This window comes from Pagrus major, chromosome 20 (genome assembly GCF_040436345.1).
Source record: "Pagrus major chromosome 20, Pma_NU_1.0".
Lineage (NCBI taxonomy): Eukaryota > Metazoa > Chordata > Actinopteri > Spariformes > Sparidae > Pagrus > Pagrus major.
The window spans coordinates 10,265,581-10,388,679 of NC_133234.1; the positions used below are offsets into that span (position 1 = coordinate 10,265,581).

Here is a 123,099-nt window from a genome sequence, read left to right on the forward strand (position 1 = left end):
CTCACTAGCTTTCATACAATTTCTCTTTTTCCATGATGGTATTTCAAAGTGTATACATCTAATTCATCTAAACTGCTTGTCGGATGCTTTAATAGCTCATTAATAACAATAATAAAGAGTGCAGCTGATATTAATCAGATAAATTGGCGGACCCCGCCACTAACAAGGTCAACTATTACGGAGAATTACTGAGATAATCGCAGGATGTCAACGCTTTGATTGAATGGTTGTTGGAGAAAAGACGGGACCTTGAACGACATCAAAAATGGGGTCTGATGTCAAGGAGACTTCACCCGACTTCCCACAGGGCTGAGTAGATAATGACTGAATTATCATTTTTGGGGGAACTCACCCTTTAACTTGTTCTCTAGTGTTAGAGTCAGATTTTTCACTTTGTCGAGTGCTTTGGTTTCTGGCCTCGGCTCTTCTTTCTGTTTGTGTTAATTATCAAATTAGCACAAACAGAAAATAAGGAGATGGTTGTGACATGTTTTAATAGAATTCTGGTGTAAGACCGTCTGGTCCAGAAGCCTTCTTAGACTTTAGCTTACATATTGCATGCCATATTTCCTCAACACACTGTTAAGTAGATGAGCACCCTCTTGATTCAGCCTCATTACTCTTTCTCGTTACCTTTTGTTAGAACTCTGACTTCTATTTAATCTTGAGGATTGTTTGATCTTATTTTTTTATAATTTGTAATTCTCTCACTAATAGTTTATGATGCTTCCCTCCGTATTCAAAAAGCTGCGATTTAATATTCAGAAGTGATTCTACAATCTATTGCTATTTCAACTAAAGTATCATCTGCTATTGTTCCCTGGAGGGGTTTTGAGCAACCTCTCTCTCCAGCTGTTTCATTTTTCTTCTAAACCTTGTAGTTTGGCCAGTTTTTGAAGGCTTCACCAGAGATTGTCTGCCCCCTGATAAAGGCCTTCAAAATGTCACCTAAGATTTTTTGGAGAAGTCTTTGAATTGTCTTTTATCTCTAAGAAGGAATTAATTTGAGTTTGTAAGTCAGTGCAACATGCAGGATTAGAGAGTAACACCGGGCTCAGCCCTCTTCTGCTGTGCTAAATGAATAGAGAATGGTGCTGCATGGTCAGTGATGTGATATTTAACATGTCCAACCCATGGCAGTAATTTAACATTCAACAGGAAGAAAGCAATTTAACTAAGAATCATGCGCCAGGGAGAAAAACAGTTCTCTGTGTCGACGACATTGGAATTACGAGATTACCACAAACTGCTGCTTTAAACCTCTTAAAAGATTTCGAGATGATCTGTCGATGTTGAACGCTGTATATCGGACCAAGATGTGCACAGTATACCCTCGTATACGTTTTCCGAGGAATAGGGTTCTGGTTAGCGGTATCAACAAACAGTTACAGATCAATTTAGTAGATATGAGTGAATATTCTATAGAAAATCATAATGTTAATTATGTAATTTATGTATTTTCTAAATATGCGTGGGTCAGGTGCCTGAAAAACAAATACAATAAAGCTTACAAATGCTTTGAACGACATTCTCATCGAGTGTCGTGTATCAGCAAAACTCTAAATGGACGTAGGCACGGAGTTTTATAATAAACTATAATAAACGCTTTCGACAACTACTGGATCAGTATTAAACCAGCATTGCATGTTTTTTGCATGACATATACAAGAAGTGATGCCATATACATGGTTGATAAAAATATATGGACCTAATCTTGATGCTATGGTTTGTCGATTTGTTAACAAAATGTGACCTGATGTATGTGATTGATAACATATGACATGTGTACACTTTGGGAAATAATGCGTAATATAGTAACAAATGCTGTGTGACAATGAGAATTTCAAATGAAAAATAATGATTTTATCAATACATTTGTTTTTGTTTTCATTCAAGTTTGACACTGTTTTAATAACACCTGAACAATAAATAAAATAAATTGAAAATAATAATGAAAAAAAACAATTCAAAAGGCAATTTCCTCTCAATAATAAATGGTGAATAGTTCAAGCTGGCACATTTGTGCAGCCTGCATAAAAAATACATTCATTTTGTCATTGCTACATGGAAATAAGAAATATTATTATTTTATTTATTAATATTATTATATATATTATGTATCATTAGTACATAGAAAAACAGTCGTTCTGTCACTGGCACATTAATGCAAACTGCAATGTATTTCAATATTTCACAAAAGAATTAAATCTGTACAAATAAATGATTATTAATAACTTATAATAATTACTACAGGGTACTACAGGTGTTCTATAATGATACCTTACACTGGTGAGAAAATGTGCATTTACTCAAAACACATAAAAGAAGCAGGAAAATTGCTGAATACATTTTGGAAGCGATGACTTGATTAAAAAAAATGTGATATCGAAGACAGATCAGGGAGAGATTATTGTCAGCAATCCACCGGTCAGAGGCTCGCACTTGTATGATTTGGTCAAAAGTGTCACTGCGTCAAATAATGTGTCAGACATTTACATCTCTGACTCGTGTCTGACCTCTCCCACCTTCATCACTAAAGATGAACTGGACCCCCCTACAGAGTCCCCGTCCCCATACTGCTCTAATAATCTACAGATAGTCACGACTCCCCCATCGTCAGCCTGTAACCACTCAGACGAAGTAGCATCCTCCTCCTCCCCCGTGTGAAAATCTAAGCCACTTCCAATCTGGTTAATAGTCAAAACACATTCATTGTTTCCCTGTATCAACTCAGAGGGAAGTGGTAGCATCCCTCTGGTCAAAATCTGATGCAGAACCAGTCTGATTGGCACATCCAGCATCTCCATTGGCAGTGCTAGCAGCCCCCAGGGGAAAATCAACACCATCCCCCATCTGATTGCTACCTTCACCAGTCCTATCAACAGCAGCAGCAGCAGCAGCAGCAGCAGCGGCAGCAGCAGCAGGGGCTGCACTTTCAGACAGATACCTCTCCAGTGAACAGAGTTTTTTACGTTGTAATTTAAACCGGTCCATGGTCTCATCATCACATTCTGTGTCAGACCCATGTGGCAAATTGTGCCTTTTTTGCGTATCGATCTCTTCTCGCATACAAACCTTCAATCGTGTCAGGAGCGCTGCCACTCTCATCACTATCCCAACCTTCAACAGTGTCCGCAACAAGGCTATCACTAGCACTTTCACTGTCACCTCTAACACACCAGCGTCCATTACGTTTGAAAACATTTCTTTAGGGGACATGTTACCAGCTACCGATTGAGGCGGGATGAAAACAAGTTTTGTCCCTTGCATGTAAGATGGTGAAGTGGCTCGATTACTATGTCTCAAGTCCTATTCAGTCTGACTTTAAGAGAAAGCGATCTCTCGCGCTTGTATTGTTGAGGTGATCCTCTGAATGGACACACAAACAGCGTGTGGTTATACGTAACCACAGGAACATAAGCACCCAACTTGCACACAGTAACCTTGGTGAAGAAGGTGGTTTGCATCTTATACCAGAAACAGCACGGTACTGCCTTTTTTCTGTCTTTTTACATCAACAGAGTCAGGTATATTTCCCGTCACGTGGTAGTTGGAATTTAAGTTCAAAAGTTCATAGTTCCTGCAGGCCAACACTAACCAACTTAAAGTTTCTTTTAGCCAGCAGAGCAATTTATAGTGTGGCGTAGCGGCCCTTTTCCTACTGTCATCACAACACTCTCCCCTCGCTGCTGCGTTGCTTCTGTAAGACCCCCGAGGAGCAGCAGAGTGTAACAGCTGAATAGGAGCGTACACGTCTCTAAACCGCCTGCTATCCCCTGAGAGGAGACTGCACACACACAAACATGCGCAAAAAGACACTTATCCTCTCTCTAATGCATGTACACACACACACACACACACACTCACATGATAAAACACTTAACACGACTTCGATAACACAAACACACGTAAAATTGGAGACACACTCCCAGACACTTATGCACACGTGTGAAGGCTACACATAGAGATGCCGGTAATTATGGCTAATTTTCTTCATGCATACTTCATACACACACGCACGCGCACACACACACACACATAGGGAGAGTATAAAGGCAGGTAGACATTTTGCCTTCCTGCCTGTCAGTCAACATTCCCTTTCGCAAGTCTTCGCACATGAAGACCCATCTGCATGCCATTACTCTGGGTTTCAACACTAATGGAGCCATTTCACCAAGCAATAAACTATGAGGGAACATTAGCACCCAAGAAGCTGGCTAACAACACACTAAACTGATGGGTGCCGAAGTGCTGCGCTTTGCTGGAAGCACCTCCGGGGGCGAGGTAAAGTGAGGCAAGGCAACAATCATTCTAAATATTAATATTCTTTAGTTTCTCAGGGAAGGATGGAAGAAGAAGATGCTTAATGTATATATGAACCTCGGCCAATCACACTCATCCCCTATATCGGCACTCCACTCAACTTGTGGGAAACATGAAGGGAACACATACTTACATGTGCCTATACATGCACTTACACACTTTAAATATTATATAACAGGAGACCAAGCACGTGCATGTGACTGTTATGTGTGATTTAGAATGAAGGTGCAGTATTTAAGAATTGGCATCCTGTCGAATTTAGTGTTGGTGTTTACACCCCTAGCACAGGAGCTTTGGACCCGTACAGGCCAAGGCTAGCAGGTTAGCATGCTAGCTTCAGTAGTTATCTCTGCAACACAATACAGAGTGATATTTTTTCATATTCTGTAGATAATCTTAGTTCATTTTTTATGTTTTCAACTAAAAGTCTTACACGCCGCATGTTTAATTCAGGATGGTTCCAGATGCTATTTTGTGAGAGATTTTGATTTATCAAGCTAACACTCAGTAGTGTCTAAAACACCTTAAATGAGCTTGTCCATAAATCAAGGTAACCACTACATATTTGATTCTAATTCGGTAAATACTGTAATGTAAATTTAGTAAATCTTCACTCATATAATATCTACAAGGCCTAATTTTAAAGTTTGGTACATTTTTTTGTAAGGCATTGGGCATTACCACCATGCCGGTGTTTGAGTGATCATGTTAACTGGTGACTTTTGGCTAAATGCATCCATGGTTACCATGGACGGAAGCCAGCTAGCTAGTTGTAGTGTTGACTTGAAGACATTATAGCGATCGCAGGCTTGATTTTTGCTGCTCTTCATATTAACATATTATATTATAGCAGTAGCTAGTTAGCTTCCATAAATTACTTTTCAGTTGAAGCTATCAAGCTTATGTCCCGTCTGTGCTTTGAGCTGTGCATGTCCTGCTATCACGTTAGCTATCTCACCGTTACATCACGTTTCGTTGCTCGATGCAATTGGTTGTAGGTCTATCCAATTGTGACCAAAGTCCCCATTTTTTTCAGTCAACGTGCTACTTCCAACTTTGCTACCTGATGAGGACAGTAAAGGTATCGGTATACTTACATAAGTACCTGTCACCATTTAAATACCTTTTCAGAATTCAGAATGACTGCATTCACATCCCCACCTCAGGCAACAAGTTCCCACTTGTTTAAAGTTGAGAAAGTGAGACTCTCAAACTCTTTTTTCATACAATCTATTCTGTCACTTTATTTATCTGTAAAAACGAGTGCAACACTATGAATGTGTTCTAGGACAGGCCTCAAAATGTCCCTTTCCTATGATTATTGTAGCTCACCCGTCTCTATTATGGCAGGATTAACGTTACCGTTTTTGAGCTTCGCTCTTTGTAACAGCTATAAACACATTTTACCTCAGAGGAGGACGGCCAACACCTCTAACAAAGTTCATTTAGTTCTAGCATGCTGACACTCTCACCAGAACAAGAGGTGGCATGTTAGGAAGGTGTAAAAGTTGGGTATTTTAAGTGTGTGAGAAAAACAACCAATGGTGTCATTTTTCTGGCGAGGACTGTTGCAGAAGATCCGGGGTCTGAATCCATCTATTGCTCACGGCCTTTTGCCATGTTCTCTGATTCAGCAGCAGGTGGCAAGGTAATCCTGTAGATGATCTGAGGAGAAGGCACAGCTTCAGTAGATTACCTGAGTGCTATAGTAACAGTTTGAGTGGAGGGCTTTTATTTTTGCACAGAAATTCAACAATACTTCCTTTCAGTTTGTTTTTATGTCAGTCACACTCAAAAGTGTTTCCACCTTTACTTTGATTTCACACATACAAAATGTAAAATATATTCATATGCCTGCACTCGCATGAACACGGTCCTAGCAAAGATGCAAGTACCAGACCAGTCACCAGAATAAAAAGTTTGCATTTAACAATTTCTCAAACCACTGATACGTTCACAGTTGTATGGCATATACCACATTGCAATTCTCCAAAAACGTACATGTCTGCGTTACATTTTAACGATACTGGAAAGCGGAGGTGATGGTGGTGGAGTTACAGGTAGCCCAGAAGGCTGCCAAGCCACTGACCACAGTTCGAGACTGGGTTTTAACATGTGTAAGTGTGATACTGTTGTATATTTTGACAGGGGTCCACAGTGTTTCATCTTTTTTAAGTGGTACCACTTTTTGAGAAGACCACTCCAGCTGTTTTTGTGGCAAACATAGCATGAATTTTAAGCCAAAACCAAGTGGTTTTTGTGACTAAACCTGACTAGACGATAAACACAGTGTTGTCACAACATAAAATTGAAACACAAAGAAACGAAACTTCAACATATTCATGGTTTGTAATGTACATTGCCAACATTTATTCTGGCGATTGGGTTGCAAGTACACACAAACAATCACATGCGGTTAATTCATTTAAAATTATGCCTGCCGATTCCCTTCGGTGTGTTCATGGCCGTGATTGCATGCCTTTAACATGTTGACATTCAAATTTAATCCCTCCTTGTAATTAGCCAGGCCCCACCACCATAAGCAAAAATAGAGGCAGAGTGATTAAAACAGGAAAATCCAATCAAACATGCTTCTTATGACTGTGAACGTTCACTGATGAGGTGGCGGCTCCACATATAGGATATAATACAGTAACAATTACCCTCTCTTGTACTGTCAGACACACAAACACACGTCCACGCAATACACCGTTACACTCACTACAACCAAATATACACACACAAACACACACTACCACAACAACACTAATTAATCCAGATATCTTTTCCCACACAGGATATCCTTGGCTTTCATCCCCTCCTCAATTAGATTGAACTTCCTCCTGTTCTGTTAGTGTTTGGATTAGGAGGAATTATGGAGGAATGCTAATGTTTGAAATCCTCCTTTGCCTTTGACTTAGTGCATTAGACGCTTGACAGCTATCTGGCTTTTATAAGGAGAAGCGTGTATGTCTTTGTGTGCGTGTATCCGAACTGGTGCTTATGCTGCACATTCATGTTCGCTAAGTGTATTCACGCTAGCACCTCCACTGACCTTCTCTCCATACTGCTGAGCTGAGATGGGTCAAAATGAGAGCAAACGTTTCTTTAGATGTTGTCTATGCGAACTTTGACCAGTCCTTTAAACTCCTTTGAGACTCTGACAACAAAGACTAAGCTTGAACCTTGATAATTACGTAAAACATTACATACCTGACATTAGCTCTGTCAGCTAGTTAGCCTCGCTGACTTGAATTCAAATCAGCAATATACGGTTCTGGCCTCCCTGTCGTGCATTAATTCCTGATAATGGACACCTTGAAGGCTTTGACTAATATCTGGAACGGTCATTACAATCCTATAAGCTTCTTATGCAATGGAAATGTTGTTCACGACTCCAGGTCGAGGACGAAACTCAGATATGACATAGAACAGCGCTTTAGCAGCTATTAACCAGAAAGCTAACATTATGCCCATAGATCAAGGTCTGTAACTTTGCATACAGTCGTCAAACTGTAAATGAAATTTGACAATATGTTTAAAAACGACACCATCAAATGACGCTTGTGTTCGGAGGGACGGCGTGAGCTACTTGTCGTAGCTTGTGTGCTACCCGCTGAATTTCCAGGGTGATTACGTGGCCACGAATGCAACATAAAATCCTAAAATGTCTTGCTTGCAGCTCATCATTATTTGCCACTTCCTGTAGTTGTCTCTTCAGGCTCTCACTGTTTATTCACTTATATAAAGACACAGATGATATGATGCGGGAACTACACACAAACACACACAAGGGGTCTTTTCGGTTGTTCTGCCTTATTAATCCGAGGTAGCAGCTATTCTGGGAATTGAAATCACCAGACTCCGTGCACTAATAAGTGTAAGTTGTCCTTGAGCTTTTTAGTGGCAGTCATTCTGACATGTGGTAGCAGGAAAAGCACAGGTGTAACTAATGACATTAATGACAGCTTCATTTATATTCACGTCTGCCAGTAAACAACGTGAGCGAGCCAGCATGCACCAGGGCCAGGACTGAGAAACGCACTCCTAATCCTAACACATACTGTAAAAAGGAACGCTGTCATTATTAATGTTTAGAGTCGCACCTGGGTTTGACAAGTCCAGATGTCATCCGTGAATAAGGTCTATTGAGATCAAATTGTGTGTATGATGACGCTGAAATATTCAGGTGTGTGTGTGTATTTGTCAGCTGTGCTTTTCAAGCTATTACATGTCGAGATGTCTGCTCTGAAAATATCTGTCGCAATTGAATTGAGGGAGGTCAAACACACTCTTTATGTGTCCGCACAGTCCCAATGAGAGGTCTAACACCTGCATGGGTGTTTTCACAATCTGTACTATCTGTTGTAACAGATGAAGAAGTGAAGAGGTAATATGAGGCCTTGTCGACACTTGTATGGATATATTTTTGAAAACGGATATAGTTTTAAAAAAAAATGTTTAAAATGAGTGAGGCTAAAACAAATAACAAATAAGCTTTTTCTGTTTTCTTGAAAATACAGCTGCATTTCAAAAAGCCCTACAGGATGGTTTGCCGTCAGTCAAGCCAGCAGATGGTGTGACAACTGTACGATCTTGAATGTGCTTTGCTCTCAGTTGCTAAGCTAACTAGTGAGGTAACAAGGCTGAAGGCAACACACAAAGATATTTTTATCTTCAACTTTAAAGTCATCTGTGAGAGACAATAAACTTGTGTTGGACATTTCCTCTCCACCGTTGTGAGCGACGCTGAGTCATATCTCCTCACTGTTTTGTGCCATTTGCTGCTAACGCTAGCAGGTGCTGTGAACGCTTCAGCGGTGCTGCTTAAGTAGCAGACAGCATTTAAGCAGCTGTCGCCAACTTCAGTTTCAACGTGGATGCTCAAAACACTCTCCTAGTTTTAAACCTTTCATTTCACCATCCTGCCATCACAGTTTCGACATTAGCTCGTAACTAATCGTGGATGACATTTGCGCAAGAAAGTGACGACGTAGCAAGACAACGCAAAAATATGAGAGACAAAACGTATGTTGAATTACATTTCAGTTAACGTATTTTTATTCAAAAATTCTGTTGTATTTTGATAGTATTACATGTTTATGAATTAAAGGGCCTCTGTGGATCTTCTGTGTTGTGCTGGAAGCCGGTTGTTAGTTTATGTTTGCGGACTCCATTTCTAAATTAACGTTAGCTACTGTTGCTCTCTGTTAGCAGAAAGAGGCACTAAGACGAGGCACTCGATAGTGTGCATTGAGTCACATCCTTTAGACTGTTTAGACGAAATCCAGTCCAGCAGCATAAATCCACTTAAACAAATCGTCCACAGGCCCGTATGGAGGACCAAAAGAGACGGGCAGGCTCTAATTTTTCATGTCACGTAACAATCTGTTCACATATGTCCAATAAAAAAGGGATTCATACATGTAAATTGCTACAAATTGTTTCATAGGGTCCCTTTAACTTATTTTATTTTCAAATAGATAAATGAATATTTATATCTCTGGGATTCCTCTGCGTACCACTATGCGTAGTGAGAATAGTGAACCTAGGGCACTATGGCAGTCGAACCCAGTCCATCACCCACAGTAAGGATAGCATTTCGTGCTAACAAGAACTATGTGGTCCTTGGTTAGAAGTCAATTTTCAGACAAAAAGAAATATAGTGTTAACTCACAATGTAAAAGCTTTAAGCAAAAGTGAAAGTTGGTAACTTCAATCAGTCTATAGCCACTCTTAACATGTGGACAATTAGGCAAGACTAATAAATTGTCCGTAAGTAGCTTATTTTATGCCAACCAGTAGACATGCCTCAAATGTGTTATGCCATACATAGTTTGTTGACCAGAGATCATAAAAACTATTGTTTTTTTTTCAACTTTAAAATCTAATTCCTCGCACAAATCTTGGTCAATATTCTCATGGAGCCCATAATGCCAGCACCTGATGAGAAAAAGGTCTCGAGGTGATCACTAATGAACACGAATATGACATTTTAATTAAACCTCTCACAGTGGCAATTTTCGAGTCTTCCTTAAGGGAAAACACCATGTCGTTTTTGGGACTTAACAAACTAACAAACTAAATAAACTTAACAAACTAAATAAACAAACTCTTCATTTTCATGACTGAATAAACTGAATAAACAAACTGACCTCGAAGGACAACACAATTTCATACTGTTTCTTACTTTGTTTATATGTGGCGGACCCTGCCACCTTTCTAACTTCAAACAGTGTTCTGGGGACCTTATTTTCCTCTGAGAACAGCTTGTTTATTCAGTTATGGGGAAAAAAATGTATTTCTGAGTGTGTATTATTACCTCATTGATATTGTAAATATTCAAATTCTGAGTCTGAATTTCTTCCCCAAAACTACATAGTGCCCCTTTAAAGGAGCTACCCAGTGCTACCAGATATTCCTCCCTACTTTGATGTACAGATGTGGTTTACTCCGAAAAACACTGTTGAAGTATTTTACAAGTGTGTTCACAGCAGTCCGTGGCAGCCCTCAGCATGTAGTTGCCATTTCAAGGTACACAGCTCGTCATGATGAGTACAAAGTATCAAGGTGAGAAGGGTGATGCAGTTCCCTGCTGCAAGGCAAAAAGTTCAATACTGAAGCCTTCAGTTCGCTCAGTGTTAAGATGCTGTTGAGGTGAAAACATGAACGCCTGTAACAAGGTTTAACATTCAACACGGGCACCATCTCAACCTCCACACCGCTCGCCCACGCCCTCCTCCCCACCACGGAGAGACTCGCCTCTCCAGGACCTCGCTGGTCGAGATCAAATCAGCTTTTCTGCTGCCTTGATCTTTGCTTCCCTCCTCTGGTTCTCTCTTGTTCTTCCTCAGGTCTCTATCGATGGTCCAGGAAATGCAGCATTGTGGATTTGAGGTCTGCCGGTCGATAACGGGCCTCGGTCTCTGTCAGGATTTAGTTGGATCGCGGACAGAGGAAAAGTGTGTCCGCAACATCGAACGGGAAGCCTTGATGCCTCGGTGCGTGCTGAAAACACTTCTCCCCATGATCGCTCATGAGAGGGACTGAGCGAGATATGCTAATGGGTCCTGAAAACTCTGCATGTGAGTCCCTCTGCAGTGTGGGCATTTCTCTGTTCGTGCCTGCCTCCAAATCTCAAAAACACATTATCCCCTTCCTCGCTCTGTATATTTATCTCATATTCCCACCAAACAAGCCGCATGCGTTTCTCACACGCACGCACGTAGCAGCCATTCCCTCTAATGCATCACTGACATCCACTCCAGCCCCTAACGTGTGTCCCCTGTCAACCACTGACACCGTCCTCCAGACCCCCAGTCTGCCAGCCGCCTTGAATTATTCATCTAATATGCCCATTTGACAAGGCCAGACGTTTTGCTGCTTCGCCAAACATTAAAGGCGGGAGAAAAATTTGTTTATCCATCTCTCTGTGTCTCACTCTTTCACTTCCTGTTATTGTCCTCTCCTCTCCCTCAGCTCGCCCCTCTGTTCCTCCGACTCATCTTTTCTCGCAAACGCCACGTTCCCGTCCTCTTTATTGGCATCTGCTGTCACAGTGATTTGCTAAAGTGGATGTGACAGGCGGCGAGCCTTGTTCATGCCTCTTATAAAGCCATATATTTGCTTCAATAGAATCTTTTCGTCTCATTTCTTTGGCTTCTTTCCCATGCTGTGTTTGACCACGGGAGAGTGCTTTTTCTTCCCATGCTATCTTTTTTTTTTTCCACTTGTTTTGTCACTGATAATATATGCAAATTGCAGCCCTGGAAATACGTAAGTCTCTTTGCTTTTGGTAATCAGCTCCCACCATTACGCAAACAAAGAAATTACTTCTGTGTGTGTCATTATGGTTGAGCATTACAGAGGCTGCTTGACTGGCGCTGCTTGACCCAGCTCTGAGTGCCAAAATGCTCCTCTCTCTCATCTATATTTCAGTGTACCGAGGGTGTTCTGTAATAATCTCAATTTGTGAACATGCAGCGGCGCCACTCTGGCCTTTCAAAGCGCCATAATCTTTAGTCACATTCCACTAAGGTCCTGGAGTAGCAAGGTTCACGACAGCCTGAAATGGTATACATGTAGAGCCTGCAGCAGCTATCTTCTACACAGCTAGAGTACTTTTTATTTCCAGTGAAACTCGACTCAGCTGGCACAGTTTTTTCGAAATTCGTGACTGCTCTTAGCACAGAAAGGCTTTCAGTGAGGCACACTTTTCACAATTTGACCCAGAGCGAGGTTGGCTCAACCCGAGGTGCAGTCTAAGAGTTTTTGGCCCGGCACCTTAATCATGGACACACTAGAACATCTGATGTTCTCTGAAAAAAAAACTCCAGGAAGATTTGAATGGGGGGTTATTCATTTCACCCTCCTTTCAAAATATAAAACTTGTCCAAAAGCTATTACTGAGAAGGAGAAAAGAAAATGTGTGTTGCTATTTTGTAGCAATGCTGCCCTTTTTGTAGTTGGGATTGAAATCGCACTGAACCCAAATGAAATGTCAAATTTGGGTTGAGGGCAGAAGTAAACAAGTCACCATTACTGCAGTGGCTTCTCACCTGTGAACCTGCGCCCACAACACTGTGATGTTTGAAAGGATTTCCATTTTTAAACTGCTTTTGCTAAGAAATATGACATGTTGCATTTTGAAAATATGACCTTGGAGGTGCCCTTTAATAATTTAATAAAGATTATAATATAAAACACACAGTGTTCAAGAAGTTAAAGGGGCCCTGTGGACTAACATTAGCTACTGTTGCTCATTTGAGAATGCATAAAGTCACATCCTTTGGTAGAAAAAACACAGAGCAAGTGCCCTCTGTGGTGCCCTTCCAGTGAACACGATGAAGTGCCGTCTATTCGCCCCCCCAACCCCCTGCATACATTTTTTTTACCCCTGCCCCCCGAACATCCTGAGTACGCCACTGCTGTCAACCTTTGTTGTAAAATCTTACCTAAGTACTTCACAACAATTCCACAGTCCAGCAGCATTAAACAACTTAAACAAATCATAGGCAGGGGAAGGTCTCATTTATCATGTAACAGAGTTTTATTAGAATTTCATATACTTTCATTTCACCTGCAAAATAATCAGAGCACACAAATGTTTGCTTCATGAAGTAAATGGCACTTTAATTTATGTCCCTGAAGTCTCTTGTTTGTATTCTGTGCGACGTACCGACAACAAACAGGATTCACTTTTTTCAATTTCATGTGTTTCAGATTGCCAGATTGCAAGTTGATTATTAATCAGAAACTAGAAAATAATGTGGCTGGGGTTTATTTACTAAACCAAATAACAATTTTAATGATCATTTTTTTCTACTGTTAGATTTAGATAGATTTTTGTTAGAGTTAGATAAGAATATTGATGTCACTTTGATGTCTGTACAGTTATTTATAAAAGCTAGCAGGCAGCAGCATGTTGCTTAGACTGAAAGGGGGGAAACAGCTGGCCTGGCTCTGTCTAAAGGGAACAAAATCCACATACCTGGACCTCTAAAGCTCCCCTATTAATAGGTTCTGTATGTAAGATTGGCCAAATCAAATCAAATCAAATTTTATTTATATAGCCCAAAATCACAATCACATTGCCTCAATGGGCTTTACAGTCTGTACAGTGAACGACATCCTCTGTCCTTAGACCCTCGATTCGAGTGAGGAAAAACTTGCCATCTTGATGGAAAAAAGACCCTTTTAACAGGGAAAAAAAAAGATGATGGAAGAAACCTCAGGAAGAGCCACAGAGGAGGGATCCCTCTTCCAGGACGGACAGTCATACAATAGATGTCACATGTACAGAAAGACGGCAAATCACAGTTTACAGGTTGCATTGACAGAAAATCTGATACAAATTATATATACAGTCATGGAAAAAAATATTAGACCACCCTTGTTTTCTTCAATTTCTTGTTCATTTTAATGCCTGGTTCAACTAAAGGTACATTTGTTTGGACAAATATAATGATAACAACAAAAATAGCTCGTAAGAGTTTAATTTAAGAGCTGATATCTAGCCATTTTCCATGGTTTTCTTGATAGTAACCAAAATCACTTAAGTTCTTACATCAATAGCTATGGCACTGTACTGCCAAAAACACTGCTTTTAAGCATTCCATGTTTTCTTTTCTGTTTGCTTTAAACACATGATACACACAGGAGTTAGTACTTTATTGCGTAACCATTGTTTTTGATGACTGAAGCCATGCGTCTTGGCATGCTCTCCACCAGCTTCTGACATTGTTCTGCTGTCACAGCAGCCCATTCCTGTTGCACAAATTCAAACAAATTTGCTTTGTTTTTGGGCTTGTGGTTCTCCATTTTGAGTTTGATGATTTTCCATAGGTTTTCAACTGGATTCAGATCTGGTGATTGAGCAGGCCAAGGCATGGTGCGAATGTTGTGGTTCTCCATCCAGGCTTTAACTGACCTTGCTGTGTGGCAAGGGGCATTGTCTTGTTGGAAAATCCAGTCATTTGAGGCAGGAAAGAGTTTTCCAGCTGATGGAAGAAGACTGTTTTCAAGAGTAGCCCTGTACATGACCTGGTTCATTCGCCCTTCACACAATTGCATTTGCCCTGTTCCACTCATACTGAAACAACCCCAGATCATCACTGATCCACCCCCGTGTTTTACTGTAGGGGCAAGACAGTCTGGTTTGTAGGCTTCTCCAGGCCTCCTCCTAACCAGTAAGTTAGCTGGAGTGGGCATCAACTCAAAATTGGATTCATCACTGAAGAGAACCTTAGCCCAATCATCAACAGTCCAATCCTTGTGATCCCTAGCAAAGAGTAACCGGGCCTTCCTGTGCCTTTCGTTGATGAAGGGCTTCTTCCGTGCTCTGTGTGACTTCAGACCAGCTTCAACAAGTCGGTTTCGAACTGTCCTTGCCGAACAAGTCACATTTCTCGACAGTGCCCACTCATTTTTAAGGTCCCTGGAGGTCTGACGACGATTCCTGACACAGGAACGGACGAGTGCACGGTCATCTCGTGGGGTAGAGAGACGTTTCCTGCCGCGGCCAGGTAGCAATTTGGTAGTGCCGTGTTCGGCTTGTTTTTTCTTGTTGTAATGAACAGCTGTCTTGGAGATCTTTAGTTTTTTTGCTACCTGTCTCTCACTCATGCCAATTTCCAGCAGTGCCAAGATGGCTGCCTTTGTGGCTTCACATAATTCTTTTGTTTTAGGCATTATGTGAGAGCTGACAACTTCTGAGTTGTGCTATGGCTTGAATGTAAGCAGGAAACCACTCTAAGCCTTTGCATGTGCAGTGCTGCTTATGACATGAAATGGCCTCTTATATACCCTGGGAATACAATTAAGCTTAAGAATGTCAAATAGGACATAAAGTATTATGTGATCAGCTGCATTTTTTGTCGTGTTCATTGTATTATACCTTTAGTGGTACCAGGTATTAAAATGAACAAGAAATTGAAGAAAACAAGGGTGGTCTAATAATTTTTTCCATGACTGTATGTAAAGTGTGTGGATCCAGGAGACGACTGAGCAGGACAAGGCATCGCCAGGTGGTGCCCGAGCCACACGACCTCCTGTCCACCGTGGTGACCTGGAAGAGGGCAGGCCACACGGGATAATTAGTAATAGATAGAGAGATCAGAGTGAGGAGGCCTCATGCTGATGAGAAGTCTGGTGTAGTTTCTTATTCCTCAAAGTGCAGCTGGAGACCCGCGGGGGTACCCTCCGGCAACAATAATCCATATAACGAGCGTTAATGGCGTCCGAGACGGTCCATAAAACTACACAAAAACTTTGTAATAATCCTCCATGCTGCTCGTCCACAAAGTGGCGACATCCGGAGTTTACTCAAAACGACGTCATTTAGTACATTTTTCTAGCCTAGGTTGCATTTTGGCGAGAGTTACACTTTAAGGGTTCAGCTAGCTGTGGCATTAGCTGACTCTGCCCAAACTGGGAGCTTGGAGCACCAGGGAAGTGTTGTTGTTGTTGTTGTTGTTGTTGTTGTTGTTGTTGTTGTTGTTGTTTACTATCAGACTATCATTTCTTGAGGCACAAACTGTCACAATTTGAGAAATGGTGAGGCGAGGACCCAAATGCAGTCCACACCAAGGCTGCAGACAGGATTCAGGAACAAAAGGCAGCTTTATTCAACAAAAGCTGAATGATCCAACAAAACCAAGAATCCAACAAAGTCAAAAATGAGCCAGAAACTCAAAGTAGCAACTGCTCTTCTACATCCTGACTGACAACCATCCACGATCACATTCACACCTACAGACAATTTAGAGTAACCGATTAACTTAACTTCTGCATGTCTTTGGATTGTGGGAGGAAGCCGGAGCACCCGGAGAGAACCCACGCAGGCACGGGGAGAACATGCAAACTCTGCACAGAAAGGCCCTGCCCGGTCCTTGTTGCTGTGGGGCAACAGCACTAATCACTGGGCCGCTGTGCTGCCCATATGGTAGTATACGAGACTAAATATCATTTTCAAGAAATACACTTTTTTAAATTTCCACGCAATGTCTCCGACTGTGGGAGTAAGCCGGAGCACCCGGAGAGAACCCACGACGGTATGGGGAGAACATCCAAACTCTGCACAGAAAGGCCCTGCCTGGTCCTTCTTGCTGTGGGGCAACAGCACTAATCACTGGGCCGCTGTGCTGCCCGTGTGGTAGTATACGAGACTAAAGATCATTTTCAAGAAATACACTTTTTTAAATTGTGGGAGTAAGCCGGAGCACCCGGAGAGAACCCACGATGCCACAGGTGTTATTTTAACATCTCTGTCTTTTGCTGCCTCTCCACTTCTCTCTGTCATTTCCTAGACCTCTTTCTACCTGGCTGTGGGTCTTCCTCCTCCACCTGCTGGCTGTCTTCCTTGTCAGTCTCTTCCACAGCACCCTCATCTTCAGCCAGATCAATATCAAAACTACTCTGAGGAAGATTGTGTCCAGTTGTGTCCGTGTCTGTGTCAGAGTCGCTGTCGGCAAACTCATGACACCGTCTTAATTTTTTGCTGCTGCTAGCCTTATCTTCTTCTTCGTCATGCTCTCTTGACCTTTTCCTGGATGGACCAGGCAGAGGGTCCTCTTCAGCAACCTCAGCACTAGGACCTGCATGTTCGACTGCCGTATTTCCAGTATTCTTGTCAGTGTTGTTATGGTCACTGCAAATGCTGCCAGTGTCGCTGTCTGATGAGCAGTCATCCTCATCCCACCAACAGAATCTTTTCCTATCTCTCTCTTCATCGTCCTGTTCATCCTCCTCTCTGGACCTCTTCACTGATCTTCTAGGCAGGAGGTCATGCTCTTCTACATCCTGACTGACTCCAACAGCAACCTCAGCAATGGCAACAGCATCAGCGTCTGCTGCATTTTCATTATTGTTGTCATCGTTATCAATATTGTGATTGTCAACATTGTCATTCACATTGTCATTGTCGAGGTCGTCAACATTGTAATGGTTTTCGTTGTCGTCATGGTTTTCGTTGTTGTCATGGTTTTCATGATTGTCATGGTTTTCGTTGTTGTCATGGTTTTCGTTGTTGTCATGGTTTTCATTATTGGCTGGGTTTTCATTGTTGTCATGGTTTTCGTTGTTTTCATTATTGGCTGGGTTTTCATTGTTTTGATTGTTGTTGGCATTATTTCGGAAGAGCCTTATTTCCTGAATGATGACCCTAGCACCAAATAAATTCAGCCAGTTAGGAAAACCATCTGAATGGTCACCGGCTGCTTCCTCATTGCGTCTGACGTAGAAATGGATTCGTACACCTGTAAGATAAGATACATAATTATGTTACTATTACCATTAATAAAAAATGTAAATCAGTGTCCTGTAAACAGCTTTTGAAAAGACTAGTAAGAAAGAGAAAAGAAAGTAAAATGAAAAACCAAGTACTTACGATTTGCACTGTTGTGCTGTCCGTCTCCTCTGCCAGCCATTTGACTAAATAGATCAGCCAAAGCAATCCAGTTATCTCTCCTCTTCTTCTTCTGGTGTGGTAGTATACGAGACTAAATATAATTCTCAATACACTTTTTAGTCACAGGGCTTCAATATGTTTGCACTATGCCAATCAATGCGGAATTCTGTGCACACATTGTAACATCTTCATGCTATGGTGACATATAAAGTTCCATAACTCCACAGTTCTGCTATGATCTTGGCTTTGATCTTGCTTTGATCTTAGCTTATCACACAAATCTGTTACAAGAAGTATACTGTTTTCAGATTGGTTGACCAACACAAACAATAAATCATTAATGAATGAATGAATGAATGAATTACTCTGTGCCTTTGTTCTCCATTGTTGTCCAGAAACTATTATATACACATCAATAATACACATGTTGCACTGTTTGACCTGTGCCCTCACTTGGATGAACATTGGCACTTATTTTGAGTCAATCCCACATTCACCGTCCTACAGAAGCATATACATATATTCACGTTGCAGCAGATGTGCTGCATGTTTTGGTTCAAACAGTATTTACCCCTCCAGAACTCCCGAAACTGGGCCACCTTAGCTACAATGCTAATGCTGGTAGCAGTAACAAAATATGTCATTTCAGAGACTCAAACTGGATTTTATTTAAAGTAACATTATGTAGAAATTGACATTTTGTGCAAGTTGGCGCCCCCCACAGATTCTGTCGGGGAAAGGACAGGTGAGGGAAAGGAATGGAAAAACATTGGAAGGAGGGAAAACAGGACACTAGAGAAAGGGCAAAAGACAACACAAGACCAGAAAACACAAACATAATGAAACAAAATGACCAGGGCCATGACACAAACTGATTAGGGGCTAGCTAGTTAGCATGCTAATGTCAACAGACATCTCTTCAACATAGTACAAAGACATCAAAACTGTTTCTTCACATTCTGTTGATAATTTTAGTTCATTTTTGAACGTATAAAACTAACTTACATATTGCGCCTTTAATCTGTAAGAACTTAAGTATAAGATGTTTTAAGGGGAAATATTGGCCAAGCCAACTGCCTTAGTAGCGGGCTAAATAGTTTGGCTCAACCCAACATAAAAACTTAACATGACATTTTTACAAACGTTTATTAAAGGTGCAATATGTTTAAATTTGAGTTGAAATGCTCAAAAACTAACTAATTTTATCAACAGAATATGAATAAAAGTTCTGATGTTATGAAATCTGTGTATTGTATTGAAGCTAGCACGCTAACCAGCTATCCCCGGCACATCCCGGTCCAAAGCTCCTGTGCTAGTGGTGTAAACACTAACACTTCCCCGGTGCTCCGAGCTCTCAGCCCGGACCACTAGCTGCACAGCTAACTGAGCGAACTAGCTAATGGCAGCTATAGTTTGCAGCAGTTAGCAATTACTGTTGTGACAAGCTGCCCCCTGTTTGTTTTAGATATGAATTCGAGAGGGGCTAATTCTGACATACTTCACCTTTAATGAACTGTAGAGATGCTGGTATAGAACAGAACCAGGGTAGCTGTTCCCTCCTGTTTCCTGTCTTTGCGCAAAGCTAACTGCCTGCTGGGTCAAGCTTCATTTTTAGTGTACTAACATGAGAGCGGCCTCGATCATCTAATCTAACTCTCAGCAAGAAGTCTAATAAGCGTACTTCCTAAAATGCCGAGCTATTCCTTTAAAGTGTGTGTTAACCTCCAGAGGCGCTGAGTTTGGCCCTTAGAGCCTGGTCGGCTCTCCGGCTAAGCCCTCCATTTACAGCAAAACCCTGCTGCCTCACTCTTTTGCTAATGAGGGCTGGAGGGATGTTTCAGGCCTTTAGCTGTTGTCTCTCTCTCTCTCTCTCTCTCTCTCTTTTCCCCTCCTACACTGCAGTCAGGCACGCAGTGTTAAATATCTCTTGTCTTATTTTATCCTTCCAGCCTGCCATCAATTTCAAGCTGTTCTCCTCTCATTTACAATGTGCCACACCATCCATGATATCAGGATGCACACTGGCTGCCAAACGTACACTTTTACTCATCTCGCTTGGTGCAAAGAGGAGCGGATGAATCCCTCACATGTGCCAGCGCTTCCTCCGTGGAAACACGCTGCTTCCTCCAAGCACATTTATGCATCGTTTGACTCAATTTCATGTACCATAAAACTGGAATAATAGCAGAATCAATTATGCTGCTTTTTTTTTCTCTCTCTCTCTCGCTCTTGTCAGCCCTAATGGCGTCGTGTTACCACTCCATCTGAACTGCATCGTGTTTTCATCCTGACATGAAGCTGCTGATTGTCTCCCAGAAGAGGCTGGATGGACTTCTCACACACTGATCACCCCTGAGGTAGACTCGTCTGCGGGAAGATGTGTGAGAACACAGCACTCCACTGCTCTCTATAGGCTCGTTCATGACAATGCATCGCTTTAATCCTCCAAGAGTCATTTCTGTGTCTGTGCAACTCAATTGTGAAACTGTTCCATTGCAAAGGTAGTTTTTTTTTTATTTTCTTTGTACAGTCTGTCATTTGCTGTCTAGCTGTGACACACTTGATGTCACTTAAGATGTAAAATTTGATTGTTTTAAGTGATCAAGGGACCATTTTTGACAAAACATCGCTGGTGAGATGCTGTGACAGTTCGTTTTATGTTGTTTTTCATTTCTTTAAAAAGATCGAATGAGCCCTTCTAGTCAGAGAAACTGTTTTTAGTTAATGTGTGACTGTCAAATCAACAGAAAAACTGAGTAAAAATGCATTTCAAGCTAATACTAGGCTTCTCTTCTCTTCTCTTTTCTGCAAAGACCTCACCCAGCCCTTGAGGTAAAATCTCATTTTTCTTTTCATGGGCTTTCTCCAGCTTTGTCCTCACTTCTATCAAGTTGTCAGTTTCTGTTCAAGGCACCTATAAACCTCCCCAAGGGCACTACAGCGCTCAGGCAAGGCAGCGTGGGCCCGACGTTGTGTCTCCTGCTACCTTCAGGGTCACCTTTGATGTTGGCTGCAGAATCTCTCTCTCTGCCACTGTACAGTAAATGTCCTCAACCAGCACGCCTGCAGTTTGTGAGAAAGTTAATTGTGAGATTGTATGGAAGGGAATGGACAAAAGTTTGTGGACACCCAAAATTTACACCTCAGATTTCATTACACAACCATTGCCACAAAACAGATACATTAACTCACCACAGTGGATCCTTCAAACAGATGTGTTTTAAAAGGTAAAATAGTAATAAGTAATAGCTAAAAAAAAAAAAAAACATGTCTTTCTTACACTTGCTTTCAAAACAAAACACACGTGCTAGCCAGATCAAGATTTAGACATGAGGTGGTGGTGCTCTTACAGCTATTGTCCACAGGGGCCGCCAGAATCAACAAAAATAAAAGTTCCTTGTAGCAGCTTTAAATAAAAGTACCAAGTCAACAATGTAAAAGTACTCCATTACAAGCAAAAGTCATGTAGAAATCCTATTGAAGTAAATTAGCAGAGGCATTATCAGCTATACTAAAATGATCAAAAACAAAAATACTTTCCATTCTGACCCATGAGTACTCAGTAGTGATTACAACATTTTTACATGAACACTCAGTAGTGGGGCTGGAAGTCAATGCATGTTTTCATAAGCCTATCATACGATTCTTATGTAAAATCTAAATCTGCTAAGTAACTTGTAACTACGGGGTCAAATAAATGTAGTGGAGTAAAAAGTTCAACATTCCCCTCTTTCTAATATGTCATGGAGCATAATTTCGAGGTCGGCCACTGACTTTGACCATATAGTGATTATATTCTGCTATTTAAGACTTCCCATAATACTCTTGCCTCACTTGTTGACAGTATTAATGAAATTCATTATTGATGGAAGAGTCGCTGAAATATGAGTTCTAATTAATATACTTTCTTAATTTCTGCAACAGTCCTTCACCCCTCATTTGTTCAAAATCAGGATATTAAAAGAAGTTAGTTCTCCTAACAGATTCAATCGGTGATGTTAGCACACGCACACACACACACACACACAGACTCAGAGTTTCCTGTGTCATTTGAAGGGTAACTTGAACTAACTTTGCAGAATAGGACAGAGTGAAAAGAAAGAAACAACACACACTATTGTCCAGATAATTCATTATAATGAGGCGAACTCAAAGGTCCATGTGTTGTTTTTATGTAATGCGGCTCCACACAGAGTCAGTACCACACAGAGGATGAGTGACAGATGTAAACATCAAAGTGGATAAATTCAAGCCCGGAGTCTCAAAACTATGATGAGTCATGTCGATGTCTCTCTGTAACAAAACCTCTGTGAGTTTGTGTATGTGTATGTGTATGTGTATGTGTGTGTGTGTGTGTGTGTGGTTGGGGGTGGTGGTGGGCTCAGCATCGTCCTGCTCCTCTGCTGTCGTTCATGAGCTCGGACCTATTCTGGTCCCCTCAGCCTGCTCTCTTACGGCTGAGAAATGTGGGCTGACACAACAGAGTTTTACAAAGCCCAGCTGGCAGGCTTTGTTATGCAAGCATATTACAGCTTTGTTCCTGTCGGTGCAATAGAGAAATAATCCACCCGAAAACACGTTAATACTGTCACTAACACAGCTATTGGTGCCGTACCCTTCATTTCTGTGCCCATTTTATTGTTTGATTGTGCACCTCTCATTGCTGCAGTTAACTGAAAGAGGATTAATGTTTGACTGGAGCTTTTTGGAAGTCTGATAGTGATATCATTACACTGACGCATCCAAAATACAGCTATGTGACAGCTCATAATGAGTATAATGATATGATATTAAAAACTTTAAATGTAATGTTTGATGCCAAAACGTGACAGTCTCATTGTTTTCTGAAAGATTTTCTTGTCAGGAAGAAATTGTCTCTGAAAAAGAATTTAGACACATGCTGAATTCTCAGAGGCTCCTGTCTCTTTAAGGCCCGCATCCCCAGTCTGCTCTGATTGGTCAGCCTACACAAGCCTGAGCCAGAACCACTCACCGTGTCGCTCGTCGGCTGTCATGTTTTCCATGAATATAGGCAAAAATGATGCAAATGTGTGACATGGTGGCGCAGTGTGATGTCACAGACTTAAAGGCGGGACTACTGGTGAGGCATTTCAGGAGCATTGTTTTCTGTGGGAGAGAGGAGCTCCCATGGACTTTGGGCTTTTTACCTTTCAAGACTTTATACATGCACATGAACCTATATAAAAGACTAAAGGAAAGGAAACAGAAAAAACACAACAGGTCTCTTTTAAAACCTGAGAGATAAATAAAAACGATAACATCAATTTAGGACAAAAATACATTTCTAACAAAGGTCTTCCAAACTGCCATTAGCCCACATTGTTGTGAGAATGTGAAAAGGAGATATTTACATAGAATACTAACGAGGAACATATTAAAAGCCCATCTGCTTTGTTTTTATATTTAACTAAACACAGTTCATGCAAACGAATTAACAGCTTTGACAGTTTGTTACCTGTCACAGTCCTCCACGTCACTAGGTGGCGCTCTTGATATCAAACGTCACTCTTCGTTTGCTTTTAGTGTCACGTGACCGGATGTGCAGTTTCAAAACATTGACTAACAATGTGAGCAGCGCACAACAGGCTGTCTCACAATGATATATGTCGCTTTTAGCTAACGTTTGTCTCTCGGAGTGACAGAAACTTTGAGTTTTCCGCGCTGCTGTGGCTCCAACATGGCGGGCCCGCTGCTGGAGTTCGAGACTGAGATGTTTCTCAGTCTGTTCGGCTGTGACGGGCTGCTGGTGGTGGCGGAGGGGATGGGGCTAGACCGCATCCTGCTGCAGTTCATGCGGGTGTACTCGGAGGAGGGGAGCCTGGTCCTTCTGCTCAACACGACCACAGCTGAACAGGTGAGGAACACCAAGGTTAACGCTGCTTCACAGGTTTCCTATGGGCGCTTCAGCTTGCCCGAAGCTAATTAGCTAATGCTAATGGGGGGCGTTCTTGCTACTTATTGATAAAACCAAATGAAGTGTGACTCAAAATGTGAAGAAACAAATCTGAAATTAGTTCAACTAGGGTGACTGTTTGAAAATAATACACAACTGCCACATCTTATTAGTCTTCCACAACATAAACAATACCCTCCTTTCACAGACATTTTGACTTGTCAAGGCAGGAAAAGCACAGGTGCACTTAGTAACATTAAAGGGGCACTATGTAGATTTGGAGAAGAAATTCAAACATTTAAACATTTACAATATTAATGAGGTAATAACACAATATTCATTTTTTCCATAACTGAGTAAACAAGCTGTTCTCAGAGCAAAATAAGGTCCCCAGAACACTGTTTGAAGCTAGAAGGGTGGCGGGGTCCAGCACATATAAACAAAGTAAAACAGTATGAAATGGTGTTGTCCTTTAAGGTCAGTTTGTTTATTCAGTTTACTCAGTCATGAAAACAAAGTGTTTATTTAGTTTGTTTAGGCATAAAAAAAAAAATCAGTCTATGAAGATCTTTCTCTTCTGATTACAGTTTCGTCCCCAAAACTACATAGTGCACCTTTAATGATGGCTGCATTCCATTTAGGTGTGCCAGTTCCAGGTCCTGTACCTGTCCACTCACTGTCATGACCTACTGGGACACAATGTAAAGGAGCCATTGTTAATGTTATTAATTCCTTGTTTCTGCTATTACATGTCAAATTGTCTGTAACCAATAGAGTCTGTATAGCATCATTTCTCACAATACATCTAATTTCAGCTGCCCTCTCGCGTCTAATACCAAAGTAGGTTTAACAAAATGCTGTCTGTCTTGTCCTCCCTTCTCAGGAGTATTTGACAGAGCAGCTGCGAATGGAGGGTGTGACCCACCTGCCCAGGACGGTGACCAGCGACGTCCAGAGCACCGGACGCTATGATGTGTACACTGAGGGAGGGGTGCTGTTTGTCACCAGCAGAATCTTGGTGGTCGACTTCCTCACTGACCGCATCCCAGCTCATCTCATATCAGGTCAGACAAGTGTTTTATGTGTTATGTTTTATGTATTGTATCTTATTTATCACAAATAGTTATGAGTCTGAGTTACTTTGTGAGGAATATTTTGTATCACTGTATTTGTATCCTGTATTACAATATCAGTGAACACTACAACTAAATAAAGAGTTTCTGTTTAAATGGCCTTAATGTAGGATTAATTACTGACATTACTCAACTTTTAAAAAATGATTAGTTGGCTTGGGCCTGGTTAAGGGCAAGGGCATTTCAGTGCTACCAGCTCTGTTCATTTGAGTAATAAAGAAACAATAGTTATCTGAAAGGCACAATTCATGACCCAAATATGAACACTAGGGGTGTCATGATTTCAATTCTTGATTGAAAATCAATTCAAGTGAGCATTCAACTTCAATTATCAAAATCAAAAGGAGGATAGGAGAATCTCCTAGTAATTTTTTATTTTTATTTTTTTCAAACCACTCTCATCTGCTTATGTGTGTCCAGCACACATTTTGAGCAAAACACCACCAACATTACAAATTCTGTTCCTGGTGTGTTTTTGCAGGTGAGTAAACTCAAGCTCTTGTTGTAAGCTACCATTCTGACTTTTTTTTTTTTTTTTTCTATTTAAAGTTTGTTCCCCATTGACTTGGGAAATTATTGTTATTACATTTTAAATAAAAAGAAAAAAAACATGGCAATTATAAGATAAGATAAGATAATCCTCAATTTATCCCCAGAGGGGAAATTCAAGTGTTGCAGCAGCACAAAGCCAAAGTAGCAAGTAGGTAAGCGCAGAGAAAATTTAAATAGGATAAATAAAGCTGAATCTACATACAAATAAAATAAAAATAGGAGGTAACTACTATTGTTATGTGAAGAGTAAAGTGTCTACACTGGACAGTTTAAGATGTTCTGTGCAGTAAATTGCAAGTTAAAGTGACATGGGGTAAATAAGTAAGGGTTATATAACACTTGTTACCATGTTAGCCATCTTTTTAAAAAATAATTTAAAAATATCAATGAGAGCTGTCAGGACATGGAACCAATAATCTGTTGATCTTTACAAATGAAGGCTCAATAGTCGATCAATGTCAAAGCTGAAAAACAAAATTGAAATTGAAAAACTGAATCAAATTGTGACTTGACAAATGGAAAGTCAAAGACAATCGTGGATTTATAGAGTCGGGACGCACGTAATGAAAACAAGGGTGGCACTGTCCATCAAAGTTTCAGAACACTACATTGGAGCATGCTGTCACTCACATACTGACTGACAGGTCTTTTTATACGTACACAAAAGACAGCAGCTAAATTTAAGTTAATATTTTTTATAATATTCCTAAAAGAATAAATTAACCAATATCTTAAATTTGAGTAAGTTGGGGAAAACACAAAAAAATGTAGATGTCTTTCATTTAAAAGTCATAAGATTTTATATTCAAATCTAGCAGCAAATTACATGTTAGAAAATAACAGATTGGGTAAAATGCACTTTAAAATAAGCATTTAAAGATAGATATAAAGGTAAATGTGCCATAAAATAAAGTAAAGTTATAGAGGTTAAAGCTGAAACAGTTGCTCAATCGGTGGTGACTATTGAATTATTGAATTAGTATTAACGATTTGAAATTTTATGATTCCTACTTCTGAAATATGAATATTTTCTGGTTTCGTTACTCCTCTATGACGGCAAACTGAATATCTTTGGGTTGTGGACAAAACAAGACATTTGAGGACGTCATCTTGGGCTTTTGGGAAACACTGATCAGCATTTTTTGCCATTTTATAGACCAAACAACTGATTGATTGAGAAAATAATCAACAGAATAATCAACAATGAAAATAACCGTTAGTTGCATCCTAATAGAGACAGTTTAATCAAAAAACTTTTAAAACAATGTAGTTTTAATAGATGGGTATAGCATTGCATTACTTTTTACAGGTTTTTCTATTTTTCTGGTCAGTCAGTGTAGTCAAACAACATCTTCTGTACCCCCCCCTCAGGCATCCTGGTGTATCGTGCTCATAAAATCATTGAGTCGTGTCAGGAGGCTTTCATCCTTCGTCTGTTCAGGCAGAAGAACAAGACAGGCTTCATTAAAGCCTTCACCGACAAGGCCACTTCCTTCTCCTCGGGCTTCTGCCAGGTGGAGCGCGTGATGAGGAACCTCTTCGTCAAGAAGCTCTACCTGTGGCCCAGGTATGATGGAACTTATTAGACCTTTTTCATGGCCGACATTTAGACATGTCTAATTAATAAGGCTGCATTCTTCCCAACAGGTTTCAAGCATCAGTAAACACAGCACTGGACAGGCACAAGCCAGACGTGGTGGAGCTCCATGTCTCATTGACGCCGGCCATGAGGACCATTCAGAGCTCCATCCTGGATATAATGAGCGCCTGCCTGAAGGAACTCAAACGCTACAACCCCAGCCTGGAGGCCGAGGACCTCTCCCTGGAGAACACACTAGGAAACTCGTTCGACAAGGTACAAGGAAAAACAGGCTCCAAACTTGGTTTTGGTAAAAGAAAAGGCTTCCTTACCCTCTCTTGTTGTTGTTGAAATGATGCCTTGTTGATAACTTGTATTTGAGTTAAATGTTTAAGGTTGTGTTTTTCCTTACTCCCATCCAGACCATCCGTCACTACCTGGATCCCTTGTGGCACCAGCTGGGAGCAAAGACCAAAGCTCTAGTCCAGGACCTGAAAGTCCTGAGGGTTCTCCTGCTCTACCTCACCCAGTACGACTGCGTGACCTTCCTCAATCTGCTCGAGTCACTGCGTTCCAGCCAAAAGACCTTTGGATCCAACTCAGGTAAATTATATGCACTAAGCTGCACTAAGTACTTACGTGGAAGTACTTGGGTTATTATCGCACTGTAATTTTTGTGATTAATCACCTTTATCTTTAAGTACATGTGTATGTTGTTGTAACCATCAGGGTGGTTGTTCCTCGACTCCAGCACCTCCATGTTTGTAAATGCCAGGAACAGAGTGTATCACTTTCCTGAGAACAAGAAGAAACTCAAAGTGGGAGCAGAGGCAGAGAAACAAAAGTCATCCTCTGCTTCAGGTAACTGACCCATGAACAGATCTCTAAGATATCAGCAACGTTTATCTGCTTGTATATGTTTTGATGTTTGAATTACTAAACGCTCAGTGTGTGTGTGTGTGTGTGTGTGTGTGTGTGTGTGTGTGTGTGTGTGTTTCAGAGGTGAAGCGTGAACTTGTGCTGGAGAAGAGCCCAAAGTGGGAGGCTCTGACTGAGGTACTGCAGGAGATTGAGAGGGAGAACAAGAGCTCTCAACATGAACCAGGTCAGAGCTCAGTTCTGTTAAAATGTTATAAAGGTCCGTCATGTCAACAGTGTGTGTCATCTCTATTCAGTGGATTTGCATATGTTGTACTATATTAACAGAATGTCATAGAAACTAGCTTTTAGTTTCAAAAGAGTGGTTTTGTTTTCCATAGAAATTACCCTGATCTTTAGCAGGTTTTGGCCCAGTACATAGCACTAACACTGGAGAAGCATATAAGCACATGGAATCCTCAAATTTAATTACATTTTAAATGTAGAACCAGCAGAGACACCTGCTTAAGTACAGCTGACATTTCACAAAGTCATCCTCCGGGTGGGCTGGTTTGTTCGGGTTCTTCATCCTACTGCTTTGTAGACATCATACACACGACACAGTCATACTGTACTTGCCGAGAATACTGTGAAGGCAAACTAACCTCCTTGAATTTGGAGAGTACAGAATATGGAATAAGGTTTTCTCCCGCTGGACGTTCTGACTTGTCATAGCAGGGAAAGCCAAGGTGGAACTATTGTGATTAAGGATAGCTGATTTTGGTGTGCCGGTAAGCCAGTGATTGTAAGTCAGGAATACTTTTACCCCAAAGGGTGATTCTGCAAAGATTGTGGAGCTGGCTTAAAGTAATGGATAGACTGTTCAAATAGCTCAAAATAATGGATACATTCCATTTCACTAATTGTGAGACTACTAGCACCAGTTGGCTGGTCCTCTGTTGAATTAGGTCAGTCACTTTAAAGGGAGTGAATACTTATGCAATCACTTATTTGACATTATATATTTTTAATAAATTGACAATACTTTGTAGAAATCTGTTTTTTGTTTTGTATATTTTTTGTATTTTGACCATGACTCTGTTTATAAAAGCAATAAAAGGGGAAAACATCCAAGGTGGCGAATACTTTTTACAGGCACTGTGGCTATAACAGGATGTACACACTTGTCTAACTGTGGTGTCATGTCATGTCAACCGTAGGTCATGTGCTGATCTGTGCCAGTGATGACAGGACTTGTGCCCAGCTGCAGCAGTATATCAGGCACGGCTCTGACCAGCTGCTTACCCGTCTGTACGCCCGAACAATTGGTAAACGGGACTCTGCTGCAGCCGCTGCCTTTGAGCTTGACTCTCACAAAAAGGGCAAAGGCTGGCCTACAAAAGGAGCCAAGGGGAAGGAGCCTGCACAGAAACAAAACAGAAAACCCACAAAAACTAAAAAACGTCCATCTCTGACTCTGACCCAGATGGTGGGGAAAGAGGAGACGCATGAAGTAGCGGTGATGGGCAGCAGTGGAGATGAGGATGAACTGACGGAGGAGGACGAAGAACAGCTGAAGCTGGATTTGTCATCAGATGCTTACTACGGTGTCCTAAAGGAGCCGCTGACTGTCATTCACCCACTGAAAGGTCTCACTGACCCACACAGCTTGACGCGGGTGCTGCATGAGGTTGAACCCAGTTTCGTGGTGCTGTACGACGCTGAACTCAGTTTCGTCCGCCAGCTGGAGATCTACAAAGCTTGCCGGCCCGGAAAGCCTCTCAGGGTGTATTTCCTCATCTATGGAGGCTCAACAGAAGAGCAGAAGTACCTGACCGCACTGTCTAAGGAGAAGAAAGCCTTTGAGCACCTGATCAGGTCAGAACCTTTCTTCATTACTCTCTCTTCTAGCACCTCTGGAGTATCTGCGGAAGTGTGCTTTGTTACTCATTAGTGCTTGTATGTGTGTTTCTCTGTAGGGAAAAGGCTACTATGGTCATCCCAGAGGAGAGGGAGGGGCGAGCAGACACCAACTTGGACCTTGCAAGAAATTTAGAGCCTGCCAATGCCACCACCAACACCCGCAAAGCAGGCACGTCTAATTTAGTCCTTTTTCTAAAGTTTTAGATTTGTTCTCTATTTTTTGATTGTCAGTTTTCATGAATATCTTATTTCCATTTCCTGTCCAATAACCAGGAGGCCAGGAGCAGCCCAAAGAGCCCTCACGAGTCATCGTGGACATGCGTGAGTTCCGCAGTGAGCTGCCCTCCCTGCTGCACCGCCGTGGCCTGGACATCGACCCTGTCACTCTAGAAGTAGGTGACTACATCCTGACCCCGGATACATGCGTCGAGCGCAAGAGCGTCAGCGATCTGATCGGCTCGTTGCAGAGCGGTCGCCTCTACACCCAGTGTCTCTCCATGACCCGCTACTACAGGAAACCAGTGCTTCTCATCGAGTTCGACCCAGCAAAACCGTTTTCCTTAATGGCCCGATCGGATTTCCGTCATGAGATATCCGCCAATGATATTTCTTCAAAACTCACTTTACTCACCTTGCATTTCCCCCGACTTCGAATACTCTGGTGCCCCTCTCCACACGCCACAGCGGACCTCTTCCTGGATCTAAAGCATGGTCGCTCTGAACCCGATGCTGCAGCAGCTCAGGCAGTCACAGCCGAGTCGGACACAGTGGCTGAATCAGCAGACCTCTATAACCCTGGACCTTATGATTTCCTGTTGAAAATGCCCGGGATCAATACGAAAAACTATAGGGCTATTATAAAAAATGCAGACAGCCTGGCAGATTTAGCCAAACTGAGCCAGGACAAGCTAGCAGAAATACTTGGGAATGTTAACAACGCTAAGTCGTTGTATGAGTTTCTGCATAATGACGCTGACGTCCCCGCTCCTGTGCAGAAGACCAAACAGAAGACATAAGAGGCAGTAAAGTGTCTGACTGTTTTTTAGATATATTTTCCTGACATCAGGATTATTTTTGCATCTTAAAACTAGATGAAAATAGTGTTATTGTAGAACACCGTAGTTTGAATTCACACCTTATGTTAGTAAAGAATGAATCTTTGTCATCAGAAGTAGAAATTGTTATATTAATGTACAGAATGAACTGAACTTCTATTGTATAAGACTTTTTAAAAAACTTTAAATAAACTTTGCAATAAAAGAAAAAAAAATCCTTTCTCCTTTCTAATTTTTCATTATTGTGTATAACCTTTTATTCAAAATAAAGCTTTCAAGAACAACCCTTTTTGTTACCCAAAAGGGATATAACACACTCTAAAAATGTGCATTTAACACATTTTACTTAAGTTTTGATGCCTTATTTTCCCCAGAAAGAGATGGCAGGGTCAATGGATGGTGATGCCTGTGGTCAATCAAGAAGGACAAGCATTGGAGCACCATTTACTCTCATCAGTGTTATTCGGAGGTGGGAAAATGAGTAATACTTAAAGGTGCAATATGTAAGAATGGGCCACCTGTCCAATTCTGAAAACAAACGGGGCAGCATATCACCAGGGAAACTGCTAACTGCTGTTAACTGTTGCTGGTGTTAGCTCAGTTAGCTATTCATCTAGCAGTCCGAACTGAAAGCACCAGGGGAGTGCTGGTGTTTACCTCGCTGGCACAGTTAGCATGCTAACTTCAGTAGATATCCCTGCAACACATTGCACGGACATCATAACTTCAAAACTGTTATTTCTTCTCGGTCTGCTGATAATTTTAATTCTTTTTAGTGTTTTCAACTAAATTTCTTACATATTGCACCTTTAATATAATCTTACATAGCCAGTTAACAAAAATTGAATACAGCATTAGAGAAGCCACTAAATAGAATCTAAGTTAAAAGTTTAAAATCTGCTAGTGGGAGGAGACACCGTTTTAAAAATCCTTTGCAATTCATTCCATTTATATGATGCAAAGAACTGGAAAATAGTCTTCACTATTTCACTAGAGTTAAACAGGCCTGAGTTCTGATTTCTTGATCAGTGGTTTTAAAATGTAATTAGGATGTAGTTGTCTTCTTGTTGCAAGTGTGGGCAAGCTTCTTTTTCATATTATGCTCCTGTTACGGAGCGCAAAACCAGACAAGGTGGTCGACTGCACAGTCATTTCAGAAACATGCTTTATACTGATAATAACAGGGAAATTCTGGGGGGCTTTTTAAAAAAAATCTTCTGCTGCGATTCAATTAACTTCGAAGCAAAGTGAGGGGAATGAATGTGGATGTCTTGATGATTTTACTCCACTCCTTGTGGGTGTCTACCAGCTTATGTAACACTCAAGTCACATGTGAGAACAATGAACAGATGAGGTCCCTTGATAGAACATATTAAAACACAGATGAGTGGAGGTGTTGAGGTGTAGTGTGGTACACAGAATCAGTGGCCAGGCTCATGGGTGCCTCATGCTGACCAGTAAACAGGACAGCAGCCCTCCGCCACGCCCCCCTACTGCTCCTGTCCGACAGCGTCATTACGTCACTCTGCATCCGAACCTAGACCAGTCGCAGCCATTTTCCTCCGCGAAATAAACTTCAATCTCACAGCCGGAGGAAAGAAACAAACAACAGAAGATATCCCCGCTGACATTAATGGATATCTCGTTGTGAACCGGACCCCGGACGGACTCGGCTGTTCAAGTCTTCACAGTTCGGTAAGACGACAGACTCGGGACGCTGCTGTCTTGTTTTTAGCATGTTAGCCTGCGCTAACTGAACCGAGCTAACTAGCGAAACTGTGAGGAGGAGGAGGAGGTTGTTGTTGAGCAGCGTTCGTGATATGCAGACAGAGACAGCAGACGAGGCTCGGTGAGATTACACAACAAAGCATGGACAAGGGGTAGCTGACAGATACTAATCTTGAGATGCGTTTTCTAGTCTTAGGAATGATGGCCACGCAAGCGCCGCATCGTCTTTTATGATTGGCGCTGTCCGCAACTCACTCACCTGTCAGATTTAAAGTAACTAGCCAGGGTTAGCTTATCCCACACCCACCCGCCTCCTCCTCTGCGATAACAGGAGCTGTAGTGCAGCCGACAGCCATGCCAACCAATAATACTCCCCAAGGACAATATTAAAATGTATTCTTGCTGTTTAAACTAGCTAGCTGCTTATTGGTGAGTATAGTTTATGTGCGCTGCATGTTTCTTTAAGCCATTAATCTTGAGCCAGGATGCTGGGGCATGACTGTGAGTTGGCATCCCCTTTACTCAAGTTACACGCCCGGTGTGTGATGACTGACGAGGCCTCAGACCCGATGATGTTATCCCGTCTCCTTCCTATCGATTGAAGCGAGGAAAGTGAGGTGGTGCTGCAGCAAAACCCGAACAGGTCGCCGTCTGAGTGAGTCATCCAGGCGGCCCTCTCCAGTCTGTCACCGAGAAGAAGTGTGGATTGTTAGCGTTAACTTAAACACTGCGCACATGGCTGGATGGGTGTGTAATTATCCCGGGGCCGTGAGCCATATATCCCTGTGTGTTTGGCTTATTTCAGCCTCCCAGTGCGGTATTAGTTTGCAGGGAGACTGTCTGCTCACATCGCTGTAGACTAGGGTTTCCATGTCTCTCCATGGGGTGAATTAAATTAAAATGAAACCGAATATCAGACTGTATTCAGACATGTTTCCATTATACAGTGCTTGATTTTTGTCCAGGCTGATATTGTACTTCCTCTTTACAGTGATTGTGACAAATCAGACTCCACTGAGTTATTAGTAGTGACATGCTGGAGTTGGGTGCCACCCCGGGTAGTTAATTCATTTATATAACCAGCCCGTAGTACTCCTCTGCAGGCTGCACTCTCTGTTTGTTGAAGCTAAGAGGCTACTGTAATCGTCCTTTGCTTTTAGCCTCCCAGCCGTTTGCCCCATGTCTATTTGTCAGTCCAATCCTTTTGTACTCTTTCTAGAAGATCTTTTCAACAAAGTCCACAGAGGCAGCCAGGAAGGAAACGACACTGCAGGAGTGCGCCTGTGGGAACAGAGTAGAACAGTGGCCCCGGTGAATGAACCACGGTGATGACATCATTTCTGTCTTATCTCGGGATGAAAGAGGACATTTTTGTTGAACTAGACGTGGGCTATTTAAGACCCAGAAAACTGCAGAGTCAAAGCGTAGTTTGGCACGGCGTGGCTCTCATGCTGTGTGCTTGTATGTGTACGGCTCATTGGTTTAGCATCTCTCACATACAGAATTAATAGCATAAAGAGCTAGGTGATGGTAATATCAATAAACCCCAAGATAATTTATTTTGATGTGTAGCCTTATTACACAGTATAACAGGCTAAATCTTGTTAGATACGGTGAGGCTTATTGCCTTGAGCTGCATGATAATGTAAGGTACAGTCATGCTCATTTTTCTTAGCATTCCCCTTTTTTTCAGATTTAAAGGTGCACTATGTAGTTTCGGGGGTAGAGATTTTAATCAGAGGAGAAAGGTCTTCATTGACTGTTTGATTTTATGCCTCAACAAACTAAAATAAACAAACACTCTTTGTTTTCATGGCTGAATACACAAACAGTTTCATATGGTTTCACTTTGTTTATATGTGGTGGACCCTGCCACCTTTCTAGCTCCAAACAGTGTTCTGGGGACCTTATTTTCCTCTGAGATCAGCTTGTTTATGCAGTTATGGAAAAAAATTAATATATCCGAGTTTGTATTATTATCTCATTAATGTTGTAAATTCTGAGTTTGATTTTCTTCCCCAAAAACTACATGGTGCCCCTTTAATTTGTTTTTCAATCTTTTTTTTAAAGATGATTCCCAGAGCACCCACAGCATAGCATATTTAGGTTTAGACAAAGGCTTCGACTTAAGTGCTTCTAGATGATTGTTGTTTACAGTTGTGCAGCGTCAGTGTTTCATCACAGCATGTTCTTTTTTCATAGTCCGTTGGTGGTATGTTTATGTCCTTTAACAGAAAACAGACCTCCTCGACTGTTTTGTTGTTTATTAGCTCGACAAGGCTGCAAGTTTTCAGTTATCTCATGCTGTCAGTGTGTGTCTGTGAGTGCTAGTGGGTATTTCAGCACTTGAAGGCCTATTTGTAGTGAAGTTGACCCACGACCTCTTCTCGTCAGTTTGCAGAGAATGGGAAGTGGGGACTCTTCTGTGTTTGTTACTCTGGCGGATACATACATTCACTCTGTGTTTGTAATAATTCCATTTTCTTTTGAATGGCGGCAAACTGATTCAGTTTTAGATTGTTTTGCTGAATATCGGTTGGACTTTGAATGTTGTTTCACATCCCGACTTCGCACACATGAGGAAGTGTGTCAGTCAGAAAGATGTTTGTGGTAGAACGTCATATAGCCTCTCACCTGCACTACATACGTCCAGGCCTTTTATAGACCTAAGGTAGTGCGAGACAGAGAACAGCCTCAGGGAGCAGACACACCCAGATAGTGCCATCATGGTGCAAAAATCTTGGCTCGGATGATTATCTTGTTGAACTCTGATCCACTAGAACTGCAGGTATAAAAACAATGATGAAACCTGAAGGCAGTTCTTGTTTTCAGTTCATCATAGATTCACCCTGGTTAATTTGGCCTGGTCCGAGATGCTAGCATTGCATTGAGCTCCAGAATAAACACTGGTAAGGCGGGGAAATAGCTAAAAAACCCCATGGCAATGTTAGTGTTCTATAAGTGAATGTTGAAGTCTCTTAACGAGGATGTGTTTTTGAGCGCAGGGATCAGACGATGGCGTTGTTTGGAAGTGTGTTACTCATTTCACTCTGGACAGAAAGCCCCCTAATTCTTACGAACGACTGGCTTTTGTATTTATTGGGAAATGCATTCATTCTCGCATTAAATGACTCTATAGTAGTCATGGGTATTTATCAGCTCCAACTTTGTTCAGTTTTGCCCCTTTTCAGGCCCGTTAACGTTAAAGACATTGGCCTGAAATAGTTTCCCATTCTTCTCTGGGTAAGCAGCATTCCAAAACTGTTCAGTCGGCATTTATTTTAAACTAGAGATTAAAGTAAAAGATGTATAGATAACCACTGTAACATTGTCACTGGTTTCCATGTCAGTACCAGATTCTTGCTGGCTGCGTGTTTGCTAATGCAAATGTGTAAATTATATAAGTCAGTCTTTTGGTCAAGTGTCTTACAAGCTGTCCAGCCTTCGTGACTTCCCAATCTGCCCAGTATGTGACCAATATGACAAGCTGGTCATGCAATCTTTCTGACAGTTGGGCTCTAAGCACTGAGCAAAGTCTCTGTCTCCCTCACTCGCTATACAAATATTAATTGAAAATTAACTTCTGTTGCCTCTGACAATCATTGTCTGCTTGGCACTGATACCCGATACCAATGTTTTTTTGTGTCAAGAATACCACTGGAATGTGTTGCAGAGCTGTTTGTTTCTATGAACTTCTCTCTATGGTGATGACTTTCTTCATTCACTTGTTTTAATGGCATGTTGTTCAGACCAGATTACAGATTGTTGGCAACACGTTTAGCAAAGCGTCCTATGTGCTGACAGGAAAGGGATGGGTACATTTGTTAATATCTCTGTTGTTGCACACTGCAGTGTTGATGATTGACACGAGCATGGACCCTGCACATCATCATGTGCCAGGTTTATTAACCACCAAACACAGCGGCCTGTGACAGAAGAAGACAACACTGCCTGGTAGCAGAATAATATAATACCACTGTGAGCGGTCATGTGATGTATCAGTGGTCGATCCAAACCTTTTTATAGCCGTGACCGGTCATTCATTGTTGAAACCTGCGGGGAAAAGTAATACAGTATTACAATTGCGCAAATACATGAGTAGCAGATGCCTAGCTTGTTGATCCCACCTTTGACTCTAGTGGTGTGTTTACTTGTGAGTATAGTGTGCCTGCATTAGCCTTTGATGAAACACATGGTACTTGTTGCCCCGTGCCATTTAAAGAACAGTCCGGGGCAGAGCAACACGCAGTGCCTGCCATCTGGATCCGCTCTTTGATTCTGAGGGGGCAGCTCCGATGTTTATCCCACAGCGCCGTCAGCCGTGACAGTCGTTCGCTCCTTCTTCTCTCTTTCCGAGCCTCCTTTCTCTCGATCGCTTGTTTCTGTCTTTTACATTGCCCCACCCGACACATAAACACACACAGCATGTTGGTGCTCTGACTGTTAGAATCCTGCCATCACCTCTTCCTCTCTCCCCTGTTTTATTTTAAGGGAACAACCAATACGGTTCTTTTTTCAGTGCTGATACCTGTTCGAAGGAATTAAGGAGACCGATAGCAAAAAATAAAATTACCTGTGTCAAAATGTATAATAACCAGTGATGGAAGTGAGGTTTACTCAAATACTTTACTTAAGTTTTAATATGAGGTACGTTTTTAATTTTCTACTACTTCATACTTCCACTACACTACATTTTGGAGGCAATTGTACTTTTTTGTAAGGAAAACAAGAAAGACTCTAGATTGCAGATATACAAAGTACTGTTATGATTAAGCAGTTTTTACACCACCCTCACCAATATAGCCTCTCTTAATCGAGAACATGTCTGATAAAAGTTGCAAATGGCACTGGAAAGTGCGCCAAATGGGGAAAAACGTGGACACTACAGCAACAGGCAAAAGGGGCTTTCCCTTACTTTTTCCATTTCTCTTCTTGTGTGCTGATTCACTTAGCTGAACAGCCGATCAGAGTGACTTTTCTCACCAACAGCCTCCACTGCCAATTAACATGCTCAATCGGCCAAAAAGCTGCTGACAAGAACCGACTAGTGCCAACAGTGCGAGACACACATCAACTAAATTTGGGCAAAAGATGCTCTCCGATGGCCCGACATAGGTCAACAGCTGACCATCGGCCTGGTGTGTCAGGGCCCTAACCAGTCAGGTAGTGTTGTTGGCGGGCTATTGAGTGGTGAATACAGACATAGAGGGACAGCTGCGTCACAGCCAAAGTAGCTTGTTTTTAAATTAATTTATTTTGTCAGATAAAAAAGCCACCAATTCCAATAATCAGACAAATGCTAAATGTCAGATCTGATAATCAGTCTATGCCTACTTATTTTTCATTAAGTTTATGGTTTTTAAATGTCAGTATGCCATTTTATTTTCACCATGCCACAAAACTGCAGTGAGTCAGCACTGATCCCCCTAAAGACTTGAAATACTGATGAAATACTGTGAAAATGTTCTGAATCGGCCTCAGAAATATCCGCAGACATCTCCAAGAGTAGTTGCCCAAAAGGAGCTTTTGAGTTTATGATGCTCTGGAGAGAGAGAGGCAGCTACATAAATAAATATCATTCATGTAGTACAAGACCATTATCGGCCCAGAGTGTCAGTAAATTGACGCATCCATCAAACCATAATCGAGTTATCTAGTATGTTTACTAAGCGCAAGATTCTGAAAGCTTCTGATTGATTGTTATTCTGAGAGCCGCTCCCTCAGACTGCAGCACTTCAGTCATCAGCACCGAGAGTTTCTATTGTCTCCGCCCGGATGATCCGCTCCCATTGTCATAGAGACCACCGCTGCTTTTCCTAGCAACCTGTGAACATTCATTTTCAGGCCTTGATGCAGCCTTGAGTGTCGGCCAGTTTTATTCAGACATCTTTAAGTGGTTTTCGTCATCTGTTTTCATTCTCTGCTCATCTTCAAATGCATCTATTCAAGCAGAATCAGTGTCAGATTCACCACTGTGTTTTTATTTTATTATTTTTAATGGATATTAATTGTGTGGTATCGTCATTCTTTTTCCTTTTAAAATGTATTCCTTTTGTCTTGTGGTTTTGCACTAATGCCATGTAAAAATGTCATTGTTTCAATGTTTTCAAGGTTGTTTTTGAGTCTTGTTTTTGTGTAAAACAGTGATTTTTTTTTTTTGATTTTTTTTTTTTTTTAATTTCCATTGAGAAAATCTTTTTGGGGGGATAAACACAGGAAGATTTACAAGCAATAGCATTAATGACTGGAAGGAGAAACTCACGTAAGACACAGAAAAATAAAACTAATCAAATGTATTATTTAATTGCAGTCTTGTCATGTGTAAGGTGGAGGTAAAATCCTGCTCCGTCATTTCTTTGACTTTTATTTATTGATGCATTTATGATATTCATGTTTGATCCTTTCTGTCTCCAACAGGTTTGACTCCATGGCTTAGTGACTCTTAACAGCAACTAGCCCGGACATTTCTTTCCTCTTTCCCTTGCTGTCGTCTGCTACTACAGGTTTGAAAGCATATTATTATGAATTTGTCTCTTACTCTTACTCTTCTTCTGTACTTCTTTATGTTCCCCAGTGAAAAAAACATATTGGCAAGCTTCCTTTGTAGCTTTCCAAGTATGGCTACACATGCTACACAGGGCATGTCATTTTCAAGCAGAGACCCAAAGTAGAGGCTAGTTCTGAACTGGTTAAATCAGAAGGACACTTGTATTAGAAACCAGTCAAAATGTGCATCACATAAAGCCACATCATTTAGGAAAGGAAACTAGTTCTGCAGTAAAGGTCAGACTCTATAAATGTGATTTAAGTGTTACTTTCCGCCGTATTTCATGTTCCAGCTCATTTTACCAAGCGACCACCCACTCCCACTAAAAGGCAACCAGTGAGCGATGACTGGCACTTGACTGGCGTCAATGCATGTAGAGTCCCTTTTCTTACAACTCAGAGAAATAAAAGCAAAAGGCCTCACAGCCCAGAATGCTCAGTTTGATTGTAATCTATAGGAAGTACCTAAATGCTTCAGAGCAGAGACTGGTTCCTCACATTACTGTAGATGATGTGACTGAAGTATTATTACAGAAAACCACTGATGTTAAACTGCTGAACGTCAAGGCTGTGAACACTGTAGCCTGGTGTTTTAGTGGCACTCAATCATCATTAAGGGGCCAGAAAGTGGCTGCGGGTCAGAAGCCAAGTTTTAGCGAGTGGGCTAATTTTGAAGTGGTCGTTAGGGTCAGCATGCACCAATTCAGATTGCCGGTAAATGCCAAGCGAACAGGGATTGACTCCCATGTTAATACTTGATATCTGATTGGTGGGGCTAATGCACACTCCCAAAATGTCACAGATATAGCAGGCAACAGTCAGTACACCAGAAAGTCTTTAAGACTGAGGTGTCAGACCTAAAACTCTGTGTGTGAAATAATTACTTCTACGCACTTCTCATGAATGGGGGCATAACAGTACAGAGAAGTCACTGTTCGGCACAAGTTTGGTACAACAGAAACAACAAAAAAAAAATCCAGAGTGCATCAGCCTGAGTGTCTTTTCATTTCTTGTCAACAGATAATAGTCTAAGTTTCAGCTTGTTCCACCTGAGAAAGTCTGTACAGCCTGTAGTTCATTAAGGAATGAACAATGAACATACAGTCTGGTACAGGTCATATTTTTATGCAGGGCTGATAAAAAACAAATGAAAATGTCATTTGAATGCCAACTGCTTCGGTAATGTTTTTGGCCCTGTCTGCTTTCACTTCTGGAGGCAGCAGGGAGAAGTTGTTGGACTTCTTTTTTTAAAATTTAGCTTTGTTTTGATTTTACTGGGTGATGCCGTCTAATATGTGTCAGCATGTACGACATGTCTGCACCCACACACACCTGTCCAACAACGCCAACACACTGTCCAAGTCCGATTCACCACCCGCTCTTCAAAACTTTCCCACACAGCTGATATGAAAGAAGCGGGTGGGTCCTCTAACTCCGGTGACTCATTTGAACTCGCCACAGTGTATAGTCAGTCACGGTGTCTTCTTCTTTGTCTTGTTTTATTGTGTCCTCTTCTGTTTTTGTTGTCTAATGACAGTGGAAAACAGCTTTTAAGTGCATCACTGCCAGTTACTGGATTATAGTCTGAATCAGAACTGTTACACGCTCCCCTATTGACATAAGCTCTCGTGTGTGACAAATGTATAACAATCATAACCATTTATTTATAAAGCACCTTTCAAAACAAAGTTACAAGGTGCTTTATAAAACCAAATAAAACACAAAGCGAATAAAACAAGCTAACAGCAATAAAAACAGAATACACATAAGAGAGTAAAATATGCAATAATAAAGCAGATAAAATCCCTGCAGTTTGAAACAAGTGGGTGATTTAAAAGACGAGACAGAGTCACAATGATAATGTCGTGATAAAGTCTCAGTGCCTTTTTGATTGCCTCTTCTTCTTCTTTATGAGATGTCACAAGAAGAAAGTCGAGGAATGGCTATAAAGCTGTACAAGGTGTTTATTCCTCCTGAAGGTCTGGCTCTGCACCCGACTTTCTCTCAAGAAATGGCCGGCTCTGAACAGCTGAGCAGCGGCTCTGTCCTCCTGCTCCGCCCGGCTGGTCACACACGGCACTCGGCAAACATCTTTAGTTTTGTTTTGATTGAGAGACCCATAGCGGCAGACATTACATATTGTGCGTTTAACTGTTTGAGTGTTTTGACACACTTTTATCACATAATCAGCAGCTCAAGTTTTCTCTTACCTTTGTATTACCCGAGACCTTTACATACAACAAACAGCAGAAATGTTTTATATGTGTTTGTGGAAATAAGTTTTCCTTGCAATGAGGAACAGAGTATTTTTTTAATGATTATGATACCAGCACACCAAGAGCTAATGAAACTTTGGGTTTAGGATTTGTTGTGTTTGGATACATGACATCAGCATTCAGTCACCGGAATGAACAACATTCAGATATTTTATCCGTCACAGTCTCCCTGTGCTGTCTAATGCCTTTGGCACTTAATGGGCCTACAGGGAGGAATAAAAACAGCCATAAGAAACACAGTGGTTCTCAGCCAAAAGCAACACATCAGGACGGTTAGTAAATAGTGCTTCGGTCCTGGAATGGATACATGTGGGTACTGCCGGAGAGCGATAAATGGCATACACGTTGAGACTGAGCAGTCTGTCATCTGCTGGTTAAGAGACTGTTGGGAAGCCATGGATACTAAACTGTTTGTTTTGCTCCCGAAATGTTTCCGTTCCCTCTGTTTGAAACGGCCGCAGCGACGTCATATTCCAGATCATGAAGCCGTCTGAACAGAGAGAACATTCATGCACAAACTGGCGGTTTGAAGTGATTATTCAGTATAATAGCCATCTCGACTCGTTTAATGAATAATTTGGGCTGCGACTGAGCTCTTCCAGATGGCTGAAATGAAATGCCACCCTTAGCATTTCACCAGTTGGGTGAAGTAGTCATACCAACAGGATGATGATTATTATGCTGAAGTACTGATGTTCATGAGGAGCCACAGAATATCCTTGAGTGTCTTATTCCATATGTGCAGGAACTAGATTTCCCTCAAACTCCTCAGTCTCTCTTCTTGTTTCTTGTTTCCACACAGGTAGCAGCAAGGCTTAACCAAAGGGACGGTGACCCATACCCCTCGTTACTTGCCTGGGACCCTCCCCAATCGCCTCCAGAGGCATGATGGAGGCCTCTCAGGGGCAGCTAGGAGCAGAGGGGGACTGTGGGATGTTGAGTCTTCTGTTGCCCAGTCCCCAGAGCGAGGCGGTGACCCATGAGATGGAGGAGCTGTCGCTGCAGCCCACACAGAATCTGCCTCCGCTCAATGAGCGCAAAAACGGTGAGGAAGTGCTATCTTTTAACATATTCTTATGTATTTTCTGTCGTAACACACATTGCACTATGTTACACATTGGCCACTGTAACTACTTACTCAATGCAGCATAAGTGAGTCAGCAAGGTGATAACACAGTCGCTGTAGTGTGGGCTGTGTGCAGCTGTCCAATGTTTTTGCTGTGAACATCGTCACACTCTTGCTGTAATTCTGCTTCTAAATTATCTGAATTATATGAGAAAATGATATGATGGATCATCAAAGTTACTGTCACCAAAACTCCTCCAATATCAAAGACAGTGCTGCACCAACATGTTACTGTGACATAACAATCATAACTCACCCGAGTCAAGGCGAACAAGAGAACACGTTACCGTTCATTACCTGCATAATGTAGAGCAGGGGTGGAAGTAACGAATTACAACTATTCAAATTACTGTAGTTTTTCAAGTCTGTAAATTTACTTGTATATTAGTATACATTACACCATGTAATCTACTTAGTTACTTTTAAAATCATAATTTGAATTAATATCTAAACCTTTCATCAGCACTTTTGTAGCCAATAAGGCTATCAGATCAAAAACAGGCCAATGAAAACCCTGTGATAAGGACAGATAAGAAAAACTCTGCAGCAGGCGCAGGTTTGGAGATGTGACCATGATACTCTGAGCAGAACAGAGCAGGCATTGGGAGTAATTTAGACTGAAGATTTGGAGAAACAGAAACCCCTCTGATTGAATGCAAGCTATTGATAATGCATTACAATCAATCAATTATCAACAGTTAAATACTATCAATACTGAGTAGCGTCTGAGAAGAACCTTGTACTTTTACTTAAGCTTTATTTGAATGCAAGTAGCTTGACTTGTAATAATTCCGTAATCTAGCTGTACTCGTACTTGAGTACAGATTTTCAGTAATCTTTTCACCACTGGTGTAGAGAGAAAAAAAGTTTTTGCATACCGTGAGTTTCTTAAGACCTATAAAGTTGTTAGAGAAAAAAATTCATAAAAACAATACCAATAAACGGGACTTGAGGGTGTAATTGTAGAACAAAAATGGATTTGATTGCACGGTGAGGTCTCTGAAGAGCTAAGGAATACACATAGGGGGGTAAAGTAGAACAACTGTCTTCCTGAATAAATTCACTGATAATAAACTCCACATAAATCAAACACAAACATAACATCTAATCTATGTAATAACATTGTTGCTCTTTTCCTTTGTTGCACCTCCAACATGGTGACATGTATGTAGACATGTAGCCGTTTAGACACATGCACACAGGCACATAGTCCTCAAATCCACTACTAAGTTCAAATTGGGCAGGAAAAGCGAGTCATCAACCCCTGAAACTTCCATCAGCTTTTCTTTTGTGCAGCACGCAGGGAAATACTGTTCATCATGCTAGCCAGCCTGCATGTTTCTCGTGGGCCTCACGATGTTGGAGTTATTTTGGCAGCCACATGGGACAGCCTGAGACACTGATGGATGGGTACGTGATTATCAGGCTTTAGGAGTGGGTTAGATGCACTGCTGCCTCTGCCAGTTCCTAATCATGGCTTAGATGGTGAAGGGAGATCAGTCCAGTGCAATCACTGCAATATTGATCACCATGCTTAGAAAAATCTAATTTGTCAGATACAGTCAACAAACGCAGGGTGTTAAGCCAGAGCTGGTCCAGGCCGGATTAAGCATGTTTTGGATAAACGGAGGAGTTTGTGCCGTCGTGCTGCTGCCTGCAGGAGAGCGCAGTAAAATGTCTTGACGGTGGAAAAATGTGGAATGTCAACAGTAGTAGCACCCACTCATCATCTTGGCTTTTGTCATTTCCCCTCCAGTGAGAACACACACCTCATACTTTCCACCCTCCGAGCCATCCCCAGCACTTTGCCAACCGCAGAGCCCCGTCTCTCATATTGGTTTTAACATTCAGGTGTTAATCTGTCTACCATCGTGACAGGTCTGAGTGTCTGAGGCCGCTTCAGTTGTGTGTGGCTCAGAGAGTCTGCAGGGAGAGAGGAGGAGAACTGCAGTGCAGCTCTGTCAGCAGAGTCAGCGTGCGGACTCAGGGCAGTGAGTTTGTTGTGACAGGGAATGAGTGTCTGGCCGGTAAGAGGTCTCCTATCATGTGAAATCAATAATGTTAATGACAACAGCAAAAGTCTGCCAAGAAGATAAACAAGTGCACAGCTTAAAACAATATAATCACAAGTTTACTATACGTTTATTACCAAACCATTAGACCAAAATAGCCCCAAATAATAATCAGCTGCTTTCCAAAGTGAGCGGAAAACTTATGTTTGTGTAAAGAAATAATAATAATGTCAAGATTAAAGGTACGATATGTTGAAAACATGAACATTTATTAAAATTATCAACAGAATGTTATGACATTATGACATATATGTATTGTGTTGGAAAGAAATAGGCTACCCAAGTTAGCATGCCAACTAGCTAACCCTAATGAATGAGTGTAAGAGGTGCTGGTAGAGGTTGCCTTTGGACAGAGCTAGGCTAGCTGTTTTCCCTCTGTTTCCACTTCTTAATGCTAAGCTAAGCAAACCAGCTGCTGACTCCAGCTTCACATTGAATTGATGGATATAAAAGTGGTGTCAATCATCTCATCAAACAGTCCACAAAAAAAGATATCAAGTATATTTCCAAAAATGTGGAGCTGTTTCTTTTTATTTAGGCAATATCTGTCTATAAACATTCAATCTCTGGTTTCTAGCTGTCCTTATTATACTACTGATTTTTGTTTTCTCGCATTTCATCAGCAGCTCGGCCAACTTGGTATAGATAATATTAAATGGCTCTCTTGTTGAACGCAGATGAAACATTTCTATGCAAGCCTGCGTTTCCTCCACTGACCTGCTGACTGGCCGAGTGTGTGCGTGCCTGTTTCTGTGTGATTAGACAGCTTAGTCATGTCGTCCACGTCTCTTCTCAGCCTGCTCAGGTCACAGGTCAACATGTGTTTGTCAGGCTGAGCAGCATTTCCCGGAGGAATTCAGAACAATACTTCTGACTGGAAGTCTATACGTATCACCCTAAACAAACATGTCCCCACTAGAGTTGACTCGTTGTGTTTGAATTGTTCATTTCTTTCAGGGACATATAGCTGTAAAATATCTGTATAAACAGGGTCCAGAGTAGAGTTCTGTAAATGTTTTACCTCAGCTCTGGTTGGAATTAAAGCTGCAGGATTCCCAGTCAAAGCCTGCGAAAGGTTAAAACAGTTGGTGGTGTGACAGTGGGTGATGCAATGAGTGGTCCCACAGCATATCTATGACGATAGTGAACGGACACAAAAGAGATGAGCGAGACAAAAGATATGACGCTGGTGAGGGCAGCTGTTTCCTGTCACATTTCACTGAAATTTTCTACCCTTCCTATAAATGGAGAAGTGTCTGTACGCGTGGTCAGTATTTAAGTCATGTCAAATCTCTACCTCCTTTTAGTTAAAGTTAGTTAAATAGTTCACCAAAAAATTTCAATTCAGTCATTATATATTCACCTTCATGCCGATGGAAGGTCAGGTCAGGTTATTTAATCCACGAAATATTTCTGGAGATTCACAGCATTCTACTTAACAAGCTGTATTGATCCATTTTAATATTATTTCCATCGGCAGACGGGTGAGAAGATAATGACTGACTTTTCATTTTGGGTGAACTTTTCCTTTAACGTGACACTTGTGTTGTTGCCGCAAGCTCATCTTTTCAGCTTGAAGACAAAGTTGCCATTGTCCTTTCTCCTTAGTCAGAGCTGACTAAGACTCTTGACTCTTCTTCAGTAGTTATAGGGAACCGCTGTAGACCTCCACATCAGGCACTGTTGGGATTGCCTACAGTGACAAAATAAAACATTTCCAAACTGAATGAGAGGGAAGTGAGAGAAGAGGTTGAGGAGGGTTGCGGCCCTGCAGTAAAAAAGAGAAGAGTCAGGGAGGAGTAAAGGAATAGAGGAAGGGCCTAATGTTGCTTCTCTCTAACACTGTGGATTCTTATCATTCTGTTGATCATGTTGCACCGCGGCTGACAGGATATGACTAAAAGCTTCACGTTTTGGGCTTTAATAGAAAGTCTCTAACCTTGAGATCAAATGACTTAATCCAGTCAGTTGTGTTTTGGACCGCTCAGCAGGCGTCTCAGGAGAGTAAAATAATGGCCTGTATGGAGGTAGAGACTTTCAGTGACTGCTGCACTGGGTTCAGAGCAGGTGAGCACTCCTCTTCTTTGTTTTTATTGTCATACTTATTGCTCAACCCAAGTGGGAAATGATACTGCCAGCTTGTCTCGGAGTTCTGGAAGTGTTTGGGCTAATAAATCATCTTTTAGTCATGGATGTACGTCTTTGCCTCTCATTATTGCCTTGCTCTGTTTTGTTTTTGAGTAGCAGGGATCCAAAACGTTAAAGTACATAATAACAGCGTTGGAAATGTCATATCCTAGTAATGTAAGGCTTGGTGTGGAAACAGAACGAAACATCATACCACCCTTAAATAGCTACCGAGTTATGAAGTTGTACTACTCTTCTGGAGTGAACTTACAAAGAAATTCCCAAAAGACAGGACAGGTTTTGAGCAAAACTTTAAAAAATGTGGTTGTTTAACTTGAGTCCTAAGTGCAAAATGCCTCTATATAGTTATCAACCCAGACTAGAGAGCAGGATATGAGTGATATATCTGGGGGAGGAGTGAGGTTAGGATGTGGTCAACTTCTCTGTCTGATCTAATTTTCTTCCCTATTTTTAATCAGTTTTTATTTTTATGTACTACCTCATCTCTCTCTATTCCCTCATGCACTTCCTCTTGTTTGTCTGCTTTAACATTACATTCTGTTTTTATGCCTTTGCAACATTTTGTTGTTTTGTTTTCCAGTCCTGCAGTTGAGGCTTCAGCAGAGGCGAACCCGGGAGCAGCTGGTGGATCAGGGCATCATGCCACGTGAGTCTCAGCACTTGTCCATCACTCACCGACAGGCTAATGCAATGTGGGCGGGAATATGATAACAAACTCTGACCCTCATAGCTGAGATAATAAACATGTTTGCTCTATTTTTTTCATCGAAATAAATCATTTGTCTACGAACTTGTGCGAATGAAAATGTTGTGTGTTGCAGCTCTGAAGAGCCCGGCGGCTTTCCATGGGCAGATTCGCAGCTTGGAGAGAGCCAGGGTAAATAAAGTGCTTAATGTAGACTTGAGAAGCACTCCTGGACTTGTATGTTGCTCAGTGCAGCAGAAAAGAACAGGACATGTAAATTCAGATGTGTTACTGACTGTTCCTCGTCTGTCCTTCATTACAGACTGAGAATTTCCTCAAGCACAAGATCCGCAGTCGTCCAGAGAGAGCAGAGCTGGTCAGGATGCACATCCTGCAAGGTACTACTCTAGATAAAACAAAAGGTATATGTAGTGAGAACTAAAGTAGATAAAGCACTAGAATAAAAAGACTGAACATTTCAAGGGGAATATGGCTTCCCGTGCTATAAACAAACAAATTCAGACTGACACCAGACACAGTATTGTAAAAAAAATATTTTCCCAACAAGAATCCTGTGTGATTATTTTTTTATTTTTCATTCAGAGACTGGAGCAGAGCCATCCCTACAGGCCACCCAGATGAGACTCAAAAGGGCCCGGCTGGCCGACAACTTGAATGAAAAGATCGCCCAGAGACCCGGTCCCATGGAGCTGGTGGAGAAGAACATCCTGCCGGTGGATTCCACCCTGAAACAGGCTATCATCGGTGAGACTCACCATGTTAGACAACCAGTGCTTTTTGAGCATTTCTGCCTTAATGGACTCAACCACGGTGAGGTGTTTGTTTGATCTGACATGCAGGGAATTGGGGGAGAGAAATGATGATAAAAATTGTGAATTACTTGCATAGAGGTTAACTTACTCGACTTTGTCGTCTTTCAGTTGGCCAGGTGAACTATCCCAAGGTAATGGATGAAGACAGCAGCGATGCCCTGTCTCCAGAGCAGCCGGCCAGCCAGGAGTCTCAGAGTTCTGTCCCCTCTCCATCAGAGAGCAAAATGCCAGAGACGCCCTCTCCAGTTCCAGCACCACCAGCACTGCCCAACACCATACTGCAGGTCAGATCCAGGACTAGTAACACCGATGTTTTTATGCCTGACTGGGCGATCTGGGAGATCGACATATTGCCCAGCTCTACTCCAGATATTTGTAACTCTATACAGTGTTTATAAGAAATTCAGTGTTTGCTTGGAAGTTATAAGTCTCTCTTTGTTATCTGTCGTCTTTCAGGCCTTCCCAGTTGCCACACAACCCACAACAGACTTTGTGAAATTGATCGCTACCAGTGAGCCGCCCGCCAGCCGCCCAGCTGTCACTCCCGCGCAGCCACTCACCACAGCTGCTCCTTCAAAACCCGGCCCAACACTGGTGAAAGTAAGCGCTTTTTTTTATATCTCTAAATCTGATATCATCTCCGTGTGTAATATTTGAACGCGGCTGGACAAACCATGTGCTCCTCCCCACAACAGCAAAGCCAGCAGAAGACGCCCTCGGAGAAGAGCCGCAGTAAGAAGGGCAAAGAGCCCAAGTCCAGGGTGAAGAAGCTCAAGTACCACCAGTACGTTCCCCCCGACCAGAAGCAGGAGGCCAGTGAGGCACCCATGGACTCTTCGTATGCTCGACTACTGCAGCAGCAGCAGCTGTTCCTCCAGCTGCAGATCCTCAGCCAGCAACAGCAGCACTACAACTACCAGACTATATTACCAGCACCACTCAAGTACGCATACCAAACATTACCCATATCACAGAGTTTTATGGATTTATGTTTTTTCAGGCCTCTTTGAAAAAAACAACACACATTTTTTTCAAGAGGCCTGGTCTGGCTTTCCTCCATAACTCTTTATCTGACAACAAGCCAAATATTGTTGTTTTCAACGGGCCAGAGGGCCATTAGCTAGTTTCCAACAACAACTCTGCCTCTAATCATATTAATAACTCCCAGGATGTTGCTCCACAGCCGCTGTTTTCATGAATGTCCTCACAGCGGCAGTCTGGCCAAGCTCTCTTTGAACTGTGCTTGTGCTCAGTGGTTTGGTTGACTGGCTTTGTTAGTGTGAGGCACAGGTCACAGGACGGATGATCTGTTCATATTGGGAACAGATTTCCTCTCTTCATTTCCTGTCTTTCTCTTTTCTCTCTCCTCTTTTCAGTGATTCCCTCTTTCTCCCATCTCCTCTTCCTCTTTTTCTGTTTCACATGCAATGTAGTGCAAATGATTTCCTGAATAACAATGACCTCATCTTATTTCACGTCTCTTTTCTCCCGGCAGACCTGTGGCAGAGGGTCAGGGCAGCAGCGCCAGCAGCTTGCCAACCTCCATCGTGGTGTCTTTGCCCACTGCACCTCCGCCTCCCCCTGTGGCTTCGGTTCCAGCTCGCCCAAACAACTCGCTGTCGAACCGCAAGCCAGGAGTCTTGCCTGCCAACCTGGAGGAGATGAAGGTATTTGGGAACCCACGTGCACCAGTGAACCCTTCGCCCTTGTAGCTTGGAACAGCGTGCCCCAGCAGCTTAGAAATCAAAGTTATGATTGTAGGCTGAAGGGTGGAATTACTCAGCTGTTAAAACTTAAAGTTATTACAAAGCCAGGCCATGTTTTTAATACAAGTCATTCAAGTTCATTCAGGAAGTTTCATAAAACAATGATTACACAAGGGAGCTCTCAAAATTGCATTTGATAACAATATACTTCAGGAAGCTCTCTTTTTGCTGCGAACACTAGCAGCGCTGCCAAAAAACATGGTGTTTTGTGAGAAGAAGCTTTATACAGCTACACATATTAAGACAGTAGTTACACACCAGGACTTGAGGGAATAGCTTTGACAACTTGGGAAATCAACTTTTTTGCTGAAAGTTAGATTAAAAGATCGATACAACTAAAATGTCTATGGAAAATATTATGATTATTATTATGCTTATGCTGTTTAATCTGTAGAAAAAACGACGTGTAAAAACAATACGTTATGGTTTTATTTGTGGTTATATGCAGCACTTGTTTCTTTGCCAAGATCAATGACTTCTCAGTGTCTTGTTGGTGATTGTTGCTCCACTTATTGGACTCCAGGAAGTGACTAGCCCATCAAGAAACACTTGTTTTGGAAACTGATTGTAATGGTGCTGGATGACGCTTTTTCCTAAGTTTGGACAGAGCCAGACGAGCTGTTTCCCCCTGCTTCCAGTCTGTATGTTAAGCTAATCAGCAGCCGACTGTAGCTTCCATTAAGGCACAAAGATAACTGGATCGTTTCTCCTTTTACCTCAGCGTAAAAACTACCAACAACACAGGACAAAACAGGAGTTCATTCTTTCATTTAGTCTCTAATGAAGACACCATTTTCCCCGGGAGATTTTGTGCACAGTGAAAGACAAAATTGCGTAGTGACAGTGAGGTTTATAGGGAACCAATCTAATCGCCCATGGTGTGATAATTCTATAGTTGTTTTTCTTGTCTAGGTGGCTGAGCTCAAACTGGAGCTAAAGCTGCGTGGCCTCCCTGTCTCGGGAACAAAGACCGACCTGATAGAAAGACTGAAGCCTTTCCAGGACAATCCCAGCAGCTCTGCTCCGACCACTCTTCCTTCTCCCAGCATTACCACCCTCTCCTCCATCCCCATGGAGGTCACAAACACCACTTCAGCCCCCACTATAGTCCTCCCAGTCCAACAGAAGACTCTAGAAAGCATAAACCCCACACCGCCGGTCTCACCCATTCCCAGTGAACTGTCCGCCCTCCAGCATGATGTAGGCATGTCTGAGCCGCCATCTGAAATGTTGGCAGGTCTGCGGTCCTCACCTCTTCCGTCTGTCCAAGTCCCTGAGGAAAAGGACAGGAGGCTCCACGAGAAGGAGCGGCAGATAGAAGAGTTGATGAGGAAGCTGGAGCAAGAGCAGAGGCTGGTGGAGGCGCTGAAGATGCAGCTGGAAGTGGAGAAGAGGGCCAGCACTGCTGACTGTGCCTCTCTATCTCCCAAAGTCACCTCTGTACCTGCCATGAACTCTATTCCTACTCTCCTGAACTCAAATGTTGTAAAAATGGAGGGTGCAGTCCTGTCAAACTGTTCATCCACCACTGCTACAATCCCTAGCTCCATCCTCGGCTCCCAGGCTCTCTCTTCCCTGCCAACAGTGGTCAAGTTGGAGGATGTGACTGTTTCCGCTGGCAAGCCGCTGCAGCTCCAGACCCAAACCCAGCTCATCACCCAAGCCCAGCCCCAAATAAGCACCAGCCCACAGCTGCTCCACCAGACCCAGAGAAGTCCCAAGCTCCAGACCCAGCCCCAGTCCCAACCGGCAGCCCCCAGCCTGCAGCAGTTCTTCATCAGCCACACAGGAGGAGTCTCCCAGGTGCTGGGTCAGCCTCAGACTCTGCTGACCACAACAGGCCAGGCTGGAACTCAGATCCTGCTCCCAGTGTCACTACCCAACAACGCTACTGCGATCCAGCTGCCGAGCACCACTGTCAACCTGCAGGTGAGACTGCAACCAAGAATAATGTGTAACAAATTCAGTATAGTTTTACAGATTGTTTGAATTTACATATCCAAATGACCCTTTCTCCTTATCTCTTATCTCAGCCTGTTCTTCAGGCCACAGTCTCAAACCCAGGCCTGATTCAGGCTTCAGTTCCTCAGCTGCAAACCACTAAGATGGAGGTGGCACCCAGCCAGCAGTTAGCCAACCACAACCAATTGCTACAAGTGAGTCACATAAGTAGTTGCATTTCTGTGAGAACAACATTACACAATGTCTGTTTGCTGATGTGTCATTCTGACAAAACATATTGTTCGGCTGTGTCCTATATGTTGAGTCCTGTCCTTAAAGTGTATTAAACAATCCGAAACTTTTAACTAAGGTTGCAACTAATGATTGTTTTGATGAAAGGGATAAGTTTACCCAAAAATTTAAATTCGGTCATCATATACTCACCCCCACGCCGAAGGAAAGTCGGGTCAGGTTTCATAGTTATAACAAAACAGTGTTGAAAGCATTCTCCTAAATAACCAAAGTAGCTGGGGACTTGTTTTAAGTCCCCAGCTACTTCAGTTATTTGGGAGAATACTGCATAACTGTTTCTCTGTGAAGCTCCAGAAACGTTTTGTGGACTACAAAACTTGACTTTCCATTTGCATGGGAGTGAGTAGATAGTGACTGAATTTTCATTTTTGGGTGACGTTATCCTTTAATGATACATCTGTTTTGTTTTTGTTTTTTTCTGTAAAGAATTGAGTCATTGTTTGGACTACAGTATGTCAGGAAATGGTGGACAGTGCTTGTAACAATTACTCAGAGACCAAGGTCCTTTCATCCAAAGAACAGCCCAGAACCCAAAGATATTTAGTTTACAAAAAAAACAGAAAAACAAAACCTCACATTTGAGAATGTGGAACTAAAATGTTTGAACATTTTTGCTTGAAAATGACTTCAACCATTTACCACAACCACTACTCTTATTTTGTATTATCAGGTGTCCAATTTACTTCCACATTTTAACAGAAATTATGCCAAAATGTGAAATTATGCCACAAATGTGTGTGTAAAACATTTCCCATTTGCTGTACTTTCAGTTCCTCCTTTAAAACAACAGCTGCATTTGTTTTTCTCTGGGTACCACATTTATGAGACAAACAACTCTATCTTATTACATCTGTTTGGTTTTTGAAGGGATTTTTTGCATTTTTTTCATCTCTTTTATAGCTGTCTTGTTTTTCTGTTATGATTATGTCAATCTTTTTATACACGATTAACTTAAGTGAGACTGTCTTGTCTCTTGACAGACTATTACTATGTGCAATAACACCACTGGTTTAGAGACCCAGACTAAACCTGAGTTGAATCCTCAGAATTTCCTGAGAAGCTCCCCGGAGAACAGGGTCTCTCCACGGGCTTCACCCAACCACCACATCTCTAACGGACCCTTCAATAAGGTATCAGTGCTGACTTGTTAGTGGAGGGGAGGGGGGGTTTAGTTTGTTTCAGTCTATCCTGATTACAGATGCTTTTTGGGATCATTAACTTTTTGATTTGAAGTTTCCAAACTTTACTTGTAGTGTTTGCTTCACTCAAAAACCTGTTTTTTCTCCATCTCTCTCTTATTCTTCCAGTCTCCTTCTCCCCAGCCTGCCTTCATCCTTCAGCCCACCTCCCTCGTTACTCAGCCTCCCAAGACAAAAGAGCCTCCCCGCTATGAGGAGGCTGTGAAACGGAGCCGCAACTTGCACATCAACAACATTTCACAGGTCAGATGCACACCACCACAGCTTAAACGCACGCACACCTATAGCACAGCTCAAAACATGCCATACATTTCTTCTCCTGCAGTTCTCAGCTGCTGTATCCTTCAGAATACCAAAAAGCATAACAACATAAAAGTCTATTTTCAGATTTCAAAACCTTGAGGAATTCTTTCAAGTCTCTCAACCTTGTTAACTGTCCTTTTCAGGTTCCCACGGCAACAAGCCAGCAAATGGATGACTTGTTCGACATTCTGATAGAGAGTGGAGGTAAGGAGGTGCACACACAAAAAACACAAACATAGTACAGACCCAGAACGTTGTATTTAGTATGAGCAAGTTCAGGAAGACGCTGAGGAAACGGCTGTGTAGACAGCAGTGTCTTCAATTGGTTGACATTACGTCTTATGTTAACAGAATTGACTGATATCAGCCTTTTAGATATTTATGCTGTCTCATTATGACGGAGGCTCCTCCTCAACCACAGCAACACGTAGACCATTGAAATTAGTTTGCTAAATGTAATGGTTAAAGCCAAAGTAATGTATAAATTATCAAAAATTGACAGCTAAATGGTTGAAATAGCTTAGATAATGGATAAATAGTTGATATATAGTATTCAGCTAAAATTTAATTGATTAATTGTTGGTTGGCTAAAAGTAATGAATTCATGGTTGAGCTTAACATGAGTAGATAAATGGGTGAAATAATTAGCTAAAGTAAGGAGTTGAAATAGTTAGCTCAAGGTAATGGACAAAGACTTTAAATGTCCATCACTTTGAGATAATTATTAGTGTTAAATAACATCCATTTTTTAATCAGGTCATCTTTCAGTTTACTTTCTTAGAAGAAGGTTGTGGTATTGATGAACAAACTGTGGACTCTGTTCTGTATAATTGGATTAAAAATGTCTCAGCCAGTACCAGTGCTACTTTACAAAGGAGCCCTTATTGGTTGAACCTTATTAATGAATCTCCTCCTCCCTCCTCTCTCTCCAGAAATCACACCATTCATCCAGCAGGATCCTTCAGTGTCTCTCACTAAGACCCTCCCAGTGACAGCAAACATCACTACCCTGCCGGTCAACACCGCCCTCTCCAGGCCGCCTCCACAGATCCAGGTGGCCCCTCCGCCCACCCTGAGCCCCATCATCGGCCAAAGCCTGCCCAGCCTCTCCTCGCTGGCCACAGACAATCAGCTAGAAGCCTTTCTGGAGGGCACACTGGCCGATACGCCTCCAGCGTCCGACCCGCGCACACAGGTCCTGATGGAGGAGCTGCAGGCCCAGCTGATAGAGCAGCAACCTTACTCTCCCATGGACACATCAGACCTGTCCTTCTGTGACTCCTCGCCCCCGTCCTCGCTCAACATGGGCCTGTCTGACCCAGGTCTAGACAATATGGAGTGGCTGGACCTCACCATGCCGCCGGGTCCCGGTGGGGCACTCACACCACTGGGGATCCCAACGGACTTCCTGGATTCACATGACCTGCAGCTGCACTGGGACTGATGGAGGCATGGACGGAAGAAAAAGAAAGGTTGAGTCGAGGGAGTTTGCAGCCGAAAGAGCCAGGAGGGAGCGACGGATGGATGGATGGAGAGAAGATGAAAGGGTCTGAGTTCAACATTTTAAATAAGGAAGCAAAAGGAAGAGAAAACATGGCATCTGTGTGCCATACCACTCTCACCACTACATCCATACCATCTGTAATATTCCCACTATCCTACCAGAAGGGATGCTGTACAGGCAGAGCACTGAGACAAAAGCAGGAGTTTGCACGGCTTTAAAAAAGAAGACAGAACAACATCATCACTGAGGTGACGATATGTGATAAAGGGATTTTAAACAGAGTAGACTTTTTTTCAGTGTCTGATGTCATGATTTAATGGAGACAGAGCCAAATGAATACTGGCAGCAAGGACTGTTTGTAAATACTCTTTAGACCACACTAATATGACTCTTCCTGGACAGAGAGCCTCAATAGTATTGACGCTTGTTTCTACTGGAGGTTCGGCTGGTTGGCTTTCAGTGAACACTGTGTCTATTTTACTGTGTCGGCACAGTAACCAAATGTTAAAGGGTTCATAAATACTTGTGATGTGAAGACCTTTGTTCCACTGAGCCATACTAGGTTAAAAGAGCAACACAAAAAACTGTGTTACTCATTGACGTTACTGTCCATGACAGTTCAGACTACAAGCTGTATTAAAAAAAAAAAAAAAAAGATAATTTGAGGCCTGGGAAAGCTTTGACTCAACCACTCTAAGTGCTTTGAGGAGTCACTAGTTCCCTTTATGACTGGAAACCAGATCAGCCAGCTTTAAAGGGATTTCTATCTGCGAGGAGCGCACACTGGTCCAATCTCCCACATACTGTAGATGACATGTTTGCTGACCAATCTGATTTATTGCATCAGATGCGACTGTTCTCTTCTGAGCTATCACGACCCCTGCGGTCAAGCTGATGAACCAATGACTCTAAGGAACAAAAGACGACGACGAGAGGAGCAAGCTCCTCCATCTGCGCGAGAGCTATGCACTAAACAGGCGGAGCGTTTCCGACAGACGCCCCTCGCTCACCTCAGAACAAGGAAATGTGAACTGTGCATATCCAAGGTGATGGTTAATATGAAGTGACGGCCGGTCGTCAGATACTGCAGTTGTTGTCCAAGAATCTTATTTTGAATGTAATTCTGAAAAAGATAAAAAAAAAAATGGGACTTAACTCTCAAAAGATGGCAGCTTTTTTTTCCTCGTAAACTGACAGTGGAAAGGGAACAAATATCAGTTTATGACACATGACCACACACACACACATAGTAGGTGTGATTGTGTGTGTGCTGCAAGTTATATCGAGGATTAATATCTTTGGAGAAGATGAGCTTTATATCTCGCTGTCCTACAGTATACCTGCACTTTGTCTTTGTGTGTGTGTGTGTGTGTGTGTGTGTGTGTGTGTGTGTGTGTGTGTGTGTGTGAGAGAGAGAATTTACTGCATCACTAGCCGTCAAACGCGCTAGTTAACAATCGTGTAGCTGAGACGTTAGTCTGCTTTAGCAACCAAGGAAACTGAATATTTTAAATTAATATTTGGCAGGCGAAAAAGTCATCGGCTACGACAAAGTTAATTTCGTGTGTGTGTGTGTGTGTGTGTGTGTGTGTGTGTGTGTGTGTGTGTGTGTGTGAGAGAGAGAGGTGCAAGAAAGCATGTGTGGATTCGTCTTCCTGTCTTCTGCATGTTCGTGCGTCTCCGTGTGCATGATTGTATCCACGTTTTAATCTTCTCTGGCCGTTACGAGCTCTCTCTCGGCCGTCGCCCGCGAGTTGTCTGAAGAAATCTGCTCATATCTTTTAAAATCCAATCGTTTACTATCAAGTCGACATATTCAAAACTTCAAAACGGCTTCTGATGACTGTTTACTGTTTTTATCTGTGTCGTTCTGCGAGTATCTCACGGTCAAAAATGCACAGACAAGAGGGCTTATCTGCTTTAAGAGCCGTCACAAAGTCTCTAGATGTTTATTTTTAATGGACTGCATCATATCCCACTCAGTGTTTCAGGAGCTCAGTTTGATTATTCTTTTGGGATTGATACAGTCATGGCACTTTGGAATAAGATGGCTTTTTTTTAATTGTCGTTTTTAAAAACATGTCCAGTGAAATCACATCTACATTTTAACCACTTTTTATTCTGTCATCACGTCCACGCACACCAGAGGGCCCTGCCTCTCTTCTGTTCTGGCTTCACGGCACATCCTCGGCGGCAAATGTTGCCGCTTCAGGGTCATTTTTCTAGCAGGAAAACAGTTAAACGGGGCTTGTTTTTAAATAAATCGATCCTCTTCCTGTGTGATGCTGATTTGCTGTTCCCGTCAGCAATAATGTGGCGACCTGAGCGAACCGACGGAGAGCCCTTTATGTCGACACTGTCTTGTTAAAGAAGTGTGATGCTCTCGCTGCTGCACTTACACGTTTATCATCAGGCCAAGACACATGGATGTGCTCAAATCTGAAACGCCTGAAAGAGTTGCGCCAAATACTGCACAGACCTGCTTCTGGGCTTTGTTGTATTTTAGTTTTGTCACATGTTTAAGCCTCGTTCAGAGATTTCTCTTCTTTCTCCTGGTCACCTCTGGTTGGTGCACCTTTTGTGTCGGGGTGCTCGGACCCCCGGCCGACCTGCTTGCAGGTTTGGTTGTATCTCTGTTTTCCACATTGCTGCGAGTGTTAAATCCTGAATAGGATGAACAGTAAGAATCACGAGCTGATTCATGTGTATCCTACAAGAGGTGATGAGTTCGTAGGTTTTTATTTGCATCTGTCTGTTAGCTTTAAAGGAGCACTATGTAGTTTTGGGGAAGACATTTTAATCAGAAGAGAAAGAGCTTCACGATTATTTATGTCTAAACAAACTAAATCAACAAACTCTTTGTTTTCATGTCTGAATAATCAAACTGATCAGGACAACAGGCTTTCATACTGTTTTCCTTTGTTTATATTTGGCGGACCCTGCCACCTTTCGAGCTTCAAACATTTATAAAAAATAACTATAACTGAGTTTGTATTATTACCTCATTAATATCATAAATATTCAAATTCTGGGTGTGAATTTCTTCTCCAACTCTTCACAGTGCCCCTTGAAGGCTATCAAATGTAATATTTTGTTTGCCAAACTGGCAGTGGAACATATTATCACGTTTTGTTAATTTTCTCACATTTTTTGTATTTAGAGTGAAAAGTTAAAGGAAAAAAAAACCAACATTTAATCTTGTTTTCATGCTCGTGTAAAATCTGTAAAAGAAGAGTTTGTGTGTATATTTTTGGTTTGCAGAGTTGTTTTTCGTTTTATTTTTCATACGAGACGAACACAAACCTCTCGACTGCAGCAAACCTACACATCTACGTGATTGACACCACTTACTATCGGCAGTTTTACGGTCGCTGACTGGTCAGACAGGGACAGCTAAAAGCAATAAATGGCTGCTGTTTCCCCTTGATATACTGTACTGTATGTTAGATCCTGCCTTGATTTTATTAGCGTAAGAGCTTTTACTACAGAGTGATACAGTTGAAAAGGCACTTATATGTGAGTGGTTGATTGGGGGGGGTGTTTGAATAACCCTCTCGTGTTGGAGGTTTGTGGAAGGAACCTCTAAAGGTTCCTTGAACGTTCCTTTACATTCACAGTTGGAGTCCCCGTATTGACTCCAGCTCTCCCGCTTGTCCTCGTTCACCTGCACCGTTTATCATCTTGTCAACATTCTACATTTTTCCAGCGGAGCAGCCGAACGGCGCTCTGCACCGGACACTTCATTAAAACACGTGTTTTGGGAACATTAGTGGGAGCACAGATGAGGCGCGGAGTTTCTCCACCCTCTGCTGATTTACATCCGTCACTGCAGCCACACCTCCGCTCCATCTCCACCACCCACGCCATGCCTCTTGTTGTTTGTATGCCATATGTTTTGCACATTGTGTACATATTTATATAGATGTAATGCATATTTTTATACATGTGTAACATCCATGGGTTCTCTATTTTGTACATACTCAAAAAGATGTATATAAGTACTGTATGCCTTTATGTGTCAATAAAATTTGGTGTACTGTGAACGCCTCGGCAGAAGTTCTTCACTTCACAAACAATACAGACACTGTTAATGCTGCCTTTCAAATGACAGACGAGACGAGAGTCAAGAAATAGAACAATCGATGAAGCCACTACATTTGAATATATTTGTAGTTACGGTATGATGACAGATCTTTGTCAGACTTGTCAGGAATAAGCTCGTATTTGCATATGCTCTGTAATATATTTCCATTTTCTTGCCAGATAATAGCTCTTCCCGAAATATATTTCCCTAACACCAAGGAAACGTGTCACAAAGGTCATTATGTTGTTGACCGACACCACAGAGCTGTATACGGAAAAAAAGCCTGGATACTTTGCCTAACACCTGACACTGTGAGCTGAGAGCTTATATTAACAGTGCGTCATGTCAAGATACGTATTTCAGTGGTTCATGTTGTATTCACATTACAACTGAAAGGCTCTTTAAAGAGGCACTATGTAGTTTTGGAGAAGAAATTCAAACTCAATGTTAATATTTACAATATTAATGAGGTGATTATACAAAATCTTTTCCGTAACTGAATAAACAAGCTGTTCTCAGAGGAAAATAAGGTCTCCAGAACACTGTTTGTTTTATGTGGCGGACCCTGCCACTTTTCTAGCTTCAAACAGTATAGAATTGTGTTGTCCTTTAAGGTCAGTTTGTTTATTCAGTCATGAAAACAAAGAGAGTTTGTTTATTTCGTTTTTTTTGGCAATGAAGATCTTTCTCTTCTAATTAAAATTTCTTCCCCAAAACTACATAGTGCACCTTTAATACACCAAAGTCAGAGGAACGACCATTCTGAGGCGAGTTGTAACAGTGGCGTCATACAGTATGTTTGACTTAAGTTTTCCGAGACTCTGTGCACTTTAAGTCAGTCAGTTGCAGGAACATTGCCAAGGCCAGCTGTAGAATCAAAAGTGAAACAAGTCCTTGCCCAGATGAAAGACAAAAAGTCAAAATGCTCGTGGAGATCCCTCAGTGTAGTGCTGCAAAAAAATAATGAGTGCCGAGGTCAAGTCCCAAACAGCTCCGAGACCTCAGGCAGCTGTCACTCAAGTACAGAAGCTGCGGATCGTGCTGCACAGATCACACGTTCAAGTCAAAGTGGCTGGTAGGTGTAGATGTGTTCCTGGCAGTTGGGACACTGGTGGTGGACGTCCCTCATGTGGTCCATGAAGAAAGGGATTAAACAGCAGCCTGTAAAACCCCTGTGGAAGGAGGTGAAGGAGTGAGCAGGGATGTGAATGATCTTTGCAACAAAAAGTGTCTCTGAGCTCTCTACAACGACTACTTTGTCTGTAATAGACTATTTTCCATTTTCCTCTGACATCACACTCTGGGTGCGAACGTTGTATTTCATTGCAAATTGTATAAATGTACTGACAAATCATCATTACATCACTTTCTGATTGAAAGACAGTGGATATTGGCCATATTTCAAGGTAAAACAACATATTTGATAAACCAACGTTGGCATTCAACCACTTCCTGGCTAACGTTAGCGTTGGATTACATTCAGTGTATTTTACTTCCAGGCTTGAATAAATACATAAAAGATGTGCATTGATATTTTAGACTGAATGTACGCCTTTCTCATCATACACTGTCACACTATGAAATGGTGTCAGCTAGGAAGTGGTTGCATGCTAACGTTAGCTGTTGTCTTGGGGAAGTTGTTGTTTGTTGGGACCTTCTTTCAGAAAAAAAATGTAAGGTAGTCAATGGGGTCGTAATCAAAAGTAAAATATAATCTAGTTTTGTGTGAAACTGCTCAGTGAACACTGGCGCACTCAACAAACATCACCAACGCCAACTTGGTCCCCGCCTCGGCACAGAAAATGTCTTTAAAAAAGGTGAAAATCACAATAAATCTGTCCATACTGACAACTGCAGTTATGTAATAGGAGAGTTCATCAGTGTTGTTAGCTGCTAATATACAGGAGCAGCTCTACAAGGTTTCAGTTACAGGTTTTGGTGACCGTTCAATGAGAAGACGTCACTAACGCGACTTCATTAATATTACGACTTGACTTGAAAAATTATCTTTTAAATTGACAAACATCACATGTGTAGTTCATGGCACAATTCAAGCAGGATCAAAACATTATTTGTCTCTCTTCATTCACTACCATACAAAGTTTTTTCCAAAATAAGGTCCCATGAGGGAAACCAGACGGGACGTGGCTTCGGTCTTTTCAGTTGCTGATAAATGAGCAAGCGCTGAAACGATAACAATTTGTCATATTCCTTACACTTGCAACCTGGAGCACAGCAGTACGACACTAGAGCTTCCCCCACTGTGAGTGACGTCAGGGGAAAATGGCTGCTATGTGAGTACGGTCCATACTGATTGTATAACACTTGTGGTGGCCAATGTTATCCCATTGAAAGACTGAATTACATCAGTTCCAGAGCAATATCTATCTAAAGTTAGCTAACAGTAGCCACCATCAGCTAGTGGTCATACCAGAAGCAAATGTACCAAGAATGCTTCTAAAAGTGCATTCAAGTGGTGCCGGAAAAATTGGGAAAATTAGTTCCTGACTGGGAAAATTCACATGAAAGTCACCTCAAGTTAGAACAACAACTCAGAAAGTCTGCAATTTTTTTCTTGTAAATGACTTGCTGAGTTTGACGTCACACAGAGACATGGCGGACGACAGTAAAGGTTTAACTGATGGTAAGAAACGTTTTGTTAATTCATGATACTGGGTTGTAACCATTAGTTGCTGACCTAGAATAATTAGATAAGTTAGCATCCACGTTTTTTTACACATTTCGACTCAAAGCTAGTTAGCTAACTGAAGTCAAAGAAGCTTGTGAATGCAACTTTATATCTCCTCTGTTTAATCAGGATGTCATTGCACCGAACCAAAAGATTGTATGGATAAAATTAAATTTAACAGCTTCCTAATGTAAAGCTAATGCCTTCTGGCTGCAGTTCCATATAAGGTGTACAGACATGAGAGCTCTGGACCAGGAAGCGAATAAACACATTTTACAAAATGTCGAACTAACCCTTTAAAGGCTAGTTTTATTAACAGTTTTGGCAAGGTAAAAGTGTCAAAAGCCAATCAGGTCTGAGAGGACCTACCCCATCATGGAGAACAAGCAGCAAAGCAGCCACATGGCCTCGCCCACTGTGCTCCGGGTCTCACTGAGGACGACCTCCTGACAGGATGGACACCGGGTGATCGCTGCTGTGTGAGCCAGACTGTCCACTTGTCCCAGAGAGAGACAGAGAGTCACTGGCCTGATATACTCTCACATAAACAAATGCATGGCTGATACTGTTACATGTGTGTTCATGTGTGTGAGGTGGTGTAACTCACCTGGAAGAGGAGCGACTGGTCCCGTTGGTGTCTCACCCACAGGCCCGGTCTGCTCCGGCGCTGTGCCCTCCTGTGCTGTCTGGGGAGGCGGCAGCAGGTAGATCCCCCCATGGGGTGTCTCCGTTTTAGATAAAGTGGGACGCACGGCCTCTTGACCTGATTTGAAGCATGAGTAGTTTAAAGATGTTGTTGGCATTCATTTATGTCTTCATGTTAAAAACAGAAGAATAAAGTCTGTAAGCAGGGTTGGGTACCGTTACCGAGACTGGGGCTCGTTCCCTGTTTCTTCAGCTCCTCCAGCTCCTTCTTTTTACGCAGCAGCTCCTCCAGCTCCCTCAGGATGGCCTCCAGCTCATTCAGTTTGTCGCCTTCCTCACTGGTCACTGAAGACACCGACATACAGGGAGGGGAGGTTTACAGAGCTGAAGTGGGTCTAAAGCAGGCTCAGGAGTCTGTGAACCTCTTTTTATTATTGCATTAGCTCGTCATGGAGCCTCAAAACTGACAAAATACAGTGAAAAGTTAGTAGACAGGTACAAATTATAACAGAATACACCAATAAATATAATTATTAGTCAACTACTGCAAAGCATCATATGTCAAATAAATTAGGTATAAATGTATTTTTACTTTTTTATTCTCACATATTTGACTTTTTCTTCTTTGGTTATTTGCATTTTTAGTTCTTAGCGAGCAATATTTCTTAATGATTATATGATTATAAGATGAAAAGGATGGAAAGAAATAAAAAAAGATTCTTTCTCTCAGTGCCTCTCTCCGCTCCACTAACGACCACCTTCAAGTGCAGCGCAAGTTCGCTACAGTAACAGTACAGCAACATACAGTCCTTTAGTTTGAAGAAACAGTTCCACCTGAAGCAGCTACATGAAGAAGACATGTGATGCTGTGCTTATGCTCAGGTAGACGTTTGAATGCAAACCTTTACTTGTATTTTCACATTGTGGTGTTGTTACTTTTTTTCAGCTAAGGATCTAAGTCCTTTTCTCACCACTGCTACTGACATTATCATGACCTAAGTTTTACCTCCTCATAATGAGGAATTATTAAAAAATTTAAAGTTGAAAATGCAAAACAACTCTTAAGTCGAAAGACTCACTTTCTGCTATGGTGCCTCTATTAGTGTCCTTTGACATCTGTCTGACGTGCTGCAGGAGGCAGCGCCTGCTGTTAAGCTGCTGTATGCGAGTCTCGATGGCAACCTGCGGTGGGAGGCCGTCCCCTGGCTCCGCTGTGTCTTGGTTGGATTCAGGCTGGATGTCAGGTTCAGGGTCATCCCGCTGCTCTTGCTCCGGGTCTGAAGTGACGCCCGTGTTCGACCCCATGCTCTGTGTAGGGATGACAGACTGAAGCTGGAGCTCCCCATCCTGGTCTGGGACCTCCATCCTGTTTTAAAGACCTGACGCTGTAGATCCTCACACCGTAGTGATGTTGACCATGAACAAAAGCAGCTTAAAAACAGATCAAAACCAGAATCTGAATACAAAAAAACTGAGCGATGTCGAACATTTCCTGCAATATCTCACAAAACTCATTCATCTCTCGAAATGGTTCTAAAAAAACACACCCAGGCGTTGAACAGCAGACTCAGAAAGAGACGCAGCGATGTGTTTTCATCATCTGGACAGTCTCGGCTCAGGACACCGACTGTAACTTCAGCCCAGGTGTCACATGATACGATTGATACTTCCATTTAAATAAGGTAAATAGTGTGCTCTAAATGTAAAACATGCAAATGTTGAGAGGCTGGGGTGTATGGAAGGATAACTGTGGTCACATTGTATAATACCTGGCATTGACAGAGCTCAACAATGCCACAACATATCCACAGAATTATTTTGGAGTTGTTGGGAAGAACATTTGTCATTCAAGCAAAGCAGGGCTGCTATTCCATCTTTAGATGACTAATAAGTTCCCCTTCTCTTGTATATTTGGCACGGCTGACCTACTTTCCTGTTGGACAGTAAGGTTGCTGTCAGTAATACAACACAATGCACAGCAGTGGGAGGTGAGATGACCCCAACAAAAGGCTCAAAGTCCAGCTTAGTTCTCCACATTATGTTTGACTGTATTCCATTAAGACTTTGGACACTGGTTGAATAATTATAAGACATATCTGTGTTCACGCTTATGCTTTTAGCTTAGCAGCTACAGTGAAGATTTTGACTTGAGGAAGCATGGGGGGATGACTATGACCGAATTTTCATTTTTGGAATGAACTTATCCTTTAAGCAGTCTCTGGATTACAACATAATGAGAGCTGTGTTGTTGTTTCTCATGTTCCCAGGTCACTGCCAAAAAAATCTGATCAAATCCACACAGAGGTTTGGATATTGGATATTTAAAATACAGAAGTAGGATGCTTGATAGTTTAATGTTGTGTAAAATGTTGCGTATGTGTAAAAATACTTAAAGCACAGTTAATTTTTTATTTTTTGGTCATTAGAGGTTAGAGAATTAGCTCTTATTTATGCATCCAGGAGTTACAAGGCAACATTAGCATTCACTAGGAGTCAGTCTGTCCAATATTCTCTCTCCTTTTAGCTCTTTTTTGGTCTCCACCATCTTCTGAAGGACATACGTGGCCTCTTTAGCTGCTAAATGCTCAGTAATGTGCACAAGCTAGTCGCTAGCTTTGTATGTCTGCTGTTGTGGTAGTAGGTAGCGTACAGCAGGTTTATTAAACGTATTTATTTATTCTTAATTTTTCTTATTTCCTTTTGTGGTTGTTTGTTTGTTTGGCTGAAAACAGCTGCCGGCTATTTAGAGCGATGGGACCAAAACAAAACAATCACATTTTTGCTGTAAACCCAAAACAAAAAGCTGAAAGACACCGACATGCTCTGTAGAGCTGAGGGGAAGCTGCAGAGTCGGGGGATACTTCTGTGCTGGTTCATTACTAAAAGCAAAATCTTTCATAATATATGTAGTCATGTGATCCAGACTTTCAGATCTAAAACAAATGTTTCAGAGGCTTTTAACTTCAATAATGTGACATTTTTTCTATTTCTATTTGCTGTTGTAGATCAAATAAAATCCAAGAACACATAATCTATAGTTAATTTGCTGTGGGGGTTTCAGCTTCACTTTAAATGTATATCAGCCATCATAAACCCTTGATAACAGTTCAGATATGTGCTGTACTGATGAAGCTGAGTCAAAGGTCACGGCCTCACTCTATACGTGCGTAAACACTTGTGTCTCAGTCGATTATTGAACATTCGGTCTGAAAATAACCTGAACCCTGCGGTGTTGGGTAGCACACAGTGTACCGGCTTGTTCAACTGTGAAATGCGGCGGTTGGCCCCATGTGACGGTAGCCGGCCACCGTAGCATCAATAAAGCCTGGAGCGAGTTTATAACATCGGCAGAGCAGATGATGTCTGACCCATATTCCACCCATAAAATCACTGCATGTGTTTACGTTGGGCTGTGTGAGAACAGCCAGCAGACCGAATTACATGTGCACACTGATAAGGAGTGTATTTCATAAGCCTTATCTGTGACCTCATTTAATTTCCGATTTGTCTTTTTATATCGTGTTACAGTTTGATGAGGTGTCATCAACCTGTGTTTCTTTGCAATGGGGGGTTACTGGGGTCAGTGCGCTCAAGCCGCGCAAACACAGATGTAACACGAAGAGGCGAACAAGAAATCAGTGTTATGTACTCATACGTTTTTGGATGTTTAAGGTGCTGAAGAGGGGAGCAAAGCCTCAAAATTATAGTGTTGTTCTAGCAGCTGACCACTAGATGTCAGTCTTTTACACTAAAGGAGCAGGTCAGGCCTACAGAGGATTATGTCCTTAGTTTACAGGGTTGACGTCACAAGTCCTGCAGTGGCAGACCTCCATCCATTCATCCACCCATCCACCCATCCATCCACCCATCCATCTATTCTCTCATTCAAAACCTGAAATATTAAGGAGCATTACACAAGCCTCATATTTCCTCCTCTCTCCTCTCCCCCTCCAGTTAAAAGGCTCACTAACTTACTTCCACCCCACACACTACAGTATGTCCACTTTGCACATACACATTTACTCACTGTGTGTGTGTGTGTGTGTGTGTGTGTGTGTGAGATGCACACAGATCCAATAACAGTAAAGTGTGTGTGTACACCACCTGTCAGGGTATTAGTCACCCAAGGAAGGATACACACAGACGTTGATGGTAAATGAGCTTCATTATTCAGCAACAAAAAGTTCTCACGTATCGTCGGGCAGTAGTGTTACTGTAATAGAGTAAATGTTTAACACTGGGATCAAGGTTACCTCTTTGACCCGAAACAATAGCTAGTGAACATAAAGCCTGACATCTTTCTCAGGAGTTGTCGGAGACCAAAACAGCTAAAAGTGAGTAACTATTAGACAAACGTTTGCCAGGTGGCCAGAAACACAACTCTGGATTAATGCTAATATTGCTCATTGTCGGCTAAATGTGTAACAACTGTTAGCTAGCATGTCTGACACATCAAGTGAATATATTTCAGGGTCGTGTTTGTAGCCTAGCTTGTTGTTCTGCTCCCAAGATACCAAAACATCAGTTAGCCTAAGTTTAAGTAGCACTTTTCAAAGATAAAATATTTTTAAAATGTACTTTTATCTTTCAACATATCCTTATGTATTTTACATTTATAGCTACACGTCGTTTGTGTCTGCTAGTGATGTGAAAAAGCTGCTGTTTGCTAACGTGCAACAAATCAGGACGATTTCGGCCTATGTCAGTGTTGTGTTTGTAGCCTAGCTTGTTGTGCTGCTCCCAAGATGCCAACACATCAGCTATTGTAGGTTTAAGTAGCACTTTTCAATGCTTAAATTATTTTCACAATGTATTTATATCTTTTAACATACCCTTATGTATTTAATGTTTATAGCTACGCGTCGTTTGTGTTTCAACAGGCCTGAAGCACGGCTCCAAATCAATGCTAATTTTGCTCGGTGTCTGCTAGTAATGTGAAAAAGCAACTTTTTGCTAACATGTAACACATAAACCTTAAAAAGTCATATATATCATTGTGTGCTAATGCTATGCTAACAGCAAAATTGATCAAAGGAGATTAAAAGGAAGCTAATTAAGCTATCTTAGGAGGTGTTAGCTTAGGAACTAGCATGTTAATTTTCTTCAAGCAGCGGCAGCAGTTGTACTATGGAGGTTATAAACAGGACATTTCAGTTTGAAATAGAAGTAAGGTCCTAATAATGAGTGAACGACCCAGCAAAGATGTTAGACACATACTGAAACACTTTACCCAGCGCTGAAACAGCCCTCTATAATTCCCAGCCATAACAGTGGGTTGTTACATAACCAACACAAAGAGGTGGTCTATCAAACAACTTCATCTGTAACTATAATAATACTGTGATACATTGTGATATAGGTCAGTCTGTGTGTATGTTACTGTATAGTGGAGGAGAGATCTTTAACACACTCTGCTGTCCGCTGTGTCCATTAGGCAGCGTGTCGTACTGACTCGCTGCCTCCCAGAGGACGTCTGGCTGATGATGACATACAGTTGCTGAGAGTGTTGCGTCATGCCCGGATTAGTGTGTGTCTGCGTGTGTGTGTGTATGAGGGGGGTTGTATGTCTATACACATGAGGACAAAACTAGAACTCATGTCAGTCAGGGATGTCTTTTAAATCCTACTTTTAAACACACTTTCACTGTGATGTCTATTTAATCTTTGTCTTTTACATGCGTGTTATTAAAGGGGCATTATGTAGTTTTGGAGAACATATTCAAACTCAGAAATTTTAATATTTACAATATGAATGAGGTAATAAAACAAACTCAGAAATGTTTATTTTTACCATAACTGAGTAAACAAGCTGTTCTCAGAGGAAAATAAGGTCCCAGAACACTGTTTGAAGCTAGAAAGGTGGCAGGGTCTGCCACATATAAACAAAGTGCAACAGTATGAAATGGTGTTGTCCTTTAAGGTCAGTTTGTTTATTTTGTTTATTCAGTCATGAAAACAAAGAGTTTGTTTATTTAGTTTGTTTACGCATAAATAAAAAAATCAGTCAATAAAGACCTTTCTCTTCTGATTAGACCTTCTTGCCCAAAACTACACAGTGCTCCTTTAAGATTTTTTTTTACAATATGTAACGTGTAATTAGTTTACTCTCTGTCTCACATTAACTACCATCACAAAATCAAATTTCACCTCATTTCAGTTGCAGTAGCACTGAAGTTTAGTCCTAAGACTTGTGTTCAGGCTCTAGATTAGCATCAGGTACAGATAAAGGGTGCCAGTACTGAATGTCATCATTGAGGAGACTCAGGAGTGTGGTATGACATCATGGATGAGTGAGTGTGTGTCTGTGTGGACGTTCCTGTTCTCATGTCTGAACAAAACCATTGTAACAACCACTTCCTGCGCAGCATCTTGCAGCTGGACTCTCATACTGACTAATAGGAGGAGAATTTGAATACACAAACACATCACAGCAGTTGTTTCCACTCATGGTCTCGAACATGCTGGCTGAGCATGAGTGGCAGCAATGATGTCATCAAACTGGGACAGATTTTTTTGTGTTTTTTTTAACTTTTTTTCCAAGGCAGGGCTGAAATCACTGCAGCACTCAGGCTGATCAGAGGCAAAAAAGGGGGAGGAGGAGGAGGAGAAGTGTGTTTGTGTAAGGGAGGGTAAAGAAAAGAGGAGGTAAAAAGAGGAGGGGGAGAAAACAGGAGGAGAGAGGATGTCAGGCACGCTGCCAGCATGCAGGTCTAATATGAAAAACGATGTCTGCGGCGACAGGCGAGTGAGGATGGATCCAGCTCTGCATCAGACGCACTACATCACATTCCCCGCGGACGGCTATCTGCACACGAGTTATGTTCACACACACATCGCCGCTGTAAATCATCTGTTGCAACAAGAGGGGTTACGTAACGGAGCTTCTCCTAAAATCTCCACGCAGCAGTAAAATTCAGGAGATTAAAACCGCGCGGCACCTCATTGTTATGCCTCGAACGCGTAACAACAGAGATAAATCACAGTGACAAATCACCAGAGCTCCCCGGTGTGTAACCACAGCGTGCCCCGCTGCAGGGCGCACGCTCATTTTTCTCAGGTGGATTGACTTGTCAACAGATCTGCGCTCACTTCTGGTCACATGACCGCCTGCAGACGCTGCTAAACAACATGTAGCATTTTTAATAGGAGGGCCACCGACATGGTAAATGTGGGATGTAAACACAGCGGACTGAGAGAGGCTGAGTGCTGTGTGACGTGGAGGTTCTGTTCCCTCAGAGCAAATGTCAGTCTAAAGGGATATTTTTAGCCATGCTAGGAGCATCGCCCTGGGGATGGCAATGTCAGTCTGTTGGTTGGTTCCTCTCTGTGAAATGCTCAACATCTAGTCGAGTGATAGGCACAACATTCATGGTTCTCAGGGGATTAATCCTCGTGACTTTGGTGATCACCTGACTTTTCCTCTAGCACCAACATGTGGTTAATATTTGTGCATTTTGATGAAATATCTCAACAACTATTGGATTAATTGTCTCGGGATGAACTGTAAAAGCATTGGTGATCTTTAAACTTCTCATCAACACCATCATGAAAGGGTGAGGGAAATTTCAGTTGGTCCAATACTTTGGTTTATGACCAAAAACTTGAAAAACAACAGAGTTGCTAGAAGAAAATGTTGGTATTGAACATTTCTGCAAGATATGTTACATCTGTATGTTTCAGTTTAACGTCAGAGAGACGTTGAACAAAAAGTTATATTTTAGTTGGAGATGAAAATCGGGTTGACATCAAAATCCAACGATTGCTTGACATCAAGGTCTAACTTTGAAAAGATGTTGAAATTTGGCTACATAACACCACATCTTACATCCAACCAAATATCCACATGGACATTGATATCATGACGTTTAGCAGACATAGGTTTTGGTCACCATACATCACCATTAGTGTCGGTATTCTATGTCACAATGATGTTGGCGTGAGACGTCTGGAAGACAGTGAATTTTACTTTACTTAAGGGCATGACTGAAAACCAACCAAATATCAGTGTCAGATGTTGAACTTTGGTCCCTGATGTCACAAACCAACATTCAACCCAATATGAACGTCTAACACTTTCATGTGAGAAAGTGGAGGGGACGGTGTTGCCGTGACAGCTCGGGACGAGATGGTTTTCAAGTTAGAGACCACTGTTCCAGACTGTGTTTTGACATTTGGAAGTGTGAAGCCACTGGATATTTTTAACAAGACGTTGGGACGATTTCCAGCTGTGTTTATAGTGACAAGACATGATGTTCTCCTAACCATAACCAAGTGTTTTTTGGTGCCTAAACCCAACCGGAACATTGAAACAACATAAAACTGAAAACTGAACACAAACTTTACTTTAATGTTGAAAAATTTAACAATGTAATGTTGAAACATATCCGTAGTTTCAAGAAATGTAAATTGTCAACATTTATCCTGGCAGTTGGGTTGTAAAACACTGACATTCCCATCATATTCAGCTGTACTTTGTGTTAGCATGCTAACACACTAAATTGGGGTAAACATGGCAAAAATGAGGCCTGCTAACCATCGGCATGTTAGCATTGTCATTATGAGCATCACGTTAGCACTAACCCAAGCATTTCAGTGCCTAAGGCACAAGCCGTAGGTGGGGACATGCTAGTTTCACTTTCCAACTTCCGACCTCCAAGCGTTCCAGTTGCATGGCGACAACAAAGATGGCTGACTGTAACAGCAGGACGTCTCTTTGGTGTGAACCCTCAACAGTGCAGCATCCTTGCGTACGTGAAGGAAATAAAGGAGGAAAAACGACACGTGAGGTAACAGACGCCATCTTACATTTCATTTTACGGCATTTTTATACTTGGAAACGTATCTTAATGATTCATTCGCCAGCCTACAACAAACAATGTCGTCTACGAATACATTCTCAGTCTTGTTCACACTGTTAGCTCAACAAACCCTGTTGTTAAAAGATCAAAGTCACTGTTTTCACTATTAATATAACTGACTCATTCATAACTGTCTGCTCGCTCATCCTCCTGCTGCTAATTTAAACATAGCTATGAATATACTAATGGACGTGTTGGAATCGTTCGCTGCATGTTTGCATACACGCTTCTTATTTGCATCCTGTCCCTCTTTGATGTATACTGTCGACGCCTGTTTTTGCGGCGTTGGCCTGATTCTCCCGCAGGGATCATTAATGTTTCATCTAATCTAATCGAACCCCTGCTGTCACCACAGAGCCGCCTCGCAGCCAAGACAACTGCAACGGGATTGTAACAGAAAATCCTGTTTGATATGAAGCAGACAGCGATAAAGCTCATAGCGGCTCATGAAAATGAATGTGAGGGAGGAGCGTGACGCTGGTGATTGACTCTGAGGCTTTACAGATCGGTGGCACAGAGGGGTTAACAGCCACACATTCACCGGGCTTGTGTTAACATCTGTGGCTGTGATGTCCTGCAGTGTAACAAGCTGCTAATTCACCTGTGAACGTGTTTTGTGGCTCATTTACTGTCTGCGTCTTTTGAAAAAATCTCCAAACCCTGCGTCTCTGCGACAGACAGAAAACCAGAATGGGAACGAGAGAGCGATCATGTGCATGGAGGAGGAGGAGGAGGAGGAGGAGGAGGAGGACGCTGAGGGGAAAGATGGAGGGAAGTGAAAAAGAAAGAAAGAAACAGAGAGGAACTCTTTGATCAGATTGTTTTTTATGAGGCCTGTCTGACCTGTTCGGGCAGCTCACACACACTCACACACACACACGTAACAAGACCATACATCATGCTACTTATTTAACTTTCTTCCACATGACATGGGAACAGAAACAGCATGTGTCTGTCTGTGTCACTTCCCCCGGTGGTCAGTGGTCACTCTATGGTCACACACACACATTCACATATGCGCACACGCACACGCACAACTTCCCCTGCTCCCAGTCTAAGTGTAACGTATTGTTTTAGTGTGTGTGTGGCTGCTAAGTCCGGTGCTAATGCGTCCAGCCAGGCAGCACTGATACAACAGTGAGAGCAGAGATAAAGCCGGCTTTGTGTCCAACTCAGGATCTCGGCCACAGAGTGGCTGAAATGGCACACAGCCATTGTCACAGGTTCACTGCGGTCACACACACATACACACACACTGGTGACACCACCGCTGACTGAAACCACTGATAATAAAGTGCAGTAGCGACAGTGTTTAACATCAGTGAATCATTGTCGTATTATTTTCAGACATGGATATAATTACTGAAAACAAACATCATCCATGCAGGCTGACTGGCAGGCTCTCACGGCTTCTGTTTTATTGAGTGCAACTGGAGCTGATTTCACAGGAAATGTGCAGGATTGTCTGATAAAACAAAACACACAGAGTTTTGTTCTTCCACTGATTATCATGTTGAAAGCCAGATTGACGACAGATCGCGCAACAAGCTGCAAACACAGCGCTGGCATCTTATCGCCTTGTGAAGTCGATACCGCAAATGTGTTAGCAGACCATTATGTACACATTCAGCAGATATGGAGCAACATTAGCATTCATGTGTAGTTGTGTTTCTGGCCAGCCTTCAAAGTCTGATATTCTTTTTAGCTCAGTTTTTGGTCTCCACCAGCTCCCGAGGGAAATATCTGGCGAGCTGCTAAATGCTCCGCTTCTGACTGTGTCTCTGCCATTTGGTGCTGGGCAGGAAGTGTGCAGTAGGTTTATCAGAGCCTTTTCACTGCCCTGTCTGAAAATAATCCTGACGAGAGCTGTGAGAATGAACAAAAACAGAAAAATCAGGAGGTCGTAAAACCAAATTATGAGCTGAAACGTGCTAAACAGTCGGTAGTGAAACGGCAAACTCAGGTGATGGGGTTCATTAGCGACACCTTTCGTATTAAAAGGAGCAATTTAATTTATTGTTAACGGCGCAATATGTAAGAAATGGCCACCTGCAAAAAGGCGACAGCACTAGCGCTAGCGTAACCACTAACTGCCGCTTACTGAAGCTGTTAGCTCAGTTAGCCATGCAGCTAGAGGTTCGGGGTTCGGACTGGGAGCTCAGGGACCAGGGAAGTGACAGTGTTTACAATGCTTGCACAGGAGCGTCGGACCAGGCTGGGGCTAGCTGGTAAGCATGATAACTTAAGTAGATATCTCTGCAACACAATACGTGGACATGATAATATCAAAGCTGCTGTTTATTTACATTCTGTGGATCATCTTTGCTAATTTTGAACGTTTTCAACTTACATATTGCACCTTTAATTTGAAAAAAAAAAAAAAAAAAACGGCACTAGAGGCTTTTCTCGATTAAATTTTTTTGTCTTCTCCTGACTGGCTTCAGAAGGAGTGTGACCTACCATGAAGCTCTGCCGTTTGCGTTCCCCTACAGTTGATCTGATCGGTTGGTGTTAGCTTGTGATAAACAGTAGAAAACAAAAACCTTCTTGTTCCTGCCTTTTTCTCAAACCGTTTCCAAGGACAACTTCCCGGTTAGGTGGCCTAGGTGGTGGAATGTGTAAAAAGTCAGTGGAAAAATCTCTTTCAAGTTGTTTTTCTTCTTGAGTGAAAAAAAACCCCCAAAAGCATGTGAGGTGAGGACAAAGAGGAAAGAGAGAAAGGGAGAGAAATAGGCCTTGCAGTCCAAAGCCCTGACCCTTTTTATGCTAGCCTCTGCTCCATTAGCCCCAGGAAGACAAGATTTAGCCACAGGTTTCTTTCAGTGGCCTTCCTTAAAAGTTGAAACATGATACAGTAGTTCTTCTGTGTATATTTATCTACACAGAATAGTACAAATTATGGAAAAACAATAGTTTGTTAGCATTCAACAAAAACAAAACCCATCTGTGTTAGCCAAAGCACTGCAAAAGGCTTGTGAAAGCTGAAGTTGCTGAATGCTAACAAAAAAAAAACTATAATAGACAGAACCGTAGTATAAAGAACAAAAATTAATTGTTTAGCCTGTTTAACATCAGTATCACATTCCATATTTTCAGAGGGAGCTAGCTGGAAAAAGCTCGCAAAACAAGCTAACCTGCACATTGGATTGGATTTTAGCTCACATCTCTCAACGGCTGTTTAGCAACCATCTTTTAGGACAGTGAAATGCTGCATTTAAGGGAAATGTCTTCAACAAAACCACTGGTATAAATAAATGGGCTTCAAGAATCTTAACCGCAAAGCTGTTTGTTCATTAAACATCGTGGCTAACTTCACAGTGACCCCCTTAGTGTTTAAATGCTAGGCTACATGCAGCACATTTAACTATTAGGCTATGCTAAATGAAACTAAAAGAACTTTATTTTCAGTGTTTCAGTGTTGTCAGTGGACTCTACGAGAGGTTCAATGCAAATACACAATGAGTGAAGGTAAAGAATGACATAAAAAGTCGTGTACAATAATATTTGCAGCCAGTTGGAACAGTTTAAAGGTGACTTTGAAATCCGATAACGCCTCCGTTGATAACGTCTTCCATATGTCTCAGAGAGATGACACAGCTTCAGACAGAGTGAGTGATTGCTGTAGCATCTTCGAGACACACAGCTGCTCATTTTCCGCGTCATTTCTAGAGCCGCTGACCGGACACACTGCATGTTTCTCTCAATGAATCTCCGGGTTTTCTTCTTTGGTTTTTTTTCCTTCCATGTTATGCTCAACTACCCTTCGAATGGCAACTAAAGGGAGGATTTTTCAGTATTCTTTAGAAGACAAAGTCACCTTTGAAACATCGGCTGATGACGTAACAGTGTTTTTTTTCCAGGATATGAAACCTTTATTTGGTTTTCTCATTACTGCAGCACCTGATATTATGAACTGCTATTGTTTCGTTCCTTGATTAACTTTTTCTGACTCATACTGGAACTCTTTGTCTCTCTATCTAATGTCTGCCAGACCTTTTGTCTATGTATATACAGTGTGTGTGTGTGTGTGTGTGTGTGTGTGTGTGTGTGTGTCACCTTTCTCCCACTTCCTGCTGCTAGCTGCAGCTTGCCCGGTGCAGAGCAGGAGCCTCCACCTGTACAGAGGAAGGTGAGGTGCTAGGTTACAAATGCACCCAATGTCACTGTGTCCGTTCTGCTCCCCTGCCCACCTCCACACAGTGCGCAGTGTCCTCTGTCCTCCACCTGCCCGCATACCTTACCAGCATCACGTCCATTTCTACAGCGCCGGTGTCGAACAGTCTACCTGTTAATATCAGCATCGTGTTGCCTCATGCCGGTGATACAGAGCCTAGTTTTTTTAATTCAGTTAACAATGAGGTACAAACATCCATTAAGACTGGCTTCTGCTCCCTATAGCCTCTGCTAAACATTGGGTTTTCTCTTCCTCTTTCATCTGTTTTTCTAAAAAGCTGAAACATAACACTGGGGTTTTCTGTCCAAACATACTTCTGTAATGAAAAGACACATTTGAAAACCTCATCAAACTCATGAGCCACACAAGTCTCTTTCGAGCATTCACTTCCCAAGCTTTCTTTGTGCTTAATCAGAGCCTTAAAATGTGGAGGTATTTGTGATCAATGAAAGTGTGTAGTAAAGGGTAGGTTCACCCAAAAGTGAAAATTCAGTCATTATCTACTCACCCTGATCGATGGAGTCGGGTGAAGTTTCGTCGTCCACAAAACAAACCTAGAGCTTCACAGCAGAACAGAGTTGCAGCATTCTCCTGAACAACTGAAGTACAGTCGTGCTAACGCTTTTAGCTTAGCAGCTGCAGTAAAGATTGTGGCTTAAAAAAGGGTGTGTAAATAACGTCTTTTCAAATCAATTTGGGAACTCTGGGCTTCCAGGGACATGGATTACACCGGACAATTTGTTTGGAGCCATTTTATATTCTTTTTCATTTGCTTTTTTTACGTTTTAAAACAAGTCCCCATCCACTTCAGTTGTTCAGACGAATGCTGCAATGCCGTTTTGCCGTGAAGCTCTAGAAACTCACCTGAACGGAGGGGCAGGATGTGGATTGCACCGATTTCTCAAGCTAAACACAAACAAAACAAGGACCCACGATAGACCATATTCACATGGCGGCCATTTTCCTCTGACGTCACGCTCAGGGTGGGAAACTCAAATCCAGGAATAATATCACGCTGTTGTGTTCAGTAGGGAAGAATTACAATGTCACCGCTTCCTGATTGATCAGCGACAGAGCGTGATGTTAAAAGAAAAATGGCCGCCATGTGAATATGGTCCATTGCTCTTGGCAGTTGTTCCTCGAGCACGTTACACCTTTAAGTGACATTTTAAAAAAACACTGTTGTGTCATTTAATGATATGGTCGAAAATGAAAATAAATTGCGGCGACCACAAGAGGCTGGAAATCCCCAGCGAAAATACCGTTAACATAAAAATTCAGGTCAAACAAATTCACCGGAGGTTAACACCAAGTGCCCTACAGTAGCTGGCTGTTTACACGTGAAGCGAGACAGGTGTAGCCACGGTGTGCCATCTGTGAGGCTGTGTTGTGTCCACACCGTCCAGTGACCCAGAAAAACAGCGTCCTGCTTATTTGTGCGAAGGATAGATAAACTGAACGGAGCAGCATCGCTCTACAACAATTTGCACATGGCAGCGATAAATCCTGCAGTTTCTCATCCTCTCGTAATACAAGTGGGTTCTGTCGTGCAGTCTGATGAATTAAAGAGCCTCTAAACACATAGTTTCATGTGGCAGCTCCTCCCGGCAGAGCGGTGAGGTCGGGACATGATGTGATTTGTGTTTTGTTTACGTCAGCAGTTTGTTTGGTGTAAATAGAAGAACTGGGTACTTAGCACTAGCAATTATAATAACCACAGTATTAGTACAAAGACGTGTTTCCTGGGAAATCACTGCAGTGAGGTTGTGATGAATGAAAACAGGAGGATAAGTCAAGAAATCGAGGCCTCGAGAGCCCGTTCACTGCCTTCATATCGTACTGCTCGTGTCCTGCTGTGCTGCAAACCCCGAGTGTTTATAGCTATTCCTGTTGCCACATTCTCATATGCGCTGCAGCACCCGATGCCAAGTCGTCAGCATTCACCCGACCTCACTGAAACACTCACAGCAGCTCAAGAATTGGCAGAGTGGCACACACAATCAGCAGAGGCAATCTCTTTTATTTCCTGCAGAGGAGGAAGCAGCGAGGAGGTTGGCTGAGGACATGGAAAACTCTTTGACCCCCTCGTTTACCACCACCACCACACCACTGGCATGTGCGGTGTGGGTGTTTATGTATGGCGAAGGCGTGCGTGTGGACAGCTGGTGTTTGTGTTTACATCTAAAGAGCCGTGGATTTCGGGGAGGCGAAGATAGCGACCGGCCGCAGAGCTGAACTCCTTCTTTCAAAAGCTTTTCTCCTCCGTTCGGGGCTTTCATCTGCGGCCCTCGTCTCTCCGAAACATCACACAGATTTCTAGGTTCTCAGACACAAAGACAGAGAGAGAGAGCGGCCGAGGAGCAATAACAGACGGAGAGGTTTGTGACTTTGTAGTCTGGCTGTATTAAATCTTCCCGGCTGAGAGGTAGCCAAGCGTGAGATTATGATGCGTCTATGATCTCCCACTGTCATTATTTACCACACTGCTCTGCTCTGGTGTCTCTAGTTCACTCACTCCTCACACTGTCACATATATCATTAAGTCTCAATCAGGCGGCGAACTGAAAAACTTGGGCTGAAAAATGAAGCCAACGCAGAAGTGCTACAACAATGCAGTTCCTCAAACGGCCACTTGAGGCTGTCTCAAAAAGCAAGTACTTCATCGTACTTTATACTGCCAACAACTAGGGGCAGCATATCAGCGGAGTAACTGCTAACTGCTGCTAACTGTATTCTTTTTATACATCCGAGACGTTAGTTACTGTTGGTTAGTTAGCTCAGTAAGCAAAAGAGCTAGCCGGACAACCAGGGGAAGTGTTGGCGTTCACACCGCTTGCGCAGGAGCTTTGGATGAAGGTTTTCAGGCACAGGGCTAGCTGGTTAGCATGCTACTTCAATGGATTTCTCTCTACAACATAATACATAAACGTCTTTGACATTCTGTTGATAATTTTTAATGTTTTAACCTATACTGCACCTTTAGAAACTCCTATTTTAAAATGCCCAATGTTGCAAATTTTTCTGTCCATGCCAACTGTAAGGGGACAAATGTTTATATAACTCACTTGTTTAAATTATATTAACACTTAAGGTCACGCATAATTAAAGGTGCAGCTGCTACACTTTCCATGTTATCAGGTCAGACGGCTCAAATTCTGATTCGTGGGGTGGTGACGCTAAAAAACTTGTATTCATCGTTTTACAGTCGCTTCTTTCATAATGTAACGTTATGGGAGAAGTTTTTTTTGGCCCAGTGTGCATCACTTGATGTTACAATTACACGGTCTGGCCACAATGACAAACTGGATTCAAAGCCCAGCGCTGTTCCTGGGGGCTCAGGAGCCACCACACCGAGCTAAGCAAGAAACCAACGAGTGACGTCATGGAGACCACACTGGTGTTTTAGTCTCTGGTCTTCTTCAGGAGACCAAATGACACTTCAACTCATCTTTACAGCCAAAACTCACACTGCAGTGCTGATTAGGTTGACATACAATATTTATTTAGGTTCACAAAAAATGATAAGTTAATTATCAGGTAGTCCACAAATATTGTGGGAATGGTCTCATACAGCCATACAAGTGGGGAAACATACATGAGAAACCATTTAGGAACAGGCCCACCCAGAGACGCTCTGATTTAACCAAATAAAGTATGAAGCATGGAAAAAGGATGAACTCAAACATTAGTTTAGTCTAAATAAAAAAAAGAAAGTTGCTTATTTATTTATTATTATATCCATGATTTCCCCAATTATCTTTTTAAAAAAAGACCTTCAACTATTCAAAATATCTCTTCTTACTCTCTCCTCTTTTATCCAATGGAAAAATAATCCAAACAGGAGAAATTAAAAAAGGGGCAGACCCTGCATTTAAAATATTGCCATATATCAGGGTCATCCCTGAACTGTCCCTCAGCAGTATCAATGGACCAGGGACCGGTCGAAAACTAGAGACCTAAATGTTGTAAAAACCCCTCAGTCGTACAGTTTCTGAGGGTTTATATATACTGTATATCTGAAAGTAGTCTGTAGTGTCCCCAAATAGCCTGTGGTGGGCTTCCCGAAGCTGCCCCACACCCATTTTCTTCTTTGTTTCTCTTATCTAACAAGACATTTTGTGAGAAACTCGCATCTATTGCATTTCTATTAGCTTTGGGATTTAGACCCACCACCCCACCCTCATCTTCAGCTCCACGCCCCTCCCATAAACATGTCTCGACCTCATGTATGTTTGCTACAAAAGATGTTACACGTTATGAACACATCATGCAAAGTGGCAATTCTGTTTACAAAGATGGAGTAGTCGTGTTTTCTTCTTTTTTTTTTTATAATCTGTAGCCGTTTTAGCTGCGTTTGATTCACTCCTTCCAAAAAAAAAAATCAACCTGAAGTCCCACCCATTTTCAAAACCACCTCCCTTAACCTCTCAACAAAAAAACAGAACAATTAGCATTTATAAACGATATTATATTAAACCATGATTTCTCATTTTTCTTGTAATAACCCAAATCTCCAGAAAAAAGTGGACAGTTGTAGTCTTGAGCCCAGGTTTGAAAACTGTCAGGAAAAGCCATTGCAGCAATGATCAGTTAGCATTAACCAGAGTCGGCTGCTGCCTTTAAGAAAAAACCTTTAAAAACATGTCCTGTGGCGACGGCGGCGGCAACGGTTGGTTTAAGAAGAATCCCTGATTGGCTGAAAGAAGTCAGGTGACCACCAGGTGAGGTAAGAAAAGTCCCACCTTCGAGGATGGGGATGACAGTATGGAGGTGTTGCCTCTAAACTCTAATGTGTGTGTAATCGTGTGTGTGTGTGTGTATGTGTGAATATATATATATGTGTGTGTGTGTATACATTTTTTTGATTACAAACCGACCACCCGCTCACATGCGTACACACTCACACTCAAGTGCGTGTTGATTTTTTTTTTTTTTTGAGTCAATCTCAAACACTGCATTGCAAAGTCCCTCTCTCCTCATGCAGCACAGACAAGTTGCAGAAACGCCGGTGGCAAAAAACACCGGCTCAAACGATGGAGGAAAAAAAAATACTAAACGAAAAACTGAAAATTAAGTTTGCTGCCTTGAATGTCCTTGAACGTCACAGAGAATCCTTGGGCGTGACAATGTTTTTTAAAAATTTCTGTTTTTTTTTTTTAGTTCAATAATATTTCTCTTATCTATGCATTTACTTAGGAAAAACTAACAAAGATTTCAGTTGCTCTCTTATTACTATGTGTGTGCGTATCTTTTTTTTTTTTTTCTATTTTTGTATTGACATTTGCATTGGTTTTCTCCTCTTCTTAAAATGTCCACGTTGAGTTTTTCTTGGTTTGCGTAGTTTCCATCTCGTTCCACATCCTTTTCATCCTTTTTGGGAAAAAAAGACCAAAAACCCATTTCCACCCATTATCACCTCCCTCCCCCCCCGTCTGTATTCACCCCCTCCCTCCGCCCGTTTCCCTCCCTCCCTGAAGTGGAAGGGAGAATTTTTCAGTCCCGTGCTGCCCTTCATCTCTCAGCCTCCATCGCTACACTAGCCTTCTGCTCGGCGCCCGCGTGGGGGTTCACGCCCGTGGGCCAGGCGGGGCAGGGCTGCGTGGGGGGTTGCCCCTGAGTCCAGAGTCCCTGTGGAGGTTGCGGCACATTAGGTACGTTTGGTGAGACCCCCCAGCCGCCGACCTGGGGGGGCGGGGGTGAGGTGGCCATGGAGGCGGCCATGGGACTGCCGCCGCTGCCGCTGTTGAAGCTCTCGGACGCCTTCAGCCGGGAGAACATGGTCAACGCGTCCGGGAAGTTGGGGGGCGTCGCTGGTGTGTTGGCTGGGGTGCACATCTGAGAATGAGGAGGGACAGAGAAGAATTAATGCACGTCCACAACAGCAAGAAACAGAAATAAAAACTATAAAAAACCTTTTCCACTACTTTCTATCTTTTTAGACTCTCGTTTAATTATTTGGTCGATCAAAAGAGAGTGGACTGATAATCAATTAATCATTTCAGTCATTTTTCAAGTACAAATGTCAAACATTTACTGGTTACAGCTTTTTAAATATGTTGATTTTCTGCTTTTCTTTGCCATATATGATAGTAAATGAAGAATCTTTGGGTTTTGGACTGGACAGAAGCAATTTGAAGATGTCAAGTTGGGTTCTGGGAAATTGCGATGAGCATTTTTCACATTTCTTTGACATTTTATATACTTAAAGATAATCGAAAATCAGCAGATTAATTGATAATGGAATAAATGTTTGTTGTAGTTTCAACACACTTGTTCTTAACATGTCAAGTCCACTTCTAGTTCAGTTAGCAACGCCCGATATCCGGAGTAGAGCTGAGAAGATAAGCTGATAAATCAAAATTAATCTATTTTTAAGGTGAATTAAGTCATTTTTCAAGCACAAATACCAAGCTCACAGGTTCCAGCTTCTCAAATGTAAATACTGGCTAGTTTTTTGTTCTTCTCTGATAGTAACTTGAATGTTTTTGGGATTTGGGCGGTTGATCAGATAAAACAATGTGAAAATGTCCCCTTGGCTCTGGGAAAATGTAGTTTTCACTATTTCTTTATTATTACTTCTCTTTTTTTTTGGCATTAATTAATTAGTTAATTAATTTATACAGGAAAATAATCAGCAGATTTCTTTGACTCCCAATATGTTGTGAACTTATTGCTTTCAGCTGTGGGTTATAGTGTACTTGGAGGATTATATTGAAGCGGCACCACACAACACTTTCATCAGTGATGAAGCCCAGTTTTTGCCTTTTAATGGATTTCTTCTAGCATGACTATTGACTTTTACTGTAAAATTGTGCTGCTGTAAAGAGGGTTTTCCCTTTATTACAACACAATGATGAACTCCAACATTGCTGTAATGGAAAAATCATGTTATGCTGTCCAATTATCTTCAAGAAAAATGGGCCTACACCAACAAACAGTGTTACTGCAGCCGTGTACATTACAGGTCACATCTCAAAGGAAGTTCTCAGCAGTGTTTGAAAGCAGATATCAGTCCAAAGAAGGCAAACTGCTCTGTATAACTGAAGGGAAAGTTAGGGGAATCCCAGGCACTCTATGCTTCCCCAGAGGGTCCCGATGATGACATTACAGTCCTCTGTTTGCATCCACTTCCTGTTTCAACTGCAATATGACGTCCAGTATTGAGCAGACTACAGAAACGTGGTCATACATACAAGCAAGCACACACAACAAGTCTTTTTGGCTTCACTATATCCCCCTGTGCTCTAACCTGCTCTGACCCTCCTTTGTGGCAGCACTGTTATTGTTCTGCTGCCAGGAACACACACACACAATACAAACGTGTGCCCAAAACAACAATGAACCCACCACCTTGCAGCTAACGTGCCATGTGAACAACATGTTCGGCTGCTCAGAAATAGTAAGCCTTCATCCTCATCGCTGCTCCGCGGCCTGCTTCCTCCTCTTTGTCCCCGTCCATTTGTAACCAGGAAAACAACAAGTACCTGCTGTACTCCACAGGGAAGCAGAGGTGGAGCGATGTTTAGCCAGGAGGCCTGTCCTCTAAAAATAAGATCCCGGGCTGGGAGGCTAACAGGGCAGGCGCCTACATGACAAAATAACCCTGAATCACCAAGATCTAAACAATGGAAGAAAACTGCTCGGCAACTCCCAGGATTAGGATTGTGATCAAGACATGACAGAATCTGAGTTACCATTCAAATGAAATCAGATTTATTAACTGTGATTAATATAATCTTAAAGGGTCAGTTCACCCCAAAATCAAAAATACATATTTTACCTCTTACCTGTAGTGCTATTTATCCATCTAGATTGTTTTGCTGTGAGGCGCAGAATTCTGGAGATATCGGCCTTGGCCTTGTTGTGAGCAGTTAAAATGATTTTCTTCTTCCACTGTACAGAAGGAAGTGTGTATCTACTAAGCTAACTAACGTTACAGCTCCGCCATGGAGAATGATCGTGAGTGTAGATGCTCGTTTCCCTCTGTGATGCAGTTAGGGGGTGTAGTTCAGAAGACAGAAAATAGTTCCTACTTGGGCTGGGCAATATATACTGTTATGGTGATAGGAGGCTGTATATCATCGTAGATGCTGGATGTTGTTATATCCTGATATGACATAAGTGTCATCTTTTCCCTGTTTTTAAGGCTACATTATAGTACAGGAATCTAATTTCCTGAATTTACTGACACGTTACTGATGATTATTTAGTTTAATTAATGTCATTGTGTTGATATTTTGAGAAAGTACCCTCCAAATTTTGTTGCAATGCGAATCTGCTCTCAACAGAGTCTGTGGATTATCTTGTGTAACCAGGTCACGACTTCTAGAAAGAGACATTGCTGCTGACATCTCCAAAACTCCACAACTCACACCAAAACAATCTAGATGGATAAATAGCACCACAGGCATTAGGAAAAGTATTTTCTTTACACAGTGTCCAGATAACATTGTCTACAGATTCAGGTCAGATGTCTCTTTCTGTTTTAAGGGGGGTGAGTTTTCTGGAACTGGGAGTCATCGGCTCCATGATTCAACGATGAGGAACAACAGCTGCAGTCACACATGAATACTGGACGAAGTATGTTCGCAGGCTGAAAAGAGAGAAGAACAGCTGGAAAACAACATTCCCCTCACTGACAGGCAGAACTCAGGCTGACCCGTGCTATCTGGCTCCATCACCCAGGATGCTCAGAGTGTGACACGCTTGCCTTAGCGCACAAGCAGCCTTCAGAAAAACAACAAGGGTGACAGGAACACCTCACCTCCCTTGGGGTGTAATCGGATCACTTTGCCCCCTAAAAGTGCTGCAGCTTGCAGGTTATAGCCCCGCGTATGTACAGTCCGGAGCCGGGGCCGAGGTACACTTTCTCAGAGTCGCACGCTGTTATGAAAGGTGAGTGTGTGCGCTCTGACAGGAAACGCTGGCTCATGTCTCTGGCTGTTTCCTGTGGTAAAGAGACACCCTGGAATGCTGAAGTAACCTCTGTGATCCTTCCTGTTCTTGGCGGGGGAAGCTGCTGGTTGGATTTGTGAGACCTCGTGACTTGTGTTCACGTAGAAAACAATAGCCTACTGGCTCCTTGGAAAATGATACAGAAAATGCTGACACATGACCTTTGAAGATGTCGACTGAGGCCTTTGTATCGGACTTACTCATCTATAAACTCCTACACACCTGCAGTCAGCTAGGAGACTAAACATTTGACTTATTTTTGCATCATATTTAACTAAAACGTGAGAGATGGGAGGGAAGCTGACGACAAAACCGCGCTAGTGTCTCACAACTGCCCACCTCGCACTCCTCCACTCATGAAATAACACTACACACCTCTAAGTGTCGGCATGTGTGTCTGTCTTTGCAGGGGACCTTGGACGCAGACGGTATCGACCCACGGGGAAGAGGATCTGGTCCAAAGACACAGCAGCTGTCTTTCTCTGCCAGGCTGTCTGAGAGTGGATCTGACTTCTTATCAGACACTGATAGAAGCTTCAACACAGCCCACACCTGTCAGCGAGTATTCACTGATGATCCAAAGAAACATCACTGCCAAACATATATGGGAAATATATCACATGACCTGCAGAGGTATAAACTCCACATGGTTCCCTGCACTGAGATTAAAGCGCTGCTCTGGTGCAGCGCACAGGAGAAGCAGGTTACTGTGTGATTTCCCCTTGTGTGTGTTAAGCAGCCTAGTCGCAGATTAACTCTCGCTGCAGATCGCTGCGGTGCGACCAGACTGAGGGTCAAATCCAATTGGCTCCTGAACAACAGACGAGGCACGCGGGCTGCAGCAAGAGAGTTAATATTTTATTTAAGAGAGTCACTACCTGTGTGTACACATAGATACACACACACACACGTGCTGGCGAAAATAGCAGACAGTATGCAGTTGAATCACACATACATTGTACAAGAGATATGGATGGAGAGGCATGTGAGGTATGCTAGAGATATGTCCAGCTCAGTTGTGGAAGGGGTTTAGTTGTTGCAGAGATTGTTAAATTAATCGCCACTGATTTTGATCATTGATTAATAGGTTTAAGGATTTTTTAAGAAATAAAAGGTCAATATTCTCTGATTCAAGCTTCTCAAATGTCATTATTTTCTGGTTTCTGGTATCTATGACAGTAAACTGAATATCTTTGGGTTGTGGACAAAACAAGACATTTCAGGACGTTATCATCGGCTTTGGGAAACATTGATCAACTGTTTTTTGACATTTTATAGACCAAACAACTACATCAATTAATCAAGAAAATAATCAACAGATTATTATTAGTTGCAGCCCTATTTATTTGAGAAAAACGACTGAAAAGAAAGCTATTCATTTGGGATAAACATATTTCTAGATTTTGATTAAAAAGCGTGTGCATACTGATCTACAACTGTGGGTTTAATAATAAAAAGATCTGTTGTTCATCTGTTAAGAATCAGTGTTAGCTGTGGACTACTGACAAATGCACTAAACCAAAACTGTGTACATAAAGGATGACAAAAATATGTTCCTCAGAATTATGTTGTTTGATTTATCTAACTAGCAAAGATCTTTATGTGCCCATGTAAGAGCTGGGATCATTTCACATTTCTGGAGCTTCACACAGTGTTGCAGCATTCTTCTCCTAAATAACTCAAAAAACACTCCCTACAGTTTGTCCGGCATAATCCAAGTCTCTGGGATGTCTTTTAACATAATTTTTGGATCTTGGGGCTTCCACAGACTTGGATTGCTCCAGACAAGTTGTATGGAGCCATTTTATTTTAATTAGCTTAATTTAGTTTTTTTTCCCCCATCCACTTCAGTTGTTGCGCTGAAGGTCCAGAAATGAATGTGGACCACAAGACTTCGCCCGACTTTCCATCAGCATGAGGATGAGTAAATAATGACCACATTTTAATTTTTGGGTGAACTTTTCCTTTGACAGGACACGGCGCAAATGACAGCAATTTCACGGATTTGGATCATTAGCGTCACCTGGCACGTACATACACATGATTTATTCACGTCATTGCATTGATGAAAAATTCACTTTGCTGTCTGTGTGAACACACAGTGTTGTGATATTTTAGAGAAACACAAACGTCATTCAGCTGAGGGATCAATGTGTCAGGCAGACTAGACTCATTTTTAGCTTAACCCCTCTGCACCTGCCTTCTTATTTATACTAGGGGATACAGAGGGGGGAATGGCAAGCTAACAAGAGGGATACATACAATATATGCACAATTTTCAATATAAATATTCTCTTTAGTACATACAGTATAATGTTATGACTGAGATAAATGTTATATATTTTTTGAGCGGAGTCCTCTCAGTTGGGAGGAACTATGTGTGAATCCTTCATGCACCATCAGCAAATCATCTGTATGCAAATACAGCATTAGATAAATATACAGCAACTGGGTAAGAATGGATGCATTTTGAGTTCAGTGATGTTAAGACGGCACATGAGAGGTCTGGTGAGGTAAACCTTTTTCAAATCGAGGTTACTGTGACAGTTAATTGTCTGTCTCGTCCCTAAAACACTGTGGGATGTAATTTGAGAAGAGTCAGCTCAGTTAACTCGAACAAACGGCTGTCTGTCGGCTTTGTTAGCTGGTTAACGATCCAGCATGATGAAACATTAAAGATCAAGTCAGACTCACAACAGGAAGAGCACAGACATTTACTGTCATGCTGTTCCTGTTCGGTCAGAACTGTTGAGACACACATGCAGATGTTAAAGGCTGTTGTTGTCAAGGTGAGGATGACGGGCTCTGTGTGTGACTGCAGAAACTGTGTAACAGCAGCAAGGTCTAGACATTTATTCATGATACAGATGGAGAGACAGGGGGAATAACAGACAGCCAGAGCCAGTTTGTGTTCAAAACAGAGCCAACAGAGAGGGGTTGCCATGGGGACAGCTGGTTATGAGGAAGCAGCAGAGATCTTGTTGACGGGCCGTGGCTGAGGCAGGAGCGGCTCTGCGGTCGCACTGGCCCGGCTCTGTCCAGCTTGTCTTCAAGTGTGTTTGCTGAGCCCGGCATGAGGAACGCATGGCTGACAGGCAGCGACCACTCTAAACATGCCTGGCTTCATCCAAACCTTCAACACTCCTCCATTTGTGTACATCCGTGTGTGTTTGTCCACAAACACATGAGCTATTTCCAGTCTGACCGACCACATTCCTCAGACATATCGTGTGCGTGTGTATGTGCCAGGTTGAAAAGAGGATCTTTCTATGCTCTTGCATACTTGTGCAGAGGGTCCAGTTACATCTCGCGACCCCAGCTGACCTCCTCTGTATAACGTTTACCTCGGTGCTACAACCACACACTCACATTCATCTCATTTCAGGCTCTCTGGATGTTTTTCGTGCAGCTGTCACAGGAATTTAAAGACAGATTTTTTTTTGATAACTAAAATGTGACCAGCTTCTTTTCATTAACTTGAGTTATAATAGACCGAAAGTGTCAAATTAAATTTATACTGAGAAAGTTATAGTTGCCAAGGTCCAGCTAATGTTGGCTTTGAAAAGAAATACACAGAAGCACCTAAACATTTTTATATTATTATGCTTGTTTTTTTAAATGTATTAATCTCACCATGTCCACATTTTGAAAAACAGTACTAACACAACTTCTTCCTCTCTATCATTTCCTCAGCTGTGAACGTGAATGTGAACCTATGACATGTCTGTTTTCTCTCCCTTCTTTATCTTTCTCTCACTTCCCACTCCTCGTCTCCCTCTCCCTCCAGTCTGCGGCTTGTTGCGTACAGTTCACACGCTCTTCGTCAGCGCTAACAGCAAACTGTGCTGAGAGATCTGTGAGACGCGATAATCACAGCGAAGCATGCGGCCTGACATCCACAGGACCACAGTGTTATTGGAAATTAAGTTTCTGACTGTAATATAACATTTAAGTTGCTGTTGTTCTGTATAATGTACAGTATACATGAAGTATTTGGACAAGGATAGGCACTGATTTACTGCTTTATTAATGCTAAATGACACTTGTGTTACTCTAGAAACAAACTACTTCGTAGCCAATTTGTAAACTTCATAAGATAAGGAAGCAATCAAAATTGAAATTCTGGATTTGGGGTGAATTTCAAAACAACACGTTGACAGTAACTGGTCAGAAAATGTTGCTTCACCAAGTCTTGCAAAATAACACATGGTGTACAACTGCAAAAACAAGACAAGGTGTGAGCACTGAGCCACCAGGCATCAACACTTCAGAATCTTAATTTGGTCATTTGTTGATGCCTCTGGCAAGGTATGATGGTACACTCAGCCTAAAATGTTTAGTTACACACAGTGAAATATGGTCTAGGATAGTCCGGACTTTCTGCTGCTAGCTACCATCATTTCAACCTTGTTCATATATATATATATATATATATATATATATATATATATATATATATATTTTTTTTTCTTTTCTTATTTTCTTTGCTGTTTAGTATGTACACCAGGGGTTCTCAAACGTCTTACTCAAAAGGTCCACATCTGATGTTTATTCATGTTCAGGGGTCTTGAATGATTGGCAATAACAAAATAACATTTAATCCATTAATTGACGTCACATCTCACACATCTCAAGACTTTAGCATTCAACTATTAAATAATGCTGTAGAGAAACAACTTAAAGATTATCAGAAATAAAATATCTGGGACCTGTTGTACAAGAAAATGGGTGAGTTTGCTGATAACAATTTAATAAGACTAAAATCTGCCTATGTAGGATTGTATGGGATGTAATCATTTTAGCATATAATTATTCAAGTGTTGTGGCGAAAGAACAGGAAAGTAATAACAAATGTGAGGCTGTGTATTTCAACAAAGGAAAATTTAAAAAAAAAGATGAAAACATTCCCTGTTTTTGACAATGTTTCTGAATGCAACATAAAGTCCCTGTCCATCTGTGTGTGTCAAACTCCAACACAGTAAGCAGACGACAGAAGCATTGATACATCTGTGAAAATAAATGGCTCCAAGCATAGTTTTTATTTCATGACTACTTCGGCACAAACATCTACCTGCTAGTGTGGTGCATAACCTGACGACATTTACTCGCCAAACGGAAGATATGCCCACATTTGGAGACTGTTTCTGGCTCAGATTCTTACAACTACAGACAGACTCCTATGCTGATGATGAGGCAAAATGTTTTTTCCCTATTATTAAAAAACAAATGTGTTGCATCCCCTCCCATCCACATTGTGTTATACAGTATAGCATTCTTCCCCTTGGCTAGAATGACAGGCCACGTTATAACCCTCAACTGATAGGAACATTTTACTCAATGATGATGGTGTCCGCATAACTCTGGACAAAGTAAAAAAGTCACTCAATACAACTGTTCCACTGAAACGGCGATACAGCGCACAGTTAAGGACTATTAAATGGGCATTTAAGGGGTGTAAAGCTGTACAACACTGAAAAAAAAAGAACATGTAGTCTTTAAATCAATTAAGGTTGAGAGGTGTAGCCAGATATGGGCAGGAGATGACAAACTGTTGGCTGCACCTCTTGTTGTAACTGGTGTTAAGAGCTGGATGTGTGGGAGGATGCTTAGGCTCCAACAGCATCAGGTCTGGACTAGTCTTGGGTGCGTTCATGTCGTGCATGTTTAAAGCAGTTTATATGCATTCGGAAACATTCATTCCTTTCGTATGGCATGTGAGGACAATGCCAGTCAAACCTGGCAACACTGACTGTGCAGGTCTCTGGTGCTGCAATACAGTATGTTCTGAACAACTGACATGAACCCAGATGTGGGACCAAAAAGAAGAGGATGAATGTTGACCAAGCCATGATTAGCAAGATAAAATCAAACTTGGGCCTCCAGATGAAATGAAATGCCTCTTCAATATATCAAATCACTGCCAGAGAGCTCAGACAAGTCTGTCATGTTTTGTTAAGGTTACGGGAACTGGAATTGGATGTTTTGACAACATGCTTCCCAAATATGTAACCTCAACAGATGACGGTTTACCAAAACTCTGTCCAATAAACAAGCAGCGTGTGGGTCAATGTGACATCCAGAGCCTACTTGTAACCTGGCAGTAAAACCAGCAATAAACCACAAACAAAGACGCAATAAAATAAACTTTTCCATTTATGGATTGTACAAAAGACATACTGATGTGACTACGGTCTGATGTTACAGATGCTGTGGAAATGAGGGCTAAACGGAGGGGCAAGACAAATTAGTTAATAGAGGAGAGGAGTAAAAAGGATAAAACAGAAGAAGAAAAGCTGACACCAGCTGATAGAGCGAGGGGAAAGAATAAAGGATAGCCAAGAGAAGGCATTGCTGCATAAGCTGTGCATGATTCTGCCTGTTAAATGTTTAAATACAACACTCAAACACAAACAGTTGCTAGCATAAAGGAGCACTATGTAGTTTTGGGGAAGACATTTCAATCAGAAGAGAACAATCTTCATTGACTGTCTGGGGGTAAAAAAACTAAACACCAGCACCTTCATCCATGTGTTTGCTGACATCCTCTACAAGCTGCCGTCACATTACTCGTGTAAACACACGACACAGACACATACCAAAACCAGACAAGCGACTCTGTCTGTTTTTATTATCCCGTCACACAGCTTACCTACCACGTTTCTTTCACAAACTAAATAAAGGAAGTAAACAGGTGCTGCTGGACATTTTAAGTGACCTCCCTTCCCCTCCTCACCCGTGACCCCTCGCTCCTTCGACCTCTCCCAGCTTCTAGCAGCTGAGCCCTGAGTCTGTGTATGTCTGAGTTAATATTATATACACACATACAGAGGAGCATAGTTGGATTTGTGCTCACGAGGGCCTCAGTTGATCATTAGCCAGGCTCTGTTTTCATGTGCACTGTTGTGACACTGTATAATACAGGAAGGAGAATGAGAAAGAAAAACAAAAAAGACAAGAGCGATGACCGAAAAAGGACAGAAACAGAAAGAAAAGGAAAACAGCAACTGACAAAAGATAGGAGGACTGAGACCGAGTGGCGCAACAGCATACACCGCACTGCTCACAACAATGGCTAACAGGCTAACAATACATGTTCAGTGGCTCGCGCGGATCTAGAAAAAGGAGTTTGGCCTGTCGACTGGTAACAGTCTGGCAACAGAAACCACTAGGCCAAAGGTCATCATGAGGGAAAACAAAACACGATTATGATGCAAACACTGAAAGATATCTTTCTCAATCTACACTGTAGATCAAGTTCAGCTGTTATTTCACCTCACATGCAACCCATTTATTAGGCTCTCTTATCAGTGTCAGCTTTAAGTTTCATTCGGAACCACAGAACACTTTTACTTAGATAAAAACTCAAATCAAAACTTATCAGTGTTGCCTTCACAATAAACAAACTGAGTTATTGATCTAATAGAGGAGCACACAGAAGCCCAGACAGACGACAACGACAAATGGACGAATGAGGACAAACCTCCGTTAAAAGCTCAAAAAGTCAAATTAGTTGCATCCTTGAAATAAATTAAATAATTGTGAAGCTAAGAGAGAGGAGGTTCAAACATGGACTCAGTGATGCGTCAAGGGTCATGAATGTGAACCAGGAAAGCAGGAAAGGGACGGACAAGGCTAAGGAAGGTGAAAGCGCTGGAATAGTACGATGAGGTGGCAGGGGGTAGCTGTGAAGACGTCCGCTGACCTGATCCTGGCTGCAGCTAACCTGAAATAACCGAGGTCGAGGAGACACAATGTGACAACACTCCTTTGTGAAACAGGCAAGGGTCCCATGTGCTGCTTGTGTTTCCTCAGCCATAGGCCTAACCCCTGTGTGTGCTTATATGTGTGTGTGTGTGTGTGTATGTGTGTACTCAGTGACTCCTAGAATCAGCGTGAAACCCAATCTAACTCCACTGCTCATAAACACATCTGGTCCTCGCAGCCATCCCACATGGATTCCCATTCCCAGAGTCCCTTGAGCCAAAGTTCCTGTGTGCGCCTGTGAGTTTGTGTGTGTGTGTGTTTGCGCACGCGCCTTTGTGTGTGTGGTTAGGGTTCTGGGAAGTCGTGCTCCTGGAAACATGCAGGGCAACACGCTGGAACATGCAAAACGCAGGCCAATCCTCTTCAGATGTGGCTAACTGCTTGGCATGGCTGTACGACATACGGATACAGACAACCACACAGACACACACACACACACATATCCAGGCACAGCTACATGCACACCCATTAACAACATTAACCCATGTAGACATGATTAACTTTGAAATCTGAGATATATCGCTGCATTCAAAAACCAAGTAGATTACAGTGTGTGAGCGCACATAGACACACACACACACACACAAAATCATACTTAAAGACAACAACAATGACAGAAAAAAAAAACCGGACTTCAGCTCATTCTGCATTTAATAATCGTCCGTAAGTAACGTCTGCAGTGGAGCGGCAACAAATAAACTTTTGGTTGTAAAAGGGGCACTATGTGGACTATTGGAGAAGTGTATATAATATATATATATATAAAAAAAAAAATATATATATATATATATATATATATATATATATATATATATATATATATATATATATATATATATATATATATATATAAAATATTTACGATATTAATGAGGTAATAATACAAACTCAGAAATATTTATTTTTTCCATAACTGAATAAACAAGCTGTTCTCGGAGGAAAATAAGGTCCCCCAGAATGCTGTTTGAAGCTTGAAAAGGTGGCAGGGTCCGCCACATATAAACAAAGTAAAACAGTATGAAATTGTGTTAATATCAAAATTCTGTCTGAATGTATTCTCCAAAACTGCATAGCGCCCCTTTAAGAAACAATCCAAGTACCCTTTATAGACTTCAGTTAGCCTTCCTCCATCTCCTGCAGTGATGATAAACGCACAGAGGCTGAGACAGAGAGAGAAATAGCAGCAGACAGTCGTCCATGTTGTCACATCGTGATTTATGAGGGTAATTATACCTCTGCTCTTCTGCATGGGCACACCGCACACTTCAAATCTCACTGGAATGAGATCTTACATGGATGAGAAAGTTCAGATTTCTAAAAAACCTTTCTCAAAAGCCACACCCGGACACCAAAACCAAATGTTTGTAGTTACCAGAAACACCCCCTCAAACATGCATGCATGCACACGCACACACACACACTCTCCATCCCTCCTCCTTTCTCCTACTGTGTATTTATATTGCCAGGAAACAGCCTTTAAACAACCTCACGCCCACTTTTATCACTGCCCCTCAGTACCCAATGCTGTTCTGCTACGTCACTGCGCCCCATCAGTTGGCACTGAACGTTGCCCTCCATAAAATCCTTCTTTCATACGTCTTGTGCGTGATGATAGTGAAGAACAACAGTTATAGCACAATAAAAAAAAAGGTGATGACTGAAACCATGGAGCCGTTTGGTCATGATTGCTGGTTGCAGCATGTAGACTAGGCCTGGTTGTGCTTACTGCTTATATTTAGCTTATATGCTCGTCTAATTAATGAGGAAATGAGAAAGTGAGATCTGCAGAAAGGAAAAAGAACCAGGAGTTAAAACGAGAACTAAAAGCGTTTTTTGTTTTTTTTTAAACATCAAAATAAAAGCATATCCAAGTGAGAACAGGAGGTAGACAAACTGTAAGACTGCGGATAGGATTCACGAGGAAAATATTTTTATTAGCCTGACCTACTAAAAACAACATACTTTTCAACATCACAGCCCTGAGTCCACTCCTCCGCAGGGCTGCTGCACGAGGACCACCTCACTAAATTTTTAACAACCATGACTCTGGCACAAATTACACACATGTGAAGCAGCCTTTGTGGCTTAAGTTAGCTCGTTTCCCTGCTTAGTCACATGATGGGGGTCACATGTTCCCAGACGGCAGCAGAAAATCATCCAAGCTGGGCTACTTCCTCCTTTGTGGTCACATGAGGATTCATTCATTCACTTTACTGTCAGTGTACGAGCCCCACATGGAGGGAGATTCATCATGGAAACACGGATATTGGTGTGAGCATGTCAGCGTTTTTCCTTTCCTAATTCATGGAGACGCACAGTGAGCAACTCGAAGACAGACAGCTGTTACACTGTCCAAAAATACTTTCCAAGGGAATCTAACCCATTTAAGGCAATTTTGCTTACAAATGACCATGATTCCTGTCTTATTACTCAGCATTGACGTGACAAAAGTATCAGAAATAGCTCGGACTTTATCAAGGCAACTCATTCAAAAATGCCTTAAAATGAGCTTTGGACATTCCTAAAAATTGTCTGAAAACAAAGAAAGCAGGAGTACAAAAATATGTGCATGATATTTGATGAGAGGGATCAGCATCAAAACAGCCAGAAGCAACATAAATACAACTTCGACCTCATGCATTCCAAGTATGAGCAAACATGCCGGTACGTCGTTCTGTTCTGTGAGAGGAAACCGCTTTGAGAATGATGGTAAAAGAAGATGATGAGGACGGGGAATGATTATAAAATTCTCCAACAGGAAACATAAATGGCTAAGTGAATTCTAGATCCTTCTGCATCTGGAAACAGAAAGACAGAGAGAGAGCAAGCACAGGAGGGAAGGAGAGTGAGAGTGTATAAACTAAAGAGAGACAGGCTGCAATGTTTCTAGGTGTACCGGCACCCTCCACTGTGAAAGGGTCCATTTTGGGCTGGCGTGAGCGTCGCATCCTGTAGGAATGTGTTGCGGTGGCACTGTTTGTAAAGGCAGGGCATGTGGAGGAGAAGACTGGGAGAGGTCGGACTGAGCTAAGGGCCTGGGTGTCCATCGTGGGACATAGACGTAACCTTTGATGGCTTAATTTAGGACAAGTGGACAATCTGTTCATCGCTCTCACTGAAAGAGACTTAACATACACACAAAACAACAACAAACACAGACTTAAATGTGTGCCTGTGCAGAGATAGTAGTCAAAGCACAGGCACTCCCCTGGCTCTGGGATTGCTAGTAAAAGGAAATCATAATGAGAGGAGCTTTAGCTAAATCCTCACAGCATTACACAAGACTGTACTGATGAGTGGGTTAACTCACCTCGCCATTTGATATTTGATACAGGGTATAAACCTCTGACATACAATGCACAAATTATGAATTAGCAAAGCGCATGTGAACAAAATCAGACTTGACAAGGCCTGCAAATCCTCTCCAGACAAGCTTTGTTTAGAGATACAAATGTGTTTCTTAAACAACAGCGCTCTTGTATCCAACATGGTTTCTCTCCCATGATGCCATATTTAGATGGGAAAGTGATTTGGCACATTACGTTCAGCCTCATGCATTGTTTCAGTACCTCGAAAACAATAGAATAAAGCAGCTCACTGAGCAGTATCCATAAACTAACTGACCTACATGACGTCCTAACCCGCCGCACTGCCAAGAACTGCATGTCTACAGGCTATCTGTTGGGGCCAGCAGGGCTGGGGGAGAGGCTTCTAGCCAAAATAGCAATCTCAAGGATGAGTTGAGCTCGTGTGGTTAGGCAAAACATTGATGCAACAGCATGTGCGACAGAAATGTAACTTAATGTCGTTCATGTTTAGATTGAGAGACAGAGAGTTAAGAGTGAGAGCGAGAGCAAAGTGGATTAGATCTGTATACCGGTGAACACTGTGGCCTGATAAGCTGCAGGAAGGTTGGACACGCTGCCCTACTGTAGTACTGTTGTGACTCACACACACACGCACACACATACATACCCACACACACACTCTGTGCATGCACCAAATGCAGCTGCATGCATGTAAAGCACGAGAGACGTACGCACATTCTGGCGTATGCAACAAAAGGGAACGTGAACTTGTGATTATGCAAGAACGTTTCTGCAACAGTGACACCACAAACACACGTAGGTGCTCTGCATCCCGACTTTCATTAGCCGGTGTCTGCGGCAATCAAGCTCAGCCCTGTTTGGCAGACAGAACGGGACAGCTCTTGGCAGATTGTTTACTCTCGAAATTAAAGTGAGACATTTCATGAGCTAAATAGAGGACGGAGATGCTCTTATTTACTGCTCAGATGATAAAGGAGGTGTGCCTTTCTTTGTTACAATAAAGCTGTGATAAACATGATTCAGCTTGGCGTGAACCGTTTCGTTTGCCAACTACAATGAGGCTATAAATGTACACACACTGTACAATAAAAATTCCAATCTTATTCCCTTTCTTCAAACAGCCTGATGGCAGCTTAAAAATGATCAACAGTGTCGTCCAAAATGCCCCCACATCTGCGTCTTCCAGAGGGCAGCTGTTGCCGGATGCTGCCATGCATGCAGCTGCAAACAAAGACTAGTGTGCTGCCAAAGTGGGCTGCTGCTGCTGCTAAAAGCCCAAATACTGCTAGTGTTTCATAATGTTCAACCCCTGTGTGTGTGTGTGTGTGTGTGTGTGTGTGTGCAGAGTCTCCTCCAGCCCTAACGCCTTCCAGTTTACTCTGCTCCAATTTGACTGCCCCTAGAAATGTGTGTCGTGTCGGCAGCAGCAACCCCAAACAGTCAAATTACTGAGAGGCAACTGCACAGGGTCTATTTGAGAGAGGCAGCTGTCCTCTTCCTGGAAAGAGACTTTTTTTCCCCTGTCTTACCCAGAAACTGAGGGGGCCCTTCCTGTCATTATGCACCTCATCTGACACAATAAAAAAAAATATGAAGAATTTCTTCTATCTGCATTTAGCTCCCTCTTTCTCCCACACATTACTCTCTCCCTCTTTCTTTCTTTCTTTCTCTGTCAGTGTGGCTGCTGTGGCTGCATGCCTGCCTGTGTGTTTATTTCTGGAAGCTCACAACATGGCCGACATGTGCTTTGTTATTGTTAGTACAACATCATCCCTCTTGGCCTATAAGGGCTGTTTATCGCCCCCCTCCTCCTCCTCCTCCTGTTCCCCCATCCCACCCAAAGCAACACATCAGCCTTAAAGATATACTAGCATGAAATCAGGCTGGTTAGAATTACATAAACAGAATAATAAACAGTGTGTTATGATCACCACCACCCTGCTCCTCCACCATCTCCTCCTCCTCCTCGCACTCACCATTTGATGATGATGGCCATATGGAATATTTGTTTCTTGAAAAAAGGCACTGAGGGCAGTCTAAGACGAAGAAAAAAAACACAGAGAAAATGAATGACATTTGGTGATAGAAGGAGAAGAAGGGCACTAAAAATAGCTGGGGGGGGCAAAGCATTTTTGTCCGAACATCGCTTGTTTCTGTGCTGATTTTAAAGCAAAACCCAAACAATACAGCGAAGCTTGCGGCGAAGGAAAAAATGTACAAGCTGGATCTATATTGGCTTGACCGCAGACTAAACAATGAAAGTACTCTTTAGTAGGCTAGTCGATACAACACGGCGGTCATCTTTATTGCGTAATAGCACTCGCTGGCCTCGCCTGTACACTGCTGTCATGTGTCGGATTATAGTATTTAATCTAGAGTAAAGTCTAATTGGATATGCTAGCTGGACGCTCTGCCCCACTGCTTTACTGTGTATTCCCTACAGATTTACTCCTGCTAAAGCTCACACACATACACATATATCTACTTTAAATCCAGTAAAAGTTGTTGTTTGAGACTGGGCCGACCTGAAGGGACACACAGCCAACACTGACGCTTTGTTTTGTGTTGCTAAAAAGTGTCGCGAGGCAGACAGGCGAGCTCCAGCCGGGGCTAACCTAACGGTCGGTCGGACATAAACATTAGCCGTGTGGCTAACGTTGCCCCGCCGACTCTAGCTAACTCTGAAGCCTTATCATTTTTCTGTTTCTTTTCTTTCTTCTCTTCTCTTTTCTTTTTACCTCGAACTGCCAATGTGCCGCCTGCAAAAGCTGCTTCGCCTGGTCTGCCGCACAACCCGCCGTCAGGACGAACTGGTTAATCATGACTTGATGTTTGAGTTCATCCATTTTTCGACGAAGCCCCGTGTCCTACTCGCGGCGACTGGCTCTGAGACAGACTTTCGACCGTTTTCCTCTCTTGCTTCACTCTTGTTGTATTCCGCTTCTCTGCCTCAGTCGTCCACCATTACAGCCGGTTGAGCAAACACAAATATTTACTGTAGGAGCGGTAGTAGAAGGGAGCGCGGCGTTGATTGACAGGCGGTGGCGGCCAATCGGGTGGGAGCACCGCCGGTGGGATTTGTATGCTGCGGGCGGAGGGTCTCGACTCGGCGTGTTTTTTTACCGACTGGCACGCGGCTGTTTGTACACCTAAACACACGTTGAACGAAAATGCTTCATCGCAGCAAGTGCGTTTTAAATCGTAACACACACGTGGCGTTGGAAGCGCCGCGAAGGAGGTGAATTCCCACTCGAGCAACCCCAGAACGGGTTTGTTTTGGACTACAACTCCCGTGAGCACGCGCTTTGTTTGTAAAGCTCCAGAAGGCAGACTTTTGTGAATGACGGCCGCTCTCGTCCAATTCCCAGGCGCGCTGTGTCACTATCTTGCCAAATATGGTAAACAAATCCACCATCGCCAATTACATCGCTCGGAGTTAAATTAGGGACAGCCGACAGTCATGGGTGAATATATTCAGAAGCGTCGTGTCTCCTCTGCGCACTTCTCCTCATAAACCACATCTCAGTGTGTGAGTGTGTGTGTGTGTGTGTGCGTGTCCCATCAGTGCCGCAGCTTATCTGCACACATCAGGGCGGACTGCGGCGGTACTACATCCCCATTTCGCCTTTTGTTGTGTAATAACACACTGAGCATGGGTTTTCAACTACAGGCTGCTTTGCTCAAGGACACTACAGAAATGAGATGTGGGGAATGACAGAAGGAGAATGATGACTTTAAAACACCCAGCTTCATCCAGAAGGCCCCATTAAAAGACTTAATTACCCTGTAACTATACATTACTGAAATTAATGAACAAGACAATAATGAATAATTAAACGAATCAGGGTCATTTGTTATTTTGAATGGCAGTCTGGGGCCCATGTGATAACAATGTGTGGTCACTTAAACAAAGGTGGCACTTGTAAGAACATACTTTATTTGGACACACATGAGGTTAGATCAAATCAGGTCAAGAGGCCTTCACACACACACACACACACACACACACACATTACAGAAACAGAAGAAAAACAACATTTATTTAACATAATTTGGAAAAATACAAGTGCCAGATATCAACAGAAACACACAATAAACAGAAAAAACAAATCAATAGACAATGAACAATGAATGAACAATAGAATACAATACAATAGAGTTACACTGAAATTATGTAATTCTTGAATTGCCCCCCTTGGCTTATTATATTTGAGAATACTCTCCAGCCCAACAATAAATCCCCTGCCTGCACTGATGAAGGGGGATTAGGACAAGGACAGGAAATATCCAGGCTACTAAAGCAGCAGTTTTTAATGCAGGGCTGTGTGTAAAATGAGCCCTCTGATGTCAACACACACACACAAACATACACACACCGCTCAGAATTGTGGGAAACTGTAAACTGTAAACATCCTTTTATCAATGGCATGTTTGTAGCAGCTGTGTGAGAGAGGAGAGAGGGAGGAAAGATTGGAAACACTGACACCTGCTGGTGAACAGAACGGAAGCACCTAGTAAAAAAAGAGACATAATTTACTGTAACACCAGGGGGAAGTTAAGGTCATTGACATCCATGGTAATAAAATCATGTTTTTACACTGCACAAAAACTAGGAGGAGAACCGAGTCATATTTATAGTCTCATGTGACCTTTGCTGTGCTCACCCTGGTTAACAATTGACAGTTTGTTTGTTACCTACAGCTCGTTTTGGTTTCATTTATGGGCACTTTCCTTATGAGCAAACTGCATTTATCAGGTTTTCACTTGTTAATTAACAACAGGGTCAAATCCAGGTTTACACAAAGTTTTTAAAATAAAACAAACGTGCAGCCAAAATTTCCACTGTGAGCAATTTAAAGGAACAGTTTTGACAATTTGGGGAATATGCTTATCCGTTAAACTAAGAAGATTGATACCACTCTCATGCTTGTACTTAAAATATACAGCTATTGCCAGCTGCTAGCTAACGTAGCTTAACACATGGAGTAGAAACAAGGGGAAAGGAGCTCACTGTCTCTCACAAATTAACAAATGACATCTCATTTGGTTAATTCACAAAGAGCATGTGGGTTTTTGTTACCTTTGGACAGAGCCAGGCTAGCTGTTTCACCCTGTTTTTACTTTTTGTGTTGAGCTAGGTTAGCCAAATTATCAAAATGGTTCCTTTAAATTTAGAGCTTTGTCTGGACATTTGTTTTTTTTCCTAACTTTGAACAAACCTTGTTGTTTGACTATTTTGCAGAGTAGGCCTGTGCTTTTCTTTCTGAGAGTAGCTAAGAAGATTGACACCACTCTCATGTTTGTACTATAAACATGCCGTTATTGCCAGATGGCTAACCTAGCTCAACACAAAAAGTGGAAACGGGGTGAAACAGCTAGCTTGGCTCTGTCCAAAGGTAACAAAAACACCTACCTGCACTTTGTGAGTTAATCAAATGAGATGTAATTTGTCAATTTGTTAGCTTAAACCACGGCACAGAGTCAGGCCAGCACCTTTCACCTGCTTCCACTCTATGTGCTAAGCTAACGTAGCTAGGTTGCTAGTGATAGCCTAATTTTTTCCACACACATAGCTGCAAAAGTGGTATCAATCTTCTCGTCCAACTCTCATCAAGAAAGTGAATATGAATATTTTACATTGTGTCAGACTACTCCATTTTAATCTTATGTGTTAAAAATGAGCATGCTCAGATTTAAATGAAATAAAATGTGGCAAAAATAATGTTTTAAAACTCATAAAGGGAGTATTCGTGATGTCTATGCTCTACACAAGTTAGTTTATCAACCATTGTCTGGAAAAAATCCTCCACCTGTCCCCAAAAATGAAGTTGTGAGCTTCACAGTTTAGTAGCAGGAGGGATGAAGTTAAGGGACTTAGCTTAAGTGCTAGTAACAAGAAACACACACTGGAGAAACAAACAGTCCTCCTCAGCGGCCTCTTTCAGCCTATTAGATGTACTGTAGCCATATTGTATGTGTGCTCAGTCCCTGCTGTGGGACAGCCTGGCAACAATAAGAACAGCTGTCCAAACATTTGCCTGTCTCACCAGCATGCCCTTTGTCAGGAACCTGAACAAACCTGGAGACATTTTAAAAATCAAGCCCCCTTGACGGCGTGCAACAGCTGGCCTGACGTATCCGCGTTCTTTAAGTGTTGCAGCATCATCCACCCTCGGTGCCCTGCGCTGAATGCCAGCCCTTGTCAGTACTCCAAATCTTAAACCTCAGCAGATGTGTTGACAAAATGTGTTTGGGTGGAGGAGAGATGGCTGGCACTGCCTGCGTTATGAAATATCCTCAGGCTTTAGGAGCAGGAGCAATTATTAATGCATGTGGGCCACAGCTCTTGTAAAATTACTTCCATAAAGGCTTTTAGCCTCCAGTTGTCAAGTGGCCATGATTATTTCAGTATACAGTGTTTGACTTACACCAGATCTACGATTTCTTTAAGGGTGCACGACTGAAGTGTTGGAGAGGAAGTTTTAATCAGAAGAGAAAGATCTTTATTGACTGATTTATTTTATGCCTAAACAAACTAAATAAACAAAACTCTCTTTGTTTTCATGACTGAATAAACTGAATAAACAAACTGACCTTAAAGGACAAAGCAGTTTCATACTGTTTTACTTTGTTTATATGTGGCAGACCCCGCCACCTTTCTAGCTTCAAACAGTGTTCTGGGACCTTATTTTCCTCTGAGAACAGCTTGTTTATTCACTAATGGAAAAGATAAATATTTCAGAGTATTGTACACTGTACATATTAAAATTCTGAGGTTGAATTTACTTCTCCAAATCTACATGTTGCCCCTTTAAGGAATGGCAGAAATGACTGTACTTAAGTACAGTTTTCAGGTACTCGTACTTTACTTGAGTATTTCCATTTTCTGCTAGTTTATACTTCCACTCCACCACATTTTTGAAGCAAATATAGTACGTTTTACTCAACTACATTCATCTGACAACTTTTAAGATTTACAGTGTCGTCAATATTCCACATTTTATTTCATTCAGATGCCTTCGAACTGCATGAAGCTGTACACTTTAATTTTAAAAGTTGACCTCCTTTAAAAAAGTGCTACACTTGGTCATTTTGAGGCAACGGTTTCCTCATGTTTGTAAAGTAAGATCACTTTATCAGATTTTACAGTGCAACAAGTGACTTCTGTTTGTGTGACATGGCAAGTTGCATCTCTCCCTCAGTCAGAAAACAGAGCAAACGTAGGAGGAACGGGATGGAAAAGTTGGATTTGACATTTGAGGAAGCCAGGAAACTTTGCACCCGAGGAAATAAGAGTAGGGGCATTTGCCAACTGAGTCCCTCCTCCTCAGAGTTAACTTTCCACACCCATGTGCCACCAGTGTTTTTCTAAATAAAAGAATATTACATTATTGTCTTATTTGCTGATGTGCGCCTCTGCATGGACCCATCAGTGGTTTTTGCAGGCTGTAGTCACCTTCACGTCCTCCTTACTGCCTGTTGAACCAGCAGATCACTGTCATGATTTGTGGTTTGACAGTCTGGCGTGCCGCAATGCAGTAATAATCCACTGAGTGGCAGTGTTTCTACATAATCTACATCGCCTCTGCTGTTCACCTCCACACACAGCATTGATGTTCTGTCTATCTAATCTACCAGCACATACAAAGTTACCTAAAATTGAAGCTCTATTAAACTTGACAATATCGTGGATGCATATTTATTGCAAATTAACTTAATTAATGTCAAATTTAAATATGTTGCTTTTGCCGGACCAGCATGACTTAATATCTGACATGAATAGTTACAGAAGATCAATATGGGAAAAAAATTAACATTGACAAAACAGTGACACGTCTTCTTACGGAAATGAAAATCCAGTCATTATCTGCTCTATTTGAAAAGACGTTACTTACACCCTCAACGTGAGGTCAAGCTCATGCACACACTTCAGATGTGTAGCTGCTAACGCTTTAAGCTTAGCAGCTATAGTGAGGATTTCTACTTTAAAGGGGCACTACGTAGTTTTGGAGAAGACATTCAAAGTCAGAAATGTAATATTTACAATATTAATGAGGTAATAATACAAACTCATAACTCATTATTTTTTAACTATAACCATAACTGAATAAACAAGCTGTTCTCAGAGGAAAATAAGGTCCCCAGAACACTGTTAGAAGCTAGAAAGGTGGCGGGGTCCGCCACATATAAACAAAGTAAAACAGTATGAAGTTGTGTTGTCGAGACAAGCTGTATGGAGACATTTTATGCATTTTTAAGGTTGTTTCTAAGTATTTTAAAACAAGTCCCCATCTACTTAAGTTGTTTAGGAGAAAGCTTTGTTTTTGCTGTGGAGCCCAAAAATGTTTGTGGACTACAAAACTTCACCCAACTGTCCGTCAGCATGGGGATGAAAAGATAACGACTGACTTTTCATTATTTGGGCAGACTCGTCCTTTAACTTCTCTCTCAGCTTGACTTCCACACATTTAAAAGTATTTGTAAAAGGATTAAGTTGGAATCGGTGACAGGTAGACCGTCCACAGTGTGAAGGAATGATAAATACAGGCTCATCGGGTGAAAGTGGGCTGCTCTCCAGGCGGGATGTGTGGCGCGTGTTTTTCAGCGCCAGCGGGGGTGGCGGGGCCGTGATGCGCGCCACAGAGGTCACATTACAGCCTGATACCGGCGGAGAGACGACACACTGACTGTTCTTACTGCTGCGGTGAACCTGTAGTGCACTTAGTCAACATTCATCCAAGGGCCGCTCCTTGTGTGTGTGTGTGTGTGTGTGTGTGTGTGTGTGTGTGTGTGTGTGTGTGTGTGTGTGGAGAGAGAGAGAGAGAGAGAGAGAGAGAGAGAGAGAGAGAGAGAGAGAGAGAGAGAGTTAAAGTGAAACCTGAAGGAGCGAGGCAAGGATAGCCAGCCAATCAGAACCCCCCTCAGGCGTTTAAAGGGATGGTGGGCAGTCTCTCGGGCTTTATGAGCGACTTCTCTTGCATCCTCCACACATTCACGCGTCTTGACCTCCCGCAGACACTCAGACCAGCCTGCTTTGCCCTGAGTCGGCATGGATCTGTCCTGACTCCCTTCTTTTTCCTCCATATGAGCTGCTGCTGCTGGATGCTCCTCGGCCTCCCCCCACCCGCCGCACTTGTTGCGCAGAGACTGGATGCGCCGCTGAGTCCTTGGAGAGGAGAGTAGAGAGGGGAGGAGAGGAGGGGAGGAGAGGAGAGGGGAGGAGGGGAGGAGGAGGAGGGGAGAGGAGAGGAGAGGAGAGGAGAGGCAGGGACGGACTGCAACAGGTGCACACAAGAGAAGATCCTCCAGAAAGGCTGCAGCGGAGGTAGGAGCATTACGCATCATTTGGCATTTGCTTTGGGATATTTTGACCAAACAATCTTCAATTCGTGGTGATTTATTTGACATTCATTTAACTGTGTCCCCTCCTTTACTTTCCCTTCTTTGACCTCAGGATAAAACAGAACTTTAAATGCCGTTTTGAAGATCTCCTGGACATCTTCAGCCTTCACACAGCCAGGATGCCGGTACTCACGAGCCCTGACATCGCCAACAAGTTTAAGGAGAAATGGCTGGAGGTTTACCCGGAGGATCAGCTCACCGGGTCCGACTCTGGCCCCATGGACGACAGCCTCACCAGCCTCCACTGGCTCCAGAATTTCTCCATCATCAGCGCGGACCCGGAGCCACCCAACGGAGCCGGGCCGGGCTGCCCGTCCTCCCAGCAGCTCCTCTGTCTCAAGCGGCTCGGCTTCCCCAGAGGCGGCACCGACTCACCGTCCAGCCCGCCGGCCGGGGACACCGCCGCCACCGGGATGCCTCCGTTCCTCGGGAGCCCCGTCACCTCCGGCAGCGACTCCACCACCGGCGCGGCGCCGCGCTTCTCCACCTGCGCACATCCAGGGAGCGGCTACCCGCAGATCCCCATCCAGGCCAGCCCGCCTGCGGAGGTCGACTACAAAACCAACCCTAAAGTCAAACCGCCTTACTCTTACGCATCTCTCATCTGCATGGCCATGCAGGCCAGCAAGCAGCCCAAAGTGACTCTGTCCACCATCTATAACTGGATAACGGAGAATTTCTGCTACTACAGACACGCGGAGCCCAGCTGGCAGGTAACCAGAGCGCCTTACTCTCCTTCTATTATTGATGAGTCAGATAAATGGCGAGGTGAGGAGGAGAAGGGGGAGCAATTGATCCCAGTGTCACCATCAGACATCTTTATGCTGCAGGACCTCACACATGAATCATCAGAAGTAGAGTCAATCTGAAAAACCTCCAGCATGTCCACAGACTGATCCCAGCCTTTAAAGGGGCACTATGTAGGAGAAGATGAGAAAGACTGATTCTTTATGCCAAAACAAACTAAATAAACAAACTCTCTTCATTCACCTGCCTGCCACCTTTCTAGCTTCAAACAGTTTTCTGGGAACCTTATTTCCCTCTGAGAACAGCCTGTTTATTCAGTTATGGAGAGGATAAATAGTTCTGAGTTTGTATTATTACCTCATTAATATTGTAAAGATAAAAATTCTGAGTTTGAATTACATACTGCCCTTTTAAAGGTGCACTATGTAGTTTTTAATTTTTTATGTCTAAACATACTAAATGAACAAACTGACCTTAAAGAACAACACAGTTTCATACCGATTTACTTTGTTTATATGTGGCGGACCCTGCCACCTTTTCAAACAGTGTTCTGTGGACCTTATTTTCCTCTGAGAACAGCTTGTTTACTCAGTTATGGAAAAGATAAATATTTCTATTTTTCTGTAAATATTCAAATTCTGAGTTTGGATTTCTTCTCCAAAACTACGCAGTGCCCCTTTAATGAAAGGCACTCAGGAAATTTCCATCTTCCAAGAGAGTGCTCATACAGGTTTTTTTGTCTGAGGAGAATGATGGTGCGGTGAAGAAAGCACTCTAATGTGTGTGTGTGTGTGTGTGTGTGCACGTGTGCGTGTGTGTGTGTGTGTGTGCTTGTGTTAATGAGGGCTCCTGAGAGAGATGGCAGCTAAGCACAGCTGATCATGTTTGAAATGCGCAGAGCTTGCCTGCTACTAGAAAGCCTCATTAGGTACATTTGCTTTCCTATACAAACAACAATAATACACCCCTCCTCCTCCCCCTCCTCCTCCTCCTCCTCCTCATCGCTTCTCGTCTCCCTTACAAAGACAAACTGGCACATTCAGTTTTTGCATGACTAACTCAAATTTTGCTCAAAGCCAATGGGATCCTGTTAATTACCCTTCTTTTTTTTTGTTTCTTTCTTTTTTTTCTTGTCACAGAACTCGATTCGCCACAACCTGTCGCTCAACAAGTGTTTCAAGAAGGTCCCCCGACAGAAAGACGAGCCGGGGAAGGGAGGCTTCTGGCAGATCGATCCGCAGTACGCTGACATGTTCGTCAACGGCATCTTCAAACGCAGGAGGATGTCTGCCAACCACTACAACAGCAGCAGCAGCAGCAGCGGCGGCAGCAGTGGCACGCACAGACAGGGCAAGCTGCTTCAGGGTTATCACAGCACCCAAAATGGCTTCCCCTACCAAGAGGTGGGCAGCAAACGGAAGCACCTGCCCTCGAAGAACAACATCAAGGCGATGAGGGCGACTGAGTCTCCTCTATTAGCGACGGAGGCCCACAAAGCAGACATCCTGAGGGGGGACTTCGACCTGGCGTCCGTGTTCGACGACGTCCTCAGCGGGAACTGTAGCACCTTCGAGGACCTGGACATCAACACGGCGCTGAGCTCCCTCGGCTGCGAGATGGAGGTCTCCATGCAGGGGAGGCAGCACTCATCGGGGCTGGGTAGGTGGTGCGGTGGCGGCGGAGGGGACATCATGGGTCAGAGCCAGCACCTGAACCACCATCAGTCGTACGGTTACATGGACCTGAGCGCCGCTTCCATGGACTGCACGGTCAGCATGGGAGAGCTCCACGTGCCGCAGCAGCATCCGCAGCAGGATCAGCTGCTGCAGAGCCACCACCACCTGCAGCAGTTCGACGAGCCCTCCGCGCTGTTCCCGGAGCAGCCCGAGGCGTCGGTGCTGCAGCCCTGGGAGGAGATCAAGGAGGAGGTGCAGGCGATCCCCCTGACTCTGGATCAGAACTTCGGCCTGTGCGAGGGCTTCTTCACAGAGATGCAGCCGTGGGAGCGAGTGGAGGCCTATCTGTGACCTTTGACCTCACACCTCATTGACTCCTAACTATTGACCCGAACATCTCTGATGTTGGTCCAACCCTATATCGCCCCCAAAAGGGTTTGAACTACACTTCTTCATTCACTCCAATCAGTCTGCAATACACATTTACTTGTCCATTTTGTTTAAAGGAGCATTATATAGTGTTGGAGAAGAAGTGAAAGATCTTCATTGGCTGATTTTTTTTAAAAACCTAAAAAACTAGATAAACAAACTCTCTTTGTTTCCATGACTGAATAAACTGAATAAACAAACTGACCTTAAAGGACAACACAAGTTCATACTGGTTTACTTTGTTTATATTTGGCGGACCCTGCCACCTCTCTAGCTCCAAACAGCGTTCTGGGGACCAGAACAGCTCGTTTACTCAGTTATCAAATCAGTTGTTGCCTCATTATGTTGTAAATATTAAAATTCTGAGTTTGAATTTCTTCTCCAAAACTACGCAGTGCCCCTTTAAATACAAACACGACCACGTCAAGCCTATCTTGGACTGGAGCTGTGATGCCAGCTGGCAAAGATGTCCCTTAAAAAAGACATTGATTGAGTTTGTTGAGCAACGTGATTAGGGATTATTTCCTACCACTGACTTCCATTAAACGACAGGAAGCAGTGAGACAACATTGATCTATCAGGCTCGATGAAATGACAACACAACAGAAACACTTTTATAAACCAGATTTTCGCGTGGACTGCGAGGGATTACGGCACACCGAAGAATGAGGGAAGGAAACGGGGACAAATTTTTATCCTTCAAGTTGGATTTTCTGGAAGCGTCACAGCTCAGATGTGAGGCAGCTGATGAGGAGAGAATGCGTTGCTGAACTGGACCGAACTGCAGCTACTTGATGAAATGTTGTCGACGAGAGACGAAAACCCAACAACCCTCCTTCAAAGCACTCTCCACAAACAAGCACTGTCACGACAAGACCGAGAGGACAGGCAGGATTCTATTTTGCTACATTAGCATTAAACATTTTTTTACTAACACGCAGCGAAATCAGTCAACGGTCGACGTGTGACGATGAAAGATGATCAGGATAGATATCGAGAAAAACTTTAAATTCATAGTCCGAGATTAGAAATCAGTCATTTATGGCTTTGTTATATAGTCAATTTAATATATATTCACTAAAGTATAATATAGGATGAAGCTAGGCAGGAACATTTGTCTACAGACCTGAAATCGATCGCCTTCTCGTCATGTCATGAAAGTCGAACATTATGCACTTTGATAGGCGGCAGGTTTAGGGGAAGCGGGACGGCTTCGTTTTTCGGGATTGTTTAGTTTGATTTTTTTTTATCGTATTAATTCAAATGTTTCTCTAAAGTTTACTGACCACAAATGGAAGTGATGCATATGCTGTAATTGTCCATATCGGATTTCTTTTTGAACAATGAACTCACTCAACACCGCAATAAGTCTGTTGTTTTTCGCTTGAATAAACTATTTTTCTTTCCAAATGTATACAAAACTGGACATTTGTTGATTATATTTAGCCAAATTTGTTAATAAGGAATATGCAGTTCGTTGGTGTTTTTCTGTGTTGATTAATGATAAGAAAAAAAAAGTTCTGTTTTCTGTCACTGGGTGATGGATTTGTCCTCATTGATTACTTTGGTGTCTTTTTGTTTGTTTGATTCATTTTTCATAAATCTGTGATGAGAACATAATAACTGTTGGTTCGAGGGGGGGGATGATGAGCAGGTACATATAAATTCAACTCTTAATGGCCAGATTTTCTTATTGTATCATATTGATCAAGTTTGATACGAACTCTTTAATCTTACCATGTTATTTTCATTTGTACTTTTTTAAGCTGTTAAAAATGCAATCATGCCTCGATGCAATAAATGGTGTCAATTAAAGAAAGAACAATAACACAACACATGTTTTATTCACTTGTCAACGTAAACCGGACGCACATGTTGGAGGGCAATCTGCCGCTGTGGTCGGGATTATTGTTTGAGTTGGAGCTGTGTGTGTGTGTTTGTGTGCGTGTGTGTGCAATCAGGAGATAAAAAGGTCTATCAGGGTTTATCATTAATCAGCACAGGCAGGTCTGGACTCACCTGGTATTTGATACATAGCCGACAGGGGGGTACATGAGTATAAACAGCTGTACAATATTATATGATTTCCTACATTAGACAATAGCAAATGATAGGCTACCTTTAGCATTATTACTTTTTAAAAAAATATAATGTCAAGATAAAGGAGAATTTCTCACTTTTTTAATAATTTATTTCAAAGGACTTCCCAAACAAACAAAAAAATAAGCAAGCCTGCTACGCTAGCAGCTTCATGAGGCTGTACTGAGGCAGGGTGATGCTTTGAGCTAAATGCTAACATCAGTGCTAACATGCTCACAATGGCCATTCGAACATGCTGATGCCATGCAGGTATCATGTTCACCATGTTCACCGTATTAGCTTAGTGTGTTAGCATGCTAACAATTTCTAATTAGCATTAAACATTTCTGTTAATTTTTTTTTTTAAATATTTGCAATATGTGACAAGACAGAATCTACAACCTCGTTAGTGGCTCTGAGAGATTAAATGCTAACGTCAGCATGCTAACTTACAGTTACACATGCTAATGTTCGGTAGGTACAATGTCTAACATGTTCAGGTAAGTGTGTTTTTAGTGTATTAGCATGCTGAAAGTTGCTAACTAGCCCTAGAAATGTCTCTTCAAGACTTTAAATATTTGCAATATGCAACAAACAAGTATGACAATATAAAATCTACAACCTTGTTAGTGGCTCTAAGAGGCTAAATGCTAATGTCAGCATACTAACATACTTAGAGTTGAACATGCTGATGTTTAGCAGGTATAAATCTACCATTTTCAGCTCAGCTTGTTTAGTGGATTGGCATCGTAATACTTGTTAATTAGCACTAAACCTTCATTACTGCACTGCACAAATTGTCTGTCTGTCCTCATCACCTGCTTCCCTTCTGATGTTACCTGTCTTCTGTAACGTGATGTGATTTTATTCTGTCACGTTTTAACTGCCTCCGCTGATTGTCTGCTTGACATCGACTTAGTCAGCTCCCCTCATCGTGTATGTGTCCTATTTAGCGCAATGCTCGCCTCACTCCTAACCTTTTCTCCAGCTCTAATTTTACTTGCTTTATTATTGTATGAATGGCTAATTTAATACCTGGTCATGGAAGAACAGTTGAAAGATTTGGCTAACACATTTATTTATTTATTATACTATTTTAATCCCAAAAGGGGAAATTCTTTTTACAGTAATCACAATGTAGATTGTCACTGAAAATATTTTTTTTTTTACATTTTTGATCTGATAAAGGAAGATGAAAGGTCAGGGGACCATGAACGCCTGAACCAAAGTTAATTTCAATCCTCAATAGCTATTGAGACATTTCTTTCAAAAATCACAACTGTCAGTCTTACAGTGGTGGAAAAGGAAAAGGAAAAGCCAGGATATCACCATCGTCATTAAGATTCATACTGTAGGTATAAAAGCCAAAAGGTTTGAGGGAAACGAGACATAGAATGCATAACAGATAAGAAGCATACCATAAATCAAAGCCAAAGATCACAAAGGCCCACTGTGATTGTCCTCAGGCGGGATTCCCAAACTTTGCCGCCCTTAGTTGAGAAATATTGAGGAGATTTCTGCTCCGAGGGTCATGAGAAGCCAGAAGTTCAGAAAGATACCTCAGGGCCAGGACACGTGATGTACAATCACTATGTCCCAGCTCAAGTCAATGTTCTTTACAGCAGATCAAAAGTTTGGACTGTGTGCTTCAGGGTCCAATCAGTTTAATGAGACCGCACGACCGTCTCATCAAGGCTTTTGTCAACTCCAGACTACATTACATTTATCGGTTAAGGCTCGTACCAGTTCTACAGACGTCAGTGTGTTTGAGTGATCCAGGTGTAACAGAACATGAGGAGTGCAGATTTTAGTGGTAAATGCAGTGGCATGATCACATTAATGCAGTGAAATGTAATGCTTTCTTTCTCTCCGTGTGCATCCACGTGGGCGGCCCACTCGACATGTTGACCCCGCACGTATCAGAGCGATGCACAAAAAAAAGACACACATCACATTGCTGTGCAGAAAAATGCCCTCCGAACTTACCGCAGCACATTTTCTCACCCTTTTCCAGGATTGTGGTTGCATGCCTTGTATGAAAATGTGCTTTTCCACCTCAAATCTCTTTTTAATTGAACTACGCTGGAGGAAAAGGGGAGAAATGCGGCTTATGGGGTCATGTGTGGCGATCTCCAGGAATGGGTGGAATAACTCAGATTCCTAAAAACAGCAGGGACTGCAGCCAGAGCCGAGGCTGAGACGTGTGACCACTGACCGACCAACGTGGAGAGCCCGTGTCACTTACAGGCCTAGAGGTCACTTCATTTTGGAAAGGAACATCAGTGTCACTATCAGGCTCAAGTTGAAGGCTGACGAGGCATCCATTGTGCCCAAACGTGTGTGTGAACTTTCACATTTGTCTCTGTTTGTGCACATGTGCGCTGACATTATACGCCCGTCATGTTTGTGTTGCTCCGCATGTTTCTTTGTCTGCACTCAGGCTCATGTGTGCGCTGCCCCGCTGAGCGTGTGTGTACACGGCTGCGATCGGAGCCCCGTGGCGGCCCAGATAACACTATCTCTGTGGAGCCAGAGCCCCGTGGTTCTATTCAGCTCGGTGGTTGAGAGGCTGGGACTGCCCAGCACGCGGACCTGCTCAAAGAAGGAGGAACAAGCTGGGGCTGTCACTGTAGGCTAACCTGGCTCATAATGGTTTATAACCTCCTCCTTGGTGCCCCTCTTGGGGGGCTCTGCATCGTGTTGGGGAGGGTTTACACGGAGGACGGCAAAAGCGGAGACAAGAAGAGGGTGTACTTGGTGTTTTATTGCCATCATGGCACCCTCTGGACTGCTCCTGATTAGAGTCGGGCATAAACAGGGTCAACCAGCTTTGCTAAAGAAGAGCCCCTCCCAGCGTGACACAGACAGAAGGTTCAGCTCCTCATTTATTGGGGATAGCCACAGAGCTATTCTTTATGGAGAAGACACATGATGGGGGTCCCTCACTAATTAGATCCTTCATTGTGGCACAAAGCAAAAGGTGGCAGAGGGAAAACGCCTTAAGCCTGCTTTATAGCCCCGGAGGAACCCCTGAGTGTTTGCGATTACACGTACAAATAAGTGTTAGATCGCACTGATACATGCAATTCCCAAGTCGAAGCATCGCTCACATATATCAAGGAAGGACGTTCAGCAGGACGACTCACTGAACTGGTGGGAAATTGCCATCCATCTCCGGTTTCCAGGCCCTCATCACATATTGATAAGGGGAAAAGACTGGAATGATAGTCAGTGGTCCGACGGTCCCTTAATTCCTCTCCAGACTGGCCCGACACAGGAGGAGGGACTTGGGCAGGAAACACACCTAAATAGCCTTTCCAAAAGGCTGTTGTTTATGTATGAAATGCTAATGAGGTCTCCATTTAGATTGCCTGTTCCACTTTGAAAGGAATTGCGGATGGTAAATTAGAATAAAAGGAGTGAGACGTCGTACGGTGAGGGGGGTTTCTTTCATTTACAGAGATTAGGGTCGCACCTACGTGCATAATTGGTCAAAGTGTGCACACTGCTGTGTTTACATGCAATAAGAGCAGGATCATTATTCTAAGAACTGGATGTTATACGTGGGGTTTTTGTCCAGAGGAGCCTTTATCCGTTTGAATGTGGCGATGACTAATGAAGACTGGATCTCTTACTCTGCCAAAGCCACATGAACCCCCACGGAAACCCTCTAGATTTTCTCTCAGTTTTGATGTGCTAATTTTATTTATTCAAGGCATGTAGGGCAGACAAATGCAGGTGTGCAAATGAGTGCAAACGGAACCGCACGTGCACAGATGGCTATTACAAATAAGTCTAAAGGTTATTTTAGGCCTAAGAGGCTCCATTCATCCATCAGAGGAGTGTTCAGTGCTTATGTGTCACCTTCTCTTTATGGGCTTGTTTTCTTCTTGTGGAACATACACTTAAGATTAAAACTCAACGCAGGGCACAGCAAAACACATACTACAACATGGTCAGTGGCCTTAAGCTTCGAACAATGACGCTCTACCTACCCTTCTAGCATCAGGTTTGCACGTGAATGGCTCCGTGGCCAAGTTAGCAACAATACCTAATATGCTACATGTGTTTAGAGCTTGCTTGACAAACAGTATATGTCATATATTATGACATTTTATAATTTTTTGACTGTTATTAACATTTTCAAATGGTTGCGGTTTGGTTAGGTTTAGGCACAAAAACGACTTGGTTAGGTTTCAGGAAAAGATCACGCTTTGGGTTAAAATAGCTACATTCACTCTTGTAAGTACAACAATTGTGTAACTTGAGTTCAGACATTTACATTTGTTAACTTACTTACATAACACAGATTAAAATAATAATTTAAAAATTCACTCTTGACTCTTGGTCACGATCACCCCGACGTACCTACAGCATCACGCTTTGAAGCGCAGGGCCACTGACCAGGCTGCAGTATTTGATGCGCTGGGAGTGGGAGCTGCTGTAGCAGCTGCAGCAACATCATAGACCATTTCCATTGTATCTGTTATGCTCTGAAGTACTCCCCCATGTGGGCTTTGACCTTCACATTTTTCATGTACTCCACTCCACAGAGTAGACTTTCAGTGACTGACTCAGAGTGACGGCTACTGCACATCAGCACGTCAGTCAGAAGGATCAGTTGATGATGGGTGTCATATGTCCTATCATGGGCGTAGGTTTCTATATAGATGGTCGTGACATGTCACAACCAATGTTCGAGGATTGCAAAATAGTCACTACCAATATTTGTCTGCTGCTGAGCCAGTAGTAACGTTAGTGAGTGGTAGTAGTGAGCATCTTCCAAACTGTGTCCGCTACTTGAAATGGATAAGAGGAAGAAACAGCTGAGAAACAGCGATTAAAAAGTTGAAGTCTCTGGAGGTGGAGGCTGCTAAATGTGCGAAGTTGACGGAGCTTTTTGGTGCCGGGACCAGTGACACCGACCCGCCAGCAGCCACAGGTGCTGCTGCGCCGGGAGACGAGGGAGGAGGACCTGACGATGATGAGCGAGTGGAGGCAGACAGGGTCAGTAACGTCAGCCTGGGGCTGGCTCGGCTAAATGTTTGAGACATGTCCAAAACAAAGTAAAAAAACGTTTTTACATTGAATGTGATGTGACCTAACTAACTGCATACTGATGAACGCAGCTGCCGCTAATGCTAACGTAGCTGCCGCTAATGCTAACGTAGCTCCTCAGGGACTGAAGTCGTTATTTTCTAACTTTGACAATCTAACATGTGGCAGCACATCAGCCCAGAGTTAAAGGGCTGTGACTGTTGGTAGTTGTGGTTGATTTTGTTCAAATACGCCGAATTGTGATATTATGGGTTATTATTGTTCAGATGATTTAGCTAAGCTAGCTAACAGATGCTAACGTCAGCGGTCTCTTGTTGCCATAGCAACAGTAAACATTCACGTGGCCTGATGAGCTGTAAACAGAGATACAAAACACAAGTAAACCTATAGCAAATAATAAATTTAATTTGCAATATTTACCATTGAATTTATTGTAATCTTTCAATTCATTTATTGTTTACTGAGGTGATAACTATCTAATAGGTATAATTTGTGTGTAAATGTGTTACTTTTACTGTAGTTTTCAAATGGCTGTGTATAGTGTTAGTGTATAGTCTTGAGCATTTTCAGGTCACAAAGATCTGGCTTTTTTGCATTGGGAAACACTAGTAAAGTGTCCTAATGAAAACACGACAAAGCCATTTGACTACCTTGTTCATAAATGATGGTGTCAGGACTTTTTTTTATGACACACACACTTTCATTGATAGGAATACTTGGTTTTGAGGAATGACCTCTATTTTGAGCATGTGACATGCTTTTGCAGGTTATCAACAAGGTTTTGCAGTTTGTACTAATTGTTTTGAGAAATGCACCAACTGTTGTGCAAATGTAAGTAATGATGTGAGAAAAACTCCACCCCGTCTCTGGTTTTGGGTTCTTCCCGTTAGTCTCGTCCCACCCCTGGTCATAACATAACTTCTGTTGTGATTTGACACTATAATGAACAAAGATTGATTGGTTGATTGCTATAGCTGTCAGTTTTAGTCCTTGAGTTCATAGCTACGTGCTTTATTTGTTAACTGCTATCAAGGAATATGACTCTCCTTTGTAGTATGTGTGAGAAAGGACGCCACGAGATTTGTGGACTTCTTCGTGGTGTCCGCTGATAATATAGTGGGCTGGTCTGGACAGAAAATGCCAGAGCTGAATTTTTGTCCCAGTCCACCCCTGGTAATGTCACTACCAAAGCTGAGACCAAACCTACGCCCTTGTGTCCTATTGTTTCCCGTAAGCTCTTAACATATGATATTGGCACGTATGCTTATTTATCATAAGGTATTGTATGTTTCACACAATGCATATAGTATTGCATTGCACCAGTGTGTGCCAATGATCTTGTATCATATGAAATCACACTATATGTCACTGTACTTTCATTTCATCGTCATGTTTATTACGTGATCTTATTGTTTTGTGTTGTAAAGCATGTCATTTAGCTTCATATTGTACTGCATGTGTCATCAAATCCTACTGAGTCATTGAACTGTTTCATATACTGTTATACAGTTGTGTTGTACTCTATTGTACAAATATAAATATTTATATCTAACCCTGCAGGTTGCTGCTGCTAACAGAACCTTGGCAAGACACTCAGCTACAAAATGTAGTTGTTCTTTAGAACCTGGGTTTGTATGACTTTGGCCACCATTGTGACCATTCATAGTTATGAATTTAATTCAGTTTGATTTCATTTACATATTTAAGCTTGCTGTCTGAACTGCTAGCTGCACGGCTAACTGAGCTAACTAGCTAATGGCAGCTACAGCTTGCAGAAGTTTGCAGTTGCTCTATTGATATGCTGCCCCCCATTTATTTAAGAGATGAATTAGATAGGTGGCCAATTCTTTGCACCTTTAAGGCAGCGGTCACACAAAGCATCACAGTGACATTTATCTGCACCTCCCTGTGAAATAGCCTGTGCTAGAGGCTTGGTGACATAGGGACTCCATACAGGGCTAGTTGGTGCTGTAGGCCATAGGCTAGCTGGCGAGCTAATTGCTAACCTAGCAAACCAGGTGAATGCATTTTATTCTCAAAACTGTACATAATCATATTCAATAGAGAGTTATTGAAGAGTGGGGGGAGCTAGCTAGCTTGCTAACTGCTAGTTCTTTGCTCTATTGGCTCCTGTCTCAGTCGTCTGCAAAGCGTTCTGTATCTGTAGAGCAATATTTCCACATTAACATGTCTATGTTGTCTATTTTTGCTAAGTTGTGTACTTACATCATCCCAAATGTTCCCAACAATGTTCAAACCCAGAGAAAATCAGTAATTCTCCCGTTTCATTGTTTTGATTGACAAAACCCCCAGTGGCAGAAATGACACACGGCAATTTCTATACTTCAGGTTCGCATTTTCCCTAACATTGATGAATTAAATATTATTGTGGATTGGATGAATAGTAATGCCACTTGTATGTATCAGCATACATGTGTGTTCTTTTGTCTTGTGTGTGTGTGTGTGTATGGGTGCATCTTGGCATCCACCACTTGGTCAGTGAAAGACATTCTTGCCCCGTGCCTTCGGTCTCTGTGGTCGCAGGGAGCGGTTGATTGTCCCACAGGCAGACAGGAGGAGGCACACAGCTGCCACACTTATACACACAAAACACACACTGCATAGAGACAATTACACACACAGTCTCACGCCAGTCACAGATTGCTCAGGCTCACAGATTCAACTGCATGAACCCCTCACACCGTCAAACGCTTGCACACACTCATGCCCACACATGGAGGGCTAGCCAAAGGGCAGCGTGTCAGGAGGGTGAGCATGGACGAGAGTGTAGAAAAGGGAGCCAGGACAGCTCTGGAGCTCTGCCACTCACACAGCGTCAATATCGGTGCCAGGGAGCAGAGCAGAAAACAAGCCTGGACCAACCTCCTCAATCTGGCCTGCTGCTCTGCCTGACTCTCAGCCAGGAAACTCCTGGTTGGATCATTGTTGAGCTCCAGATTTCATGGTCACAAACAATCCCGCCAGGTTCAAGTTACGATGTGCAACTTTTTGTCCTGAGGCAGCCGAATGTTAGTGCTGTGCCGTCTGTCTCTACATCCCTTTAAGGTGAACTCAAGGAGAGCTTCATCGACACCACCCATCAGGTTCCACGTGTGTTCGTTTAATTTTGGGCGACTATTTCAGCGGTTCATCCAAAACTTTTATACCCTTTTTCCACTGGTCAAAAATCCCACTTAAACTGCTAAGATCAGGCTTTTTTGTGCAATGGAAGAAGACAGGTTTTTATCACCTCGGCTCGGCTCAGGTTTGATCTAAACGTAAGACCCAGGTGAACACGCTAAATTCCACCGTGTGAAATGATAACACATTATCAACATCCGGTGGTGGCGCGTAAAAAAGGAAGGAATTTGGGATGCGTCTAACCGAGGCAATTTTATTACTGGACACAGTGTTGGAGGTGGAGCCCTGATCATTCCTATGAATGTGATTCCTAATCTAAGGTAATTATTTCAACTGATTCACCATCAGCCTTTTATAGCCAACCATTTCTGCCTTTGCTAGCTAAATGTACCTGCATTTATGTAGCGCTTTTCCAGTCTAATGGCCACTCACAGCGCTTTACAACACTTGTCACATTCACACATTCACACACTGACGCCAGAGGCTGCCATGCAAAGTGCCGACCTGCTCGTCAAGTTCAGAATTTTACCCGAGGATACTTCGACATGCAGCCAGAAGGATCCAGGGATCGGACCGCTGACCTGATTGGTGGACGTCCTGCTCTAATCACAGTGTCAACAATTCTAGTGTACTGTGCAGATGGCCTATTAGCCACTTAGCCTGACTCACTGTGACCGTACATTTCCTAAAGATCATCACCAAATTGTAAACCTACATTGATTTTTATTTTCTCCCTAAACATAAACAAATACCAAAATATATATTTTAATTACTTTTTCAATGTGTTTCAAATTAGTTGAGCTTCCTCACGATCTTTCCCATGTATCCCCTGGCGAATGCAGAAGTACCCCCAGGGGGGAACAGGTACCCGAGGTTGGGAATCACTGAGAACTCGCCATGTTTAACCACAAATTGTGCATATTTTGCAGGTTGTAATGTATAAAAATGCTTTTTCTCAGTCAGTCATTACTCAGACTTTGGATTATGTGAAAGGTCTTTTGCTGTTATATTTTTCACCTACAAGGCCACTTATGAAACAAAGAGAACGCCGAATGGAAAGAAATGGAGAAATGACAGACAAAAGACGCTACATATTTGTTTGCACTTGACTGCTTCATTTATGTATCTGCTGCTTGTCTATCCGCGTGTGTGTGTGTGTGTTCGATGCATGTGTGTGTGTCTCCATCCATGCTTGTGTGTCTTTGACAGCAATACAAGGTTGTGCAGGTGTGTGTGTCTGTGTCTTTCCACCCCCACCGACTATCCAGGACCTCTTGAAGCCACTAGACAGCCTCCACAACCCCCTCCTCCAGACACACACACACACACACACACACACACACACACACACACACACACACTGTTCTTCCATTCTTCTCCCCATGTCTGCTCACTGCTGAGGGCTCTTATTTGATTAGCTGCGATTTGCTTTGTGAAGCAGTGGAGCATTTGGCTCACCGGGGGAGCTCTGCACAGCACACATACACTTTTGTGGACGCATGCGGGGGTTCTGAGACAAACACACACAAAGACATGTACAGGATACATGCGCATGAGTACATTCAGAATCCGGCTTTTTCTCAAGATCAGCCCAACCTTGCCTCCTTCCTTTCTGTGTGCAGCGAAGTGATTAACAGGAGCATGCAATTATGCACGGCTGTCTCACATAAAGTTGACAAGTAAATATCTCGTTATTATGTGTAATAACAATAATAATGCAAAAAAATCTGCAAAAATGTGAAGAAACATGTGAGGGCAAGCGCCTTCACTGTAAACACTGATTCACATGTCCAGTAAACCAACGTCCTGGCCTTCTGAGGAAATCACCTCTGATTACATAAGCATGACTGTGGAGCGACACCCGATCTTGGCCGCCTTCAATAATGGATGTGCGGTCAATGTGTTGGCGAAGGTGCGTGTCTTTTAGGTGTGTGAGGAAGACACAACGCCGGCTGTCATTGTGTCAATGTCAGGCTCACGAGGCCCCTGAGGAGCACTGCTGCATAGTAGAAAACAGTTGTATAAAGTCTTCTGTTTACTGTGCTGAGTCGGGTCGAGCCACGCCTCCAAATAGGCTACAGAGACGTCTCGCAACGACCTAATCCAAAACAGGTTTTAGATTTTAGAAAATTAATTGTTTGCTGAATTTAATACAATATCTTTCTCTGAGATTAATGTCAAATTAATCCCAATTCCCTAAATTTACACATGACAGATGGTGTATTATCATTCATGTGTGGTCAAGCTTGTCAGTGAATACAGTATGATTACAACAGATTAGATATTGAACATAAATCTAAAGTCCAAATCTCTGTAAAAATGTGTGGAAGGAGGGAAGAAAGGACGATTTTTAGCCAAGAGATAGGGATGTGCTCCGATAGCTCTGTCAGTATTGGATCCAGCTTCAAGATGCTCATTGCACATGCATAAAAATTGGCAAATTAATATTATTTCAACTGTGTTGGCTTTAATGATACAGCTTCTGTAGCTGCAGCACAGCCCCCCCAGCGAGGTGTGAACACTGTCCCTCGCTGTGGGTGGAAAAATGAGTCAGGACAGGGTTAACGAATGTCACAGAGCAGTGACTATGGAGGTGATAGAGCCTCGACACCCTTTTTACCACAGTAGGATCTCTGGGGTTTAGGTGTGATATGGAGTGGGAAAAAAAAAATCAAGAGATGTCTTCATTCCACACCAAACAAACTACCTATTAAGATTCAATGAGGGATCTGAAACTATTTGGATTGGAGCCCCATTCCTATTGCTGATCAGCATCCACATAAAGCTTTTATTGCTAATTCTGGGCTGCCCCTCAATGCTATCTATTTAGCATTATAAGAATATATAGAAATATATAGAATAGTGTTTTACACATCCCCAAATTACATTGTAAAAATGTAGAATTCTTAAAAAAGGAAAGAAAGGAAGACATAAAAAGGAGACATATTATGCTCATTTTCAGGTTCATATTATTTTATTTTGGGGTGCTACTGTCTCTTTAAGGCCCCTCCTCCTGAATACCCAGTCAGCTCTGATTGGTCAGCTCCCACACGCCTGAGCCAGCACCGCTAACAACAACAGAGCAGATGTGCTGAATCAAGTCTTAGGTGCCAAACTAGCCTTTATGTGTGAATTATGCAAATGTGTGACATGGTAACATAGTGTGATGTCACAGAGTCACGGAATTAAAGGTGTGACTACTGACGAGGCTTTCAGGAGCAGTGTTTTCTGTGGGAGAGAGGAGCGTCTGTTGGTGCAGACAGTGGGCTTTTTTAACTTTCAAGATCTTTTACATGCAAATCACTGAAGGAAAGACAAAGAAAAAGCGTTATAGGTCGGCTTTAATCTCAAAATCCTATTTTCAAACATTCACTTCCAGGAAAAACTGTAAATAATCCACTAAACCTCTCATTTCCCAAGCAGAGGCGTCTGTTTTTCACTTTTTTCTCTGCTAATTCCCATCTCTCACCCAGGTCTCCTGCAATGACAAGCAGACATCTCTCTTCTTCTTCCTCTCTCCTCCTCTATTCCCGTCTTTACCTCTCTCCCACACCCCTCCCCCACCCACCACAAGGGGTTAATTAAAACTGATTGGGTCCTCCGAGACCACACCTGCCTCTGACAGGTAAGGTATCGGGCTCACATGAGCTGTGTGTATTTGTGTGTGTGTGTGCGTGTGATGCTGTGCGGATATGTGCTTAGCACATCGGTCTGTTAGCACATCATGTGCTCTGCTGCTCTGGGTTCAAAGCAGTCCCATTAGATCACAATGAGAGCAATGTGTCTGTTATATCTATGCATTTACGTGTGTGTGTGTGGCCTGCAGTACTTAACTGTGCATTTGCATGTGATCTGCGTCGGTTGATATATGCATTTCATTCGTGTGTGTCTCCTCTTTTCAGAGCCACTTAAGGACCTCACGCTTGATGTGCTGATTAGACTCTGCTGGCTGGAACCAATCGCTGCTCTGCTTCGACTTCACGCCCGTCTGCCTGTCTGTCATGTCGAGAGCCACTGGAGGAGGAGACGTATATACGGTTTAAACCTCAGGTCATCATCTTCACCATCGCTGAGAACACACACACGGCATAAAGTAGCAGCAGTTAAAGTAGCGTTGCAGTTCACGTAGTGATGCTGAAAGAGCAAAAGCCTGCACACATACATGTAAACAGACAAATGCATGAATGACACAGGGATGAAAACACGTGTTGGCCCAAATTAAAGGTGCAGTATGTAGTTTTGGGGAAGAAATTTTAATTAGAAGATCTTCATCGACTGATTTTTATGACTAAACTAACTAAATAAACAAACTCTATTTGTCTTCATGACTGAATAAACAAACTGACCTTAAAGGACAACACAATTTCATACTGTTTGTATTTGGCGG

The 123,099-nt window shown here is 42.4% G+C and overlaps 5 protein-coding genes across 8 annotated transcripts; 3 read left to right on the forward strand and 2 right to left on the reverse strand.

Moving 5' to 3' along the window:
- Positions 1-23,782: 23,782 nt before the first annotated feature.
- On the forward strand, positions 23,783-31,444 carry ercc4 (excision repair cross-complementation group 4). Its single transcript, XM_073489672.1, has 10 exons — positions 23,783-24,104; positions 25,027-25,207; positions 27,200-27,395; positions 27,476-27,683; positions 27,830-28,010; positions 28,137-28,268; positions 28,408-28,512; positions 29,486-30,143; positions 30,245-30,357; positions 30,462-31,444. The coding sequence occupies exons 1-10, from the start codon at positions 23,928-23,930 to the stop codon at positions 31,202-31,204; spliced, it is 2,694 nt and encodes an 897-aa protein (XP_073345773.1). The 5' UTR covers positions 23,783-23,927; the 3' UTR covers positions 31,205-31,444.
- Positions 31,445-32,765: 1,321 nt separating this feature from the next.
- Positions 32,766-59,725, forward strand: mrtfba (myocardin related transcription factor Ba). 4 transcript variants are annotated; one of them, XM_073489285.1, is made up of 17 exons: positions 32,766-32,938; positions 39,389-39,474; positions 42,596-42,838; positions 47,720-47,785; positions 47,961-48,016; positions 48,147-48,222; positions 48,428-48,589; positions 48,766-48,941; positions 49,114-49,257; positions 49,353-49,600; positions 50,153-50,324; positions 51,336-52,352; positions 52,457-52,579; positions 53,723-53,806; positions 53,984-54,118; positions 54,322-54,382; positions 55,111-59,725. In XM_073489285.1, the coding sequence occupies exons 3-17, from the start codon at positions 42,679-42,681 to the stop codon at positions 55,620-55,622; spliced, it is 3,192 nt and encodes a 1,063-aa protein (XP_073345386.1). In that variant the 5' UTR covers positions 32,766-32,938; positions 39,389-39,474; positions 42,596-42,678; the 3' UTR covers positions 55,623-59,725. The 4 variants fall into 4 exon arrangements, with proteins under 4 accessions (XP_073345386.1, XP_073345383.1, XP_073345385.1 ...); XM_073489282.1 differs by having other exon boundaries at positions 32,818-32,938; positions 48,428-48,655; positions 53,657-53,806; XM_073489284.1 differs by having other exon boundaries at positions 32,818-32,938; positions 48,428-48,655.
- A 37-nt stretch (positions 59,726-59,762) lies between these two features.
- On the reverse strand, positions 59,763-64,902 carry LOC141015298 (uncharacterized). The gene is made up of 5 exons (XM_073489286.1): positions 64,180-64,902; positions 63,317-63,445; positions 63,063-63,218; positions 62,825-62,951; positions 59,763-60,938 (listed from the first exon to the last, which is right to left on the reverse strand). The coding sequence occupies exons 1-5, from the start codon at positions 64,463-64,465 to the stop codon at positions 60,830-60,832; spliced, it is 807 nt and encodes a 268-aa protein (XP_073345387.1). The 5' UTR covers positions 64,466-64,902; the 3' UTR covers positions 59,763-60,829.
- Positions 64,903-81,572: 16,670 nt separating this feature from the next.
- On the reverse strand, positions 81,573-99,145 carry ubald1a (UBA-like domain containing 1a). Its single transcript, XM_073489900.1, has 3 exons — positions 98,919-99,145; positions 98,157-98,216; positions 81,573-81,967 (listed from the first exon to the last, which is right to left on the reverse strand). Exons 1-3 carry the CDS (start codon positions 99,024-99,026, stop codon positions 81,644-81,646), a joined length of 492 nt encoding a protein of 163 aa, XP_073346001.1. The 5' UTR covers positions 99,027-99,145; the 3' UTR covers positions 81,573-81,643.
- A 6,556-nt stretch (positions 99,146-105,701) lies between these two features.
- On the forward strand, positions 105,702-108,356 carry foxj1b (forkhead box J1b). The gene is made up of 2 exons (XM_073488932.1): positions 105,702-106,295; positions 107,469-108,356. The coding sequence occupies exons 1-2, from the start codon at positions 105,702-105,704 to the stop codon at positions 108,354-108,356; spliced, it is 1,482 nt and encodes a 493-aa protein (XP_073345033.1).
- The last annotated feature ends 14,743 nt before the right edge of the window (positions 108,357-123,099 follow it).

Bases quoted from the DNA above. Each gene is read 5' to 3' on its own strand.
- ercc4 (XM_073489672.1), top strand. From the start codon at position 23,928: ATGGCGGGCCCGCTGCTGGAGTTCGAGACTGAGATGTTTCTCAGTCTG. The intron at 28,513-29,485 runs GTCAGAGCTCAG...TGTCAACCGTAG, and splicing joins GAGCTCTCAACATGAACCAG to GTCATGTGCTGATCTGTGCC. The intron at 30,144-30,244 runs GTCAGAACCTTT...GTTTCTCTGTAG, and splicing joins GCCTTTGAGCACCTGATCAG to GGAAAAGGCTACTATGGTCA.
- mrtfba (XM_073489282.1), top strand. From the start codon at position 42,679: ATGATGGAGGCCTCTCAGGGGCAGCTAGGAGCAGAGGGGGACTGTGGG. The intron at 52,580-53,656 runs GTGAGTCACATA...GTCTCTTGACAG, and splicing joins ACCACAACCAATTGCTACAA to ACTATTACTATGTGCAATAA. The intron at 54,119-54,321 runs GTCAGATGCACA...TGTCCTTTTCAG, and splicing joins ACATCAACAACATTTCACAG to GTTCCCACGGCAACAAGCCA.
- LOC141015298 (XM_073489286.1), bottom strand. From the start codon at position 64,465: ATGGAGGTCCCAGACCAGGATGGGGAGCTCCAGCTTCAGTCTGTCATC. The intron at 63,219-63,316 runs GTACCCAACCCT...GCTTCAAATCAG, and splicing joins GAGCCCCAGTCTCGGTAACG to GTCAAGAGGCCGTGCGTCCC. The intron at 60,939-62,824 runs GTAGGTCCTCTC...CTCCTTCCACAG, and splicing joins TGCTTGTTCTCCATGATGGG to GGGTTTTACAGGCTGCTGTT.
- ubald1a (XM_073489900.1), bottom strand. From the start codon at position 99,026: ATGGATGAACTCAAACATCAAGTCATGATTAACCAGTTCGTCCTGACG. The intron at 98,217-98,918 runs GTAAAAAGAAAA...TCTTCGTCTTAG, and splicing joins CGGCACATTGGCAGTTCGAG to ACTGCCCTCAGTGCCTTTTT. The intron at 81,968-98,156 runs GTGAGTGCGAGG...CCTCATTCTCAG, and splicing joins ATGGCCATCATCATCAAATG to ATGTGCACCCCAGCCAACAC.
- foxj1b (XM_073488932.1), top strand. From the start codon at position 105,702: ATGCCGGTACTCACGAGCCCTGACATCGCCAACAAGTTTAAGGAGAAA. The intron at 106,296-107,468 runs GTAACCAGAGCG...TTCTTGTCACAG, and splicing joins ACGCGGAGCCCAGCTGGCAG to AACTCGATTCGCCACAACCT.